The sequence below is a fragment of the Equus caballus genome, chromosome 3 (assembly GCF_041296265.1).
Source record: "Equus caballus isolate H_3958 breed thoroughbred chromosome 3, TB-T2T, whole genome shotgun sequence".
Classification (NCBI taxonomy): domain Eukaryota; kingdom Metazoa; phylum Chordata; class Mammalia; order Perissodactyla; family Equidae; genus Equus; species Equus caballus.
In genome coordinates this window covers 115,479,236-115,623,414 of record NC_091686.1, presented here as the reverse complement: position 1 = coordinate 115,623,414, position 144,179 = coordinate 115,479,236, and the positions used below count along the sequence as shown (strand labels likewise).

Sequence of the window (144,179 nt, the reverse complement as noted above, 5' to 3'; positions counted from 1 at the left end):
ATTTCGTTGAGCTTTACTTTTAGGAATTTGCATTAACAAAACAATATCCTGAGTTGTTTTGTTGTGTTTTTTAGCACAATATAAAATACTATATATATATAGTATTTGGAGATATATATATATATATATATATATATGCAAAAAATAAATATATATAAATCCAAATATAAAATGTTATATTAAATATGCTCTTTCAAATGAAACAGCCACTGCCCAGAAATTCTGATAGACTCTCTGTCCCCAAATAACCACCGTATCAAAAGCAATACTCATGGCAGGTGGTATTCTTCCAAAGCTACTTTGGACTTTCACCTTTTTGAAAAATTCGACTTTTCACATTCTCTCTCACTCGCAGACATGTTTGCATATGTATACTGTTAAAAAATGATTAAAGAGGACAATTTACGTGATAGAAACAAACTTTATTTAACACTTCATGAAGCAGTCAGTCTCCATCTGGAGAACTGCAAGATGGGGCAGAAGGCAGGAAGCTTTTATAGGATAAAAAATGAAGAACAAGGAAGACAAAAGTAGAAAATATCTGATTGGCTGTGGTCACACAGTCAACCTTGTTTGGGATGAGAAGGCCAAGAGTTGGCCTGGCATTCAGGGCTTGGCTGACTGGATATACTGTGTTTCTGATCAACTGGAGCATTTATAGGGACAAGAAAGTTACCAAAGTTTCTGTTTGCTACCATGGCACCCCAGGCAGGAGTGGCGCCACCCTGGGCCTAGAAATTTATTTCAACAATACCCTTATTAGTAGTGGTCAATGATCTGTCAGAAAAATATATGGTAGGTATTTCAAACAGTAAGGAAAATAGCTTCTACTAAAACCATTAGAAGAGCTAAAGAAGAGAAAGCTAGGGAGGGCTCCCAAAAGCTCCCAGATTCACTTCCGGCTTTTAGAGGATCAGGAAGTTGAAGGAGTCGAAAACTGACCACTGATGACAACAGCAGGCAGCAGGGGGACAGGTAATCTGAGGACGACATCTGGAAGCCATCACAAAGCTCCCATTTGCCAAATCCATGTATCTGCCCATCACTGCCAGAGGAGCAATGATAATGATTTTGCCTCTGTTTGGCTTGTATATCACATCTTAGTGACTGTCATCACTGATCAAATCTAATCTGGAAACTTGCTGCAAGGAGTTCTGGAAAAATCATTCCCAGGCTCCAGACCCTGTGATTTAGAGAGGAGCATGGAATCTTCACCCTAGAATGGTGGGAAGCATGCTGACATTAACAACAGACTCTCCTGCACAGGGAACTTACTATAGTTTTCAGCTGATAAATGTAACTTGTATAATAGTGGTGTCCCTACCCCACTATCCCAGCCCAGGGTAAGCACCCATAGGCTCAGTTTAGCATCTCAAGTAGAGTACTAGAGCTTTTATCCCCTAGGTCTCCTCAGTCTTACAGTCGTCCTGAGGGAAGATAGGGGGTACAATTCTCCCGGTGGTAGAACTTAGCTCCCAGAGGGAACAGTCAGCTGGTGGGCTATTGATTCAGCACTGTTCTCCCTCAGACAAGAGAGTTGACCAGCACTGAAACCAGGACACCTGACAATCAGGATCTCTCTGCTTTTCTCTTCCTCCCTGCTGCTCCATCATCCCATCCCATCTGACCTGACGTCTCATACAGAAAGCCCTGGAGTTTAATATCCCTCTCAACAGACCCCGATGTGCCATCAGAAAGAGCCTCGATGGAGCATTACAAGAGATTCCCTCATTAACAGCAATGAAAGCTCATTCCCTTCTCCTTGAGGGCCCTGCCTACACAAAACGTTGTCTAATTTTCATTCTCCTGAGGAGGTGTTTTCTATCAATCCCAGGAAAGATAACTCCCCTGCTTTAGAATGGCTCAAAATATCACGTCTTTTCATTCCAAAAAGGAAGACAAAATAAGTTGAGTGTCCATGTAATTTTGTAAAGGGTTTGAGCCCCTTTGAGCTGTTCACTACAGCAGGGTTCCCCGGCACTGAGACTAAGGTAAACATTTGGGATCTCCTTGAATTAGGACACTCTTGAGTTCTGATTGATGGAAATTTTGGCAGTCCTTCAGGGATGCAGGCTCACAGACAGGCAGGCTGTGATAAAATCATATCATGTACAAAGTACATGTTACTGAGAATAAAGTTGTTTTCATTTGTTCCAAGTAACTGACACTGAGCGTATCAGTAGGCTGTGCAGACGAAGTGAACCCAAACACAGCATGTCTCCCACAACAAACTAAAGCACAAACACGTTTATGTTGCAGAGTGAGTACTCAAAGTACACTTTTGTAAAAAAGCAAAAAATGTGTTCCTGTATAAAACCAAATGTTCTGTGTTCTTAAGTTAGGCCAGAAGAGTGGCTAATGTGATCCAGCAGGAGATATATAATATGGCCTTTGCCCCTGAGAACATATAAGCTTCTTAACCTTTTTGATCACACACCCTTTGGGAATCTAGTGAAAGGTAGCCTAAGTTTGCTATAGCTTTACTTGCTCCATTTACTTTCCCCTTCTCCCTTCTTCAGGTGCCTACTCGGAACTCCTAACCTGCTCCAAGAGGTTCCGTAAGATGTGAGGATGGGGTGCAGATATGACCCAGGTTTATCAACCAAGAGTGGATCAATGTCTTAGGCCCAGTGAACAGTGAAGGCATGTCTATGTGACCCATGCAGGCGATTGGGAGTCATTCTCTGACCACTCGGTAGTACTAAGCTGGGAGGTGTAAGTGTGGAGTCATTGGTGACCTTCTGTCCACCAAATAGAAATAACCTCAAATCAGAATTAGGTGACAGGCAAGCTAAGAGGTGGAGAAAGGGAGAAACAAATACAACCATATTCAGCCATTCTGGAAGCTATTAGCATCCTGGGTATGAGCCCATGAAAATAAGCCAATAAAATACCTTTATGCTCAAGGTTTCTGTCTTATTCCAACTAAAAGAGTCCAGGATAAACAGATCTTCTCCCTAAAGAAAACACACATAGCTACACATGCATAAACTAATTCATATCACTTCAAGGGCTTGCTGTATATAATATCAGAGGCTAGAGTCCTTCCAAAGATCCCAGGTAAAGAATCCCTGCCCATCTAGTTTTCCAGATGGTCTTAGATTAGAGATGATTTTACTGTCAAAATCTTCTTCCTATGCATCAAGGTTCTGTTACATGTTAAAATGTTAGACCCTGGAAAAGTAAATACAACAAGCCATTACTAGTTAGTAACAACCATTAACAAATGGTTCAAGGATAACTGATTCAGAACTACCTGCATAGACTTATGTGGCCATAAATGATGGACAAGTGACATTTGGCTCTTAGTATTTGAGTTCAAGCAACTCATTTTCCTCATCTGAGCAGTTTACATATTTATACAATGAAAAATTTGGACATGTTTCCAAAGGTCCTTACACTAACAGATCTGTTAAATTAACCACAAGTGCTTCTTCCATTTTCAGTTATAATACCACTTAAAGCCAAGTCAAAAAAGGGAATATCTCTTCAATGAGCATAGCACTTTGCCTTGCCCATCTGTGAGTCTCCATGTAACACAGATTAGCTTTGGTTTCTTCTCCACCAGAGTTGTTTATTAGGATAGTATGCAGAGGAGGTTTGCAGGGTATTAAATACATCCCATTACCCTTTAACGGCTGTTCCTTTAGTTATTCCAGGAAGACTCCAAACTCAATTAAATTCTCTAGGTTCAGCATTCTCTCTGGGAAGGTTGGTAAATGAAGGTGTTAAAATGTACATACATACATAGACATTTTAAGATCAAATGCCAAAATATGTGAGAATATTCTCATTGGAAGCATAAAATTTAGATCTTCCAATTTGAAATATGGAAGTACCTTTGTGCTAGAATCATCTCCAGAGAAAAATGAGTGAATGAAAAACTGTAGCTGAAATATAGTGTTTTTCTCTTCAAAATAATGTAATGGGATCCTAGTTAGAGCCTCATCTGTACCTATCTTGAGATTTATTCTCAGTTGGTAATGATGAAGGTACAGTGGGGCCCAATGGGATATATTTTAATAAGAGAGAGAGATAAGAGTATCCTGGTAGGAAAAAGCTTGCCCTAAAGAGAGTGGTTTCCTTCACACCAGTCTGACCAGAGAGCAAGTGTTTGGATCAGTGGGATGAGTCTGGATACAGCTCTTGCTACCAGTCAGACAGCCCTTAAGTCCTGTACAGAGGGCTTGGGCCTGGTTTGTGGTAAGGGGTATGCCATAAAAGAGCAAATACAAGTTGGAAGAATGGGACAAGTTAAGTGTAAGATGCTCACAACCTTTAAGCCAACAGCTGAAGTACCAATTGGACATGGCGTGTTTGAGGCCAGTTTCAGCAGCCTTGAGGCAGATGCTAGTGGGTATCAGCAGACCTGGTGATAGCTTTGACAGGCAATACCAGAAGATACATGGTCCAGAAATCAAGAGTGGTAGAGGGAAAAGCTAAAGCCACACAACTCCAAAGGACAAGTTCCTAGAAGACACAAGATGTACTCACTTCTTGAGATTCCCAGAATCATTTGAAAGATTTTAAGAGGCACTTGGAGGCTGGAGTTTCTCCCCACTCCACTCCCACCCTCTCTCCTCCTGCAGTAAGGCAGAGTGGCTTTATTTTTATATTCCTTGGCATTTTATGCAGAGAGCCACTCTATTTTCCCTCAAGATGGTATGGCCTGGGCAGCAGAAGTGCCAATAAGGTAGGCCAAATGGAGCTTTTCCCAACAGTGGTCAGAAGATAATTAGAACATGGAAATCTCGGGTTGGGTTCTACCATTTCAGGCCCTCTGCCCAAGTCGACATTATAGATTCAAACTGAGACCAGCTGCCAGATTTCCAACTCTCCCCATTGTGAATTCTCTATTTCTAAAACAATGCTGCATCATTTGCATGAATACCTTTTAACTGATATACCCAGTGATTGTCAAGGTGATGAAATGAGATTGGAATATTCTAGACACAAGTTAATGTAAATGATACTTAAAAACCTTGAGCCTAAAATGAGAGAAGTGTGGGCAGACCTGTTTACTGGTGATTGAATACTCTAAAAGTCACAGTTATCACTGTTACCTGGTCTGTTGCCCAAGAATCTGTACTGTATATAGCTAAAACAAACAAACAAACAAAAAACCTGGTTAAAAAAGGGGCAAAGGACCTGAATTGACATTTCTTCAAAGAAGACATACAAATGGCCAGCAAGCACAGGAAAAGATGCTCGACTTCACTAATCACTAGGGAACTGCAAATCAAAACCACAATAAGACAGGACTTCAAGGAGATGCATGCATAAACAAAATAGGGTATATATATACATATATATACATACAATGGAATATCATTTAGCCATAAAAAAGAATGAAATTCTGACACATATTACAACACGGATAAACCTTGAAGATATTACATTAAGTGAAATAAACCAAATACAAAAGGACAAATATTGGGTGATTCCACTTATAGGAGGTATCTAGACTAGTTAAATCAGAGAGACAGAAAGTAGAACAGTGCAGAATGGTGAGGCAAGAGGCTAGAGGGAGGAGAAACAGAACCATTGTTTAATGGATACAGAGTTCTCATCTGAGACGCAAAGAAGTTCTGGAGATAGATGATGGTGACGGTTGAAAACAATATGAATATATTTAATGCCACAGAACTGTACGCTTAAAAAGTATTAAAATGGTAAATTGTATACTATGTATATTTTACCACAATTTTTTAAAAAGACTCTGTACTTTCCATACTTCTCACATGTCTGAACAATGGTCATGTACCCAGGCTGAGAGTCTTTGGCTCCTGCTGGCCCCACACCATTTGTTAAGATGGATGCCCTTTCACCACGACGTGGCTTAAATCACCCTGATGAAAAAAGTTTACACTCCAAAGGCTCCCATTTGCAGACATGACTAAGTGGATTCACAAGATCCTGTGTAACCCAGGCTACCACCATGTGGCAGAGAACAGGAAGGAACAAAGAAAAATTGGACATCAGTGTCAAAATGTTAAGCCCCTACTGTCTCAAGTGGCTGAACGAGCCATTAGAGGCATGGAGCCTACTCCAGGGGGGCTCGTGTATCATCAACCGACTTCTCAGCTTGCTCAGCTCCATCTCAGAGATGCTGGTTTCATTTATACAGCAGATGTGGTTTACAAAAAGGAGAAGCAGCAGCAAAAACCACACCACTCCATATGCATATGAAGCCCTTGTTTAGAGAGGCTCAAAAGGGAAGTTCTTAGTCTATAATATCTCATCCCTGAAAATTCCTTCCGGGCCTCATCCGACCTCAGCACTATATAGAGATGTCAAGTGTTTATCCAAATCGCCTCCTGCTGACTGTGGCTCAGCCTCTTTCTGAATGTGGCTTCTCAGTTCCCTGGCTCTGAATGTCCTGGCTTCTCTTGGACTGCCATAGCTGATCTTCTAGCTTTCCTCTCGCTTGCGCATTCTTTTAGTTTTCACATTTATTTTTACTTCACTTATTTGCCCAAAAGATTGGTGAAGCACATATATACATAAACATAAGCAGAATAGACATAATCAGGACTGAAAAAGAAAGGGAGAAGGAAAACATTTAAACTGTAAAAGTTATCATGGCTGCTGTAGCTGAGCTCCAGAGAGAGAGATGCATCATCATACCAGCTCTCCTTGTCAAAAAGAAAAAGCCTAGAAATTTCTAAGGGAAACAAAGCTTTTGAGGGTAGTAAATTCTGAAGTTTCTTACCCTATAAAAGGGACATTGAGTGACATAATAGGATATTAACAACACTTTTATGGGATATGAAAAATTTCATGTGGCTTTGTCATGTTCCAATTTTTACTGCTTACCTCTTGGTAAGACCATTTTCTCTTGGGCTCTATTCTCTTCACAGTGGCCAAGTTGGGGATCAAGAGGTCTTCCAGTTACAAAGTTTTCAATGCCATATTTCCTGCCATGTGGAAAAATTCAGCTCCCATGGCAAAGCTAAGAAGGAGCTATTTTGTCAGCCCACACCTTAAGTCCTTCCTCTTCTAAAGGTAACTCTACTCTCTAAGTCAGCATACCTGACCGTCAGATGCCTGTGGCTACTTAATCCCTCACCCATAGCCCCCTCCCATTACAACTGAAAATGGATGGAAGAGTCATGTGGGATAAATTTTCCAACATGATTAATGGTGGATTGGTAAAAGCCACTGGCTGCAATGCTGCATCCTATTCCCTCCTCCCTGCTTAGAAGGGAAGAGATGTTAACCTCTCATTCGCCCTGGGTAAGACATAAAAGTGAGCACAGAAACTCATCTCCTTTGTCTACTGCATGCCAGAAGACAGGCTGGGACACTGAGATAAGCCCACAGGAAGAAAGAGGAGAGGGGAGGGCAAGCAAGAAAGCACGCTTGAACAATAACCTTCAATATAGTAAACCCACCAATCACTAGTTTAAGATAGTAGTACACTTTAAAAAAATAATTTCATTGAGTCAAGTAGCAGACCTTGAGGTGTATTACCCTCTGGATGGACCTGCTTGGTTACTTATGAATTATTTCCCCATGTGGCAGACACTGTTGGTTAGCTGACCCAACTGTTATTTCCAGTCTCTACTATCTTATCCACATTTTCTATATTGCTCTAAAAGCTAAAACTTGATCTCCCGGCCTGCCTTGTACTACAGATGGCCTTGTGATGGTCCACTCTGGCCAGTGGGAGGAAGGAAATAGTCCCTGGGGAAGGTGTCTGTAGTAGGCAGAATAAGGATCCCCAAAGTTGTTCATGTCCTAATCACTGGAACTTGCGAATATGTCACCTTCCCTGGCAAAAGGGACTTTGCAGATGGAATTAAGGTAAGGATCTTGAGGTGAGGAGATCATTCTGGATTATCTAGGTAGGCCCAATGTTAGCACAAGGGTCCTTATAAGTGAAAGAGGGGGGCAAGAGAGTCAGAGAAGGAGATGTGACAAGAGCAGAGTCAGAGTGATGTGATAAGAGAAACACTCAACTGGCTTTGAAGCTAGAAGGGGTTCACAAGCCAAGGAATATGGGTGGCCTCTGGAAGCTGGAAAAGGCAAGGAAAAGGATTCACCCCTAGAATCTCCAGAAGGAACACAGCCCTGCTGACACTTTGACCTTAGTCCAGAAAGAATTTGTATTTATATTGTTTCCAGTCACTGTTGCTTTTGTGTTGTTTGTGGTAATTTGTTAACAGCAGCAACTGGAAACTAATACAGTATCTCTTCTCAAATAAACATGTCACTCTTTTTCTCCTTCCCCCTTCTTGTTGCATGGAATGTGGATACGGAGTCTAGAGGAATAGCAGCCATCTTGCAATCTTGCAGCAATACCCATGAGGATGAAGGATTCAAGCTTGGGACAGCCTCAGGTCCTTGATGGCTTCACTGAGCCACCAGCCCTGGGCTGCCCATCCCTGAACTTCTTTACACATAAGACAAAACGTGGTATGTTTAAGTCACTATAGTACGACTTTGCGCAGTGGTATGCTGCGGCTGACCCAACTAGCTCCTGAGAGGGAATTGTTAAAATTACAGGAATTTTGTGGGCTAGCTGTTAAAACTTATTTAAAAATAAGTTATATAATCTTATAATAAAATAAATTACGTTAAAAATAAAGGTAATAACTACTCAAAACTCATCAATTCCTAAATATTTCACAAATTTTACTATTCTCTATGCTCTTGAGGCTATATACATCTATTGTATCTACATGGTCGAGATACCATCTATCTCCCAAATCTATGCCATATACTACAGTCTATACTATACTAGATACTGTATATCTTCCCAACTCCACATTCAGTTCCATCAGACTGGTAGCTTGAAATCAGCCATGATGGGAGTATTTCCACCACAGAAATCAGCAAACACTACAAATCAGGGTTTTATTTTTCCTCAGAGTCAACTGTTAATCATTTACTCATCTGCCACTGGTTTTATGTTTCTGCAGCCAAAGACATTTCTAACTGATGCATCCCTAATGGTTTTTAATGCTACTTGTAAGATAAGAGCCACAATTGCCAACTGAAATTATATTTGTAGGGAACTGGATTCTCCTAGTTTCTCTTTTAAATGACCATTTAGGTACCAGGCACTGTGCTAGGCACACTCTTTCTTATTCTACTTGACATAATCCTTAGTATACCCCGGAAAGGTAAATATTATAACCCTATTTCACACATGAAGAAAACAAAGCTCAGGGGAAGAAAGGGTTTGCTAATGATCTGTGGCCAGTTAGGGGCCAAGATAGGATTTGAACATCCTTTCATCTGACCCAAAAATCTGTGCTCATTCTTCAGCAACACAATGTGTTTTGAACATAGCAGGCACTAAATAAATATTTGTTGAATTATTGAAATAAATGTTAACTCTTCCTTCCAGATACTTGTGGGCCCAAGACGCTGGGCTAATATGGAAGGTGGCTTTCACACCGTATGTGCAAAAAACATTGGCACCAGGCTACTTTTCCTAAACATCAAAGAGAGCCCTGAAACACTTATGGTTAGAAGATTGAGTTTCATGAAAGTATTAAATTTATGTTTTTTTGAACAGCATCACTGGGGGAGGCACCGTGGTTACAACTCTCTCATCTTGAAATAGACACAGAGTAATTTCCTCCTTTGCTGATTGTCAGCCTGGCTCCCAATCATTCCCCCCAGAGTTGGCAGAATTTCAATGACTCTAAAATTAATCTATGGGGCAGAGAGTTTGTCCAGCGCCTTGAAATTCTGGGAGCTTTGCTGTGGTCTCAAAATCAGTGCCTGGGAGGGGAAGTCAGGAAGTCAAAGGTGAAATCCCAACTCTTGGCCCATTTGGGGAACTTTTGGACAATCTTGTAGGTACATTTCTCCCCTGGTTTTATGACAGGAAATCCCACAAATTATTCTGAACTAGAGTGATCAGTTACTAACATAGAATTGCTAGGCACATATGTGGAATTTTTAAATTAATTTACTCAACATTTATTTGAATTCCTAAGGAAGACAGACATGTGAACAGATACACAACGTGATGTGTGTAGTGGAAAAGACATGTACAGGCTGTTAGGATTGCACAGAACCTGGGGTGACTAAGCCCAGTGAGGTGGGAGGGAGAGATCAAGTAAGGTGTTCTGAGATGATGATAACTGAAGTTAGATTTAAAGAAAAAAAATGGAACTGTATAAGTGAGAAATTAGATTAGAGCATTACCAGCAAAGGGAATAATGTGGCTACTAACCAACTAGGATGGTTAAACTACAAGCAGTTCAGTGCTAAAAGCATAGCATGTAAGACACAGAATGGAAGAAAAACAGCTAGAGGTAAGCAAGGACCAGGCTGCATAAGGACCTTGGATATCACAGTAGAGTATCTGGAGTTTATCCCATATGCAATGGGAAGCCATCAGAAGTTTTAACCAGGGGGTGGCATAGCTTTGTTGGTGTTTAGGAACCATCCTGAAGGTCCCAAAGTCCATTAAAAGTAATTGCAAAAGTATAGGTAGGAGACGAGGGCCAAGGATGGAGAGGTGGGAGAATGGGAGAGGGTCAGCATACAGATTCAGAAATACTCATTGAGAGAATCAAAGGACATAGAGATAGATGTTAGAGCCAGCCTAGGATAACCACTGAGTTTCTGTCTTGGGTAACTAGCTGGATAGTGATACCATTAACTAAGCACAGGCATAGCAGCAGGTCTGAGTGGGAGAGGAGTCACAAAATGAGTACAACATAAGTTGTGTGCATGTGTCATCCAAGTGGAGAAGTCCAACAGCAAATGGACATACAAGTTTGCAGAGAAGACCATGCTTTATTCATCTTTGGATCCAAAATAGAGCAAATCCTGGCACACAAAAAGCTCTTGACAAGTTTTTGTAAATTGGAAGGATGGGAGGCTGCATAAAGCTTAGGAGAAGGCTATGAGGTAGAAATAGAGGTTTTAAGGGGAAGGTTAGCAACCTATTGAGAGTGGTTAAAGCTGAGAATGAATGAAACTCCAGAGAAAGAGAGTCTCTAGAGTGAGAAGAGGACCAAGAACGAGATGCTGGGGAGCACCAACATGCAAGGAATGGTCAAGACAGACCAGTGGAAGGAGATGGAGACCAAAGGCACAGAAGTTGGAAGAGGACTAAGACAGCAACATCACAGAGGCCAAGGAAGTCATATGGAGAAGCAAGGTCCTAAAGATACACCCTGAGAAGGATCCATGGGACCCATTTGGGGTCTTTGCAAGAGTGATTCCAGTGGAATGGAGGAGACAGAAGCCAGAATACCCTGAGATGTAACATGGGAGTGAGAAGAGGGATATTGGTAGGGTAATAGGGGGACTCAAGGCAAATGGGGTGATGTTTTAGGACAAGAGAACCTTACATATGGCTGGAAGTGTTAGAGAGTCGAGAATATAGGAGAGAAATGGGATCATCTACTCTATAAGATCCCACAGGAGGTGCCCACACAGGAGACTGGCAACAAAGTAGAGAGAATGCATGATGTGGCTTCATCTGAGACAGTGAGAAGATGCAGGCTAGGCACGGAGATTGCTTTGTAAGTGCAGAGGATGGATGGTGAATCGCTTACTATAGCTAAAAAGTTACAAGAACCCTCTATGTCCAAAAATAGAGAAATGGTTGTATAATTATGATATATCTATCCAATGAAATATTTTACACTTGTAAAAAAAACAGTTATGAACCTATGTGGCCATAAGAAAAGGAGTTATAAAACGAAGCTAAATGAAAAGGATGGACAATTACTAATATAAGAGTTACAATTATTTTTAAAAGAAACTTCAGAAAAAGTTCTAGAATATTAACACCAACAGTGATTGTGTTAAGGTATGGAGATTTTGTGAGTGTTTCTTAGTACTTTGTCTTTGATTTTCTACAAGTTCATTGAATTTATTTTGAAAATTTTTTTAAAAATTAAGTTAAAATAGGACATACTTGATGATAGCCAAGTTTTTCCATAGGCAGTAATTCTCATTGTTCTACACTAAAGTATCTGGGAATCAGAGGCCCAGATAGCATTTCTGTCTACTAGAAATCTTTCTTCCATCCTTCAGTTTACACATGATGGGACCATCCCACCTGCCTTATAATTTACTCCTCACCTTTTCCTTCACAGCCCTTCCCCTGGAGAATTTGAAGTCCGCCACTGGCATAAATACAGGCTTTCAGTGGGAATATCCAAAGAACTGTGTCCAACCCACAGGAAAGCTTCTGTCCTCACCATAAGGCAGGTGGCTGAGGTGTAAGCCAAGCCTGAAGTTAGTATATGTTCCATTTGACACTTTGCCTAAGGTTTTGCCTAATTCTGAAAAGGTAATCGAGTTAGGGATTGTAGGGGAAAACCCAGGGATTGCAATGAGACAGAACTGGCTTAGAATCTCCAGGCCTTCTTCTTATTAGGGCAAGACAATTATGAAAAAGGAGCATCAATCGCTACATTTGTAAAATGGAGGTAATGACACCTACTTCACCAAATTCTCAAAAAAGAAGCATCACATATATGTGCATATATACGTATATCTTATTGTATCTATATCTAACAATATCCAAATCAACTTTAGAATTTTGCAGCCTGGGGTTTGCATTTCAATGTGGGCATTTACCAACTGTGTGAGACCTTGAGCAAGTCACTGAACTACCAATGATGGAGGACAAGACAGGATAACGGGGGATGTCTCTGGATGCTAATAGAGGTAGATGGTAGTAAAGGCCAAATGGATGACCTTTTAAAAATCTTCCAGAACTTGTGAATGACTGTGGGGAAAGGTAGGACAGACCACTCAGGTGTAAAAAGAGGCTTGAGACAAAAATTAAGTTCACTGTAGAAAAACAAAGGTGTATTTCTTGCAGTCTCGAGTTTGCACACTGAACATTCCATGGTAATTTGGGTAGAAAGATAGAAGTAGAGTCAGCAGCCAAGTGTGGGAGCACACGGCCAGACAAACCTCTGTTCCATTCCTGTTCTAATACTCTCATTTTACAAACCATTGAATGGAGGACCAGAGAGATGAAGCAAATTGTTCATAATCACACAGCAAACTAGAATTCAGATCTTCTGATTTCCCACACTGCCTCCCAAAATAGTTTGTTATGGTTTTACCAAAAGCAGTAGAATGGGAGCACTATCCCTAGGTTAGAATGAACCAAAGCATTGAAGCTGAGGCATTTCCACAAAGTACAATTGCTTGAGGGGAGAGTCATCATGGGAAAGGCAAAGCCAACAGTCTCCACATTTCATCTGATTCTGTAGTTATGTCTGAAGATACATAACCAGTGTATCCTAACTGTATGGCCTGAGAGATTTTCATCTATAGGGTACACTTATATCAGGTTTGGCTCAAGCCTTGATGGTCCAGGCCTATGACAATCAACTACTTGCTTCAGCTCTGTGGCCACTCCAATATCTCTCAACAGGGTTCATTCCTAAGGCGGAATTGCCAATAAGTCTATCTTGAAACTTTGAGAACAAGAACCTTTGAGCCAAGTGACATGCGGTGATTTCCTAACCTAAATTGTTGTGTTGCTTAAGACTACTTTGGCTGCAAGTGACTGAAATCTACCATGAGCTAGCTTAGGTGAGCCGGTGAGTTTCTTATTAGGACACCGGGTCTCACTAAAGGATATATAGGTATTGGACTCCAGGACATATCAGAACTAGGGGTTTGAATGCCATCAAAAACTCTCTCTCCATCTTTCATTTCTAAGCCACTGTTCCATTACTGAATTGAGTACTCCTAGAGAAGGAACTCACCACTGAGTTGACCACCTTAGCTAGAGAGGGTGAGTCACAATGGAATGTTCCTGCCTCTGGTTCCATTTTAGGATGAGGTAGAAGCAGACAGGGACCAAGTGTTAATTTTCATGTTTATAAGTGTAGGGCTCTGTATTAGGTTCTAGGGTAGGGCAGCAAAGGAAAGAAAAAGTTGGAAAATAACCAGATTCCTCCCTCAAAGAATCTCCCACTCTGGAAGAGAAAATGACATGATACGGCCTAGCCAGTGCCACCACCATGTTGAGCAGATAGAATGGAATCTCATCTTACACAGGATTTGGATTCCAAAGTTAGCAAGCAAGGAAAAAAAGGTCTATAGCCAAATATGATTGTCCTAAATACTTGAATCATACCCAACACAAAATGCTCATGGCATAAGAGAGAAGCAGAACCCAAACTAACAGACAACACAGGTTCACATCTCCCTCTAGGGTACGTGCTCACTGAATAGACTGGCAGGCAAAAATCACTCACACTATCTTTTTTTTTTTTTTTTTTTTTTTTTTTTTTTTTTTTTTTTTTAAAGATTTTATTTTTTCCTTTTTCTCCCCAAAGCCCCCCGGTACATAGTTGCGTATTCTTCGTTGTGGGTTCTTCTAGTTGTGGCATGTGGGACGCTGCCTCAGCGTGGTCTGATGAGCAGTGCCATGTCCGCGCCCAGGATTCGAACTAACGAAACACTGGGCCGCCTGCAGCGGAGCGCGCGAACTTAACCACTCAGCCACGGGGCCAGCCCCCCACTCACACTATCTTGAAATACTATCTATTTATAGTAATCTCTCTTCTTCTCATGCTTTCTTTACCAAGTTTGTGGAGTTAAATCTACAGAAGTTAAACACATATAGGATGACTCATTAATTTACCAAAGCCACATATCATTGACTTGAGCAGCAGAATCCAAGCCCAGGGTTGCCTGACTTTTCAGTCCATGATCATGCCTCTATACCACGAAGTGTCCTGGAGTTACTTCATCCCCCATTCTCTGAGTCTTTTAAAGATGGCGGTCCCCACCTTCTCCTCCCTGGAAATCCCAGGCCCGCAGCCCAGAAGCAGTACAGAGTTCTGCTCAGGTGGGTTCATGTGTGTAGGGTTGGGTTGGGTTGGGCTGGGCTGGGCCGAGCTGAATTGGGAGGTCATCTGGACAAGCACAGGAGGACAGTGATTCCAGGGAAGCTGGTGGGATACCATTCATTTTCCTAGGTTTTATGTGCTATGAAGAGCTTATCAAGGAGATGTTTACAAATGGGGAGACTTGCTGTTTTTAATACATTAATTGTAACATACTGGGTCAGTGACCTGACAACCCACATCCATGAACTGTTAGTTTACACTTCACTCTTTTCCTGGACGGTAGGCAAATACAGAGGCCACTGGGTTGATGGGGAGGAGGCTGGCCATGCCCAGAGCTTCCATTAGGCAGTTAAGCATGGACTCTGTGGGCTCTGATACACCCTAAACTCTAGCCAGAACTCACACCTCACTCTTTCCTACATGGTCATCGAAAACCTTCCACCCAACCCTGCCTAGGGCCTCTTTCTGACCAACTCTGTGCCGAGGCTCCCGTCCAAACAACACAAAGGAACTTTGCTGTTGTTGCTTTGGTCAAGTATTCAGGTCAAAACCACATCAGACAGGCCAAAAGGACTCCAGGGCAAGTCCAATTATATTTTCTGATCTGCAATAGGAAAATCTGACCTCTGGGGACATTAACTTAAATGCACTGAGCCCTAATCTGTGTCAGCTGTTCTCCTCCTTGATTTCATTTAACCTCAAAACTACTCCGGGAGGTAAATAGTATTCTCTTTATTGTCTGGATAAGAAAACTGAGGCTGAGAGAGATTAAGTTAACCAAACTGATGCAATTTACAGGCGGTACAACTCTCAAGTTCTAACTCGGGTCTGTCGGATTTTAATATATGTTCTTTGCACAAAACCATGTGGCCAAATCCAGATACCCCAACTGTACCTGCGTTGGCAGATTCTTTTGGATATCTACCCAATAGCCACACTCCCCTTTCCAGAACTTTAATTGGCTCAGATATCCTATGGCCATGTGATTCAGTGAAGACAAAGATACTCCCCATCCCAGAGGGTGAAGTTTCGAGAGTCTAAACCAATAATTCTCAACCCTAGATGCTCGTCAGAGGCCCTTGGAATATACACACACACACGCACGCATGCACGCGCACACACACACACACCCACCCACACACACACACACCCCCCAGGCCCCCAAGGAAGCATAATTAAATCAATCTCTAAGGGTGGAAACTAGACAGCTGTATGTACTTTAAAGACTCCCCAATTCATTTGCAGCCAGAGCTGAGAATCATTGGCCCTAACCATTTCCCTTACCACTGGTCTGGAATGAGCATTGGATAAAATTCTGGCCAAAAAACAAGGGTGATAAGTCTTCCGGTAGGTGAGGCTTTGGGGAAAATTTTTCTTCAAGGAAACATGGTGGGATAGGCCCTCTTTTCTCATTCTGACCTTTGGATTTTGTGATGTAAAAATGTGATGCCTGGAGTTATTAGAGCCACCTTGAGACCATGAGGGACTCAGTCAAATAGCCAACAGACTAAGGATGGCAACAGAGAAAGGAAAGAACCTGGGAACTTTCTGGCATCTTTGAGCAACTTAAACAACCCTGGAATCACCTTACCCTGAGAATACTTGTTGTGAGAGGTGATCAATATTCTTAAACGTTTAAGACACTTTAAGTTGGATATTTTTTTACTTGCAGCCAAAAGGATCTCAACAGCTACACCCATTAATGAGCTTTACCTGCCTACTGCCTGTGCTATTTCAAACAGGGGCAGAAGTACATAGCAGCTGGGGCCCACCAGACAGTAAGACCTAAACTCAGTCTTGCTGCCCAAAGGACTTCTTAACAAATAAAGTGAGCCCTGGATGTGTCATTAAATAACTAGTTACCACAAGAGCTATTCCAATAATAACCATGGCATTTACTATGTACTTACTTTACGCCAGGAACTGTGCAAAGTGCTAAGTCTTCTCATTCCATCCTTCAATTACCCAGTGAGATAAGTATTATTATCTATGTTTTACACTTCAGGAAACTGAGACCCAGAGAAGCTAAGGAATTTGACCAAGTTTGCACAGCTAGAGAGTGGCAGAGACAGGATGCTAACCCCAATCTGTCAGACTCTCAAGATTTTTCTTCTTTCTAGGAGACCATGCTGTTTCATTTCCCTGTGACTTATGATGTTCTGTGTGTTCACACATTCACTGAAGTGCTTAACGATGCGAATAAAAGGCATTCATCATAGTAATCCCTAATGGAGATAACAGAAATATTAGCAAAGGCTGAAGTGAAAACAGTTCAAGTGAGGCCTAATTTTTTACAAGGCCAAGGAATGATTTACTTTATCATAGCAAAGAATTTTATTTGACAAATGCATACTTTATCATCTCTGGTCTGCTGAAAATGTAAGTTTACATTTTTCCTAGCCATAAAATTAAAATAATTTTGGCTCCAAAAAACTTAAAAGAAATCCCATTCTAAGTTCAAGCATTTCCCTGGAAATTTAAATGCTAAATATGGAGCGTGACTAAATACCATTCCCATCGGGCAGGGCAGACTCTGGAGTCAGTAAGAGCAGGGTTCAAATCCTGATCCTGCCTCTTGCTGACCATGTGACATTGGACAAGATGTTTCACTCCTCCGAGTCTCAGCTTCCTCATCTAAAAGATGAGAATCACAACTCCCACTGCAAGACTGGGATAAAGATTAAATGGCCTATGTAAACTGCATGGCAAAGTACATATGCTATAAACCTTGGCTGTTATGAAAAATATGTACAAAGTGCCCAGCATGGTACTCAGTAAGTTTTTGATGCCTTCCCTCTATCTTCCCTCTCCTGTTCCTCATCATCAACAATTTTCAGGAGTGGGCCTCCAAAGAGTGCACCAAAAACAAACTAGACTAGGTCCCCTCTGTACTTGGTTGTAGGAGTAATGAGACAGCACCCACATCTTGGCTCACTCAGCTCGCTGTCAGCTTTTTACAGCATCATCCCTACACCATGACCCAAACACAGGGCAGCTAGCCAACCTGTTAGTAGGCCAGCTGCCAATTTGGAAGAAAATTTGAGAGGGTGTCAGAGGATTGGGATAAGGGACAGAATAGGGGGTAGAGATGGGGTGAGAGGAAGTGGTTAAGTTGGCTCCAAGGGACTTTGGGAAGCTGGAAAGAGACAATCCCCCACCCCTAAGTTAGAAACAAATGAGAGGATTTCAAGTCAATCTGGACTGCTAATGGAGAGGCAAAAGATGAGGCCTCAGTAGGGGATAACCTATGATAACAAGGGTAAGCTCCATTACTGCTCTGTTAGTGTTGGTTAGCCAAAATTAGACTCCACGTCACACTAAGAAAAGCAGACAGAAAAGACCAATAGTTCATGTACTTGTTTGAAATTGTTGTAAGTTTTTGAGATCCTTCCCCTTCATGATTAGTCTCACCTCAGCCCTATGTAGTCTCAGGGAAGTCACCATGGTTATCATCCCCACTTCACAGATGTGCAAACTGAGCCTTCAAAGCTGACAATATGTTCTTGCTCACATAAGGGAGAGGTAGATACAAAGAGAGATGAGTCTGTCCTGTGGGTCTCAAAGAGAAGCCAAGGCCCTGCATCTGAAGTGGAACCCAGAATTGCAATTTTGTTAAGCTTCCCAGGTGATTCTGATGACCAACTAGGTTTGGGAACCACAGACAGCATCTAACAAACTCACTGCAGATAACGAAATGGAGCTTGACATAGGTGGAGCCTGACAGAACCATTTGCCCAAGGTCACACAGCTGGTTAGTGGCTAAGACAAGTTTAGTCACTTGGTCAACAGTCTCCAGGGCAGAGCTCTTCCCAGGTTTCAGTCATCCAATAAACCTTTATTGGGTGCTTCTTTGATGCCAGGTGCCAGGGAGACAGATAAAATCAACAGGGTTCTCAGCCTTAGAGAATTCAAGGTCTGAAGGGGAGTGGGACAAGCAACCTTGTGGCTGCAAGGTGGTGTAGTGGTGCTATGAGCTTGGCTGAGTGCTTCTAGCTTGGGGTCTCTGGTGAAGCTGTGGTCAGATGAAAAGCTCGAGGACTCATTGCCATGTACAAGCAAAGAGCACAAGAGGGCTTAGTAACTTCTGCTGGAGGGAGCGAAGGAGGCGGGGTGCAGTGCAAGGGGGCAGGGGGCGGGAGGGACTAAGGCTGCAGAAGAAGGGAGAGAAAAATAAAGAAAACAAAGGCTCCTTATATAGAAGCTTGGTTACTTTTGTTTTAATAAGCCACTTGTGTGCTGTGACTTTATACAACTCAAGTTAGAATAAACAATTTCGAATGAAAGGTTTCTAAGGATATTTAGTGGGTGTATAAGAAACAATTTGACATTACTAAAATATGTTAAGACCAAAACAGAAGCACCAGGAAAACATCCCTGTAGGCACAAGTCTTCACTACCATAAGGAGAGCATGCCGCCTGTGTTCGCGGTTGTTGATGAAAGTCAGTCCATATCAGTTCTGTGTAGAGGACCAGGCAGCCCAGCAAACTGCGAAATTTACATGAGGAATTTACTGTCTCTAATGTCGCCAGATCATGAGGAAGTAGACACTTTCATTTGCCATTAGCAGGGTAAGCCATATTATATTTCTATAGCGCAGTTTGGCAAAATTTATGAAAATATAAAATATTTCCAAAATAGCCCTTGAACCAGCAATTCTACTTCTAGGAATTTATCCCAAGGATAAGTATATAAAGGCAAATATAGAAACATATACATAGGATGTTCAATAAAGCACAGTGTATAATAACAGTGAAAACTTGGGAAAAAACAAATGTCCATAGATAGGGGAATGATTAAATAAATTACCATATTATATACTTGAAAACCGTGAAGCCACTAAAAATGATGATGTGTATTTATACTTCTGGATGTAGGAAAATGTCTATAATACGACTTAGAGAAAAAATCAAATTTCAAAATGAGTTATTTAATATAATGCAACTTACTATAACTTCTGGATGCATGGACTTATGCATAGAGAGACATTTGAAAGATGACTTTTCACCAAAATGTCAACAATAATGAACAGTGGAGGGGTGATTTTAATTTCTTTATTTTTCTCTGTATTAAGTATTTTACAATATTATATAATCCAAACAAAAGACAGGGTTATTTTCATTTGGAGATTAAAATTCTTGAAGAAGTTGGTCCTAGGTGATAAGACACTCCAACCTGATTTAATGAAGACTGCAAATATTTATTCATTCTTTATTTTTACAGTCTTCCCTTGTAAATATACACTCATGTAATTCATTTACATATACAGTCATGAAAACAGTTTGTACATTCATTTGAAACTGTTTAATAAGCACCTACAATGAATCAGGCACAGGGATACTAATAAATGAGGAGTATAACACGATAGTTAAGAAGTCAGGCTTCAGGGCCAGGTTGACCTGGGTTTGGATCCCTGTCCCATCACTCCCCAAGTGTAGAACCTCAGACAGGTTATTAAACTACCCCCAGCCTCAGTTTCCCCATCTGTCAGAGATATACAAATACCCATTGTACTAGTCACCTATTACCGTGAAGCAAATTATCCCAAGATTTAGTGCCTTAAAATAATGATTTATTAACTCTCATAGTTTCTTGGATCAGGAATTTGGGGAGCACTTCGGCTGAATGCTTCTAGCTCGGGGTCTCTGGTGAGGTTGCAATCAGATAAAAAGCCCTGGGATCCAGTTCCAAGCTGGCTACATCAAAGGGCTGGCAAGTCGATGTTCCCTGTTGGTGAGACATCTTCTTTAGATGGCCCTCTCCACATTGCTTCTTGAGTGTCCTCATCACATGAGGTTCCTCTGGCTTCCCTCAGAAGGAGCAATTCGAGGGACCAAGGTGGAAGCTGCAAAGCCTTTTATGACCTCACCTTGGAAATCACACACCATCAGGTCTGCAGTATTCTATGGGTCACATGGGTTAGCCCTGATTCAATGTGAGAGGGGATAACACAGGGTGTGAATACCAGGAGGCAAGAATCACAGGGGCCATCTTGAAGGCTGACTATCACATACATCAAATGAGAAGATGTTTACAAAGAGCTCAGTATACCTGCACTGCAGCCATAGCCATAGTGATGAAAAAGATCACAGACAACTGCACTCCAGGAACTGGTCCCAGGAAACTGAGCCCAGAGATGTTAACACAGTTTGACTAGGCATATAGTCATTTGGTTTTTGAGCCAGGAGAAAAAGCAGGTTTTCTAGCTTGCCTCTTCAGGGTCCCTCTTTCCCTAGCAGAAATCCCAGTAATCCCAGTAGAGACACAGAGGTGAAGGACCATTTGCTAGAACAAAGTAGTCACCAGAGTTGAAGATGAACAGATGTCTCAGAAGGAAGGATGGGGAAGCCATTAGAAGATTCTGAAAGTCAGGCTGAGGAAGTCATTTTCCTTTGATGGAAAAGGCCATGAGGAGCCATTGAGGAGTTTGGAGTAAGAGTGACTTAATTCAAATCAAGTTCATTATCATAGCTGTGTGTACAGCAGACTGTGGAGGTCTCTGAAGGAAGTAGGCTGTTGGAGCTATCCAGGCACCAGGGGATGAGGGCAGCAGGAGTGGAAGAAGAGAAGGGGCCCAAGAGACACAGTGGCTAGGAACCCTATCCACGCGCAACCTGTGGATTCAGGTTAGTTAAGGATCAAGGAGGCCAAGTCACAAGGCTAAGGTGAGAGTGGCTAACTGAGCTGGTATGTGGGCAGTGCCAAGGATATTTGCCTCCCTCAGCCCAACCTCTAGCCCTGAGTCTACTTCAGTCTGCAGTGTGGGAGGCCTAAGAACATTCAATATGACTTGGAAGCAGGACTTTAAAACAAATAGTCTGACTTTCGTCTCACTTCCAGCTCTCCAGTGGGGAAAACTGATGCGATGAAGGGCCAGACAGAATGGAATGTATGCGGTTCTGAGTGTAGCCCAAAGGCCCTGCCTTACTGAAAGGCTCTCTTTCCGGGGCTGAAGGTGTTGGAAGAGAGGGTTGTCTCACCCAAGGCTGTCAGTCCAAGTCTCACTTCCCCTGTCAAATCTGTTCTGACCACTCCCTCACCCTCATCCACGCAGAACTGACCTGCTCTCAGCGCCCTGCACACCAGTTAGCAGGATGGATTCTCTACTGATACCTAGGATGTCACAATACCCTGCTAACTTGAGGACAGAAACTATGTCCCTAGGCATCGTGTGTCCCTAGCGCCCAGCCCGAACACTATGATTTTCCCCTCCGAAAAAATCTGACAAATAATTTTCTCTCTTAATTTCATCAGCTTTACTTCCAGACACTAAGGTTTACAGTCATAAGGGTTGCAATCTGGCCACCAAAGGGCTGAATTCAGCCCATCAATAGGGCTGCCATTCCCAACACAAGTATTATAGATTTATCACTCATTTTCAGGACAGTAAAGTGTCTTCTTGTAACAAAATACTGTAACAATTTTCAAAAAGAGGAAAGTAAAGTGATGGAGAAAGGAAAATTTTTTCTAAATGGCACAACAGTTCTATATAGGCTAGCAGTGGCCCTATCCATACATAGGTTTTATATGGCCAATATAACTGTAAAAACCTGATTGTAAAAGCTTTAGATAGGCATATGCTCTCCAGCTTACCCCCTACTTCCTCTTGTTTTGTACTCTTAACTGCTTTTTTTTGAATTTTTTTTACCTATCTCACCCCTGATGTCATATGAGTTTGCAACCCTGCAACATGACACACTTCATAAAGCAATCTCTTTTCTTCTCTCTTTGGGAAGCAGATGTTTGCATCTTTCTTGGGCTAGATCTAAATCTTCTTTCTATAGCTTCTACCTACCTGTCCTATTTCTGGGGTGCTATAGCTTCTTTAGTAGCAGTTTAATTTTTTTCTAAAGCACGGTCTTTCACTTATTTGGAAACCACCATCAGAGTCTCTCTGAGGCCCTCTCCTTTCCATATTAAGCATACTTTTCTTCCTTCAACTGTTTCATATGACACTGGATCCTCTCACCATAATCAGAATGCACCCTGCTATCCTTTTAAAGAGGGGCACCCATAAGTGGAAAAATACTGTAGGCATGGTCTAATCCCTTGCAATTCAAAGTGTAATCCAAAAGTGAGCAACATTAGCATCAATGGGAGCTTGTAATAAATGCAGAACCTCAAACCCCACCCCAGATCTACTGAATCAAGAGTCTCCAGGTGATTTTGTATGCGCAAAAACCAGCTCAGAGAACAAAGACTCTTTTTGCATTAATGTAGCCTAAGACTACATTAGCTTTTGAAGGCAATTATGTTACACTGTTGACCCTGATTCCTGTTATCTGAAATCCCTGTTTTTCCACACTCACTGCTAAGCCACATCTTCCCATAGTATATTACAGTTTTATTGAAGCATTTAACAGTCTGATTACATTTTGATGAGTTATACTCATCCTAGACTAAGATTTTGAGGACAAAATACAGATCATTTTCATCTCTGCCTTTGGTGCCAAGCAAAGGCCCTGGTATGTAATAGCTGCTTATATAAGAATTAACAAAAAATATAATAAATTAACACTAGCCAAAATGATAAAGGAAACAGAGATACACTGTTAATTCATGGCAGACTTGATCTGGGGCTCAGTGTTGGGGACTGGGATTCTCTCCCCTTCTCACCTCTGCTCCACTGGAGCCAGCCTGGTACTGGGGCAGGCTTCCCTTTGCATCCTCAAGATGGCTGCCAATGCTGCTCAGAGCTACAGCCTTTCTCATTCAAGTCTAGTGGGCAGAGAGTCACCTGAAAACTTCAGTGATGGAAGTATTTTTTCTTTTCTTTTTCTTTTTCAGAAGCCTCAGCAAATATCACCCCCAGTTTCATTAACTCTGATGGAATTATCCTCCCATTTCTGAGCCAATCAATGAGGCCAGGAGGATTTACTATCTCAATGTGTTTATTAAGCCAGTGAGGATTCATTCCTAAAGCTGTGAGTGACTGTAAATGAAGGAGGGGTCCATTGGGAAATCAGGAAACTGATGCTGGGAGACGTGGTGACATGGATACTGGGGAGGCAGCTGACAGATGTCTACCACAATGCTCAGTAGGTCTGCATTTCCATTTCTTTTGAATCCTGCAACTGTTTTTCAGGATGTCCAACATTACAGCAATCACTAGCATGGGTTACGGCCAGAAAACTTTTCTATTTTTAAACGACACATAAATTATTATGCTCCATCACATTGTTTCAGTGATCAACTTTAAAGGGCCCTGGCTTACCTCCTCCTGGAATAATAAAGCAGTCACAGGAGGAGTTCTTTGGGCCACTCCAAAAACCACTCCAGAGCGGTTTGCCACACATAATAGAGGGTGCACTTGAAAGGCAGCGTCCGATGACCAGTTCTGGCTGAAAACTTTTGTGTTTTTCAAAAGTTCAATAAGCAGCAGAAGTGACCACAATGTGTTTGAAACTTTATAGCATGCGTCTTCAGGAGACAAAGTGCCTAAAACTAGACGGAAAGACTTGTAATTTTTTAAATTAAAAACTGTAGACAGGAGAGGTAACAGTCAAAGTAAAATAAGCATGAATCCTAGGTTTTTGCTTCAAAAATAAAACCTGAGGTATGGGGAAAATTGTAATATGGAATTCAGAAATCTGCTTTGGCCATATGCTATACTGAATGTTCACTGTTTCTGCTTTCCTTGAGCCAAAGGCTCTCAATGGCTGGTCAAGCTTAGCTGGGAGACATAAACATAAACCAATGAGACCAAAGGCAGGGGGAACAATTTTCCGTCATCACTTCAGTGATCAGAGGGCAAATTTACCATCCCCAGCCACTTCTGGACACACACTGCTGGTCCCGGTGGTCAGTGTGAGGAGCTGCATGGATGAGCACTGGCCATCAACACTTCTCAAAAGAACAACTTAACGTCCAGGCGGGATCAACTCCCGGAAGGGAGGTCAGTTGTGAGTTATCCACCAACGGAAAGGAGCCTGAATCGGTACCCAGCCTTGCCCATCTGATCTCAGAAACGGTTTTTGTGGATCCTCGCTCTACCACTTACTCAAGGAGGGACTTGATGTAATCACTCACTCTCAGCTTCAGGGTCCTTATGTGTAAAATGAGGACAATATACCCCTGTCATAGATTGGTGTGAGAAAAAAAACAGCTCATGTGACGAGTGCCTGGAATGTCCAGGACAGAGCAAACCTACAAAAGGTCATTCTCTCCTCTGTCCCCTGCTCAGTCCCATTCAGTGTTCTAACTTTATAAGCACACAACCAAAGTATTTGATCTGATCATCGACCTTGTGTAATTTCTCTCTGCCTCCTCTAAGAATGCTTGTAGCACTTAGCTTGTAAAATCATATATACGTGTCAAGTCATAGCTTTTAGTACTACAATTGGATTAAAAAAAAAACTTTTGAAAATCCTCAAGTTTTCAACAGACGTAAAAACAACACAAAATGACCAAAAGAACATGGCCTCATCCCTTACTGAATGTAAAACCTTGGGCAAGTTTAGTTTAATAGTAGACTTCAATCAATCACAGCTTTTAAAAAAGCAGCAACAACAAACATGTCTCCTACCAGACTGTAAGGTCCTTGAGGGTTGAGATCTCTTTAATTCAACTTTATATTCTCCTAAAGAAAATAAGGAGAATATATTTTCCCTAGCAGACTGACCAACCTATATTATGAAGATGTGAAAAGGAGGCATAAACTGAACTACCTTGAAGGGCTCATCACCTTGAAAGTCAAGGCTGCTGCATTGCTAGAACATTAAAAAATATAGAAATAAAAATAGAGAAAGATTGGACCCCCTGCCTAATGAGTAGAGCAGTCACAATTTTTAAAATTTCTTAGATTTCAAATCATTCTTGATAAAGTGTCACCATGGCTTAGAGACAGAAGATTTCCCTTCAGGTCTAGCTCTGTGATTCCATGACCTCTGACAAGTTCCTTTTTCTCTCCAAACTTCAGTTTCCTTAGCCACACAGAATGTGAAATAACAAGTTTTCTAAAATTCCTTACAGCTGTAAAATTAGGTGTCCAAAATTTCTGCACACGCTTACGGTAAGTCTCCTGCAAGAAAAGTACCCTGCTAGGGACTCCTGAAGGAAGTGAGAAAGAACAGACTTGGGACTGTCCTTCACTAAGCTCATGGCCTATTAATAAAACACAAGGACACAAATAACTGTGATTCAAGGCAAGAAGGGGTTATCACCACCCAAGAGGTACTCACATGGAACTTTCAGCTGTGGAGTCCAGGACTGGCTTCATGGAGGGGCAGCACTCATTCCTGTTTCGATGTGGTAAATATGCAGCAGCAACCATGCCAGGGACTGTGCCTTAGCACAAAAAGCACAACACAACTGTGACCAAGACAGATCCCTGCCCTCATGGTGCCTAAAGGCTGGCTGACAGAAGGTAGACATTTAGAGAGGGGGAGGAATTCCAGGTGGAGGGACCTGCATAGCAAAGACAGGAAGGCAGAGCATCATAAAGCACACAGGAGCATGTCCATAGCTCTACTTGCACAGAGGTAGGCAGTGCACAGAAGATGGGCATGAGACAAGGCAGAGAGGTAGGAGGCAGCTGATATGGAGCCCCTGAAATGCCAGGCTGTGGAGTCTAGATTTTAACCAGTCCAACAAAATAACCTAACAACTCTAAGTAACTGAATGCTTATTAAACTTCACAGGATCACTGATTTTGTATCCAAATACACTTTGTTTTCCTGTAAACAAAAGGAAAATGGCTGAAAGAAAATCCCCAAAAGAAGTAATTTAAATAAATTTATTTGCAGGAGAAAAACATCTGAACATCAGGTACAGTCTGATCCACAATGATCCAACAATAGTCGTAACTCATTCTGGGAGTACCCTTAAGCAGTTTGCAGGAGAAAGTCCATGTGGAGCATCAGCTGAACATTTATCAAAATTCATAAAGCCGTCTACCCTGAATATTATACAATGCATAATGACCATGATACAGTAATAAAAATACAATATCAAATACTACTTTGTAAGCTACAGCTACAGTATAAACAATTTAGGCCTTTTCTTAAAAAATGAAAAAAATATTTCTATTACAGCTTTATTTCAAGCATTTTCATTTAGATACAGCTTTATATATTTTCACTCACAATAGATAGCAAAAGAATGCCTTCTTAAGTATCTGTAGATAAAATATATTACTTGTTTAAATGTTTGCACTCTGAAGCATACTTTGCCATGTATGAGTTTAGCTAAGAGAATGAAACTGTGCTGTGGCAAAATCCTGGCTGATAATCAAGCCTTGGATAGTTTTCATATTTGTTTAAAAAAATTTACATCAGGGAAAAAAGAAGTGAGGACACAAAGAGAACCAACATTACTCTTTTTCAATGAAGCAGTCTAATTCCATAGAATGGGCTTTCCATTTTGAATTCAAAGTGTGTGGTCCCAAAGTTGAATTCTTTCCAGTCCAAGGAGCTGCCTGCGGCTGTGAGGCAACACTTAATGATGAAGCAAGTTGGGAGGAAAGTGTTAACTGAACTACAGAGATGGTCACTGATAAAACAAGTTCCTAGAGGTCCTAGGGCCCACACAGAGGCGGAGGGCAGCCAAAACTATCAGTACAAAAGAAAAATACGCTCACTGAACTGCACACATAGAGCTTCTAGGAGGGTTAACAGTTCTTGACATAGGTTCCTGGTTGTAGTTTACAATATCTGCCTTCACCACCCGCTGTCATAAAAGAAAACAGAGTTATTATCAGGACATCAGAACATTTAGAAAGAACTCCTTAAAGTATATTTTTATTTTTTGAACTTTGGTGAACTCCTGATGACAGACATCATAAATGAAGCAGGAGTTGATATTAAAAGCATCAACCAGAACAAACTAATGCAGAGCTGGGATTAGGGGCGGGGAGGGGGTGGTTTAACAATGTAACAACAATTTCTTTACTGAGTCTTGCCTGGTTTTATGACATCACCTTGAGGTTATCACAAGTCTAACAAAAAACTAACACATCAATATGAAAAGTTAAACCCTGGTTATAATTTAATGCAAAGGAATTAAAATTAATTATTTACATATTTTAATTCATAGACAAGACCTTATCATTTCAAAGTTAAAAAGTCATCATTTATTAATATTTCATACACCATTATTATACCCAGCCATAACTGTTTTTAGAATGTTTACAACAATTTGTGAGTTAGTGAGAAAAGGTATAAATGTTAAAAAGAGTCATATATAAAGCAGAAATGTTTTGAGCAAGCCAATTTTTAAAACTTCTCCAATTTTTAAAACTTTCCTCCTAAATCTCCAACTTACTTCCAAGTAGCTCACTATTAGATTATGAATAATGATTCTAACAAAATATAGAATAATGAGAAATTTAGAAAATTACCTCACATTCATGGTTTTAAAATAATTTAAACCAAAGATACTTTTAACACTGCCTTCCTTCCTTCTAACCTACACCTCAAGAATATCTTAAACAATGAATTTACCAATATGCCCTAATACTCATCTCTAAGTAACAATTTAAATTAAAACAAATTCTTGAGTGTTTTTGACTGTTACTGAGGCTGAGCACATAAGCAGACAAAAGGTAATTTCAAGGCAAATTTTAAAAATACTCTTTCAATTACCAGGCTATTTCAGGAAAAATGGTAAGGAATGAATAATGAAATAACTGCCTCAATTTTCTACTTCACTGCATATGTAATAAACAAACCCATAAAGACAAATACTTGGAAAGTAATTGAAATGTTATTTTAATTTGTTCCCAATTCCTTGTTTAATTCGTAAGCCTCCTGGCAAAGGATCAACTTTTCAAAGTTCTAAAACAGGACTTATGCAATAGTAATTCCTAATGATGTACAATAATCATTGGAAATTCTCTATTGATAAGGAATAAGGAATAAGATAGCATTCACTAGTTCTCCCCCCCACCTCCCCAAAATTGCAATAATTTATTCATTAATACCTGCACTACTGTACTGAACAGATTCTACTTTGAGCAGAGTTGATATGTTGAATATCTTCTTCCGGGTACTTCATTATTTCTGCCCTGACAATATGCTGTCAATTCCACACAACATAAACAAGATGAAGAAGAAAGAAAAAAAAAAGAAGAAAAAATAGAAAGTATGTTCAATGACTGAAAATAGAAGGGACCACTAAAGTAGAAAAAGAAATACACACATAAATTTAAATATGTCACAAAAGAAACAGCAGAACATATACATATAAAAGGAAAGAAAATGAACAAAGATCCAAGAAACATTATCCTTTACAATTCTATTTAATTCTTGAAATAGACAAGTCTACTGAACCTCCCAGGCAAGTTGTCAGTTCTATTTTTGATATCACAATTATACATAATATATATAATACCCAGTATTTCAGAGGACAAAGAAGAATTATGGGGCTTTTCTATGCTAAAGTATAGTAAAAGTATTAATTCCATTTCCTTCAATAAATTTTACTGAGGATCTATTATGTGCCAGTCACTCCATACTGGGAAAGTATGGGTGAATTACACAGGATTTGTTCACAGATTGCTGTGGATCTAACTGGAAGAGAAACACGTACACAGCTAATTGTCATACAAGATAAGTGCTTTACTAGTGGACTTACGTTGTGGGAACATAGAGGAAAGAGTAATTAATTTTCTTTGAAGGTGGGGAGAGAATGCATAAATCAGAGGAAGCCATATGCCACTTACAAGTTTTACATTTGATAATATTTATTACTTGTCAAAGACTTCCTTTTGATGCTCACTCCCCAATCCTTCACCACTCTAACCTCCATGCTTCGAATTTCATATAGAAATAAACAAGTTCAAAATGCACTTTTCTGTCATTTAAAAACAAATCCTAACATACAATACTTAAAATACAACACCTGTTGTTTTCAAATATCTAAGAGTTTTGCTAAATAAAGACTCAAAACTACTTTGTTAGGTTTTTGATTGCTATAACCCTTAGGACGAAAAGACCATTTATGAAAACTATGTAAGATAGAGATAACATGCTCCCCAAATTTTTCAGACATGAAATTATCCTTTTTTTTAATGATTCAGATACCTTATTTCAAAAAACTCTTCCTTCATAATAGCATCTATTAATTAACACATATAGAAAAACATGTTAATATGGGCTGTTGTTTGTGATAACATTTATAAAGACTGGATAAACAACCCCAAGTAAATGAACAGGATGCTATGGTATATTAGCCTTGGATGGGCTCTGCTCCAGTTCTCTATCAAGGAGTATTAACTTCTGGACAAGACTCTTGATTTACTAGGCACTCAGCCTGATGCTATCAACAGAGGCATTACCAACTGCCACATGAGATATGAGGGTATGAGGGGGTACATGAGTGAAATGTTGAACACCACTATCTGACCTCCCCAAACCTAATTGTTTCAGGCCAAACTATGGGTTACAATAAAGAGAAGGGATTTTCATAATCAGTAAGCAACTCATTAATCCTCCAAAATGGTGGTTTAAACCCTATCCTATAAACACAACCAGGTTCTGACCTACAGTCAAGACATTTTGGTCAAAGTATTGACTAACATAAATGACTTAGATTTTCACCATTAATTTTCATCAAATTGAACTAACAAGCCAACATCCTTCTTGAGGTCCTTGGCTGTTTGACATAAAGCTTTGTATAGTTTCTCAACTGAAAGCCAGAACCAAGGCTCTGTAGATTAAAAACTTTGCTTTCTGAGTAGAAAAAACATAATTTCCATGACATAAACTTCATGATAGGTGATTTTACAGTAGTTGGCTTCTTTACAAGCCATTCATTGAGGCTTTCAGAGGAAATCTTACTTACAAAACACCAACTTTTATTTTTGGAGCCACAGAGTATATTCAATTATTCTCTGCTATTAGTCAACGGAGTAAAAATAATGAAGTATCCCTAAAAGGAAAGAAGCTGTGTGGCTGAACACAAGCTTAACCCTTATTTTGTCTAAGAATATTTGTGAATAGATACTGGGAATGAAAGTGGTAGCTATTCAGAGGGAAAGCAAGAAAGCAACCTAGGAGTTGGAATAGTAAGGTATAAGGAGTAGAGATGGATTCTTGGGAAGACACTAAAGATAAATTTAGTCTTAATTTTGCAACTATGCCTTAATCCAGATAGCAGTAACATATTTACCATTGCAAAAGTCAATTTTTCATGCTCAGGGTATGGAGTAAACGTACATCGAAGGCTAAAACACTTGTTTTAGCCAATCACTATTCTAGGTATTGAAGACATTCAGATAAATAAGTCATGATCTCTGTTTTTGAGATGCATAAGAGTCTAGCATGGAAAACAGATGTGTAAACTATTAAAGAATATTCTGATTGATACACATAAAAAGTGCAACAGGATTATAGATTTGCACTTAAAGCATGGATACAGGATTTTTAAAAGCACAATACTCTGCACACAGCAGGAGCTTAAAGAAAGCTACTATTCTTTTTCTTCTATATAATGTACCATTACATGCTACCAGCAACATTCATAATTTTGGGCAAGTTACTTCACTTCTTTGGTCTTCACAATCTCTTAATCTGTAAAACAAAATTTATCTACATGGTCTCTAAGGACCCATCTGGTTCTGAAACTATATGAAAAAATAAATTAAAAACATGAGTAGAAAAATGAAAAAATGGGATATGATATGGAAATCTATTAAGCAATGTTCAATATCTTTGAGTTAGAATAATATGTACAAAGGGAATAAATATGTTCTACAAGGAAAACAGGTAATGTTTAGGATAAGAAAGGAATTCCAGTGCAGTCTTTGTAATACACTGGAGAAAATGCTGAAAAGATTAACACCTAGGTTAGAAGAATCTAAGTTCCTTATGGGTCCTTAAGGAAGGTCAATATTCAGACAAAGCCAAAAAGAGAGGGCCCCTAGGATCAGGGTTTAAATGCGTGCTTGCGCTGTACAGTTGTGTGCTAAGTAAAACTTAACTAAAATCTTGAGCATGACTAGTACATGCCAGGCCCTATGCTAGATACTTTCATACAAAGTATGAAAATATTCAGAGGGGACATAAGGAATTTTTAGCAAGTTTCATGAGTATCTCAGACATGAGAGAAATTTTGTTTTGAAGAAACTAATGCAGACCTAGTTCGAACAATACAGAAATTCACAATTTATTAACTGGCAAGTGAAAATGTCAAGGCATAAAAATGTATTAAGAACGCTTAACACCAAGTATATACGCAAAACCTTCTTGCAATTAAGACTGAAAGAAATAAGATACAGGATTATGCATTTTCTTCTTAGATTATCTAACACATTCTTAAAGAGCTGAATGCTGGACTTCCTGGAGAATAGCAGTTGAAAATTTATTTTTTCTCCTAAAGGTTTGACTACTTTGTAAACAAAATTCTGAACAATCTGGGAAGCTAGTACATTTGTTAACAACTATGCCCAACTACTACACTATCTTAGAGGAGAATAGTTAGGGGAAGCAAAGAGGAGAACAGATAAGTAATGTAGATGAAACTATTAACTACACTGGGAATTGTGAAAAACGCATGTAGAGTATACTTAATTGTCTAAATATATGTCTGCCCCCGTTTATTCTGGGAGCTCCTTGAGGACAAGGACTTTAACTCATTCATCGCAGTATCCTTAGATCCTGATGTGGTCCCTGGCACAAAGGAGACCTTCAAAAAATGTTTGCTGTGTTAAACAGCAAAAACATAAATGCTCTATTAATTAACTGCATTCCCTTTCTTTTCTCCCTCTTCCCCTTTCCCCTCCTTGCAAAGCTTGCAAAATGTGCTGATAACTCACTTTGTATGACTTCCAAACAGAAACAATCTAGGTTAGAACTAAAATAGCAGAATCTCTTTAAATAATCAGTGAATGGAAGTAAGACTAAAACCTCATTACAAGTATTTATGTCACAAACTAAATTACTATAGCATCAATTTCCATGTGAGTGGTGAATCTACCATCTAGCTCGTTGTCTGTAAAATAATACATAACACTTTCAAACATTACACCGAATTCCCTCAGGGATCTTTCCAATGGCATAAAAGCCACAGAAAACAGGTGCTTGCATGCTCTCCCGCACCCTCCTCTCCCTCTCTCTCTGCCCCCTCCCTTATATATAAGATCTAAACTTCTTTGTCTTTTAAATGAACTTTAGAAGACATCCAAGTGGCCAAGAGGTACAAGAAAAGACCCTATTAAAAACAGAACTTCCAGCAATTCCACTTCTTGGTAGTCATTCAAAGAAAATGAAATCACTAACTTGAAAGACACATGCATCCCAGTGTTCATTGCAGTGTTATTTACAATAGCCAAGATATGGAAACAACCTAAGTGTCCATTGATAGATTAATGGATAAAGAAAATGTGGTACACACATATACAATGGAATATTATTCAGCCATGAGAAAGGAGAACATCCTGCCATTTGCAACAACATGGATGGACCTTGAGCACATTATGTTAAGTGAGATAAGTCAAACAGAGAAAAGATAGGTACTGTATAATATCACTTATATGTGGAATTTAAAAAAAAACTTGTAAAAACAGAATAAAATGGTGGTTACCTGGGGAGGGGGGTGGAGGTACAGGACAGATGTTAGTTTAAGGGTATAAACTCACGCAGAGTAATAAATAAGCCCTAGCAATATAATGCACAGTACAGTGAATATAGACAAAAATATTGTATTATGATCATCAAACTTGCTAAGAGAGTAAAATTTAATTATTCCAACTACTAAAAAGAAAGGGTAATTACGTAACTTGACAGAGATGCTAATTATTGCTACAATGGCAATTATATTACAATACATAAATGCATCAAATTAACATATTATACATCTATAAATTTAAATGTTATAAGTCAAATAAACTTCCATAAAAAAAGAAATACAAGCTGCTCAACACAGCTTATAAGTATGTTCTTAAAAACATCCTTTAAAAAAATGACCTTTCAAAACTGTTCCTTGAGAGATGTTAACACTGAGAAATGTTAATTGTAAAATGAATAATTTAATTGGCAAAGGCACCAAATTCATTCTTCCCTATTCAAAGGATTCTGACAAACATAATAGAACAGGGCTCTAGTAACCTGAATTCACCTTCAAATGAATGAATTCAAAGTAAATGCCACCAACAAACGATCGAATTAAATCTCATTGCACAATAAACAAGATAGAGTACACTAATAAACAAGGTGCAGTGTACAGGAAGGGTAGAGAGCTATGTAGTTAACACATCTGATATCTCTTTCGTTAAAATATGCCTAGATGTTAAATCTCTCTCTAAAGTCAAAATAGTAACTTTCTGACTCTTGGCGGATAACAGTGAGCTAAGAATATGAATAAAGCTTCCCTAAAATTTTGCCTTTCAAAAGTATCTGAGTTACTCCATCTCTCTGGAGTGTTATGCTTGAACCTGAGTACTGCCACAGAGCTCAGGCAGTATACAGAGTTCATTCTCAGAGAGGCTGCCTGTGTTGTATCAGCACACCTTCTCCTCTAGGGAGGGCCCACCAATCACTGGGTCTCCCTTTTCTCCATTCCCCCAGGCAAGAAACTTCAAAGTGATCTTGGACTTCTTCTCTCTTTCATCCAGTCATTCCACAAGCCTTATTGATTCTTCTTTGAAATGTCTCTTACATCCATTCTTTCCCTTTCACCCTGATTCTGGTCCTTATCACATGAGAGCCAAAACACAGTCTCCTTGCTTCAATCTCTTTCCCATCCAACCACACATACGCCAATCCCATTAGATTAATTCTATCTAAAAACTGCTTTCATTTATTTCCCTGCTTAAAAAATTATTTCTCACTGTCAATACGTTAGATAAAATTTATCAATTTGGCATTCATAAATCTCCATAATCTTTCCTCAAATTCCCTTCACACTCCAACACACATGGTCATTTATTTTAACCAAACTTGTCTTCTGTTTCTAAAATACAACCCAAGCTTTTCAAATTGTTAATGCCAGCTTCTCTTTCAGCCATTTTCTTACCACCCACTCCAAACTGCCCAGTAAATCTTCCCCCAATATGGTAGAGTAGAAACACTAGGGGGACTGCAGTCAGACAGGCCTGAGTTCAAAACCTGGTTTCACCACCTCCTAACCTTAGGTTTAGTGGATCAACCTTCTTAACCTCCCCACAGTCTCAGCTTCCTGCCCATAAAATGATGAAATAGCACCTGCCCCACAGAGTTAGCAGGAGGATTAAATGAGATAACACAGTGCCTGGCAAATCATATATTAATTTTCTTTACTGAAAGCAGGGACTACTTTTTAAACTCCTTTAAATCTTCTTTAGACCCACTACCATACCATATATATAATATATGATCAATAAATCATTCATGATTGTTTGATAATCATTCATGGACTCTAATCAGAGACAAACATCATTTAGAAAGAGAAGCTCAAAAGCAAGGGAATCACTTGACCTCTGGAGTCTGCCAACTTGTGCGCAATCAAGCAAATCATGGCAATTTCTCTTTTAGTATCCATCCTCCTTAGCCAAAACCATGTAACTATTTTTGTGTGTCTGGGAGCAATTTATAGAGCACAAAATGTCTTAACATTGTGCCTGGCCATAGTAAATGCTGAAATAAATGTCTTTTGAATAATGAGAAGTAAAAGTAGCAGATATCCAGAATTCCAAATATTTTAATCAAGTTCTAGAAATAGCCACATCAGCATAGCAATTTTTAATTGATATTTGCTCTAATCGTTTTAAAACACACACATACACGGAATGAGCATGAAAATAAGACACAGAACTAACTCTAAAAGAATTAAAGAAAAATTTAAGAAAAGATAATTATACCTTTTTAGCTGCATGAGATGAGGATGGAGTGGAAGTAATTAAGGAAAAATATAATTTTTTGTTGCTTCTAACCAAACCACTTCTGAAGCTTAACTTTAAACTAAAGGCTCTTGCTCTGGCTCTTTGTTCATTCAAACATGTGAACTGGTGTGCTATTATATGGTATTTTTAAATGCTTGACTGTTAGTATCATGTTTATTTCTTAGTCTAAGAGAATTGTCCAGGAATAGTGAAAGAATTCAGAAATCCTCAATAATTAATACTATTATTAAATCAACAATGAAATAACATCAAAAATTAGTATCATTACAGTGGGTGACGTTTTAGACAAGAGAGAGCACAGACTTAAAAAAAACTGAAAAACTAATGTTTGACTAAAGCAAACATGGAAGATGCCAAATGGAGTAAACTCTCACTAAATAAGACTAAACGCTGATAAACAGCTGGGATTTTGTATGAAACATAAAAAGAATACTATACAGTAGTCCTGGAAGAACTTAAAGTACAAAACAATATGGTCAGCACCTTAACCCATTATTTAAACATTGATGAAACTTTTATTATATAATCTCATTTTTCCAACAAAAATGACAAAATGAAGTTTCAAAGGTATCATAATTTGGCAAAAAGTTAATATCCTCCATCTTCTGCAATAAACACTGATTTATACACACAATCTATTTCTAAGGCTTTTAGGGATATGTATATAGAATGTATAAATGTGAAAGGATTTGGGGTGAAAATTAATGTCTTTCCAGAAATAAATTATTTTTTAAAATATAAAATTCAATATAATCACCTGTGACTGTTCTATTTCTGCTTTGTTTAACTTGATTCCAAGGATTTCAGCAGCAACTTTCTGAAAACACAGGAAGACCTACATAACAAAAACAGATTTAAATGATTTAAAACAGGCATGCTTAAGTTACCTTCAAATAAACTGAACTTTCTAAAAAATGATAAACAGAAAGAATTACAAAAATATGATGTACCAGGTTATTCCAAAAATAGTTTTATTTGTCAAATACAGCAACATTTTAAGTGTAATAATTTCTTTAAATGATTAAACCATAATTTGAAAATCCATGTAATTCACTGAGTTGGTCTAAACAGACACATTTATCCCTAAAAACTTACATTTTTATTTATTTTATTTTTTTATTTTTTTTGAGGAAGATTAGCCCTGAGCTAACTGCTGCCAATCTTCCTCTTTTTTGCCAAGGAAGACTGGCCCTGAGCTAACATCCATGCCCATCTTCCTCCACTTTATATGTGGGACGTCTGCCCCAGCATGGCTTGACAAGCGGTGTGTAGGTCCGCACCCAGAATCCGAACCAGTGAACCCCGGGCCACCAAAGCGGAACATGCGCACTTAACTGCTGTGCCACCGGGCCAGCCCCAAAATTTACATTTTTAAAAATTTAAAATAAAACAATTAATAACAGCTACCATGTTAAAAAAAACGAACAAAAAACCAAAAAAAACTACTGGCATAACAAACTCCTATAAGTCCTGAAGAAAATGAGAATAAATTAGTCTCTACTTTACTATCCAGGTTTTTCACTGCCAAATTCTATATTGGTCTTTTGAACTGGTTTTAGCCTCTCTTAAAAGGTCCTACTTTTCAACCCTTTAATAATCTTTGTGGCTCTCATCAATTTCAATAAATTCTCCATATCTCTTGAGCAAAACAACTGAGTAATCTTTACTGTATTTTATCAGTTCAGAGTAAAGGAGCAGTATGCTCCATTACCGTTAAACAAAAATCTACAAATACTTCTCGATAAACAGCCTTTCATACATAGTTACCTTTTGCTGAGTCCACTATGATTCCTAGAGCTCCAATCCAGACATTCACTGTCATGTATAACTTGTCTTTGTTTCATAAGTGTCCTATCATATTCTTATCCCTACTTATCTCATGATTACTTACTAAATATTTACTGCAACTTTACTAATTTAATTTTGATTTCTAAACAAAAAAATATAGTATCCCCAAAAGACTTAGGTCATCTGTAGCCAAAAAGGCATTAATATTATAGTTCACTGGTGGTCAGTGTTCAAGAAAAAGTAGAAAAGCTAATGTGGTGGAATGGAGAGAAAGAGGGGGATTGTAAAACAAAATGAGCAAAGAGATTAAGGGGGTATAAATCATGTAAGACCTTGGCAGGGCTTTGGCTTTTACTGTAAGCGAAATGGAAGCCATGGGAGGGTGACTTAGTTTGACTTTTGTCTTAACAGGGTCAATTTGGTTATTGTATTGAGTATTCACTATAGAAGATCAAGGGTACAAAAAGAGAAATCAGGAAGGACACTTATGTAAAACATGATGGAAGCCTGAAACAAAGTGGTAGCAATGGAGACAGTAAGAAATAGTTACCAGATTCTGGATATATTTTCAAAGTAGAACCAAAAAGACTTGGTGATAGACAGATGTGGGATGTCAAAGAAAGAAAAGAGTCAAGGATGACTCCAAAATTTTCTTGGCCTTAGCAACTTGTAGAAGATCTGCCATTTACTGAAGTGGGGGAGACTATGAGAGATCTGAAGAGGGAATATCAAGAGCTCAGCTCCGGACCTGAATTAAATTGGGGCTGCCTATTAGACTTCTAAGCAGAGGAGCTGGGGGCAGTTGGATATATGATCTGGAGTTCACAGGAGAGGTCTGGTCAAAGCTATGAGACCAGATGAGGTCACAAAGGCAATAAGTTAGGAAAAAGCGATATTCAAGGACTGAGTCCTAGGAAACTTCCATATTTAGAAGTTGGAAAGATAAGAAGGAATCAGCAAAGAGGACTAAGAGAGAGCAGTTAGCAAGGTAAGAGGAAAACCAGGAGGTATAGTATCCTGGAAGCTAAGTGAAAAAAGTATTTCAAAGAGGGGAGAGTGATCAATTATTTTATATGCTGCAACTAAGTAAGATGAGGACTAAAAACTGGCCACTGAATTCAGCAAAAAGGAAGTCACTGATGACATTGATGACACCAGTCTGGGCGAAATGTTGGGGGAAAAAGTCTGTCTAGAACCGTTCAAGAGAAACTGGGAGAAGAGAACTGGAGACAACTCTTTTAAAACATTCTACTGGAAAGTGGAGGAAAGCAAGCAATAGCTAGAGAGAGAAGTGGGATCAAGAGTTTTCTTGTTTTTAAGATTAAGAAAAGTCACAATATTTTGTATGCTGATAGAATAATCCAGTAGACTGAAAAAAATGATGATGTAGGGAAGAGAGAACTGCTAAGCAACGTTCATTACTAGGCAAAGAGAAGAGGGACTGATGCACAATGGAGGAGTTGACCCTAGCTAGAGCAGAGATAATTCATCCCACAGTAACCACAAAGGAGACAGAAGATATGGGAACACATGAAGGGTGGGAAGGAGAGTGGGGGCAGATGTGGTGGCAGGAATACGTGGAAGTTGCCTTGTTTGTTTCAAATTTCTTGTAAAATAAGAAACAAAGTCATCAGCTGAAAGAATGGACAAGGAAGTTTTGAAGATCTGAGGAGAAAAGAGAAGCTATGAAACAGTCTTCTGGGTGAGGAGGAGACAAAGGACTAAGGATATGTGCTATAATTATTGAGGATCATTATGGGCCTAGTTAAGGTTAGAAATTCCAAATTTTAAGTGAAACTTCCAGCATGCCTCTGTGTTTTTCTCTGATCATGTTCAAATACACGGGTGCAGCCATAGAAAGGTGGGGGCCCAGTTCAAATCAGAGTTAAGGTTTAGCCAAGTAAGTCTGATAAAGTGAAAGAGGGGAAAGAGAATTGAAGGTATGTGCATGGAAATGATTTTGATTGGCCATGAGATTTAAGTTAGGAAGAGGAAAATGAGGACATGAAAGGAGGTTAGGGACATAGAAAAGGTGTTAGCATCAATGTCTTGTAGGTCCTGCTGGGGTTGCAGACTGATTGGATTAGGGCATTCAAGGGTGTGAGCTGGAAAGATGAGATGGTAGTCAATGATCAGGATGTCTGATGTTGAAATATGAGATAACAGAAGAGCTGCAGTGATTTGTAATGACAATGCATGGGAGTGAGTGGCTGAGATAAGGTAAAGGACAAAGATACTGAAATCACTAATAATTATGTCTAAGGTAGTATTAGAGAAAGTACAGTAAGCCAGGAGCTCAACTCCTCAAGCAATGAAGAGAAGTAACCTGCAGTTGGAGATGACTATAAGTCTTAAAGTGATTCCACAAGAACAAATCATTTCAAAGTTGCATTTAAAAAGAAAACAATGAGGATTTTTAAGGGTGGTTCAACATAAGTATACAAAAAGTACTAAGTGGTTAAACACAAGATAAAATACTGCAAGTTAAAATTATTCTAAAATGGCAAAAAAATCCTAGGAAGATAAGTGAGGGTAGAAGCCCAATCCATGGATGGACTTATCAAAGAGTATTGATATTGTATTTTTTCAAATAGCATGTGTGGGTATGTGCCTTTGTTTGTATTATCCCAGGGGAAAGGCTTCCAAAAGGTCAAATTTTTAAATGAATCTGATCCCAAAAAAGATTAAACACCCTTTATATTATTTATTATTTATCCTAAACACAAAAACCATGAAGGAAATCATACAGAAAAAACATCAAAAAGATTAAACCACAGAAGAACTTCCTTTGGTTACAAATGTCAAAAAAATTAAGAGTCACACAAAAATTGGGCAGTGGAGAATATTTGCAAAAATTACGACAAATGTTGGTATCCCTAAAAAAAATCGTCATACAAAATTGTAAAAAGCAATAGAAAATTATAAACAGATTATAAGCAAAAAATAAATAGGTAATGAAATTTTTAAAATTTCAACCTCAACAGCAATCAAAAAAATTCAAATTTAAATAGCGAAATACCTTTCATTTTTTCTTGCCTACCAAATTGACAAAGATTACAAAATAAATAAATCTTGACTGTTAAAAAAGAATACAGTGAGGGGCTGGCCCCGTGGCCGAGTGGTTAAGTTCGCGCGCTCCGCTGCAGGCGGCCCAGTGTTTCGTCGGTTCGAATCCTGGGCGCGGACATGGCACTGCTCGTCTGACCACGCTGAGGCAGCGTCCCACATGCCACAACTAGAGGAACCCACAACGAAGAATACACAACTATGTACCGGGGGGCTTTGGGGAGAAAAAGGAAAAAAATAAAATCTTTAAAAAAAAAAAAAAAAGGAATACAGTGATATGGCACTCATACAACGCTGGTGGTAGTATAAATTAGCCTTTCTAGTGGTAATTTGGCAATATGTTTCAATTCCCTTCCTTTCAAGGAATCTACCTGAAGGAAATAATCAAAACATCAAAGCTTATGGACAAAATTTTAGAGTATTATGTCCAAAACTTGGAAACAACCTATATGTCCAACAACAGGGACCTGGTTGAATAAATTTTTGAACATTTAATGGATCATTAAATCTAATGAATTATTAAATCTATTTTATAATACTGAATGACATGGCAAAATTTTCTACACATAAATATATTAAATTAAAAAGTAGGGGCAGGCCCCGTGGCCAAGTGGTCAAGTTCGGGCACTCCACGTAGGTGGCCCAGGGTTTTACTGGTTCAGATCCTGGGCGCAGACCTAGCACCATTCATCAGGCCATGCTAGGCGGTGCCCTACAGAGCAGAGCCAGAAGGACCTACAACTAGAATATACAACTATGTACTGGGGGGCTTTGGGGAGAAGAAGAAAAAAAAGAAGATTGGCAACAGATGTTAGCTCAGGTTCCAATCTTTAAAAAAAAAATGTAAAATACAAAATTATTTCTATATTGTCATCTTAATTTTTTAAAGTAAATATTTAGTGTGGTTAATATGGTGAACCCTGAGTGTCACTACAAATCCTATCTCTACCCACTTAACTAGCTCTGTAACCTGGGCCCTCATTACATAACCTCTCTAAGACTTATCTATAAATCAGACATAGAGTAGTACAGTGCCTAACACAAAGTAAGCACTCAGTAAATGAAATCTGCAGCAGTAGCACGGTAGCACTAGTACTTGTGAGTATCTGAAAAAGATGACTAGAAGGAATCATATAAGGTTATGAATGGGCATCTCTGGATGCTGAAATTAAGGGTGATTTATATTCTTTTTAACTCTCATATTTTTAAATTCCCTAAAACAGCCACAAAATTATGTAAATGAATTAAAAATATAAACAGAATAAATATGTTATAGCTAATCTATTTCAAATCTTCAACAGGAATTAATTTCTTCCAAAAGTTAAGTAAAGAAAGTATACTTCCTATGAATATTAGTAAATAAAAGTGAAACATCACTTAAGATATTCAGTATTCATTATTTTACTTACAGAGTCTCCTGTCTTTGCTGAGACAAAGTGGCTACTAAAACCATTTTCCTGGCAAAACCGTAAGTGTTTTTCAGGCTTTACTGTTCGCATATGCTCCAAATCAACTAGAAAGGTAAACAAAAACAAACAGAGAACAAAATTCAATATTAGGGTCAATCAATAAATTTTTAACATTTTTAAATTTGACTTATCTTCCAATATTATATCCCAGCTTAGACACTAGCTGTGTAATCTGGGGCAACTTCTTTAACCTCTTTATGCTTCAGTCTCTAAATCTAAAAACTTGGAAAACAAATATACCTATGTTATATCTAGTTCTTTGAGAATTACTCCATGTATAGCACACAATGACCAGCACATGGAAAGTGCTCAAAAAATGAAAGCTCATTCTTGTTATCTATTTAGCTTCAGGGACACTGATGATACTCAGAAAAGATCTACTTAGTATAACGATGTGTTTAAACCCAGTGATTAATTGAAAGTAAGAAGCACTTACCCAAACATATCTGATTTGAAACAGTCTAATTACTTTGATAGAATATTTCTGGAATCTATACAAATTTTAATGTTAACACAAATATATAATTAATTTTCTGCTAAAAGATAATCAATATTTCATTACATATTTATTTTAATTTTTTTACACCTATGGTTTAATTGCACAAAGATACCACTCAGTTGCTTTCCAAACCTAAAGGATCCATTTTGAAAGTAATGGGCAAGGGTATATTTCCTTGAATAGTTGTGAGTGCTTTAAAGCAAAGCTCAGTACTCATATCCAATGCTGGTTTCATCCGGCACAGTTCATTTTTTCAAATGTGATCCTTTATTGAACAGTTTCTCTTTTTACAACACTACAGACCCTATAAGGGTGTTGACTCAATGCCGTCAAATTATAAGGCAAATATATTCACAGGATTTAAGGACAACTAGGCTCTTTGAGTCAATATAGGAAAAAAAAACTTAAACTGATTTCCTGAGGAAGGGACCCAACAGACTTGTAAAAACTTGTAAATTTGCAAATCTAGTAAGCCTACATAATAGTGGCAATTGATTATCAACTAAAAAAATGCTCTCATACTACATAAAAGGCTTTATTTAAAATTATATTGAAGGTTTTTAGTTTGTAGGCTCAAGAGATCTTTCTCTAGGAGATTTCTGATCTAGCGGGAGATTCCTAAGCCCCATTTATATTGCTTAGCTTGGATAATATGGAGTTTTTTTCTTTTCTGGCCACAAGTTGCTGTTCCTTAAACATCATTAAGACCTTATTTACAAGAACAGGCCAAAAAATATCCAGATACCACAGGCATCAAGTTGTAGAAGACTAAAATACTAAGCTATTAGCATTGACATTTATATATCTGGTTTATCATAATATTGAAGCTAAAATACTTTCCTAATTCAACAAGACTAAGAACAAATCATGTCACTAGGAAAATTCCCCAATGAAATCACTACCCAATTAAAAAAAGACCGTGAAATTTGTCATTTAATGTGTGTGTGCATTTGTCTTTCTAATAAAATAGTCTATCATTGTTCTGTTTTTTTCTTTCTCTTTTTTTCCTTTCTTCCTCCCCCTTCTTCAACTCCCTAATACCACATCAGTTTATCTATAGCATTGGGGGAGTGACTATCCAAGCAAAAGTCCTTTCCTAATAAAGATAACCATAACTGATCAAATGAAGAAAACAAACATTTATTCAACAAACATTTACTGAGCACCTATTATATACCAAGCACTGTAGTAGACATTGAGAACCCAAAGATGAAAAAGACATAATCCAGGTCCTTAAAATGTCACCACCAGTATTATGAACTGTTATGAGTCATAGAAGTTATTTTAAATAACTGAGATTCTGACAAATGAGACAGTAGATACAGAAAAGGCCCTCACAGAACTTCACTTCAAAGTTTTCCTCTGTTGTGTTAGAATTTGGTGAGCAACATTTAAGAGGACTTAGTTACTAGAGTATTTCATTCTAAATAACCCAGAAATGTAAAGTCATAGTGAGACACAGGCAAAATCTTTCTTTTCTTACATTTTTAACAGCATCCTTAAATTAATATCCAGTATTCGTCTCTCATACATGTGATAACACTCTCACTGCTGTAATGATTTAATTTCCTTTATGTCCTTCAGTAAACCATATCATTTTTCTAGTTCTTCAAATTTATTTTTCAAAATGGAATTAAAATTTCCTTATAACAGTAATACATGCTCATTTCCCAAATATTCATAAAATGATATAAAAAATGCCCTTAACCAGAGATAACAACTGTTAACATTTTGGTGTGTCTAAGCAACTGAAGGACAAAGGCATTAATACTGTATACGTGCAATTTCTTTTACTTCAACCATACTACACCCTGCTTAAACAAGTGCTTAACAATTTCAATGGTAACCACTTTATTGATCATTCATTCATTCATTCAACAAATATTTGAGTGCCTACTACGGCCAGGCACTGTCCTGGGTGCTGCAGATATAACAATGAGCTTGCATTTTAACAAAAGGAAAGAGACCAATAAGTAAAATATATAGCATGGCAAATGCTGACAGATTTTATGGAGAAAAATAAATAGTACATAAGTGGAAGGACTATTTTAAACAGGTAGGTCAAAGACCTTAAGAAGGCTAAGGACCAAGAAAATCTGGGTAAAAGCCTTCCCAGCAGAGGGAATTAAAAAGTGCAAAGGCCCTAAAGTAAAGCAAGATCATGCTTTGCAGATTCAAAGAAAAGCCAGAAGGCCAGAGGGGCTGAAATGAGTTAGCAAGAGAGGGGACATAGTGGGAAATGAGGTTTAAAAAGCCAGGGACCAGATCATGCAGGGCGTATAGGCCAGTGTAAAAGAGATGGGAAGTTACTGGGGGGTTGTGAGGGAAAAAAAAAAACAGGTAATCTGACTTACATTGTAAAAAGTTCTTTTGGGCTATTTTGTTGAGAATAAACTATAGACGGTCAAATGCAAAGCAGAGAAGCCACTGAGGAGGCTACTGTAAAAATCGAAGAAAGAGAAGATGGTATCTCAGATAAGAGTGGTAGCTGTAGAGATAGTAAAAAGTGGGGCAGATTCTCAATATATTTTTGGAATAAGAAATGAATAGGATATGCTAATGGATTTCACGTGGGATGTGAAAGATACAGAGAAGTCATTTGAAGATAGTTAACCTGAATTTAAAATGAGACAGTGTATGGGTAGGTTTTGTTCCAGACACATTCAGCTGCATGGGTGGAGGTGCTGAGCAGATAAAGATTTGCATTTAAGTAGAGCTGGGGTTTTCCCAACCATGTACAATAACTGAAAAGAAGGGCAAGAAAGTTGAAGATAGTAAACGTAATAGAGTTATATATTGATGGAGCATGGAATCTAAGTTGGGTAAGGTAGGGGCTCAGGAAAATGAAAAACTGATAAGATGAACTGATTTTAAGGTCCTGTGTGGGTTTAAAAATTACTGGAGTTGGTTAGTAAAGAAAGTGAACTGGAAAGACAGGAGATAATAGACAGACTGGGATGCATGAAATTAATACTGAAATTATGGAGAGGGTGCAGAAACTGACATTGACTAGGTCTACAGAATAACTATGTTAGTGTAAGTGGGGGGCAAGATGACTGGAGGTGAAGAATTCAAGGAACTAAGAGACCAAGGTTTTAGAAGGATAATCTGCAGAAATTACCAAGAATCATGACAGCAACAGTAATGGAATAACTGTGACCGGGAGCCAAAATCTTCAAGAAATTCAAGACAGTGATTCAGGGTTTGGCTGATAACTCCAACAAATTTAAGTAACAGGAAGTATAATCATATAGCTGGATATTCAAATCTAAGGGCTCTAAGGGAAGAGGAAGGAAAATGATCTGGAAAGAGCAATATGGAACAAGAAGGTCACCTTCCCCACATCCAGTCCTAATGATAACATAGAGATAGTAGGGAAAAATCAACACCTCAAAGAGCTTCAGGAGAAGGCAGTACTGTCCTTTTGGGTGAGCAAGTGACATAAGAAGAATTTTATAAACTTTTGTTTGAGGAAGATGTTGAGAATAAAGGAGTTTTATTGATGTCTTATTTGTAAGCTCCTGAAGACTCAAGGGAAGAGTCTCAAAAGTTAAGAAAGGATAAAACTGGTGTCTGAAAAGCAGAGGACAGAGTAGCGTAGGGTAAGAATGCAGGAGCTACACCAATGGTATCATTGTCTTGGGCTTTCTTGTGTAGCTAACATAAATGGGGATTAAAAAAAAAATGAAGACGAAAAAACTCTAAGACTGCATTAAACAGAACAAGAAAATCCAAACTTTTTTACCGTCAAAACCAACTGTGCAAAAAAAATCACTTGGTTCACTAACCCTGACCTGGATATTAAAATGAAAAGAAAAAAAAAGGTAAGATACTAAGTCTGTCATGTTCTTAAAATCACATGGTACAGGAAATAGAAGTCTTAAGAGAATGCAATTAATTTTGGTTAATAAGAGTAATTTTAATACAACCTGGAAAGTTGTTTGAAAGAATAATATGTACAATTTTTAGTTTAATAAATTTTAAAAAGAAAGTTACAGTATTTCATATTTTATCCTTTAGGTTTACAACAAGAAAAAGATACCAACAAAAGTACATTTCAGGGCTTCACAAAATATTAACAATTCAGTAAGAAGTGACATTTTCTCAGAAATGTAACTAATAATCATATGTTACAGAATGTTAGACTACCTGAAAGGCCTTTTAAAATATTTCACATAAACCTGTGAAATCATTGTTCAATCTCAGTATGCAAAGAAATGCAACTTAAAAAAATTAAGTACTGACGTTTACCTTTCAAATTGGTGAAACTGAAAAAAAAAATGAGAACCAGTGTTGATGAGAGCTGGTAGTACTGGCTTTCTGACAAGCAATTTAGAAATGTGTATTGAGCCTTACAAACATTTATACTCTGTGACCAAGTAACACAACTTGGAAGAGCTTATCATGAGGAAAACATCAGGGGTGTATAATAAGAATGATAAGTTATCAGGGATTTATAATAAGAATTATAAATTATATCTCCACCACAGAGTTACTTGTAATATAAAAAATATTGGAAGCAATATAAATGTCCCAAAATAGAGATACAGTTAAATGATACAACCACATAACATAATACTCTCTGGCCATAAAAAAATCTCTGGACTTAAAGACTATTAGGTGAGGTATTGGCAATGACTTTCTTGGATTTGATACCAAAAGCAAAGGCAACAGAGCAAAAAAAAACAAGTGGGACTACATAAAATTAAAACACTTCTGCACAGCAAAGGAAACTATCAACAAAATGAAAAGGTAACCTATAGAATGGCAGAAAATATTTGCAAATCATCTATCTGATAAGAGATTAATATCCAAAATATATAAAGAACTCATACAACTCACTAGTGAAAGAACAAATAATCTGATTAAAAAATGGGCAGAAGAATTGAATAGACATTTTCCAAAGAAGACATACAGGTACATGAAAAGATACTCAACATCACTAATCATCTAGGAAATGCATATCAAAACCACAATAAGGGGCTGGCCCGGTGGCGCAGCGGTTAAGTTTGCACGTTCCGCTTCTCGGCGGCCCAGAGTTTGCCAGTTCAGATCCCAGGTGCGGACATGGCACTGCTTGGCATGCCATGCTGTGGTAGGTGTCCCACATATAAAGTAGAGGAAGATGGGCACAATGTTAGCTCAGGGCCAGGCTTCCTCAGCAAAAAGAGGAGGACTGGCAGTAGTTAGCTCAGGGCTAATCTTCCTCAAAAAAAAAAAAAAACCACAATGAGATATTACTTCATATCTGTTAGAATGGCTACCATCCTAACAGATAAGAGATAAGCATTGGCAAGGATGTGGAAAAAAGGGAATCCTTCTGCACTGTTGGTGGGAATGTAAATTGTTGCAGCCACTACAGAAAACAGTAAGGAGGTTCCTCAAAAAATTAAAAATAGAACTACCACATGACTTAGCAATTTCACTTCTGAATATTTAACCAAAGGAAATGAAAAAGGATCTCGAAGAGCTACCTGCACTCCCATGACCACTACATTATTATTCACAATAGCGAAGATATGGAAACAACCTCAGTGTCTGTCAACAGAGGAATGGATAAAGAAGATGAGGTACATACATATACAATGGAATATTATTCAGCCATGAGAAAGAAGGAAATCTGTCATTTGAGACAACATGGATGAAACTTGAGAGCATTATGCTAAGTGAAATAAGTCAGACAGAGAAAGACAAATACTGTATGATATCAGTTATGTGTGGAATCTAAAAAAGTCGAACACATAGAAACAGAGAGCAGAATGGTGGTTACCAGGGACTGAGGGGTGGGGAAATGGGAAGATGTTGGTATGACCTTCCCATTATAATATGAATAAGTTCTGGGATTTTAATATACAGCATAGTGATTATAGTTAACACGAATATATTATAAACTTGAAAGTTGCTGAGAGAGTAAATCTTAAATGTTCTCACCACAAAAAAGAAATGGTAATTACCTGAGGTGATGAAGGTGTTACCACGCCATGATGGTAATCTTTTGTAACATATAAGTGTATCAAATCAACACATTGTACACCTTAAATTTTGTCAGTTATATTTCAATCAAGCTGGAGAAAAAAAATTAAGTGAAATATACAATAATAGTACAGGATGTTAAATTAAAAAGTAGAGTACAAAATACTCATACAATAAAACTACTTTATAAACATATTATATGTATATATGCATAAACAAATAAAAATACACTAGAACTTTTTAAATAAATTTTTAAAAATTAAAATTGGGAAGACTAAAATTTAAAAACGACAGCTTTTGTTTTGGACCATCCTTTCAAGGATGTTTACATGGCAAGCAGCCTAGAGATAGTTATCCCTCAGGGATAAAGTATAAGTTTGTTCACTGTCTGGTATAATAAAGATAATATTTCCCTCCAGAGCAAAGGTCAGAGGTTTACTTATAGCCCATTACAAAAGATTTAAGTTTCCTAAGCTCAGGGTTCCTCAGCTGTGATACAAACCACTGCATGTACATCATCTGTGCAGGTTCCCTTAGATTGCCCTAGCGGAACTTTGTGGGTAAGGAGAACCAATGCAAATATGGAGCTCGTCCTGCTGCCTATGCAACAAGTAATAAAGTCCTTTCTCTCTCACCCAGGAGCCTCACACCTTCTGCCAGTAACCAAGGTGTTAGCAGACTAATTCATTAGCTTCCGAGTAGGGTAAAATCTAAGATCCTCTACTGTTCTTGAAAAAAAGAAGAGAAAAATAAATATATAATGATAAGCTGAGCAGACTGGATAGCTGTTCATTCACCTATACCACATTTCCCAGCTTGGCTTGCAGTTAGGTGTGGCCATAAGACTAACTTCTGAACGAAGAAAAAGTGACAGCAATACCTACTAGGCTTGACCCACAAAAAACTTCCATGTGTGGTAGTCCTTACTCTTCCTTTTTCATGGTAAACTGTGAAGCCAGAAGTCTGGGTGCCTGAAAAGGCGATGAACCATTACTGATAAGCATTACCTGGTTTTGGTCTTACTCCTAAATAAGAAATAAATTTCTATTGTCCTAAGACATTGAAACTTTAGGGATTGTGTGTTCATAGGATCTAGCATTACCTTAACTAACAGAAAAACAATTTAAAGTATAGATTTACATCCACTCTTGTTAACAATGAACTTCTTCCTGAGAATATACTGTGTCTTGAGCTAGTAACTCAAAGTTATAATTAGCAAGACAAAAATATAAGCATTATAAATGTCTCTGTGATTTTGGTGAGGTCATACCCAATTAAATGGTCACAAAATTACATCAAATTAAATTATAAATTGAGACGCATCTTTTGCATTTTTATACTTACTAGGGAAAAATAAACATGTACCATTGGAGAAATGTTCTTTCTTCTGCCATTAAATGGCTCAAGTAATACATGGAAAATAGCATGAAACCAAAAATGCATTCTCCTTTACCAATACGTTTTGTTGGAAGATAAAAAGAAAGATGTCTCAAAAATTATCAAGTCACGACTAATCTTGTTTCATCCATATCCCTACTCTCAGATTATTTTAAAACAAATCAAACACATAACATATGACTTCATCCATAAATAAGTATCGTTTTCTTAAAATATTTTGTTTTGATTTTATTGAGGTTCAAAGCATTGATTTAGAAGGAACAAATCTGAATTTTGATTCTAAAGCTGTCACTTTTATCCTTCAGTTGGCCCTGCTGATTCCAATGGAACAGTGACTTCCTAAATTTATGTGATGATTCAAAATTTATTTACTTGGATAACCTCCAGGATAAAGTGGCTCATACATTAGGATATAGAGAAGATTTTGACGAGTAACAGGAAGTAAATGGTGTATAATAAACAATAAACAATTCTGATAAAAATCACAATATGGCAAACGTTATCATAAAGAAAATATAAATATAGCAAAATTTTTCATACCACAATAGATGATCTTTGTTACTATTTTATTGATCTAGAGTGATGGATTATATACATGAACTAGTCTCATACAAGAAATAACTTTTCTGAACTTCTCAATTCTTTACATTAGGCAAATGTACAGTTTTTCAATTACTCACTGATTCATTTGGAGAGGAAATAGAATGTGGTAGTAAAGAATGCAGTCTCCAGAGCCAAACTGCCTGGGTTTGATTCCCTGTTCTGTTACTATTTGTAAGACCTTGAGCAAATCACTTAATCTCTTTTTGTCTCAGTTTTCTCACTTATAAAATGGGGACAACAACAATACATACCTCACAATGTTATCATAATAAATAAAATAAGTAAATACATATAAAGCACACAGAGCATGACTGGCACATAATAATAAGTATTAGCTAGTGTTACTGTGGTTTATCTATCCATTCATTTATTTATGAAATATTTACCCAGCACCTTCTAAGTGCTAACTGCTGGGAAGGCTAAGAGGAATATATGTACAAAGATAATATACAATAAAATTCTGAAACCAAGAGAACAACAGTGGTCTGTATAAGACAAAGTACGACAGGAGAACAGAGAAAGGAAATTTCTAAAACTGCTTAGGGGAACAGGAAAGATCTCACAAAAAAGGTGACACTTCAGCTAACTCCTGAAGAATGAGGAAAAATTAGCCAGACAACCTTGGGAGTAGAGAGGATGTACATTCCTTTCCAAAAGAATGTGTGCAAAAGCATCTGAAAGAACGTAGCTTCTAAGAGCTGGTGAAATCAGCATGAGGGTCTTGCATGGGATGCTAAGAAGTTTATATGCACATAGATAACATCCACACAGCTACTCTTTTCACCCATCTTACCTCACACACAAAAATATAAGCACAAAAAGGAAATCCTGTGGGTGACACATGTTAGAAAATCTTCAACTTTCCCCTGTTGGCTTCAAAACACTTCCATTCCCTATACAGTGATAATTCTGTTTCTAAATTCAGAGGCTTTTCAAAACAAAATTATAAATGATAAAAAATGTTGCATTCCTATAGATTTCATGAATATGACGTTCTTTTCAGTTCAGCCATCTCATATACATAAATAGTTACCATTATCTAAATCATAACTTTAAAAATAGAAGATGGCAAGTTTTGTTTTTTGTTTTTTCAAAAATTGGCACCTGAGCTAACACCTACTGCCAATCTTCTTTTTTTTCTTCCTGCTTTTTCTCCCCAAATCCCCCCAGTACATAGTTGCGTATTTTTAGTTGTGGGTCCTTCTAGTTGTGGCATGTGGGACGCCACCTCGGCATGGCCTGATGAGCAGTGCCATGTCTGAGCCCAGGATTTCAACCGGTAAAACCCCGGGCCACTGAAGTGGAGCGGGTGAACCCAACCACTCGGCCACGGGGCCGGCCCTTGAAGAAGATGGCAAGTTTTATACTTATACACATACAGTTGATTATTCTTCCTCCTGAAAGTCATTACAGTCCTACACATTAATCAACCTAAAGATGGTTCACATTAACTGTGTAGTTGCAAAAATCGCAGGTTAAAAAAAGAAAAAGATATGGGCTGGTCCAGTGGCATAGTGGTTAAGTTCACGCACTCCACTTCAGGCATCCCTGGGTTTGCAGGTTCAGATCCCGGGCATGGACCTATATATCTCTCACCAAGCCACAATATGGTGGCATCCCACGTACAAAACAAAGGAACGTTGACACAGATGTTAGCTCAGAGACAATCTTTCTCAAGCAAAAAGAGGAAGATTGCAACAGATGTTGGCTCAGGGACACTTTTCCTCACCAAAAAAACAAAAAAGAAAGAAAAAGAAAAGAAAAAGGAAAGGATAGCTCATGTACTTCCTTAAAAGAGACAAAATAATACCCTAAAAGTCATTTATTAAATAAATATAAGCACCTATTATGAGTCAAGTACTGCACTAAGTACAAGCAATACATTAAAGAACAAAATAGATACTATCCTTACTCTCACATTAATGAGAAAGACTGGTAAACAAGTAAACACATAAATAAACAGGGCAATGTAACAATTATCATAATCTAAAATGAGGGTAGGATTAGGGGAAGATGAGCAGATAGACAGTAACAGAGTGATAAGAACCAGGAGAGCAATTACGACAATTTTATCTATGATAGCCATGGAAGACCTCGTTAATCTGAAATTTAAAGAATAAGAATAAGCCAACCAAATTAAGAGGAGGTTGGAAGAGAAAAACGTTTCAGTCACTGGAACAACTAGAACAAAAGCTCAAAGAGAAAAATAAGCACAACTGAGGGAAACGAAGAATAACGAACAAGAGTGGGGACCTGTAGTCTACTATGAGGATATTACTCAAATACAGCAATGCAAAGCCATTGGAGGGTTGTACCAGTGGGACCATGTGAGCTTTGCAGTTTCAAAACATTACTTTGGCTACGATGAAGAGGAAGGAAGGGGGCAAAAGCAGATGCAGAGAAACCACTTTAGGAGATTTCTAAAGCAACCTAAACTCCGTTTCAAAACGTACAGAACACTTCAGGGCCTCATAACAATCCTGGCAGATAGGAAAGCATTAATCTAATTTCACACACAAAAAAACTGAGGTTCAGAGTAACGTAACCAAAGTCCCAATGCTAGTCATTAGTAGCACCAGCATTAGAAGCAAACCATCTGATTCCAAATCCAGTTAGTGTCTAAGAAAGAAGAAAGAATATCAGCTTTGGGCAAGATCACTTAGTCTAACTTTTATTTAGAATTTTAATTAAAAGAATAAAGACATACAAACTTTAAATGTTCATATACTTGGTCATTAATTATTAGTACTTTAAAAACACTCATTAATAAGAATAAATCACAAAACTGAGCCCATCAGCATTATAAAATAATAAAAAGATACTCTTTGCCTTAGTACTTGATTACATAAAGTCCTTTACAAAGTACTTGCAGCTGTACATACAAATCGAGAAATTACATAATGTTTAAAAATGATCCATCATGATTAGCCCAAACATGACAACTAAAACACCCTTAATAATTTATTAAATTTGATTTACATGTGCTTAAAATTATGTATATGTTTTGACGTCTAAAACACACACACTAATGCTAAGAAGGCAAGGATATGACAACTTCTCTTTTTAAGTCCTATTTGTTTACTGGGATTCAGGCATCCTTATTCAGGATGTCCATTGTATCTATCTATTGGATTACTGATATAATGAACAGAATAGTCTTCAAAGATACAGTACTAAACGTAATAAATAGCTGAAGAACTAGATATATCAAATGTATAATAATCAAAGGTACAGATCTGACTAAACAATGTAAAATTTTAAAATTTTGAAAAACATTACAATAAAATCTACATTATATTTATATAGGCCTGAGACTTTACAATATTCCTATTTTCCTAAATATTCATTTTTCACAAGCTATAAGGACATATTCTACAATGAATATGACTTTTTTCATTCAAACTACAATGTATTACTTCATATTTTTAAAAAAAGGGAGAGTATTATATGATGCTACTTAATTATATTATTAATGTCTAGTCCCTGTCAATGGAAAGAAAGCATTAAAAGTATACACTATTTTTGCTGCTCAGTCCATATATGATGGCAGAAAAAGAATATTCTCAGTGAAATGATTATAAAATATGTCACAGTCTAACTTAAAGAAGTAAAAGCAAAAATACAAATATAGCACTTGTACAGACTTTCACAGTAATTTTTAGGTTATCAAGGAAACATCTAGAGTGTTGATCTGGTTATACTCAATTCAAACAAACTACTTGTCACATTAACTACCTCCAGGAAGTTACTCCAAACACAAAATAAACTGTTTATGCCCCTACTCAGATAGATAACATGACAGATTGTTATTAGTTGAAGACAGATGAAATACATTAATTTGATTGTGAGCATGTGTTTAATTTTACCCCGCCATGTACACTCTCTTATGCTGTCTTTCTATGATGACATAGTAAATCATACTGTATTAGAAGAATTGCTAATGCAAGAAAATAAAAAATTACCAGAACTTGACTTTGATTTAGTAGATTCTTAAACTGACCTTTTTAAAAAAATATAACTGCCTGAAAATCAGAGATCCACAAACAGATAAAGAAAAAAGGTGTCATCAAAAAGCTAATTTCTAGTATAAATTTGAAAACCTCAGTGCAGTTTAACATTTTTCCTGTATACTAGTTTTTAAATTTCTTTGTGAAATGTCTCTTCCTTCCTTTTCCCATTTTCTACTGTTTTAAGCGTTTATCTTATCAGTGTGTATAAGCGCTTTCTATAATAAGGACCTCTGCCATATTTGTTCCAAACATTTCCCTCAGGTTAGGATTTTCCTTTCAAATGTTTCATGATGCTTTAGAGACACAGAAATTAAGATGTTATGAAATCAAATACAGTGAGAATAAGCTCATTTCTGAGCTTTTAAGTTACACTTACTTGGTTCTTTTGTTACGTGCAGCTAAGAACAAAAACAGATAAACAAAAAAGCACCTAATACAACAGCCACTCATAAAGTATTTGTTGAATAAAGAAAAAATATTTTTAGGAGGCTAGCCCCATGGTGTAGTGGTTAAGTTTGGCACGCTCTGCTTGAGCAGACTGGGGTTCGCAGGTTAAGATCCTGGGCGTGGACTGACACCACTCATCAGCCATGTTGTAGCTACAACCCACATATAAAGTGGAGGAAGACTGGCACAGATGGTAGCTCTGGGCTAATCTTCCTCAACAAAAATAAATTAATTAAATAAAAGTGAAAAAAAGTAAAAAGTATATATATATTTTTAGGCCCTTAAAAGAAATACGAAATATCAACTGTCTAAAATAATATATATTCCTTCATTTTATAGGAATATAATACAGGACTGAAAATTCTATGAACTCAAGTCTCATACCACAATAAGAATGAGTAGCACAAAAATGCTGAGCTAAAGAAGCAAGACACAAAGAAATACATATAAATGATAGCATTCATATTAAATTTTAAATGACAAAACTAAATATTATTTAGTGAAGCATATACAGATGATGAAACTGAAAAGAACAGCAAAGGGGCTGGCCCGGAGGTGCAGCAGTTAAGTTCGCATGTTCTGCTTCAGCAGCCCGGGTTTCGTTGGTTCAGATCTTGGGTGCAGACCTACGCACCGCTGGTCAAGCCATGCTGTGGCAGGCGTCTCACATATAAAGCAGAGGAAGATGGGCACGGACGTTAAGCTCAGGGCCAGTCTTCCTTGGCAAAAAAGAGGAGGATTGGCAGCAGACATTAGCTCAGGGCTAATTTTCCTCAAAAATAAAATAAAATAAAATAAAAAGAACAGCAAGGAAAAGATAAGGACAAAGGATAACAGTTATCTCTGAAGGTAGAGAAAGGACTGATAAGGTACCTGGTAGGCCTCTGGCATGCTTGGCAATGTTCTATTTCCTCACTTTGGAATAACTATTCTTTAACCTACACATATATTTTACCTACTTTTCTGCTGTGCATCTCACTATATTAAAAATTCCTATTAAAATTACAATAATAATATAACCGTCTTCTCTTCAAACCTAATTTTTCATATGAACATAAAGAAAGGTCACTGTTGCGAAAATATTCATAGTTTTCATAATTTTTCCCAAGGACTTCTATTAATCCTTTAATTAGCAAATCATACTCTTTTGACTTACCTATATATGTCATGAATCTTGCAGATTTTCTTTAAAATTATTTATTACCTTACACTCTCAGATCCTCCTTTATTAATTATCTTGCCTCTAGCAATTCTCCACACTTTTATAGATTCTCCGTATTGCTACAAAATTTGCCTAATCACTTTGCTCCTTGTATTTCTATTGTATAGTCACACACATATCCTCCAATGGACCTATGTGGATTCTGAGAGGATAATGATGAATACTGTTAACTCTATGAAGTCACCAGAACAACACTAACAGCAGCCAGTATCAAGAGGACATGGAGGGAGTATGTATTAATTCATATTATTAATTCATATTATTTACATATAATAATAATTATATTATTTCCTCAACTTCTCAACTTATTTAGTACCATTAATTAGATTACTTAAATTCTTTCTGGTGAGGGATAATGGGCAACTACTACTAAATTCAGGCTAAAATAAAACAATATGTCTAAATGAGGACATAGAACCATAGAGTAAGTAAGTTGTTCTACATTTGCGGCTGTCTGCAACTTATATTGCTTTCTACAATATTTGTGCATAAATCATTAAGATTAGCATTTGCCCACATGCCAAAAGCCTAAAGAAACTGGAAAATTAATAAACTGCCTTTCTTTATTATAACTCATGAGAGAATTTCATACTGGTACAGTACTATATAGGTTTATTTGCAAAGTTCTGCATGATAGATATAATAAGGTCCAAGTTCACTTATGTCTTTCATACACAGACTTGTAGGAAAAAATGAAGTGTGTTTGTCTTGTCTAGACATCAGCATATCCTAGGATCTTACAATGATCTAGGATAGATCTTACAAAAATCTACTAACATGTAGATTTCTGGGGACTGTCTTTTCACACAACATTGTTTCATCCATGTCATCCCAAGTAAAATACCTCATTCATTTTCATTGTCATATAACATACCTTTGAATGAACATACTACAATTTGTACATCTTTTTTCCAACTGATGGACACTTGAGTTGTTTCGATTTGTTAGCTATTATCAACAATGAAGCACCATAACTATTCTTAATACATATCACCTGATACATACGTGTAGCAGTCTGTTTGATGCAGAGCAGAGTAAAACTGCTGAATCATAGTCTATAAATGTTCAACATTACAGAATAATGCTGAATTATTTTCAAAGTGGTTATACCAATTTATAATCCATCCAGCAGTGAATACAAATTCCTGTAGGTTCATATTGTGTCTCTATTACTTGTTATTCTTAGGCTTCTCGATTTGTACCTTATCACTTACGTGTGGTCTTATTTTTCCACTTCCCAGATTAGTGATGAGAGTGCACTTATTTTCATATGTCTTTGGGTCATTTGTCTTTCTTCTTCTGTGTAATTCCTATTTCTGTTTTACATCCATTTTTCTAGTGAGTTGCCTTTTTCTTGTAGATTTGCAAAAGTATACTAATCTTCTATCCGTTATTTGTGTTACATGTACCTTTTCCCAGTTTGTGGCTTATCTTTAATTCTTTTATGTGTCACTTGATAGAAACAAACATGTTTATCTTAGGTGGTTGATATATTCAACATTTAAATTTAGCAATTGCATCTTGTTTAAGAAATCCTTCCATACCCCAAGGTAGGAAAAATATTTTTATTTTTTTTTCTTCTAAAAAGTTGTGCTATTAACATTTCAGGCTTTAATCCACTTGGAACTGATTTTTGTGTATGGGGATAATACAGGGATCCATTTTCTTTTTCTCCATAAAAACAACTTTTTTACACTTATTACACATTTTCTTCTTTCTCAGAGAACTTCAATACCACTTCCATTTAACATCATAGTTCCATTTTTGTGAGGGTTTGTTCCCAGCATGTCTATTCTGTTTCCTTGAGTGAATTTCACAACGTCTTTAATACAAGCTACTTATAAAAAGCCTTGATCACTGGCATGGCAAATGCTTCTCAGCTTGTAATTCAGGAGTGTACTGACTATTCTTGGCCCTTTATCCTTCCATATACATTTTAGATTCAGTTTACTTAAACTCCATACACATAAATACCTGTGGGCATTGACTGAAATTATGTTAAATCAACAAATCAATTTGAGGAGAACTGGCATCTTTATTATACTAAGTATTTGTATCCTTGAATGTAGTATTTGTCTTCTTTCACTTGGGTCTTGTTTTCATGCCTTATATTAAAATTGTATAATTTTCTCAACACAGGGATTTTCACTATAGCTAATCATATCATCTGAGAACTTGGTAGTTTACGTCTTCCTTTTTAATCTGTATATATATCTTTTTCTTACTGTTTAAAATAGCTGGAACCTAAAGAATGATGTTGAATATAGGAGTGGTGAGAGTGGACATCCTTGCCTTGTACTGATTTTAGGAGGAAAGTATTCACTCTTTCACTATAATGATATTAAGAGTAGGTTTTTCATAGATGCCATTTATCAAGTTGAAGAAGTTCCTTCTCATTCCTAGTTTGCTGAGAGTTTTAAAATCAGGAATGGATGCTGAATTTTATCAAATGCTTTCTATGCATGTATTGAGATCATCATATGACTCTTCTTCTTTAACCTATTAATACAGTAAATTATACTAATTGATTTTGACTACTGAATCAGGCTTGCATTTCCAGGATAAACCCTACTTGGTCATAAGACAGTATCCTTTTTATATATTGCTGAATTCAATCTGTTAATATTTTGTTAAGCATTTTTTGTGTGTCTATGTTCATGAGGGATATTTTCAATGCAGAGGAAACAGCCTTATATTGGAAGAAGATGCCATCTGGAACTTTCATACCTAGAGAGACGTCAATGCCTGGCTTCAAAGCTTCAAAGGACAAGCTGACTCTTTTGTTAGGGGCTAATGAAGCTGATGACTTTAAGTTGAAGCCAATGTTCACTTACTATTCTGAAAATCCTAGGCCCATAAGAATTATGCTAAATCCACTCTGCCTATGCTCTAAAAATGGAACAACAAAGCCTGAATGACAGCACATCTGTTGACAACATGGTTTCCTGAATATTTCAAGACCACTGTTGAGACCAACTACTCAGAAAAAAAGATTCCTTTTAAAATATTACTGTTAATCCACAGAGAAATCTAAATATACAATGATGTACACCTGAAATTTATATAATGTTATAAACTAGTACTACTGCAATAAAAAAATAATAAAAAATAAATAAAACATTACTGCTCATTGACAATGCATCTGATCACCCAAGAGCTCTGATAGAGATGTATAATGAGATTAATGTTGTTTTCATGCCTGCTAATACAACATCCATTCTGTAGCCCATGGATCAAGGAGCAATTTCAACTTTCAAGTTATTCTTTGTCTTAATATTTAAGAAATACATTTCATAAGGCTTTGGTTGCCATAGACAGTGATTCCTCTGGGACCTGGGCAAAGTAAACTGAAAACCTTCTGGGAAGAATTCACCACTATAGATGCTATTAAGAATGTTCATGATTCACGGGAAGAAGTCAAAATATCAACATTAACAGGAGTTTGGAAGTTGATTCCAACCCTCACGGATAACTTTCAGGAGTTCAAGACTTCAGTGGAGGAAGTAACTGCAGATGTGGTAGAAATAGCAAAAGAACTAGAATTAGAAGGGGAGTCAGAAGATGTGACTGAACTGCTGCAATCTCATGATAAAACTTTAATGGATGACGAGGTGCTTCCTATGGATGACCAAAGAAAGTGGTTTTTTGAGACGGAATCCACTCCTGGTGAAGACGCTGTGAAAATGGTTGAAATGACAACATAGGATTTAGAATATTATATAAACTTAGTTGACAAAGCAGCAGCAGGGTTTGAGAGGACTGACTCCAATTGTGAAAGAAGTTCTACTGTGGGTAAAATGGTATCAAACAGCATCACATACTACAGAGAAATCATTCGTGAAAGGAAGCATCAATAAATGTGTCAAACTTCATCGCTGTCTTATTTTAAGAAATTGCCACAGCCACCCACCTTCAGCAACCACCACCCTGATCAGTCAGCAGCCATCAATATCAAGGCAAGATCATTCACCAGCAAAAAGATTACAACTCGCTGAAGGCTCAGATGATGGCTAGCATTTTTTCGGAATAAGAGTATTTTTTAATTAAAGTATGTACCTTCTTTTTTTAGACATAATGCTATTGCACGCTTAATAGACCACAGTATAGTATTAACATAACTTCTATATGCACAAGAAATCAAAAAATTCACATGACTCACTTTACTGTGACATTTGCTTTATTGTGGTGGTCTGGAACCAAACAGCAATATCTCCGAGGTATGCCTGGATTTTGAAGTTCTGTTGGTGGGTTTATGTACATTTGGAATTGTAATGCCTATTTTGTTAATTGACCCTTTGGTCATTATGTAACGTCTTTCTATATCCCTGCTAAATTCCTCATTTCTGGCATTAACACAGCTACTCCAACTTTGTTCTGATTAGTGTTTGCAGAATCTATCTTTTTCCATCCCTTTACTTTTAACCTATCTATATCTTCATATTTAAAGTGGGCTTCTTTTAGACAGCTTATAGTTGGATCTTACTTTTCTATCCATTCTATCTCTATATTTTAATTGGTGTATTTAGACCAGGTGTTGGAAAACTTTTCTGTAAAGGGCCAGATAGCAAATATTTTAGGTTTTGCTGGTCATACGTTCTTCATAGCAACTACTCAACTCACTGTTGTAGTGAAAAAGCAACCACAGACAAGATCTAAACAGATAAGTACAGTTCTGCTACAAGAAAACTATTTATGGACACTAAAATTTGATTTTCATGTAGTTTTCAGGTATCATGAATTATTATCCTTTTAATTTTTTTCCAACCATTAAAAAATATAAAAACCATTCTTAGGCCATACAAACAGAGGCCATGAACCATAATTTGCTGACCTTTGCTCTACACTACTGCTTAAATCTCTCCTCTGCTTAAAAACCTTTAATGACTTTTATAGCTCTTAGGAGAAAATCTGAACTTCTTAAAACACTGTCTCTGTTTCTCAACTCTTCTTGCCTTACACCTATGCTCCAGTTGTGACAAAACGTTGTAAATTTTTCTCATATTTCAGACTATTTCCTAGCTTCTTCAGGTTTATTCATTCTTTTACTTCTTCCTGGACCATCCTTTTTTCCCTTACTCTGTATGACACATTCCTGCATATCTCTTAAGATTCCATCTAAGTATTTACTTCTTCTGTAAAGTTCCTCTGTATACCAAGTACATTACTCTATGACATTATCATACTGTCTCTCCTACCATTGTGCTTGGTACATCAAAGGTACTCCTGAATGAATGAATATTTTAAAATACAAGAGGAAACTGAAATGTGTGCAAATATTTACAATATATAAGAACAAACTGAGGGGGCTGGCCCCGTGGCCGAGTGGTTAAGTTCGTGCGCTCCACTGCAGGCGGCCCAGTGTTTCGTTAGTTCGAATCCTGGGCGCGGACATGGCACTGCTCATCAGACCACGCTGAGGCAGTGTCCCACATGCCACAACTAGAAGAACCCACAACGAAAAATACACAACTATGTACCGGGGGGCTTTGGGGAGAAAAAGGAAAAAATAAAAATCTTTAAAAAAAAAAAGAACAAACTGAAATTCTAACATGTAGTTATGTTTCTATGGTCATCAAAATGCATTTTAACCAAACTGATTTTAGAAAAATAAAAAAAATATGATAAAAACTGAAAGCATTTTATTAAGTATAAGATGTTCCTTAGACTTTAACATTAAACTGTAATGTAACAAACTCTCAGAAGATGGTGCTAGCCCAATATGTCAGTAAGTCTAGAAATAAATAAATAATAAGACAACCATTCACAATCTCAATAAAAAGTTAAAAAAAATGCTTCCTCTAAAAACAAAATAATGGATCTACTTAAGGAAAAACCACAAGCACAGATAATTCCTAATAGAAAACTTCTTTTGAAAGAGGAAAACTTCATTCCTGAATCTAAGAATAAACGTAAAATTTAATCATTTTTCACCAACTCTTATTAAAATATAGAATAGCGATCAATAATCTTTAATGCTTAAAAAATACGAGATCCTGAAGAAAGGGGGAGCTTAATTGCAAACCTAGAAAACATTCATCTCCACTGACAAAGATTCAGTTCACAGTCTCAATATATTAGCATATCAAATGATATCTCTATGCATATAAATGGCAATGGTGAGGAAGGAAGTAGGCATAAAGGAGGAAACAAAATTTTACAACCATCTCTGGTATTCAGTTTTAAACCAAAAAATCCTTTTGTACAGAAACTAAAATAGACAAATTCAGTTGAAAAGTTTTCACAACACTAATTTGTTTTTTGTTTGTTTTCATACACCTGCCATTTGGCTGTGTTTTTGTTAAGACTGAACTGACCACTCTACTTTTTGACTAATCCCAAATTACAGAAAATTCTAAAATAGAATTTAATAACCACCCAAAGATCTTTGAAACCCCACATTCAGGTACGCATTTTCAAAAGATTCATCGCTTTTGTGTAGGATATCTCTGTCTTCTAATGAAAATTTAAACCCATATTTGAGAAGTAAATGGCTAGTGCTGGAAGACTGAAAATTTTCTGGCTACGGAAGAAACAAATCCACATAAACAAAATCCCAAATCTATGAATATATGATTTAGAACTAGCAGTCTTTCTTTTACTGAAATGTGTTACTAAATGATACACTCTAACTTTAAAATACATTCAAATACAGCACAAGTATTAAAAAATGCTTCTTATTTGAAATTAAATCCAAGAACTATATCTCATGGGTATAAAACATTCTATGAAGGTAAAACAATAAACTTATGAGTTTGAACCCAAAAGAGGCAAAAGAAAACTGTTAGCCTATATGAAATATATTGTAAGTTAAAGAGACTACTGAAAATCCACTTGAAAATTACAGTTCTTTGGCTAGGTAACTGTTCTTATGTTAATGAATCTGATTTTGAGATTGTCAAAAAATAGACTTCTTTTATTGACACCCTGAGAAAAAGCTTTTAATCAGAAAAACTGACAATCTTCCCTATTATATGTCAAAAATACAATCAGTATTTATGGATAAAATTCTGAGATTTCTTAATGAATACTGTAATCATGGGGGAGCAATGAAAGGGGAATTACCGAACTCTGATTCCCACTTTTCAGAATACTCACTATTTGAAGAATAAACAAAGAGCACTCTAAGAATTTAGAAAAAATAAGCATTACAGCTTTTGGAGTACTAACAAAAATTTTGCATTCCTCCTTTTAACAGCTGTGGGGACCTGGAATTGGCCACCCCAAGATATGTCTCTTTGGCATCAGGATTATTTGAGGCTGATTGCTTTTGATAAACTGGGACAGGGAAGGAGGCTCTGAGGAATGGAACTTGCCCTTGTTAGGACACGTTTACATTTGTAAGGTAAATCTCTATCTGTAAAAGGTGCCTCCCTCTCTGTACCAGGAAGAAGAAAGGAGATAACCTTCTCTCTAAAAACTCTTAATCAATACCAAAGGCAAGGACTTAAAATCTGCATTTTATTGTGCTTCTCTGGTAACCTCCTATAACTGACTTCCCTCCCCCTCCCAACTTTGGCATTTCTTTAAGGATTAAGCATCTTTCCTTAGGCTAGGAACTGATTGCTGCGCTCACCTGTGACCGCCCAGCTCCAGACATAGACTTGCCTCCTGCTACGCCCACCGAGATAGCAGACCACTACCTGCTGTGTCCATCAAGCACTGTGCGACAGGGCAATCTTGTGACTATTGTGGGAGGGACATTTCAATCACATGTGAAACACCCTCTTTGGGGGTATATAACCACTCTGTGCACCCCACTTCTTCGGTGCCCTTTCTTCCTTCGGGAAGAAAGGCCCCGGGCCATGGCTCCTCATAAAGCTTTGTTTAATTTTCTCTTGCTATTCTGTCTCATGTGAATTTAACTCGTTCTCCGGCCAGACGAACCCCCATTTGGGGAGAGGAAATGTCCTCCTCCCCTACACAGCCAAATCTATCATTTTCTGAGTTTACTGGGATCACTATTCATTTAAGTTTGACTCCTTGTTAATTTTTCCCCCTTTATAAAACATTGTAAAAGTCATGTTTTTTAAATTCATAAATAATCACAAAGAAATAATCAGGAATTAAAAAATGAATAAACTATGGGGTACAAATTTTAGGTAACTCTTCAAAACAAAGCTTTAAAAAAAAGTCTGGGGCCAGCCCCATGGTGTAGTGGTTAAGTTTGGCACAATCCTTCTCAGCAGCCTGGGTTCACGAATTCAGATCCCAGGCCTGGACCAACACCACTCAACAGCCACACTGTGGCAGCAACCCACATATAAAGTGGAGGAAGATTGGTACAGATGTTAGCTCAGAGCTAATCTTTCTCAAGCAAAAAGAAGAGGAAGAGTGGCAACAGATGCTAGCTCAGGGCTAATCCTCCTCAGCAGAAAAAAAATAAAAATAAATTTTAAAAAGTATGTATAACAAGAAAAAATATGTGGGCTAAAAACCTTAAGTGAAAAAAACTGTATGGAAAAATATTGAAAGAATATATACACATATTAACAAGTAGTTGGTTCTGTGAGGTAGAACTATGAGTGATTTTATTTTTCTTCATAGGTTTCTGAATTTCCAAACCTTCTGAATTGAATATGTAATAATCACACTTTACTTTAAAATCCTAAAAAAATCTATTAGAGAATAAGTCAAGAATAACTCCCACTATAGCAATATCTTAGAATACATTACACAAGTTATATATTTTAAATAATTCACTATGCTAATACTTCAATATGAGATATAAATATATGGAAATAAGTAATTTTTAAACATGCATATCAACAGTATCTACACTCCAAGAAGCTACGGTTACTTCACTAATATTTGATACTACATTTTATTAAAATTTAGTAATATATTTGGACCTTCCCATCTGACATTAATTCATTCAACAATTATTTACTACATTGTCTTTTACATATAACAGCCTCAGAAGAAAATAAAGCACTATAACAAAATCTCACTTGGGGCCAAAAGTGGCGTCAATTAACCTAAATGGCTACAGAATTCTGTCTATTGCCAGCAAAAAAGTCAACCTGAAAAATCAAAATATACTACCTCTGATATTAAATAATCATGATAAAAAGAGATACTGAAACCAATGAAGAATCACATGTCACTGAAACAGGTGTTCAACCTTTAAAGTTTGCCAAAAGAAAAGTTTTAGACCTTACTTTATAATTGATCACATCACATTACATTATGCATCTACAGCATAACGTGAAAATATGTCTGAATGTTGGTTGTCAAACACCTCTCACTATGCCTGTGCCATAGTGCTGATTTAAAATGACAGTTCTCTCTCACTGGGCCATTTAAATATAAAAACTTCTTTTGTTTTCTTTGTACACTCTCCAGCTCACTATTTTGTTAAATGGATCTTTATGATAAAATAAGACTTCAACTGGCTTTAAAAGATTGTTACATCTGTTTAAATTCTTTAAAACTAATATTTAAGCACAATAAGGATTTTTTAGTCCAAACTACCATTGATATGCCAGATGAAATATTAAAAAATGAGAATACATAGCAACAGTAAACAAAAATAAAGAGAAGGTACCAAGAGTAGAAGAGAAACAGAAAAATTTCTGGAAGATAAAATGAGCTGGCAGAAATAACTCTTTAAGTATGAGACCTAATATAAAAGGTTTCTAGTATAAACCCTGGAATAGGTAAAGTGTATCAATTAGGGAACATCAAAGCAGCAGAACCAATGGGGGTGATAAAGAAGAAGGATTTATTAAAGGGCTTAGACCTTACATAGCTGTGGGAGCTGTCAGAGCAGTAGGTGTAAGCTATTGCCTCTGTATCTAGTCTTGATCCTTCTGAAGTCACTATATCCTGACTGCCAGACTGTCAGGAAAGGAACTGGATAAGGAAAAGAGCAAGGACAAATTGGTACCTGTGAAGATGACCTAAAACTAATAAGGACAATTGAAATCCACAAGAACAAACTGGAATCTGTGAGGACAACAGGAATTGGCAATGACAAACTGGAACTCACATCTGTTTCTCACCAGCTCCAAACCTGATGCCAAGGGCAACCTATGGAAGAAGCTTGCACCCTTCACTAAGGAGCTGTACATGCGAGGCAAGTACTCAGAGAAGCTGAAGGGTGAAATCTGGCAGAAGCTGAAGGAACTCCTGGTCCAGGTGCTATTCCACACCTACAAGGTGAACTAGCAAATCAGTGACATGGTATGAGAGCTGCCACAGTACCTGGTACTCAGCTCTGACCCTCAGAGAGTCAAAAAGCATGCCTGCCACTTCACTTTCTCCTTACAAATCTTGCACAAATGTCTCTTGTAACTAATGCTAGCCAGAACAATACAGGGAAGGAAATTTGAGGAACATATTTCCAGTTTAGTCAAGTTGACCTAGTACGATGCCACCACAGAGAGAAACAGGTCAGTGGTCCCCACGTAACCTCAAGCTGCTACAGAAGTATAAAGAGAAAAAGGAAGGACAGCTGTACAGAGTGGTGAAATCCTCTAAATCAGTCCAAGGAAATTCCTTCCTAACTTCTACAATGGACAGGAGGTCTCAGTTACTGACTGTCTATATACACATAGTAGAGCCTGATTGTCAAAATGACACCAATATTCTATGGCCAGGGTGAAATATATTGTAAGCCCTAAAGTTTGTCCCCACATTCAAGGTAAAAACAGCTAGAAAATGCAACAATGACCTTCATCATAAATTTTAAAACCCAGATCAGCTACTAACACTATTCAATTCTATCTCATATTTAAATAGGAATAAGGAAGAGTCTACAGATCTTGAAGAACCAAAAACATGAACTTGAGGCCACAGAGCTGTTGGCCCTCAAGAAATTAGTCAATAAAGAAAATGAAAGACAATGCAAAAAGAAAAAAATGCAAGCATTCCATCCTTCTCATCTCCAGTCTCTTCCCTACTTTGGCAGTGGAGGCTGCTGCAGTGGCGGATGTTGCTCATTTTGCCTTTCATTTTGACATCATGGTTGAGGCCATGGCTGCAGTAGGACTTGGAGGGCAGTGAGGAAGGCTGGGGCTCATCTGGGATAACAAAATTCTATACCTTGATAAGGATTTACGTTATATAGGTATATGATTTGTCAAAATCAACAAATAGCACACAAGTTCTTTTCATTTCACCATTAAGTAAATTTTACCACACACACAAAAAAACTGAGCTCTAAGTAATAATATGTATGATGAAGCGTTTAGGTGTAAACCGTGCTGTCTGCAACTTATTTTGAAATGCATCAAAAAGTAGACAAACTACTACACTGATAAAGGAATGGATAGACAGATAGATATGTATGTGAGAAAGCAAACATAGCAGAATGTTCATGGTAAACTCTAGACCAGGAATCAGCAAACTATAGTCTGTGGGCCAAAGCTGGTCTGCTGCCTGTTTTTGTTGCAGCTCATGAGCTAAGAACCAATTTTCCATTTTCAGAAGGTTAAAGATAGATGAAAAGAAGAATCATTCATGAGATGAAATATGACATCCAAATTTCAGTGTCCACAAATAAGGTTTTATTGGACACATCCACACTCATTCATTTACATATTGTCCGTGGCTGTATTTGCACTACAGTGGAACAGTCGAATACAAGCATACTTTGGAGATATGCCAAGTTCAGTTCCACACCAACACAATAAATCAAGTATCACAATAAAGATGAGTCACACAAATTTTTTGGTTTCCCAGTGCATATAAAAGTTATGTTTACACTATATTGTAGTCTATCAAGTGTGCAATAGCATTACGTCTAAAAAAACAATGCACATACCTTCATAAAGAAATACTTTATTGAGGCCAGCCCGGTGGCATAGTGGTTAAGTTCCTACGCTCCGCTTTGGTGGCCCGGGATTTGCGGGTTCAGATCCCAGGTGTGGACCTATACACGGGTCATCAAGCTGTGCTATGGCAGTGTCCCACATACAAAATAGAGGAAGATTGGTACAAGATGTTAGCTCAGCAACAATCTTCCTCAAGCAAAAAGAGGAAGATTGACAATGGATGTTAGCTCAGGGCCAATCTTCCTCACAAAGAAAACCACAAAAAACAAAAAACACATTTATAGCTAAAAAATGCAAATGCTGTTAGAAAAATGGCACCACTAGACTTGCCCAACCAGGGTTGCCACCAATTAATTTGTAAAAAACACAGTATCTGCAAAGCATGATAACACAAGATATACCTGTAGTTAGAACACATACTGTATGGACAGCAAAGTGTAAAATATTTACTATCTGGCTCTTTTCAGAAAAACTTTGCTGATCCCTGCTCTAGACAGTGACTATACAGATGTTTACTGTAAAATTCTTTCAACTTTTCTCTATGTTTAAAATTTTATCTAACAGAATGTTAAAAAAAATCAGAGCAATAATCAAAAACTGATTCTACAGTGTCCCATTGGGAGGAGAGGGGAGTCTATCAGTTCTTAGTGCTGCAGGCAGCTTTTCTAAAACCTACCTGGAAGAGTTATGTGCTTGGAGTTGCAAAAGGTGAGAAAACTAGAACCAAGACTTGGTCTGAAAGAAATGCTCTATGTATTAAAAACAGGCCTAGAAACATTCTACCTATCGGCAAATGAAAGTGTCAAGGAAGCTTGACATCATATGAAGCTTTAGGTCAAAGAAAGAAAAGTAAAAAAACAGCCATGAGAAATCACATCAAGCCTTCCCCTATTCTCACTCTCAGATGAAGACTGGTATGTTTCCCAGGGCTCCATAACAAAGTACCACAAACTGGGTGGCTTAAAACAGCAGACATTTGTTCTCTCACAGTTCTGGAGGCCGGAAGTCAGAAATCAAAGTTTCGGCAGGGCCATGTTCCTTCTGAAGCCTCTTGGGAAGAATCCTTCCTGACTCTTCCTAGCTTCTTGTGGTTACTGGCAAACCTTGATATTCCTTGACTCGTAGCACTCCAGTCTCTGCTTCCATCTTCAGATGGTTTTCTTCCTGCCAGTCCTCCTCTTTTTCACTGAGGAAGCCTGGCCCTGAGCTAACATCTGTGCCCATCTTCCTCTCCTTTATATGTGGGACGCCTACCACAGCATGGCGTGCCAAGCGGTGCCATGTCCACACCCAGGATCCGAACCGGTGAACCCCAGGCCGCCGAGAAGCGGAATGTGCCAACTTAACCACTGCCCCACTGGGCCGGCCCTAAATTTCTCTCTCCTTATAAGGATACCAGTCACTGGATTTACAGTCAACCCTAATCAAGCATGACTCATCTGCAAAGACCCTATTTCCAAATAAGGTCACACTCACAGGTACTGAAGTTTGGGATTTCAACATATCTTTTAGGGGGAAACAATTCAACAAAGAGCAGACTGTGCTTCCTATTTCACTGAGAAACTGGAAACAGTCAAGAGACCTTGTGCATGTCACCAGAGCTATACATCAAACATAGTATAGGCAGTGACCTATACTCCTGATACCATGAATCAATAAATGCTCCACGCTCCTACCTAAAGCCAAACCATTTACTTGTACACTAAATCCTATCCTCTCTCAACTACTTAATGACATCATTCCAGCAATTCTAACATCTCTCTCCTACATCATCAATTTTACTCTGTTTACTATTTCATTTCTATTGGCATATTTCTCCCATCTTAAAAAAACAATTTTAAAACTCTTGACCCCACTCCCTCCCTGTTCCATTTCTCTGCTTTTTTTACAGCAAGTTCCTCAGAAGAATCATCTATACTTATTAATTCTAACCTGGCTTTTGTCTTCATCATTTCACCAAAATTGATCTTATAAAGATAAACAATGAATTGTTGCTAAATCCATTAGTCAATTATTGATCCTCTTCTTACTTACCTATCAGCAGCACTTGACAGTTGATTCCTCCCTCCTTGAAACATTCTCTTCACCTAGCTTCCAGAATATCATACTCAACACCAAACCAGACAAGTAAAATTCTTTGAAATGTTCTAGAGGTACAGTGAGAGATAGCACTTTTAAGGCATTCTTTGAAATTACATCAATTTCATCAAGAATATCAGCAAGGTTACAGGATACAAGTTACTATACAAAAGTCAATGACTTTCCTATCTACCAGCGACAAACAAGTGAAATTTGAAATTAAAAACATAATACTATTTACATTAGTAACCCTCAAAAGTGAAATATTTAGGTATAAATCTAACAAAATATGTACAAGATCTATATCTTGTAGAGGAAATATACATGTAAAGGAAAAATACAAAACTCTGGAAACAAAATCACAGAAGAACTAAATAAATGAGAGAGATTCCATGTTCGTGGGTAGGAAGGCTCAAGATGTCAGTTCTATCCAACTTGCTCTACAGATTCAATATAATCCCAATCAAAATCCCAACCAGTTATTTTTCAGGTAGTGACAAATTCATTCTAAAGTTTACATGGAGAGGCAAAAGATCCAGAATAGCCAAAACAATACTGAAGGAGAAGAAAGTCAGAGAACTGACACTACTCAACTTCAAGACTTACTAAAAAGCTCCAGGAAGCAAAATGGTATGCAAAAGAATAAACAAATAGATCAATGGGGAGCTGGCCCTGTGGCTGAGTGGTTAAGTTCGCACACTCTGCCTTGGCAGCCCGGGGTGTCCTGGTTTGGATCCTGGGCACGGACACCACTCGTCAGGCCATGCTGAGGCAGCATCCCACCGAGCACAACCAGAGGCACTCACAACTAGAATATACAACTATGTACTTGGGGGCTTTGGGGAGAAGAAGAAGAAGAAGAAGAAAAGATTGGCAACAGTTGTTAGCTCAGATGCCAATTAAAAAAAAAAAAAAGATCAATGGAACAGAATAGACAGATCAGAAATAGAGCCATATAAATATAGTCAAGTGATCTTTGACAAAGAAGCAAAGACAATACAATGGAGCAAAGACAGTCTTTTCAACAAATGGTGCTAGAATAACTGGACATCTACATGCAAAAAATGAATCTAGACACAGACCTTACACCGTTTACAAAAATTAACTCAAAATAGATCATAGACCTACATGTAAATACAAAACTATAAAACTCCTAGAAGATAACACAGGAGAAAACCTAGATGACCCTGGGTATGGTAATACCTTTTTAGATACAACACAAAGGCACAATCCATGAAAGAAAAAATTGATAAGCTGGACTTCATTAAAATTAAAAACTTCTGCTCTGGGAAAGGCAGTATCAAGAGAATAACATAAGCCCCAGACTAACAGAAAATATTTGCAAAAGACACATCTGATAAAGTACTGTTATCATCCAAAATATACAAAGAACTCTTAAAAATCAACAATGAAAAAACAAACAGCTCAATTAAAAACTGGGCCAAAGGCCTTAGCAGACACCTCATCAAAGAAGATATACAGATGGCAAATAGCATATGAAAAGATGTTCCACATCATATGTCATCAGGGGAATGGAAATTAAAACAACAATGATATACCACCATAACCTACTAGAATGGTCAAAATCCAGAACACTGACAACACCAAATGCTAGCAAGGATGTAGAGTACCAAGAACTCTCATACACTGCTGGCAGGACTGCAAAATGGTACCGTCACTTTGGAAGACAGTTTGGCAGTTTCTTAAAAAACTAAAAACATAGTTACCATGTGATCCAGCAATTATGCCCCGTGGTAATTACGTAAATGAACTGAAAACTTATGTCCACACAAAAACCCGCACGTTGATGTTTACAGCAGCTTTAATTATAACTGCCAAAATTTAGAGGTAACCAAGATGTCCTTCAGTAGGTAAATGGATAAATTGTGCTAAAAAGAAATGAACTATCAAGTCATAAAAAGACATGGATGAGTTTTAAATGCATATTACTAAGTGAAAGAAGACGATCTGAGAAAACCACATACTATATGATTCAAACAATACGATATTCTGGAACAGGCAAAACTGTGGAGACAGTAAAAAGATCAGTGGTTGGCTGGGGTTGAGGAGGAAGGGATGAATAGGCAGAGCACAGAGCATTTGCAGGGCAATGGAAATACTCTGTATGATATCATAATGATGGATACATGTCATTATATGTTTGTTCAAACCTACAGGATGCATAACACCCAGAGTGAATCATAATGTAAACTATGAACTCTGGGTGTTTATGATGTATCACCGTAGGTTCATCAATTGTAAAAAATGTACCACTCTGGTGGGGTGTTAATAACGGAGGGAGGAGGCTATGCATGTGTGGGATTAGGGGGTACATGGAAAATCTCTGTACCTTCCCCTCAATTTTGCTGTGAACCTTAAACTTCTCTAAAAAAACCAGTCTTAATTAATAAAGTCTTAAAGAATATCAATTGATTCTGGAATTAAGCACCCTTGGATGTTAATAAAATTAACACTGAATCCGATATAAAATTATGTCAACAAATGTTGTTTCCCTGAAATCCGTCACAGTAATTTAATACAGATAATTCTATTTCAAAAACTCCAATATTAGCAAATTCCATCTCTAGCATCATGAAAAGCACTCAAGATCCTACATTAAAGCTGTGTGTGTGTGTACCCACACTACAGAGCAGTAGGAATTCTTAGAGAAAGCCAAGTTTGGTCCAAATACATTTTTTCAAGATCTTGATGAACTTTGCATTATAGGAGAATTAACAGAAATGTTTAACCTCTGGCAAAGATCTTGATTTTAACAGGTCATGGCAGTTTTTTGGGGTTTGGTTTTTCTAATTTAACACATGTATACAGAGTTCTGTGGAAAGAAAAATCAGACAGTACAGTAGTCACACTCTGGAGCTGCATCAATTCTAAACAATACACAGTGATTATCCTCACAGGATTACCACTTTGAGGTACTACTCTTCCCTTCTATTTGCTCTCAGTATCTGCTTGTTAATTATAGCAGTGAAATATAAAAGAAAAAAATTACAGCTTAAGTTAAAGGAAATATTTGATTTAAAATGTCACATTGATAACTTTAACTTATGTTTTATGACTATCATATTACTATTAAATTTATTATCTCTGAAGTTTTAAACTTGAAATAATGTTCAAAATAAAGAGGGCAAAAATTTACCTGATTGCTTAATTTCAATCTGGAGAACCTCTCTTTGACATTCCCATCTTTTACAAAAATTCCTGTGAGATTTTCATAAAGATTCAATGCAAAAGCCTTACTGGGGAAGAGGGAGCAGAGAATTCATCCTTTTCTTAGCCTCAGGTTATCACCTAGTCTCATCCTATCTGATAGGATTCCTGCACAAATGAGGATGCAACCTTGGAAAAGGATCTCTGAGAAGGAACATGAATGGAGACCATGCTACAATGAGAACCATGAGGAAAGAGATTAAATGCTTTCATAAGCCCCAAATGATGCTTCATCCATATCTATGACTTTGACTTTTATTCCATAATCTTCACATGGTACTGATCCGTTACCATGATCCCCATTTAATACCCCAACTTCCCCTTCCGTCCATAAACTGGCTGCTGTCCATTTTTAATCCTGTAAACCTAACCTTCCTCATAATTTTATGGCTACATCTAGAAAACTATCAGGTCTTTAAGGGTAGGGACCATGTCTTACTCTTTTTGTATTCCCAATATTTAGCATGATTCCTAGACAAAACAGGCCCTCAATGGATGTTTGCTAAATAAACATAATACCTTACTTGCACTGATGAGATTACAGCCAAGTGTTGTTTAACTACTGGGGTATATTCTGAGAAATGCATTGTTAAGCAATATCATCATTGTGCGAACGTCATAGAGTGTACTTACACATACCTAGATGGTACAGCCTACTACACGCTTAGGCCATATAATACTAATCTTATGGCATCACCGTTATATGCAGTCCACTGTTGAGTGAAATGTCGTTATGCAGTGCATGACTGTATACACATATTACTCAACAGTATTAATCAAAACATTTGGTTGGCCTTTAAAATACTTTAGTATTAGTTTTAGTCTTGGTAACCTTTACTTTCTAGATTATAGCTAATGAGAATATTTTCACCCTATGGGTACAATACACACTTTAGAGGTTTGTATTTTCAAGACCAGTCTCTAAAAGAAAAATGTCAGTTTGTGTGTTTTTTTAATCATCATTAACATCATCCTTCTCCTCCTTGCTTTGCATGAAATCAAGATATATGTGGTGTAAGAAAATGGCTCAGTCCCCTGATCCAAATGATCAGAATTCCCCATAGATCTGATTCCGAAACGAACTGATCTATTATTGAATTTTTCTAACTATTTCTAATTTTTGAAACTCTCTTCATAACAGCTAACCCAAAACACTGGAAAGTATAATCTATATTTTATTTGACATGCAAATTTGAAGATACAAAACACTTTGAAGATATAAAATATTTAAAGACATAAAAACCTTCTTAAAAGACTACTGTTCCAGCTATGACAGAATAACTGGGACAAGATTTTCCTCCTGCCATAAAAAACTAGAGAACTGGATAAAACATATAAAGCCAACACTGAACATCAGTCAGGGTAATCCCTGAGACATGAGAAACAAATAAGGGGAGCTTTATAATCACTCTGACTTTCTAACAGGGGTATTTTCTTTTTTTTCTCCCCAAAGATTGGCACCTGAGCTAACATCTGATGCCAATCTTCTTTTTTTATTTTCTTCTTCTTCTCCCCAAAGCCCCCCAGTACATAGTTGTATATTCTAGCCGTAAGTCCTTCTGGTTGTGCTACGTGGGACACTGTCTCAGCATGTATTGAAGAGCAGTGCCATGTCTGCACCCAGGATTCTAACTTGCGAAACCCTGGGCAGCCGAAGCAGAGAGCATGAACTTAACCACTCAGCCACAGGTCCAGCCCCTGGAGGTATTTTCCAAATCATACTAAGGAGAGAGAGAACACAAGGAGAGCATGATCAGCTTGTTGACTAGAGAAAACTGAGATCTCAGTTCAAATAAGCTGAAGCATCTGGGATTCTGTAAAGCACCATACTGGAAAGAAGATATCTACAAAGAAAAAGGTTCAGAAATTTTTATAAGAGCCTCTTTGAGCCTGTTCTTGACTGCTAAGCTACATGTGTACAGGGCAAAAGTCCTTGTAGCTGGGCAAAGAAGAACCAGAAAGCTACAACCAGAAAAATTCCCAGAATGCAAGCAGACCTGGAAGATAATTCAACTTCCAAGCAACTAAAGAGGAAGGAACTTGCTGAATACCCAGGGCATTCAACGGAGAACACAAAAGGGTAACTACCTGGACCAGCTCCTGGTTACCTAGTGGTTAGGTTCAGCACTCTCTGCTTCGGCGGCCTGGGTTTGGTTCCCGGGCATGAACCTACATAGCTCTATTAGCAGCCACGCTGTGCTGGTGGCCCACATACTAAAAAATAGAAAATTGGCACAGACGTTAGCTCAGGGTGAATCTTCCTCAGCAAAAATTAAAAATAAAAAAAGGAAGTAACTACCTTAGGAATGGGGCTAAACTAGCCATAGAGTATAGGCACTCTCACAAAGCTTAAAAACTATCAAGCTACAAATAATTTAAGTGCCTACCAAAGTACAAAAGATGATAACAAAGTACAGCATTCAAGAATGTAAAATGTCCAAAGCCCAATAAAATAGTATTAGACATACGAAGAAACAACAAAATATGAGCAACAACCAGGATGAAAATCAGAGAAAGAGAGCCAGAAATGACAAAAGTCATGGAATTAATCAACAAGCACTTTTTAAATGAAAAACTCACTAGAGGAGACTCAACAGCAGATTCAAGCAGGCAGAAGAAATAAGCAATGAACTTGAAGATAGGTCAACTGAGATTACCCATAACCAAACTGGAACAGCAGGAAAAACCAAAAGATTGTCTCAATAGATACAGAAAAAGCATTTGACAAAATCCAACACTCTTGATTTTGTCTTGTCATGATAAAAACATGACAAGAGTACCTGCTCTCATCATTTCTGTTCAATGGAAGTTCTCCCTGGGGCAACTAGGCAAGAAAATGAGTTAAAATAAAATGAAAAATAAATAAAATTGGAAAGGAAGAAGTAAAATTATCTCTACTTACAGATGACATGATCTCACATATTGAAAATCATAAAGAATTCACACAAGAAAAACTAGAGCTAATAAATTAGTTCAGCAAGGTTGTAGAATATAATATCAATATACAAAAATCATTTGCATTTTTATATACTAGCAATAAACAATCAGAAAATGAAATTAAAAAACACTTTCATCTATAATAGTACAATAGCATTAAAAAGAATAAAATATTTAGGAATAAGTTTAACAAAAGAACTGTGAATTTCATTCTCTGAAAGCCACAAACCATTGTTGAAAGAAATCAAGGAAAAACTACATAAATGGGAAGATTTTCCATGTTCATGGATTGAAGACAATATTGTTAAGATAGCAATACTCCCCAAATTGATGTACATGTTCAACACAATACCTACCAAATTCCCAGCTGACTTCTTTGCAGAAAATGACAGGCTGATCCTAAAATTCATATGAAAATGCAGGTACACAGAATAGTCAAAATGATCTTGAAAAAGAAGAACAAAGTAGAGAAATCACACTTCCTGATTTCAAAACTTACTACAAAACTATGTTAATAACACAGGGGGGTACATACATAAGGATAGACATACGGATCAATGAAATAAAAGTGAGAATCCAGAAATAAACCCATACATCTCCTGTCAATTGATTTTTGACAAGAATGCCAAGAACCATTCAATGGGAAAAGAAGAATGTTTTCAATAAATTGTGCTGGGTCAAGATATCCACATGGAAAAGAATGAATTTGGACTTCTAGTCACACCATATAAAAAATTTACTCGAAATGGATGGAAGACCTAAACTTAAGAGCTAAAACCATAAAACTCTTTAAAAGAAAACAAAGGTATAAATCTTGATAACTTTGGATAAGGTAACAGTTTCTTAGCTATAATACCTAAAGGATAAGCAACCAAAGAAAAAACAGATAAATTGGATTTCATCAAAATAAAAACTTTTGTGTATCACATGACACTACCAAGTAAATGAAAAGGTAACCTGCAGAATCAAAGAAAATATTTACAAATCATATCTGGTAAACATATAATATGCTATAAAGAAAACTTACAACTCAACAATAAACCCAATTTAAAAATGGGCAACACACATTCCTCCAACAAGAAGATATAGAAATATACATTAAGTACATGAAACATACTCAACATCATTGTTAGGGACATGCAAATCAAAACTACAATAAGATATCATTCCACACACACTAGGATGGCTATAATAATTTTTTTTTAAGTAAAATAACAAGTGCTGGTGAAGACGTGGAAAAATTGCAGCCCTCATACACTGCTGCTAGAAACGTAAAATGGTGCAGCTGTTATGAAAAACTGCTTGGCAGTTCTTCAAAAAGTCAGAGTTACCATATGATCCAGCAACTCCATTCCTAGGTATCTTCCTAAGAGAAATAAAAACCTGTGTCCACACAAAAACTTGTACACAAATGTTCATAACAGCATTACTTATAATAGTCATAAATTGGGAGACAGCCCACTGTCCATCAACTAATGAATGGATAAACAAAATGTGGTAAGGTATATCCATTCAATGGAATATTATTCAGCCATAAAAAAAAGAAATGAAGTACTGATACACATTATAATGTGGGTGAACACTGAAAACATTATATAAGTCAAAGAAGCCAGACACAAAAGGCCACGTATTTCATGATTCCATTTACATAAAATGTCAGAATAAGCTGTCAGGAGAGCTTTTTGCTAAAAACATAGCTATTATTTATGTGTCCAACAGATTCTTGGATAGTTCAGTTCTACCTCATCATCTTCCAAAAATGATTTAAAGTTGATAGTTCTATATGCCATGATATTTATTAAATTTGAGAAAAGTCCATGAAAAAGCATTAGTTCAAAAAGAGGTAAAATAATCAAGCTTTTGGAATTAAACCTACCATATTCAGTAAAAAAAGAGAGTTCACTTGAATGCTAGATATGCTTCTAAAATTCCTATGTAATACTGTATTTCTGTAAATCAACTCACTTTCACCCCTCCTTTGGCTTCCATTGTAATTTTAGAAGCATTGGAACAGAAAAAAAAGAGTGAGGGCACCATTTACTTTTAAGCATTCTTCCTTAATTTGTATAGTATGTGCATTTGAGTCTCCTAATACCAAAAAAATACATTATTTAAATAATCTGACTAATCACACACAATAATCCTCCTTATATACTAAATTTTTAAAAGTAGTCTACAAATATAATTCCCACTGATTTTTATGTTTTCTAAAGAGTTCTAATTTTGGTTTCCTCATTAGTAAACAAAACAATAAAATTAAAAGATTTTTATTTTTTCCCTAGTTTCCACTTCCGTGAATCTGAGATTTACATACTTCTAACATACTAAACCATAATGGCTCTGTTATGGGCTGAATTGTCACCCTGCCCCCTCATATTCATATGCTGAAGTTCTAATCCACTAGTCCCTCAGAATGTGACTATGTTTAGAGATACGGTCTTTAAAAGAAATAATTTAGGTAAAATTGAGGTCATATAGATGAGCTCTAATCCAATATGACTGGTGTCTTTATAAAAGGAGATTAGGACAAAGACATGAATGGAGGAAAGCCCATTTGAAGACAAAGAGAGAAGACAGCCATCTACAAGCCAGAGAGAGATCTCAAAATGAAACCAACTCTGCCAGCACCTTGATCTTGGACTTCTAGTCTCTAGAACCGTGAGGAAATAAATTTGCTGTCTAAACCACCCAGTCTGAGGTGCTTTGTTATGGCAGCCCTGACAAACTAATACAGGCTCTAATATTTTTCAGTTATTTTGATTCTCTAACCTGTAAGGAGCAATGGAAACAACCATCAAAATACAGAAATGAAACTCAGATTTCAAGAAACTCTAAAATGAGTTCTTTGGAGACATAAATGTATAAAAGGGCTCTGGGCTTCCTTTCCAATAAGTTGAATCACTTTGGGTGCAGTGGGACTTTAGGAATATTAAATTCCACACTCCTAAAGCAAGAGTTAACTTCCTACTAGCTTTTGGTGTTATGGTATATGTATACATATGTTTGCTGGGGTTTTTTTTAACTGCAAAAGGGCCAACATTAAATTCCAAATGGAGAGCTATCCTTGAATTGGCTCAAGACTTACTGGTAACAAGATGGAAAGAAGTGGAAGTACTTTGGAGGAAAATAGCTGGGTTCAAATCTTAGCTCCATCTCCTACTAGCTATTTCATGTGAGGCAAGTTAATCTCTGAGGCTCAGTCTTATAGGAGAGATCACTTAGCACAATGCCTGGCACATAACAGATGCTTTACAAAAGGGGACATCAGTTCATCATCATATTTAAACAACTCAGCACTGGCCCAAAAGGACTAGCAAGCTACCTACCTAACCACTACTAGGAAAAAAAAAAAAATAGCACCAATGTGCCCAAGTGCAATCTAATGTTTACTATAAATAATAAAGCCCAAATAAAATAAAAATTAGCACAATAGCTTATGCCACTTTTAAAAAATAGTAAATACCTGCAGAGACTCTATTTAATGAATCAAATACTTAAGAAGGATTCAAGATTTCTGTCAACTTCTCACTAAACACATTTTATCTTAAAAGTTACATTTTGCCTGAAATTCAGTCCTACCATTTATACATCCAAACACTACTAATTTTGCAAAGACTCTGAGTTCCACATTCCACTTAATCCTTAGCTGACAATTTCCCCCCCCTTTCATACAATAATACTAAATTACGTTTCTTTCTTTTATATCTTTCGTCCCTTATGTTAATCTTACTTCCACAATAAGATTTTAAGTTTCCTGAAGGCAGGAGTCATGATATATGTGCCTAGGAAGCAGCCATGTGCTCTCAGAAACAATTTATTACTTTTTGGATTGACTGTGTTAAATAGTTATAAATTGGCTATTGCCTTTCTATGCTGATTAATTTAAAGGCATTTCAAATTAGAGAGAACTCAGAATGCCTTTAATATAACAGATATACAGAATCACACACAGATTTAAAAGTGTCCTAAACAATGACCTAATTTAGCCTAATTAATGACCCAATTAATTCTTTTAAAGTAATTATTAGATAAAATACAGACAATAACATTTTTTCATTTTTTTCTTATTTTTTTCCATTGTTGGCAATATATCTCTTTTACAGTCTACAGCGGTTAATCCCTACCATTCCCTGAATGATAATGAGAATATATTTTCACAGTAGCAACTGGTGACACTTCAATAAATCAATGTGCTACAGTGATACCTAAATAAAAGGTTATTTCACTATAATGATGCTTCCAGGCTTCCCTCAAGTCAGGTGGTTACTTGCAGTTAATGATCTGTGACATACCACACAAGTAGTCCTAAAAAGACTTATTATCCACTGCATGTGCAACAATATTTGCTTTATGGATGGCTAAATGAATGAAGACATTCAATGTAACTGTAAAAGTAAAATCAAAAGAAAACTTACAAGTAACATGTTTTCTTTAAGTAAAAGGGCTGTGACCATTTTCCATTAATACTTAACCTTTTACTGGAGCAGTGCAACCACATATAATGCTCAAATCCATAAAGCCCAAGAGCTGTTCTGGGTTAATGCTAATTAACTGCCCCCAATCAAAAGAGCAGTAACTTTAGAAAAATGTGAGATCATCAGCCTCTATTGTTGACATCAAAGTCACATCACAAAGTTTAATGAACAATAAGAAAAAAAGACAAATATGCTTTATACATAAACTGAGAACAGGTCTTTTAATCGAATTTATATATAAATATATAACATAAACATGCCAAGAAAAGAATTATTATTATGCTACACACAAAATCTGCTAATCTCAAACAATACTCTATCTTTCCTAGCTGCCAAACTTTGTAAGCATTCACATGTTTACCATTTATAATTTTATTTCGTTTACTAGACTCAGCTTTTGTCCACCATGTGTCCACTGTGGATTAACTATTCCCTTAGGTACAATTAAGGCCTTTCCATTTGTTGTAAGAAGAGCTAAGTATGAAGGACACAGCCAGAAATAACATTTATACCTCAACCAAAAACAGAAGCACATTCAAACTCAAACAATGGTTTATGCAGCATCTTTTTTTTTATTAGACACATGTCTACATAGCAAAATAAACTTGAGATAAAAATTCATGGCAACTGTACACCAGCTTTCACCATTTAGATTGGATATCAAAATTATATCACCTCCACCAACTGAAATTATTTTTCAGAAAAATACACTTCTAAACTACAAGTGAAGTGAAAGTTGGCTTCCAAACATTAATTATAACCAAAATTTTATTCATCATTATTTCAGAGACATTTCACACAATTTTTACTGGTTTTTATTTTTAAATCCTTAAATTAAAAAATATATATATACACTTAGCAATACCTCCTCCCTTACCCAGGATTTGAAGAGATGGTGGAAAACACAATGGTAACAACTAATGCACAGAGAACTTATTATATACTAGGCATGGTTCTAGCTTTATATATAATTGTTATTAACAACCTCCCTATAAGGTAGATGCTATTATTATTCCCCTCATAACAGATGAGAAAACTGAGGTACAAAGATGGTAAGTACCTTATCATGGTCACACAATTAATAAGTGAGACCATATCTGAACCTAAGTGGTCTTAGAAGTCTGTGCCTTTAACCACTACTCTATACTTTTTCTCTATATTAAAGTGCTAGAACACACTATAAAATAAATATCCATAGGGGAAAATACAATTTGTCATCTTTTTAAAATTAAAATTTTGAATGAAAATTAACAGATTAATTAGAGCTAAGAGTTCAGTTTTCAAAAGAACTATGTGTGTAATGTTAAAGGCTTTTTACTTGATCTTATGTGGTAGTAACTTATAAGCACCAAGTGAGGCTGTTATTATTAAACACCTCTTCCAGATGAAAAACCTAGGCTCAGAGTTTTACAAAACCTCAAAAAAAAAAACCAGTATAATTTTCACTTTACACCTCAAAAGATCCATAGTTCTATCTTTTACTGAAGCAGAAAACTAACGATTTTCTAGTCATTCATAACAAGCATTTATTGAGCACTCTTTGTGTGCCGCGGACGAGCTAGATACTAGAGGGACAGCAGTGAACAAGGCAGACAATCTCTGCCTTTGTGGAGCTTTAATTACAGAACCCCCGTGTAACTCCAAAGACAACAAAAAAACTTTGCTCCAAAAAAGGTGACTTTTTCAGAAGAATTACACAGTTTAAAAAGCAAAAAATAGTTAATAATTATTAAAATCAAATTAGAAACCCTCTAGTATTCTGTCCTAGTCCTTTTCTATTTGTTCATTTCCCTCAACCCCCTATAAGGAGTTAGGAATTGGCAAAGTTCTCACAGACTCTTCATGTTGTACCTTTTCACTTAATCAGAATCAATGCAATAAACTAAAGAGTAAGGAATGGAGATGACTCATTCAAAACCATATCTTAAAACAGAACAAGTTCAAAAAATTTAAAAAGACACGCAGTCTATATCACCAGTTATTAGCAAACTCCCCTTTTATGTCTGTCTCTCTCTTCCTGTGAATATAAAACATATCTCCCATCCTTTAAAAATAACACTAAAAGAGTTCTGACCCACAATCCCTCCAGCTGCTAACCCATTTATTGACTCTCTTGTACAGTGGCATTACATATACATGTTGCCTCTCTTCATTGTCCACATTTCATTTCTTTCCCTTGTCTCTTGAACTCACTCTACTCAGCTTTCATCCCTACCACTCCAATGAACCTGCTTGCCAAGGTCACACCAACCACCGATACACTGCTTAATCTGATAACCATTCTCAGTCCTCATCTGTTGATTACTCCCTTCTCCTTAAAACATCTTTACAGTTGGCTTCCAGGGCACTTCACTCTTGTGATTTTCCTCTTACTTCCACTGGCCACATTTCAATTCCTTTGCTAATCTCTCTTCACTTACCCAAACTTTAAAACATGGCTCTAACCCAAGGATTAATCTTTAGACCACTTCTCTTTTTATAGCCACTTCTATGTAAAGTTCACCCAGTCTCAAGGATTTAAATATCACCAACATGCTACTGACTCCCAGGTTTTTATCTCTAGACCTCATCTTGCCCTTGAACTCTATATTCATATTTCCATCTTCCTACTAAACATCTCCATATTGATGCTTAATAAGTATCTCAAATTTAACATGTCCAAAGCAAATTTTTGATTCTCACCCAAAATCTATTCCTCCCGCACTTTTCCTCATCTCAGTAAGTTGAATTTCAGCCTTCCAGATGCTTAGGCCAAAAATCTTGGTATTATCTTGCCTCTTCTTTCCTCTACTCCACAACTAATTTATAAGAAAATTCATCATCCCCACCTTCAAAATATATCCAGAAGTCAACCACTTCCACTATCCACTGCTATCACCATGATCCATGCCACCATTATTTCTAACATGGATTATGTCAAAAGCCTCCTATCTGTTTACCTTGGTTCCACCCTTACCTGCTATAATATATCCTCAAAACAAGAACTGTAGTGATCTTTTCAAGTTAAATCACTTCACTCTGCTCAAATCCTTAAGTGGCTTTCCATCTCACACTGAGTAGAAGTCAAAGCCCTTAAAATGGCCTACAAAGTGTTTCCTGATCTGTCCTCTTCCTAGACCCTTCCCTCTTTATATCTAACTTCATCTCCTACACTACTCCTTTCACTCACTGTTCCCGTAACATCACATAGCTACACACACACACACAAACATATACATACCTGCTCTGAGTTACGGCGGGGGGGGGGGGGGGTGTGGGGAGGAGGGGGGGAGGAGGACGGACTACTACCTCAAGGCCTTTGCACTTAATCTTCCCCTCTATACGGATAACTCTTCTTCCAGATATCTATGTGGCGCTCTCTCTCTCCCCTCCTTTATGTCTTTGCTCAGGTATCATCTCCTCAGACTTTCCTTGACTACCATATTTAAAATCTTAACACCCTCCCCAAAGACTTCCCTTTTCTCCCTTCCTTGTTTTATCTATCTATACAACACTTATCACCATTTAACATATCATATATGTTACTCATTTATTTATCACCTATCTTCCTCTACTGAAATACAGCTAGATGAGGGCAGGGATTTTTGTTTGTCTGTTTATTTCTGTATCCCTAACACCTAGACAGGACTATGCTCAATGACTATTTGTTAAATGAATGAATGAGAGAAGACATAGGAAAGCAAACAAAGAAAATACCTGCTGAATTGCTTTATTTATACTGCAAAAACTAGACATTCGTGTGAAATTTTAGAAAATATAACAAAAAATGAAAAATAATTAAATTCTAAGCTCAAGAACAATTTTAAGTTAAAAAGAAATGCTACTTTTAGAGCCCCCAAAACACTCCTAGTTCGGCAAATTTCCAGGGTGTGCCTGGAAAATAGTAAGAATTCAATAAATCTTAGCTAGATTCATTATTATTATTGTTACCAGGTATATGCACCTATGTATATAGAAAACAGATTCTTAATAATCTATCAATGGAATGATAAAATGAGCCTAAGAAATCATCTCTGCAAAGATAAGAAAACAGGGTTTACACTGCACATAAAGTTAAAATTATGGGGCCAGCCCCATAAGCCAAGTGGTTTAAGTTCGCATGCTCTACTTTGGCAGCCCAGGGTTCACGGGTTCAGATCCTGAGTGTGGACCTACACGCTGCTCACAAAGCCATGCTGTGGCAGCATCCCACATAGAAGAAGAATTACAGTGACTTACAACTAGGATATACAACTATGTGCTGGGACCTTGGGGAGAAAACAAAAAAAGAAAAAAGAGGAAGACTGGCAGCAGAGGTTAACTCAGGGCCAATCTTCCTCACCAAAAAAAAGTATACCTTAAATAAACACTTTAAAAAAAAGTTAAAAGTATACTCTCTTAAAATTGTATGTCAATAAACATGTTCAGTTAAGCAGACTTACAACTAAACATAGTTTGGATCATCATATTTTAGGAATAGAAGATACTTATGATTACCTAGTACAATCCCCTCACTTTATGCATGAAGATGATCCTAAGTGATTAACTAAATTGCCCAGTGTCATGAAGCTAGATAAAATGACAGCACCAGGACAAAAGCTGAAGTTTTCCGATCTCCACTCTAGTGTTCCTTTAATCTATATTGGATTTGTACCACAATTATCGCAAATATAAATTAAAATAAATTATTAAAGGGGCTTAATTACATTAATGAAAATTTCAGATCTCCTTTTCACGAAGAAATCTTCTTTTTATTAAATAAAAGAAAGCTGTGTTCTTTTATTTAATATCTAATAATTAATTTCCTCAAATTTAAAATCAGAGATTCATCATAAAAGAAACAAAAGTAAGGTGGATTACGCTTCCTTAAGCATTTAATAAGCTCTCTCCATTATGACAATGAGAAAATGGACAGAAATCCTATAAACAGATTGTTGTGACTGAAACACTTACATAATTCCCTCAGAACAAAACCACAAAAACCTTACTACTTCTCAGGCTAGGTAAACTGTAATACTGCCAAAATGGTTTGAAGGAGGTTATCTCAAAAAAGTAACTATGAAATGACATCACATCACCGCAACAACCGTCAGGTGAAAATGGTTTTTGATCAGTACTATGAAAAGGCACTCATCTGACATTTTTCTTACCCAATAATTATCAGTCATAACATCAGTCTGAATGCAAATTTATGTATTTAACTTGAGGAAACTATTCAACCAATTAAACTTGAAATGCTATCAAAATGTTCTGAAAGTACAGTAAGGGTGTGAAGTATCACGTAAGAGAACAGATTTAAGTATATACAGTCACAATTCTGTGACTCTGAGATTCTGTCATTGTACAAACATCACAGAGTGTACTTACACAAACCTAGATGGTATAGCCTACTACACACCTAGGCTATATGGTACCAATCTTACGGGAACGCCATTAGATATGTGGTCTGTTGTTGACTGAAACAGTGTTATGGAGTGCATGCCTGTATATTAAAATACTCTCTTACTCAGTATACAGGATACTGATATCATCAGTATCAAAATAAGATGCGATCAGTATCAAAATAAGATGCGATCAGCATCTTCCACTAAGTAATCATAGCTCTGTCTGACAAATTTACACGTAAAGAGAGGAAAAAGCAAAAGAATGAAGCAATAGAAACAGAAATATTGCACTCATCTGAAAAAGACACTTGGTTCTGATACTTCGGGATTACTATTCCTGGAACAAAAAAGAACTAAAGTATTAAAAGAAATGGATGAGGGCGCGGGATGTTTAAATTTAGAATGTATAAACACAATGAACTTTTCAAATCCTCAAAAGAGTTTTTGTTTATGCTTTTAAATTAGAAACTCTCTCAAGCAAACTGATAATAATGACTCACTCATTCACTTTGTTGTAATATTGTAGATGACAAATTTTATAGAAGTTGATATGAATATGAATTCTTCAAAATAGGAATCAGAGTAAATGTTACCTACTTCATAGTTTCACATTTCTACTCTCTAGATAAATAAGAATTTTTGAAGACTCAAAAGAGTCACTGTATAGGCAAGTACTTTCATGTAAATTCCCGTGAAGTTTTTCAAGCTGGACCTATAACCATTTCTTACTCTCCTTTATTACTGAGAATAAAGAATAGTCTTTTAAAAAGACTTGTGATAATTTTACTGAGAGCATCAGTAAAATTTTCAACTTGAAATTTACTTGTTTTAATAATACATTTCCACTGAGTTCAGGGAACACAACTTACAAGGTACATTAAAATGTAACCTTTGAACCTCACAGTGTAAAACATCACTTCCTGGGCAGAGATAGTACTCCAAGAACAATCAATCACTGTTAAGAAGAATATACATTCAACATTGTTAATTAGTGTTGATGCACTCTTCTCTATGCCCTCATCTGTCATGAAGATTGTTTAAAAATCTGAGTTATTAGTCTTTATTTGGGAAAGGATCTGGTTAATATCTTTAAGAGTAGAAATCATTCATCCATCCACTCTATCCTGGAGCGTGATAATTCCTACCCCCAATACAAGTTACTGATAACCACCACCCCTCCACTAACTAAGAAGCTATAAATCAAGAAGAGGGCAGCTCCTATGCAACCCCTGTTAATTTCTGTTTACAATCTATCCAACTGAGAATGTTAGCTAGTCAGGGGAGAAACAAGCTGATGGATCAGATAGTAGGAAAACATAACAGCTTAAAGATAGAAAATAACAAAATGACAAATTAAAATGCCATGTGATTATAAAACGGATTGAATTTAAAATTAATTTTTAAAAAAATTAATATTCCTGAATGTCTATTCACTTCAATTTGAACCTTCCCTGAAACACTAAAGAAAAATTAAAGCCGTACTTTAGTGCAGATTATTATTTTTGAAATTAAACACTAAAACAAAAAATTTGTAAATAAAGTAAAAAGTATAGGTTTCTACCCTTATGTAAAGTCACAAGTTAAGAAAGACAAGCAAAATTCTTAATTCTTTTATAATGTTTATTTAACCTAAAATCATGACATAAAATCTATGACATTTTATCTCAAACATGATCCAGCATAAGATAACTTCTATGTATTTCCTAAGAAACTCTCTCTGATGTTCTTCACCAGGTTGGAATTCAGCAGGCCAGTAGGGCCTGAAGGCCATCTAATAGATTCCCTCTATCTACATATGTATTTTTCCTCATTAAGAAAACCATTTTCCCTGAATAACACATCCCAGGTCATAAACACTTCTAATTTCAACAGTCTTCATGAAAAGGCTTTTATTCATTCATTCAGTATTCATTCATTCAGGCACTGTTCTAAGTGATGAGGTCTTTAGCTTTCATAGAGCTTGGATTTTAGTGGGGAAAGACAGACAAGAAACAAACAAAAAACAATACCAGATAGCAACAAGACTACGCAGATAACTGAAACAGGATGTCCTGACAGAAAGGGACTAGATGGCTTGTTTAGACAGTGATCGAGGAATGCAACTCTGAGCAGATGACATTTAAGATGAGATCCAAATGACATAATGGAGCCAGCCAAGCGAAGACCAGAAGGAAAAGCATTCAAGCAGAAGAAACCCTAAGGTACAAACTTGGAATGTTCTAGGAACAGAAAAAAAGACAAATGTACCTTATGCATATAGTGGGGCAAGGGAGCATGCAGTAGCAGATGAGGTCTGAGAACTAGTGCTTGGCAAACTCGGATTAAGGAGTTAGGATTTCATTCTAAGTGTGATGAGAAAGCACTAGGGGGTTTTAAGCAGAAGTCATATGATTTGCCGTTTGGGAACCAGATTGTAAGAAAGCAAAGTTAGGAGCAGGAAGAACAGTTAGGAGGCTACTGCAGTAGTTTACATGAGAGGTGATGATGGTGTTTTAGGTCACAGCCAGGTCCACCTGTAATAAGTCCATAAATGGACATAAATTGAAAATCCCAAGGCTCTGCAGCACAGGCTATGATCAAGTGAGAATGCCCCTATGCCAGGAGAGCAAGACCTTCAAGGGTAGGAAATCAGGTATTCGGCCTGGTGGATTTGGCTCCCTGAATTGCAGAAGTTGCCTTAGATGGTAATATAATTATTTCTTAGTGTTTGTGTGGCTGGATCTCTAGCCTGCCAGACATTTCATTCCACATGGGGCTGCAGACATGATCAAACTTCAACAGAACTTCCGTAAAATACACAGAATAAGTATATGGCTTACCCTCTTTCCCATTTTGAAAGTTACCTACCAAGAATTTATTTTTACCTCACTAGGGAAAAGTAGGGCCTTCCATGAAGATTTGGATATACTTGTATTTATTAATCCCAACAACCAGACAGAGCAAAAGAATGGCAGTCAAATTTTCAGAAAACGTGAAGACAGAGAAAAAGAATAAAATTAAGACCTAGGTTAGCAGCTCCCAGTCACTCCTTAAGCACTCTCTTCGGCTCAACCTTTGTGCAAACTAACAATGGCTAGCTGAAAACACAGACAACTAGCACTCAAGAATGTCTGCTGAATGAACTGTCCTACCCAACACATGGTATGAGAACTAACAATATGGAAAAAAACAAAAACACGAAACAAGGAATAAGATGGTGACAAAGGAATTCTCTAGGAACCATTTCCTCCAGGCCACTTTTGTAAAATAACTATCTCAGCTCTTCTAATCTGTAATTTGTGATCATTTGAATTGAAGCTATAGTCAGTGCTTTTAAAAGGCTATTATGATTAATAATAACAATAATTAATAGTTATTGAGCATTTACAGTGTATAAGACCACATGCAAAGAGCTTTTTATGAAATATCTCATTTAATCTTTAAACCAACTTTATTAAACAGAAACTATTATCCCTATTTCCAGATGAGGAAATTGAGGCTTAATGACATAAAGTAAATTGTCTAAAGTCACACTGCCATTAAGTGAAGAAAGTGGGCTTGAAAGCAACATCTTTGTAAATTCAAAGCCATACGATCTTAACTATGGCTTAATACTTCATTTAAAATCTTAAATGGTACAAAGAAAGAACACTAACTAGTGTCTTAGAGCTTTTCAGAATAGAATATAGAATAAAATAATTTGTTTTAAGTATTATATACTGAAATAATTAATTTACTAATTACCAATTCTGTTTATTTCATTAAAGCAAGTCCCTTCCTCTACTGGCTATTTCATTAACCTATTCTAATTACTCTTTATATTTAAACATAATAAAACTCAATTTTTTACAAAACTAAAGCCATAATTCATCCTCACCAAAGACTATCCTCAATCATTAGTCCAAATTTCTGAGAGTTTGCTATATTTTAATAAAAAGCAAATGAGTTTATAACTTACTAATTACAAGCACTTACTATAGAACAAATTCACACATACACTCTCTCTCTCTTTGTATGGAAATTATCTCTCTATCCTATCCTTATGCTAATCTTTGGCTAAAAGTTGGCTACTGCTGCCAATGTTTTCACAGCCTATACATATTTCTTTTCAACATCTACTTTCTATTCAAGCTGCAAAGAATAGGATACAACGATGAATTTTCAAAAGCACATTTAGGCAGAAGATGACTCTGTAGATAATGAAAATAATAATTAAGTTTCAAATGTCTTCCCATCACGTTTCTTTTTCTTTGCCTTTAACCAGTATGTAAAGTCGTTGCTTTTTATTACAATTATATCCCCAAAAAAGGAAATGAATACATACTACTATGCTAATGTAACATCAACTTGGAAACAGAAATTATAAGATCTTCCATTACATGATCATATGAAATCAAGTCAGTGACAGATTATGCAGTAAATAATAACCACGAAAATGTTCATCTATAATCTCTTCATTTTACATTTATAACATTCTGTATGACTATATACTCTACTACATATTCTAAAATACAGTATTATATATACAAGAAAAGGGTTAGAGCTAAGCAATAAGCAAAAATATTCCAGACTTTTATGCTATTAAATCTCAAACACAACATTGCAATAATTTTTTGCATAAATTCATACAACTTACATAAATGTTTGTTTTTAAAACCTAGGAATAGCATCACCAGCACAGTCCAATAGCCCATCTAGTCTGATATCCTGTCTTTGACAGTGACCAATGGTGGTTGCCTCACAGGACAGCATAAATACATAACATAATGTATATAATTATGCACCAGTACACCATTACTCCAGATGGTAGTTAGATTATAACCTCAAAGAAATGAAATCAAATTCCAACCCCCTATCTCTTCCCTACTCTATAATTTCCCAAAAGGTAATGGGAAATCTCCAATTTAAAGCACAAATTTAACCATAATATAAGCCAATGCTTTGCTAACATGACAACTGACTAAGAAATGATCCCCTAAAATGAAAAGTTGCACTCAGAAATAGAACCTAAGCTCATCAAAACTTATGATTTGTAAAGGGGGATTTCAATGAATTGAAAAGCAGCTGATTCACTCAATCAGAATTATTTATAAAACAGATGAGCAAAATTTAACTAAAGCTTAAAAAAAACTGTGCCTTTTACCTAAGCCATCCATTTCTTATATGTAATACTGTTTTCTAGAATGTATTATAAAATTTGTATGATGAACTCTTCAGAGAAATGATATTCACACCTGTTTTGCAATGGTTTTAAAGTAAGGCTTAGAATTATTAAATGTTCATCTAAGTGTGCAAAACCACATAATGAATAAATCTTGGTTTGGTCCTTTAGGAAGTACTATTTCCTAAACAATTACTAACAAAAATACACTATATTTTTAAAGACCATTGGAGAAGATAATTCTCTTGGTAGTATACTTGGGTATTGATTTAAGAACGCTTACAGCCAGGAAACAGTTCCTGACTTAAATCCTCCATGGTATAATCTGAATTTATTTTCTCTTTTTCTGACCTCAAATAAGTTGTAAAAGATTAGATCATATAATAGTATTTTAAACATTTTAAAATCCTTATTAATGTCTCTTTTCCCAGGTAACTGCATTGCAGGACTATGAACCAAATAACAGTCCTGTACTGAATTCAGTCTCATAATTTTTATATGCTGTAATCATAGCCCAAGAGACAAATATCAAAAATTACTTATCCATCATTTTTACCAAGCACTACTCCTCCCCTAAATTAATACACTCTTTCTCAAAAAAAAAATTATCTATATTTCAGGACAAACCTCAAAAATTCATAAAAGGAACTTTCTGAGAGATGGGTGCAAGAAACAATGCACACAAAATTCCACGCAGACACTACTTTCTTCCCTAGAACAGAGGATCATTTAATGAAATGTATCTCTCAAAATCTCTGGGGCAGAACTGAAGCTGCAGTGAAATATCATAAAATCTGCAGCTGTGTTGCTGTTCTTAATAGTCCACGCTGCTTCCTTAGACCACAGGAAGCCAAAACACACACTGTCCAAACAGAACTTACCTTAACAGGAATTGGCCAAAGCAGGAGAGCAGTTATGATAGATTGAGAATCAAAACTGTTATTGAAAAGATGTGTACTCATCTTTAGGAATTTTCTCCTTTAGCAATTTGCTCACTCCAGGAAAGCTATACCTATTTATGTTGCCAAACATGAAATTTTTTTAGGAATAAAAACTACAAGATAGGCAAATAAACTTTACTATACATAAATAAGCATTAATAACTTACTTTTATTGCCCACCAAGGCAATCAGCGGCTGAGTTTCTGACTCCTCATTCACTTTCTTCACCACAGAATACCAGTCTTCTAAATTCTCAAAGCTTTGGTAATTTGTAATATCATATACCAAGAGGATTCCCTGTCACAAAAGTTACAGAATATTTGTAATTTAGTACTTGAAAAAAATATTAACACTGAACACTCAGGTGATACTTCAGATATGCCTAGTAGAGTATAAAAATACAAATGTAGACTGTTTTCTATAAAACTGACTTCAATTTAGTTACTAGCAGACAGATAACACTGAAATGTTTCCATTCAAGATAAATCCAACAAAAGATGCAATGCAAGCTCAAGAATAATTTTACCAAATTGTAAGAGGCTTCCCAATAAGATATCTGGGATATGCTTAGTAAGTTACAATAAATATAAGAAAATCATATCACAGAGGTGGAAAAAGCTGCAAGGTCTACAATCCTGCCTGTCACTTTCATGACGTCAAACATTTAAGCCTTTCAATAAATAACCATCTGCTGCTGCTCTTTTTAAATATTTTCAAAAACAGAGATTCCATGACATCCCTTGATAGTCAATTTCAGCGTTTAACACAATTTTCTTTAAATGAAATAAGTCTATTTCCTCTTTGGGTCCTCTGTGCATTTGGAGAACAACATGACAGTATCATCCTTATAATAACCATTCATGTACTTGAAGATAGTTAAGTAACTCTTTACCATCTCCTTTCCAGAATAAACAAACTCAATTCCTAAAACTTGCCTCAAAGGACCTATTTTCTATCCCTTTAATCATAGTTGTTGGTTCTTCCCAGGACACACTACATATAGTTTTTTGACATCCTCTTTAAAATGAGCAATGTAAAACTGGACATGATACTGTAATAAGAGCCTGAACAAAGCCAAATATAACAGAGGGACTGCTTCCTGCCTCTTATATATCATATTCCGTTTAATATATCCCATTATTTTGTGTGGGAAGGAGAATAAGTATGTACATACACAAAAATAAAAGTGCCACATTCTTGATTCTCATCCAGATTGTGGTCAAACATTTAATACAAAGCTCTGCATACAGTATAAGTCTGGACCCTAATAGCATTTATGTCTCCTTCTTCTTAGGTTATAACCATAAATGTTGACTACTTTTTTGCACCTATTACGTACCTAACATTAAAATTTTGTATCAGTTTTCAACTACACCAATGTCACGAAAATCTGAGAAGGGAAAATGAGAAAAATCGAAGACATTAAAATACAAAAGAAGTTCTAGGACTTTCAGTTTCAGCTCTGACATGTAAAGAGCTTGGAAGTCATCACATCTATCCTTATGATAAGAAAAAAGCTGAACAAACCAAAAGCAATGACATTTCTTGGACACAGCAGAGAGCTGAGTTTGCAGGGCAAATTGCCATCCTAAAATCTGGAGAGACAGGTGAATCCAGAGTCACAGTAAAAATCTGCTTACCAGGAGCAGAAACCACTAGAGCCAGTAAATGGTAGAACATTTTAATGGTAATTTTGACAAACTGCTAGAGGGTAAATGGGGTCTAGCTTGAGAATGAGAAACTCCTGGGGACACAGTCTTAGAGGTACCATCACACTTTCACAGGTTTTGCCTCCAGATCCTCATGGTGAAGAGTCAAGAAAAATCCCCCGGTGGCTCTGGCACAGGGAGGGAGAAAGCAATCATTCTAAAATATGCCCTGAACATTACCCATAAAAAAGGCATACTCTCCAAGAAAAAAGCTTAATCAGAGTCTTATTCCTCACGAGGGAAGAGCAATTCCCAACCCCGGCCCTTTCTAGCCATCCTGTCTCACCTAAGTCGGAAGAGCTAAGAAACATCTGTGAAAGTCACAGGCCAGGGCAAAGGTCCACTAAAAGTCTAAGACTTAATCATGAGAGTATAGAATGCTTTCCCTCCCCCATACTTTACCACAACACCAACCAGTCCCAGTAAAACAGTAGTTGATTACACACAAAAGAGCTGCAAAACACAAACTTCAGCTAAGGAAGAGCTCTTTGGGATTCCCCCAACAAAAGGGGGAGGAAAAAAACAAGGACACTAGAGGAATTTGATGTCTCTGGCACTTAGAGCTTCAACAAACTGTTAAACACAGACCAAATTAGCATAAAACCTCACACTAAAGGCTTATTTACCTCAATTTATATTACTCAATACATCATATCTAGCTTTTAAAAAAATTAGAAGGCACAGTAAAAGGCAGTTTGAAGAGAAAAAGCAAGCATCAGAACCAGAATCAAATATGACACAGACTTTTGGAACGACCAGACCAGGAATTTAAAATAACTATGATTAATATTTTAAAAGCTCTAATGGAAAAGGTAGACAAGATCCAAGAACAGGCAAGTAATGTATGCAAAAAGATGGAAACTCTAAAGAACAATAAAAAAAAAGGCTAGATATCAAAAACACTGTAACAGACATAAAGAATGCCATTGATGGGCTCATCAGTAAACTGGACACAGCCTAGGAAAGAATTAGTGACATTAAAGATCATGTAATAGAAACTTCCAAAATTAAAATGTAAAGAGAAAAAAGAATGAATAAAACAGAACATCAAAGAACTACAGGACAATTCAGAATGGTATACCATACGTGTAACTGGAATATCAGAAGGAGAAGACAGAATGGAGCTTAAGAAATATTTGAAGAAATACTGGCCAAAAAATAGTCAAAGTTAATTAAAGACACGAAACCACAGATCCAGGAATCTCCAAAAACACTAAGTAGGATAAATACCAAAACATCTATACCTAGGCACATCATATATTCAAGCTGCATAAAACAAAACACAAAGAGAAAATCTTAAAAGAAGATTTTCTGGTGGGCAAGTGGAGGTGGGGAGAGAGAGAGAATATTTTATCTATAGAGGAACAAGAATAAAAATTACAGAGAATTTCTCATCAGAAACCATGTAAGTAAGAAAAGAAGGAAGTGAAATAGTAAAGTGTTAAAAGAAAGAAAAGGACCAATACAGACTTCTGTATGTAAAATTATCATTCATAAGTGAGGGAGAAATAAGAACTTTCTCAAATTAAAAAAAAACTGAGGTGGTTACCAGAGGAGACACAGGGTGGAGGGAGGGTGAAAGGGGTAAAGCGTGATATTTGTACAGTGACAGACGGCAGCCAGACTTTTGGTGGTGAACACGATATAGTCTATACAGAAGTCAAAATATAATGATATACAGCTAAAATTTATATAATGTTATAAACCAATTTACCTCAATAAAATAAAATATATATATATATGTGCATATACACACACACACACACACACACACACATTAAAAAAGAAGAAACAATCACTGAGGGAATTCATAGCCAGCAGACCTGCCATGGAAGAAATGCTAAAAGAGGTTCTTCAGGGAGAAGGAAATGATATGGGTCAAAAACTCAGTTCTACCAAAAAAAGGGAAAAGTATCAGAGAAGGAACAATAAAAGTAAAATAAAATCATTTATTTTCCTCATTCTTAACTGATCTAAAATATAACTGTTTAAAGTAATAACAGTAACATTATATTGAGTGATTATAGCATACGGATAAGCGAAGTGAATAACAGTGATATCATAAGGTATGGGAGGGATGAATTGAGAATACTCTTCTATGAAGTATCTGAACTAAACATGGACCAAAATAGTATCATATGAAAATGGAGTTTGTCAAAAATATATATTGCAAACTCTAGGGCAACTGCTAAAAAAGATTTTTTTTAAATAATTCATAGGCCAAGAGAGGAGATAAAAGGCTCACATAAAACCAGAAAAGATAGAAAGAGAGAGGGTAAAACAAAGAACAAGCACAAGGAATAGAAAACAAACATGAAAGATATTAACCCAACTTTATCAATAATCACTTTAAAGTGAATGGTCCAAATATACCAATTAAAAGACAGATTGTTAGAGTGGATGAAAAACCAAGACTCAACTATATATTGCTTTCAGGAAACTTGCTTTAATATAAGGACAGGTTAAAAGTAAAGGGATAGAGAAATACCATGCTAACAACTAATGAAAAGAAAGCTGGAGTAGCTACATCAATTTCTGAAAAAGCAAACTTCAGAATAAGGAAAATTATTGGATGTAAAGATTGGCATAATGATAAAGAGGTCAATTATCCAAGAAACATAACAATCTTTTATGTATATACATCTAACAAAACAGTATCAAAATATGTTAGGCCAAAACTAATAGAACTGTAAGGAATTCCAAATCCACAGACCCACTATTATAGTTGGAGACTTCGATACTGCTTTTTCGTTAATTGAGACGTCAAGCAAGCAGAAAATCAATAAACCTACTGAACAACTTTGGGTCAACAAAGAAATCAAAGAATAAAAAAATACCTGGAGACAAATGAAAATACGACATACCAAAATTTATGAAGCAGCAAAAGCGGTTCTAAGAGAGAAGTTTACAGCAATAGAGGCCTACCTCAACAAACAAGAAAAACCTCAAATAAACAATATAACACCACACCTAACAGAATTAGAAAAAGAGGAACAAACAAAACCCAAATCGGTAGAAGGAAGGAAATAATAAAAATGTGAATGGAAATACATGAAATAGAAACAAAAAAAAAATAGAAAAAAATCAAGGAAACTAAGAGCTGGTTCTTTGAAAAGATAAACAAAGTTAAGAAACTTTTAGCTAGACTCACCAAGAAAAAAAGAGAAAAGGCTCAAATAAATAAAATCAGAAATGAAAGAGGAGAAATTACAATGCACACACCACTGAAATACAAAGGATTATAAGAGAATACTACGAAAAGCTATACCAACAAAGTGGATAATCTAGAAGAAATGGATAAATTCTTAGAATTATACAACCTTCCAAAACTGAATCAATAAGACATAGAGAATTTGAATAGACCAAACATCAGTAAGAAGATCGAAACAGTAATCAAAAATCTCCAAAAAAATATAAGTCCAGGACCAGATGGCTTCCCTGGTGAATTCCACCATTCAAAGAAGACTTAATACGTATCCTTCTCAAACTCTTCCAAAAAACTGAAGAGGAGGTGACACTTCCCAACTCATTCTATGAAGCCAACGTTACCCTGATACCAAAAACAGACAAGGAGAACATAAAAAAAGAAAATTACAGTCCAATATCACTGATGAACATAGATGTAAAAGTCCTCAACAAAATACTAATAAATTAAATACAATACATTAAAAAGATCATTCACTATGATCAAGTGGGATTTCGTCCAGGGATGCAAGGATGGTTCAACACCTGCAAATCAATCAAGGTGATACACTTCATCAACAAAATGAAGAATAAAAATCTTATGATCATCTCAATAAATGCAGAGAAAGCATTCGACAAGATACAGCATCCATTTACAACAAAAATTCTGAATAAAATGGGTATAGAAGGAAAGTACCTCAACATAATAAAGGCCAAATATGACAAACCCACAACTAACATGATGCTCATCAGTGAAAAACTGAAAGCTATCACTCTAAGAACAGGAACAAGAGAAGGATGCCCACTTTCACCACTCTTACTTAACATACTATTGGAAGTCCTAGCCAGAGCAATCAGGCAAGAAAAAGAAATAAAAGGGATCCAAATTGGAAAGGAAGAAGTAAACTGCCAGTATTGGCAGATGATATGATTTTATACATAGAAAGCCCTAAAGAATTCACAAAACTATTAGAAATAATAAATGAATACAGTAAAGTTGCAGGGTACAAAATCAATATATGAAAATCAGTTGCATTTCTAGACACTGACAATGAACTAGTGGAAAGAGAAATCAAGAATATAATCCTATTTACAACCGCAACAAAAGAATAAAATACCTAGGAATAAATTTATCCAAAGAATTGCAAGATCTGGACAATGAAAATTACAAAAAATAAAGAAATCAAAGATGACACAAAGAAAATGCAAAGATATTCTGTGCTCATAGATTGGAAGAATTAACATGGTTAAAATGTCCACACTTCCTAAAGCAATCTACAGAGTCAATGCAATCCCTACCAAAATCCCAACAATACTTTTCATGGAAATAGAACAAAGAATCCTAAAATTTATATAGAGCAACAAAAGACCCGGAATAGCGAAAGCAATCCTGAGAAAAAAGAACAAAGTTGGAGTTATTACACTTCTTGATTTCAAAATATACTACAAAGCTATAATAATCAAAACAGCCTGATACTGGTGGAAAAACAGATACACAGATCAATGGAACAGTATGGAGACGCCAGAAATAAAACCACACATCTATAGACAGCTAATCTTCAACAAAAGAGCCAAGAACATACAAGGGAGAAGGAAAGTCTCTTCCATAAATGGTGCTGGGAAAACCGGATGGCCACATGCAAAAGAAGGAAAAGTAAACCATTATCTTACACCATGCACGAAAACTAACTCAAAAGGGATTGAAGACTTGAATGTAAGACCTGAAACCATAAAAATCCTAGAAGAAAATATAGGCAGTATGTTCTTCAACACTGGTCTTAGCAGTATCTTCTTGAATACTATGTCTTATTTGGCAAGGGAAACAAAAGAAAAAATAAACAAATGAGACTACATCAGACTAAAAAGCTTCTGCACAGCAAAGGAAACCATCAACAAAACGAAAAGACAACCTAACAATTGGGAGAAGATATTTGCAAATCATATATCTGATAAGGGGTTAATATTCTAAATACATAAAGAACTCATGCAACTCAACAACAAAAAACAAACCACCCAATTAAAAGAAGGGGAAAGGACGGGGCTGGCCCCGTGGCCGAGTGGTTAAGTTCGCGCGCTCCGCTGCAAGCGGCCCAGTGTTTCGTTGGTTCGAATCCTGGGTGCGGACATGGCACTGCTCATCAAACCACGCTGAGGCGGCGTCCCACATGCCACAACTAGAAGGACCCACAATGAAGAATATACAACTATGTACTGGGGGGCTTTGGGGAGAAAAAGGAAAAAATAAAATCTTTAAAAAAAAAAAAAAAAAAGAAGGGGACAGGATCTGAACATTTTTCCAAAGAAGTCTACAGATGGCCAACAGGCACATGAAAAGCTATTCAACATCACTAATTATTAGGGAAATGCAAATAAAAACTACAATGAGATATCACCTCATGCCCATCAGAATGGCTATATAATAAACAAGACAAGAAATAACAAATGTTGGAAAGGATGTAGAAAAGGGAACTCTCATACATGCTGGTGGGAATGTAAACTGGTGCAGTCACTATGGAAAACAGTATGAAGAGTCCTCAAAAAATTAGGACTAGAACCACCATATAATCTACCTATTCCACTTCTGGGTATTTACCCAAAGAACACGAAAATAATAAGTTGAAAAGCTATTTGCACTCCTATGTTCATTGCAGCATTATTCACAATGGAAAAGACATGGAAATAACATAAGTGCCCATCAATGGATGAATGGATAAAGAAGATGTGGCATATACACACAATGGAATACTACTCAGCCATAAAAAAGATGAAATCTTGCCATTTCCGACAACATAGATGGATCTTGAGGGTATTATGCTAAGTGAAACAAGTCAGATGAAGAAAGTCAAATACCATAGAATTTCACTCATAAGTGGAAGACAGAAAAAACAACAACAGCAAACAAACACATATATACAAAGATTAGATTGGTGGTTACCAGAGGGGAATATGGGAAGGAGGAGGGCAAAGGAAGTAACAGGGCACATGTGTACATGACGCATGTTGATTAGTCTTTAGGTGGTAAACATGATGTAGTCTAAACAGAAATTGAAATATAATGGCATACACATGAAATTTATCTAATGGTATCATATATCATACCATTATATAACGGTAGTTTCATCTAATTGACATTTATAGAGTGGTCTATCCAAAGACATTAGAATTTACACTCTTCTCAAGCTCATATGAAACATTCACCAAAACAGACTACATTCTGGACCATAAAACATACTTTAACAAATTTATAATAGAAATCATACCAAGCATGTTCTCAGACTACAATGGAATTAAACTAGAAATCAATAATAGAAATATAGCTGGAAAAACTCAAAATATTTGGAGATTAAACAACATACTTCTCAATAACACACTGGTTAAAAGAGACATTCCAAGAGAAGCTTAAAAATATCTTAAATCAATAAAAATACAACCCATCAAAACTGTGGGATACAGCAAAAATAGTGCTTAGGAGAAAATGTAGAGCATTGAATGCATACATTAGAAAAGAAGAAACAATAATCTAGCTCCTACTTTAGAAAATTGAGGAAGAAGAGAAATTTAAGCTTAATTTAAGCAGAAGAAAAAATAATAAAAATTCTAGCAGAGATCAATGAAAAGAGGAAAACAATAAAGAAAATTAACAAAACCAAAAAGTGGTAAACCTCTAGCCAGGTTAACAAAAAAAATGAGAGAAAAGTCATAAATTAATGAGGGGTCATCACTACTGATCTCACAGACATTAAAAGGATAATAAAGAAATAATATTAACAACTCTATGGCCAAAAATGTGATAACATCGACGAAATGGCCCAATTCTCTGCAAGGCACAAACCACCAAAACTCATACAAGCAGGCACTGACTCCAAGGTCTTTACCCACCAGCTTCAGCACACCAAAGCCAGACCTCTTAAGTACTCACCTCTATAATACACGCACCCTCAAGATCTGAGTCTCTCACCACATCAATCAATCCAGGCCTCTTCCGACTCCTTCCAGAAAACTATCACAATCTTCTTAGCACAAGAAAGTACAACTCCCTCAGAAATGCAACACATAATGGCAACAACTGAGGTCTGAGAAGAATCTACTTGGAACTGTTGGAAACAATTTTCTTGGCAATCTTGTGACCGTCTAAACCCATCACTGCGTCTCATGTTCCTGATACCCTCTTTTATCACCCATCTCTCTGCCATTCATCTCTCTCCTATGTCTTATCCCCAACTGCCCTCTGCTTCCTCTTTCCAATTTACCCTCCAACTGTTCCTCTTCTTCCCAAATCTTTTTGCCATGACTTTTGGAAATCAGATTGTAAGCTTAATAAATCCTTCTATATCCGCAAATTCTTCAACAAAAATTTCCTACATTTTCTATGCCTTAACTTCACTTTTTTCCCCCTGCAATTCCCAGAAGATACTATCACCTTTCTCTTTCTCTTTTAAACCTCAAGACCTTTAGTAAATATTACATAAAGTTACTTTATATCGTACTTTGTTTTCATCTATTTCACTTATCACCATATCTAATAAGCATGATGAGTCAGTAAATCAAATGGATACCATTTTCAAAGGAAAAACTGATAGCAGTCTGGAAGGAACAAACACTGATGGCAACACTTAACAGTATGCCAACAGTAAGGTATTTCATAGATTTAGCTCTAATGTTTAACATGCACTGTACCTACACAATTTAACCTTCTCCAAAATGAAAGCTTCCCCATTCCAAAAATGCAGGTATTTTTTCACCCTGATTTGTACAACAAATCAGCTACTTTCATTTTTAATTATATATAGAAATGAATTAAATCATACAGATTATACAATAGTCATACAACATATACTTTGCTGTATAAGTACAACCTGTAAGAAGGAACACTAATGCAAGAGAGTTCTGTAAATATAATCAGTTATTAAAATAGTCAACTAAAAAATTAATAGTAAAAGACAGCAGAAGGTCTCAGGCAGTACAGCTTTGAGATGAGCTCTTTCCCCAACTGTCATACAGGCACGAAATTCTTTTGTTGGTGGTTAACACGCTAGCTCATCTGTGTGGGGCACTGGCACACAATAGTAGTTATGTTCCACCTCACAAATGACTACACTTCATTGAGTTTATGCTCAGTAGCGCAGTGTTTGCAAACCACTTAGATTCCAGGACAGAAAGAGCTACAAAAATGAAACATCCAGTCCTTCTCTGAGGTTTGTTATTAGCCTCTGTTAGCCACAGGTTACAAGGCACTAAACACTATGTTCTGTGTGTTTGCTTGTAACCACTAGGAAAAATAGCCTATAACATCTTTCTGAAGACTCCCAGAAAATTTTAAGTTGATTTAAAAATCTAGGAATATAACTGAGACGCACTTACTAGTTCTTGTCAAAATACCTCACTAATTCTTTCTTGGGTGTCAATTCAATTTGTTTCAACCAACACTATTCAATACACCATTGCTAAAGTTTAATGCTATTGGAGGGAAAGGTGAAGAGGGTAAAATAATCAGTTTTATTTGAATCTAAGTTAACTCCTAGCCTACAAATAAGCTTCTTCCTGGATGTTAAAAAACACTTTAAAAAAAAAAAACACTTAATAGCCAGGTATAAGATAATTCTTTCACAACTCATAAGCTAGAGAAACTAAAACAAAACCCTAAATAATACATTAAACTAATGTCCTTAAAATAGTTTGTCGTATCATTATTTCTGAAAGACTTCTATCCCATAGCATGTATACCAAAATCCAAAGTATTCATCAGATGGGCAATATATAGCATCTACAACAACTCCAGGAACCATATAGATCCATTTTGAAGAATAATTATATGATTACATGTTATTAAATATATTAAACTGCTATTAGAATGTTTTTGAAAGCACTGTTTTTGAAAAGTAACATCTCTCCCAATTTATGATAGTGAATTATAGTGAGAGCTTCTCTGGCCTAGATAAAAACTTATATATATTTTAACAAAAGAAACTACTGGTAAATGTACTTTATGATTTCACATAGCATTTAATTTAGAATCTCTGGAAAGGAGAGAAAATTTATTAAATTATCACTAATTTATGACAACTCATTTCGTCATCTTAGAATTCCTAGTTTCCTGGTACATTTGCAGAAAAATGCTTATGAACTTCTCAGAAATAATGTACTACATTATTGTTTAATAAAACAGGGTATATGCTTACAACATTCATAGAAATTATGAAGTATAAACAATATAATACACCATCAAAAAGAGAAAAAAGTCAACATGTACCTCCAAAATATAAATCGTATGTGACAAGTTCTAAGAAGGAATATAATATTCTCTTTCTTCCAAGATATGAGGTACATTAGAAGAGAAGAGAGACATTTTACTTAACTCAAGTACCATCAAAAGAGATGGAAATTTTAAAATTTCTACATATTTCCCCATTAATGCCTGCTGATATTAAGCAGCTATGTAATAGCATAAAACATCACTGTAAAAACCTGACTTGAGCGGATGGTCACACGATATTGTGAATGTACTAAATGCGACTGCCTATATACTTTTAAAATAGTTAATTTTATATTAGTTTAATTTTACATCAATATTAATTTTTATACACGATAATTTTTATAATATTAACTAATAAATTTACATACATCAAATAAAACTTTTCAAATGACTTGAAGGTAAAATTAAGAGAATCCAATTCATGAGCACTATATTCCCTTAGTTTTTCAGAGAAGAAAAATTTATTAATTGAATTTTATATTATTTACACTGAGACAAATAAAATCTTCCTGTTTTCCACTAATACTAGATATATCTACAAACCATCAGAAGCTATTCTATTTGACATTATCATTAAAAGGTTGACTAGCCTAACTGTAATTTTTTTTTAAATCCAGTATGTGTCCCTGAAGATACACTTTAATGGAGCAAAGAAGAGCTTATTTTCAAATCCCATTTTCCCAACTAGTGAGTAAACAAGGACTGTGGCTTCCCACAAATCTCTGTCTAGCAATTTTCCTTTAGCTTAATATCTACTTTAAACATAATCGGTTTAAAACAGAAAAAATTAAACAACAAAAAAGCTAGACACAAAAATCTGAGACATACTTTTTAAAAGAAAAATGAACATGCATAAAATATCAAATCATATGGTGAGAAGTGAAAACATGAAATGAGCAAAAAGATTTTCCAGGAGACAAAGAATAAGATAGAAGAAAAGGCAAAGAAGAAAGAGTTCTAACAGCCAAATCTATATATTAATAATGCGAAAAACAAAACTCTAGGGCCTATATACCTGATTCAGAACCATATGAGCGTCATTTATCCTTCTCTGAATATTTTAGAAAATAATTTAGAATCTCCTTTCCATCCCAAATTAAAGCAATAGTATTTGTCAAGCATCAAACTTCATAGAGAAGAGTGCTTAACATTCTCCAGATTTATTTCTTATGTGTAACATAGTACCACATAACCAAGTTATGATTCTCCCACTTAAAACATCAAATTCCAGTAAAGCACACAATGAGGATTATGAATATCATCCCCCCAATGCCTCACGATATGAAAGATACACACTAATTAAAAGTGGAAGAAAAAGCAAAAGTAAATGGCATGTCAATAATTAACTTTTTAAAGTATATTACTATCATGCATATTTTCTATTTGTATAATAATTTAATTTAAAAACTTATAAATTATGTCTATATAAACTCATGTTGCCAAAGAATTTTTGTTATATAATTACTCAAGGGGTTTTTCTTATTCTACATAGATTTTCTTCTGAAAAAATATCATTATCATGTTAAAATACTATGTGCTTCATACATAGTCATACTTAGTTTTCTGTTATATTAAGATATCTATTAAATCTGTAGAACTATAAATATTTAGTAGACTAATTCACAGCACAAAAATAGACATAAAAATATGCTTTTTGTCCTTACAACTTAAAATGGAATTAAATTTTCCCAATGTTTTTCATTCTGTTTACATATTCTGAAAGTAGTCACTATAACCAAATCAGCTAATAAATATCAAAATATCATTTATCACTGCATTTATTCAACTGCTGACAATAATATCTAGTAATGCAAGTAGTATATGAAAGCTATTAGAATCACACCAGTTCCCTGACCCAAATCATTCCAAACACAATTTGGGAAAGATGAGACTAAAAGATTAGCACGAATGTAAAATTAGTCTACACATATCAGATAAAAATCAAGTTAGGAAGAGAGAGAGAGAGAGAGAGTGTGTGAGTGTGTGTGTCTGTGTGTCTGTGTGTCTGTGTGTGTGTGTACCTGCTTGTGTGTTTGTGAGGAGAGTATTTTCAGTATTGGAATAATCATAGAATTCATGTCATACCTGTGCTCCATAGATATATTTATCCAACATTTTGCCTCCTATTGTCTGCCCTCCTATGTCCCAAACTTGAAGAGTAACATTCAAGTTTCCTAAAATAAAAAAAGAAAAATAAGAATACAAAAAAAGTTAAGTAACAATATAACAACTGAATCCAGTTTCACAGAACACTAAGTCACAATGATAAACTCTGAACCTAATTTGCCTTTTATTCAGCATGATCATTTGGTCCAATATGTGGAACTGTGAAATAATCTTGTCAAAAGAAATCATAGTGGGTGAATTTAGGTTTATACTTTTACCTCATTTCCATGTAACCATATTTATAATCATCTTCAAAACAAAAGAAAATAAGGGGTCGGCCTGGTAGCGCAGCAGTTAATTTTGCACATTCCACTTCAGCGGCGAGGGGTTCATGGGTTTGGATCCCAGGTGCGGACCTACGCACCGCTTGTCAAGCCATACTGTGACAGGCATCCCACATATAAAGTAGAGGAAGATGGGCACAGATGTAAGATCAGGGCTAATCTTCCTCAAAAAAACAAAAAACAAACAAAAGAAAATAAAGCAAAATTTTCTTAAACAGAGAATAGAACAACAAAGCACTTATATGTGGGGTTAAGAAATATACTTTAAAATAAAAATTGAACTTTATATACTAACCTACCCTATTGCACATAATGAATTTTGCTGTAAGCTCTAAATTCTATACGTTCTAAAACTCATAGATTAATAACAGACTACAAAAATGGACCCATACTTTCAAATCAAATGAATAAATTTTAACTTGAATGTCAGCTCTATACACAATAGTTAACATACTTTAAAAATAATGTTTTCAAATTTAACCTATAAATATAAACACGTTTGATAGCCCTCTTCAGAACTGACATAGGATACATACCCAGGATATCACTAAATATTGTGATGCATTTATACCTGTTGAAAGAATTTCCATTGAAACAAACTATATGTGCTTCAAAGCCTTCATAAAACACTGTAACAAATCTTCTTCCCCATACAAGTATTATAAAAGCATTCTAAAATACTAAAAGGCAATCTTTAAAATTCTTTTGTCCATTTTTCAAAATATTTGGTTGACAGAAAAATTTATAAACTATTCTCTCTTAACAATGCAATTAATGACTAAACTACAAAAGTTAAAGACCATGTCCACTATACCCTTTCATTTAACACTTCAAATTATTTCTCCTAATAGCATCATGAAGTTTTCTCCAAATGTAGACAAACTCTCAAACAGTACCTTAGAAATGAGCTCCCACATGAAAAATGTATATTTATGAATGATTTGCAAATTGGGAAAACTCAAAATAAAAAGACACTAAAAACATTGTCTCACTTCAAAAAAAAAGGATTATAAAGACGTGAATTTTTATACCAATGTAAAACACTAAAATTGGAGAATGTTAGTCACACCCTTCAACTTTGCAACTGAAAACAAAATATGACACTGGATTAACCAGCCAAGTTTTACCCTTAACTCAAGTTTTGTTAGGTTTGTATTACAATCTTTCCGTTATTTGGATGTAGGTCTGTTCCATCTGTCAGTGTGCAGAGGATTCACATGAGGTACTTCCATTAGCATTAATGAGAGCTACTACCCGTCATCATTCTCACATACATCCTCTTTCAATGCTCACAGAGTAATGACCAAAATGTTCTTAAAGCTCTATGAATATGAAAACCAGAACGTCACAGACTAAGACTTATCCAACAACTTGTAAAAACCCAATTTCTTAAAAATCTAAAATTTTAAGATTCCAAGCTGAACTCATTCTCCTATAATGCTGTCTCAAATCAAGCAGGTGAGAAAGGACTAGCTGTCACTAGAACTATAGCATAAAATAGTTTCAGGAGCCCCTAGATAAACAGGCAGTACTCGATTCATTTTACTTGCAAAATTCTTTATAGCCATTTGTATACTTCAAAAAACAGTGCCTAACAATATTATCTTTTTTAGAGTAAGAATTCAGGCAATACTTAATAAAAAACATTTACTCCCATTTTATTCAAGGCCAATAAACCTTGTCACTTAACTTCATATCAAGAAATATGAAGCTTTTTTCCTTTAAATTCTGATATTCAGATCCTACCTGAACTAGGTGTTGTGAACACTTCAAATATATCCTTTAGCCACATGATCTTCATTACATGTTTTCAAATTCTGACTACATCATTTCAAGACTCTAAATTGTTTATTCACTTGTCTCCTGATAGGTTTATATTCATGCATTGAGAGTATTTTTTTAAATCCATACCTTTCCAAATAAACACTGTTTGTTGCTGTTGGCTTGTTTTTAATACACATATTCTAGTGCCTCAGAAATAAAAATAGTTATGCATTACTGATAACCCACTAATATACAATGTTAGCCAACAACAAAAAAAAATCACTATCGTTATAGCTTCAATAAATGATATTAACTTCATAGTTATATCGAACATCTAGAAATATATTTTTAACTTCCACATATGAATTTTAGGCTTGGTAACACATAAAAATAAACATAAATGGGGGTTCCCTATTTGGAGAACCAAATCACAGAAGGATGGAATTCAAATCAATATTCATTTTGGTCTTTGCAAGCATAAACCTAAGTCTCCTAGTATATTTTCAAAATGGCATACCTATAAAGCTATAGAAAAGTATTCAAATAATCAACATTGCAAAATTTTTAAAAATCAAGAATCCATCTAATATAAATTTCTAACTAATCAAAGAACATTAAGGAAATTGTCAGCAATTTAATCCTAAATGCAAAATGCTAAAAAAATTCCTGCTCCTCTGTAAGAAACGACATGTAACTAGGGGAAAAAATAAAATAAATGAGGTGACAAAATACAGGTAAGCTGCTTTTGGTATGAACCAAAGCCACCAAGAGGATTCAACAGTGACCTTGTAAAAGTACACTTGGTGCCTTGGTTAACCTTACTTAAAGTGCTGCATAGTCAAGATGGAACTAAAAACACAAGTCTGCCCACTTCTTGTACTAAAGACTTAGAAATCCTTTTCACAGTAGAACGCTGTTTACTGGACTGTACCCACAAGCTTCCTGAAAGTATTTTGACTAAGGCTCTTAAGAAGCTCTATCAGCAGAATCTCTGACTAACAGATACCCTGTTTTAAGCAGTAAAATCTGCACAGTGGTTGCATCCAGACTATACAGCATACCGAATCATGAAATATACTAAAATGGATGAGTATTTCCAAAGTAATGACCTTGAAAACTTGCATGAGGAAAATGTCAATAGATGGACAGGAGGTATTACATCTCTAACAATCTAAATGGACAGAAGACTTACTAGAATACTAACAAATATTAGATTCACCTACTGTGTTGCTTTACTATAAATTCAATAATGCTGCCTGTAATATTTTAGTAAATGATTCAATTATTAATCATCCTACATTTGACACTTACAATAAATTAAAATTAAGGTTAAAGTACATAAAGGATATACTATAAACCTTGTAATTTATTCACTTCATTTCTTAATGTACCTATTAATTATATAAAATCAACTTACATTAAAACAAATTTTTCCTATTGAAATTTCTACCATAATTTTAAGTCCATTAAGTAGCATAGAACCAACTGCCTTTAAAAAAAAATTTTTTCTGGAACTCTGCCCATCAAAATAAAAACTTAATCAGAAAAATTAAAATATACATTCATTAAGAGGACACATTTCCTAATAACATTTTTTAACCTAAGTACTTTCTAACTCTAAAATATTATACTATAAATTTGGATTTCAAAAATACCAAATATGTGTTACAAAGTAATCAAAATCTAAATATTGGTAGTAATGTGCAACAGATCAGAAATCATCACATCACATATATAAAATGTCCAAAACCAGTCTTAAAATGTTTTTAATGTTTGAATAGGTGCTTGTTCCTTCATTTAACTCTTTGAACTAAAAAAAAATCAGAAAAATTAAACAATATTAACAATACAGAAAATTGGTGCTTTTGCTAATTAGCTTCAAAACAAAATAGTTAATACTAAATACATATTGAGGTTCTTTGTGTATAACTGGCATTTCTGAAAAAACTCTTGTAAAAATAAGTTTTCAGCATGCATATTATATGATCTGTGCACACATTCTGCTGATGACTGCTGTTAATATTCTGAATGTAGCATTAACCTACCTATAAGAGAATAATAAAAATAAAATGAGATTTTCAGTTTTGAATACATTAAAAGAAAATACAAATGAAACAAAATACGCATATGTTTCTCATTAAACCTCTTGCTGAACAATAACTTAGTATTGGAAAATTGGAATTCTTTTCTCATGCTATATCTTCTAATTTATTTTTCATTGGTAGCCAAATACAGATGATCAAACAATATAACAGGGTATATTACTAGAGAGATAAGCAGAATACCTTCCATTACCAAAAGTTTTCATTAACTGCTCTAAAACTTTTATGGAGAGTTGTCTGATAGATGGGGTGTTTGAGAAGTGAACATACTTCAGCAATATTGAAATTTATTAAACCCCTTCCCACTATATCACTCACGTTCAGTATATGAATCTGACACTACATAGGTAACCGTTTTTATTCAAATGCGTTTCCTCAGAGGAGAGAGGGATGGACTGGTTTACAAAGTTACAAAGATAAACTGCTTTTAATAAAATACTTTAAACATAATTTAACCATCACAAGTGAATGGACAGAGCATTTTAAAGCCCCAATTGTTCAGAAACTAACTTAAAACAGAAACCACTCTTTTTTTGTTATTATTTCCCTGTATTTCCCACAAAATGTGCTGCAACTGGCATCTAAATAGTTTCTTTGCATGGTGAACTGAAACATCTTGAATGCTCAAACTGTATTTTTATGAGTGCCTAGGGACCCTAAATTTTAGTGGTCTATTAAATGCCAGCAATTTCATGCTGCCTTGCATAAAACAGCATTCACATATTAGAGCAGAGAAGTTCCATAGCTACATTATACTTCTGTTCCAACTTTCTCTCAAACAAAAAACTGAAGCAGAGGCTAATCAAAATAATATTTAAAAAAATAATCCTTTCCTGTCTTTTCACATTTAGTTTATACCATATCTGTTGATAATTGCATGGCATTTGATTTTTTTTTAACTTTTCAGAATTTTATAAGCAACTATTGTTTATCATTGAAAAATATGTAGTGGTCAAAAACAGTGGGAGAGTCAGGGAGTATATAAACTTTTTTCTCACACCTAGGGACAATATGTCTTCACGGTAGATGCTGCTGATGAAATTTAACCTCCCTAAGATAGATTTACTGATTACACGTATGTTCATGCAAAAGCAGCCCCAAAATTTATTTAAACATTTCTGCTTATGTCTCTTATTGTAAGATATGCACAATTTTCTATGTTAAGACTTTTTAGTCTCTTACCTGGCAATGTTATCCTTCTCAAAAAGAAATCCAGTCCTATAGTTTGTTTGTACTGTTTCCCAAAAGTTTCTTGAGCAAAACACGTAGCCAAGGAGGTCTAAAAAATTGATGCACAGAATATCAAAATTACTGCCTTTGTTTTAGAAATGTAAACATAAAGTCACTACTAAATCTTATTAAGTAATCTTAATATTTATACTCCTATTACTCCAACAAGCAGCTTTAAGCAGTTCTGATCAGTTACAAGGGGAGGAGGGACTAAACAATCCACCAGGTAAGTTTCACTTGCCAGCAGCTATCTCTGAGGACAACAGACTAATCCCTTAGATCTCTTTCAATCCCCTGATTGTCAAGCTCCTTCTCCTGCTGGGAAATTAGAATTTGAGATTTATCAAAAGAGAAAACTAAAAGATTTAGTTTAGAAAACTAAAACTAAAGATTCAGACTGAAGATCTGAATCTTATATATCCACATGTATCAGTTCAATACAAATTTCAGAGAACTCAAAAGTTTCACTTCTGAGGTTAAATATTCTGAGTAGTTTGTGCTCTCAGCCAATAAGAAGAAGTACTAACTAAGGAGGGAAAAATCTGTTTATAGAATTTCTTTTCTTTTTCCCCACAGGAAAAGTATCTTTAAGGGTCTAATTTTTCTCTGTATTAAAGATGTTAAATGAAAATAATTCTACAGAATGACTCTGATAATATTTATCTCTCAAATAAAGAAGCTGGTATTTTTAAGATTAATATTAAGCAAGCAAAAATAAATATTTTCCATCCAAGAATCATAAAGCTTAAAAGTCACAAGAGTATTATAACCAGATCAGATATCTATCTGCACGTTTGTAACAACGACTCAAAGTCCTATTCAAAACTCTCAAGCCGCCTTTTAGGGTACCATTTCTTATCAAAGCAAACGAATAATTAATCATTCTGTTAATAAGAGAAATAACTCAAAAACTTCTTAAACATTTTAAATGCACTATTTACTTGTAAACTTTCCCAAAAAGAAGGGAAACACAGCTTCATGAAGCTTTTATGCTCTTCAAGACAGACTCCCAAAATTAAGGAAAAACAGTCTTTTTTAATTTTAAAGTTAAAATTAGATGTCAACTCCTAAAATTACAAAAACTAAGATAAAATTTCCAAGATAGCTTATTATAATTAATTATCACATAATTACAGCAGTACAAAAGAAAACCTAGCCAAATTTCAATTCTTTTAAACAAAAAAACCTAAAATTTCTCTTGACACAAGAATCATATTTTTCACACAAATGGCAATTTGCACACCCTAACTCCAGTTCTCTTAATACTCAGGATTTGTAATAAATTTCTAAGATATCTGGTCAATATTTACTGAGCACCCTGAAAAGGAGGTTCTGCTAGACACTGAGAAATAAATTCACTACAACAAAATGAAAATGTATTTGGCTTCCTTGAAGCATATAACAATATGGGAAATTCAGAGGTCAGAATAAAAAAGGTAAGCATTCCTTTTTAAAGCCTTTTGGTTTTTATTTAGCCTTATTTATGCCATTGAGCTTGTTTAACTTAGAGCACAAAATCATCTGTAAAGAGGCTGAGAGTTCTAGATAAAAAGAATTATCACTACTTATACTATTACAGATATTTAAAAATGTTTATATGGATGGTTGAAACACTTTTATAAGTCCAAGAGAAATTCAAGGCACATACAACATCAGCATAATGTCATTTAAGGTAATTTTTCACTTTCCTTTAAGATTCTCAAAGTTCAATATTTTTATATTAATGAATATTCAGAAAAACTCTAAGGTTCTTTTCTTGGAAATGGGACTTCTAGATTGTGAAAGCCCTAGCCTCACATTTTTGAGGCAAACATAAAGATAGGACCTCTATTTGACAATCTGTTAGAAGTACTGGTCATTGAGAAAACAGAACAATTAAAATGGGTTCTTATATCCTCTCCAGACATCTTACTATAAAAATTAAACAGAAGATGAGCCAAATCAGTGGGAGGCGTTTCCTCTTCAATTATCTAGACTTTGTGCCATCTTTCACATTTAATAATTTCTCTCAAGTCATTGTATAAATGCCCTTCTTAAACAATTATGAGGTGAACAATCATCTACCATATCTAAAATGTTTTTATCTGATTCAAAAAAAAATTTTTTTCTTGGTTTGGCCCACTTCTGCTAACAATTTTAACAATACTACATTTACTAATACTGAGAAAACACCATAAAAGAATATTTTGCCTCAAAAAAATCTTAAGAAATATGTTAACAAAATCAAAAGTATGAATCAACACAGGAAAGAAATAGAAACACGTGTTACTAGGAGGAGGAGCTATATTTCTCTTGGAGAAACTGTAAGTGGTCATCTCAAACTTTATTGCTTCTGTCAGTGTGTATAAAAATGCCCTGAGTTAGAACTAGCAAGAAAAACTAATGCTAAGAAAAATGGCCAGGAGTTAAATCAGGATACAAATAAGAAGGAAAGAGAGGCTGAATTCATAGAAGAAAAGGACAGCAAAGGAAACAGAATGGGAATGTTGGTAGCTGACAATAATTTGAGAGCTGAATAGGGTATGAAGGGGGGAAGAAAACGCTTGACATATGAACAACGAAAAAAGCTTAGGTTTCTGACGCTTATATGCAGAAATTTATGGCAGAAAAAAGCCTTTACGGTTTTAAATTAGTCAAGATGATGAAGACTAAATCAGAACACCATAAAGAGTATCACTGTTATCTTATCCTTTGAAGTAAAAAAATAATCCTAATTCAACAACAGTGAACAGCAAAAATTATGCTTTGTCCTACACCAGACAGAATTTTAGACAAAGATAAAAAGCCATAATTATTCACAGTAAATTAGCAACACGAAGAAAATGTATGACAGCCTAAATAAAAAACCTAGATACAAAATTATGAACAAATTTCAACTAATACATATACTGTAACAACTACTAGGAGAAAAAAAACAAAAGTTTAAAGAATTGCAATAGAATGCAGAATGATGGGCAATTTTTGTGTCTTTTTACAAGTGTATTAGTGCTATAGATTATTATAGTTTTAAACAGGAAATAAATTCAGTTATGAGTTGACCATAAAAAGATTTAGGAAATGAAAAATTAGAAGGCATTCAAAAGAAAATATGAATGATGAGAAAACTATAAAAATATAAAACAAAATTTTTATTGAATAAGGGTGTTAGAAACAACGGCGATTTATTTAAAACAATTCATCCATTCAGAAAATTGTTTTTCTTGTACAAAAATTCATACAGTTAATACTTTATAAAGAAAAGTGATCCCAAGTTCTTTCCTTCTCCAAAATATTTAAAAGTAATCAGAACATACTAAGTTGATTTTCCTCAGCCATAAAAATCAATAACAGAATATCGGGGAGGGCAAGAAAGAAATTAGAATTCCCCAAATTTTGCATTTGAATGACATCTTTCCCATAGGCCCTCCGAACTCCAATCTCAGAACCAAACACAGGAGCAGCTGTGCAGTGCCAACGGCCAGGGAAGAGGCAAAGAGCAATCGTCACCACAGAAACCAAGGTCCAAACTATACTAGCAACAGGGAAACGTGAAGCTGGAATCGGGAAACTGGTAACTGTAATCAGCTACATTTCTGAAGACTCTGATTGGGGGAAAAGGAGTGAAGAAGAAAGGAGGCAAACTTTAGCAATATTCCCAGAAAGAGTGCTGGCATCTTTGACAGAATCGACAGGTGTGAATGCACCCCGGGCAGAGGCTCTTCACTTTATTTGCGGTCTGTGTCACAGACCCTTTGAGATCCTACAGACCCTCTCCAAAGAGCAAGTACCAGACAATGTTTATTGCATTTCAGGAGCTCCACAACCCCGGGTTAAAGACCTCTGCCTAGGAGTTAAGGGGACTGGGCTGCCGGATGTTCTCATGCACGCACTCACTCTCATTCACTCAACCAACCATCACCGGAGTCTAGACCTTAAGGCAAGGATCCTCTCCATCATGCTAGCAGCTCTACCCTCAGCAACCAGCCCCTAACAGGAGCTCAACAGATATTTGTTGAAGGAATGCTTGTGCTGACAGGTGCTGTGCTGGCAACAGACAAGAACAGGTATGATGCCATAAAACACCAACTAACGTTTATTGAGTGCACACCATGTTCTGAAAGCTTTATGTGGATTTTCACATTTAATGTGTATTTGCACACTTAACCCTTTGAGGCGACCCCTATCAATACCCATCTTACAGATGAAGCACAAATAGGCTTGCAATTTGCCCTCCAATGACCCGACAAGTTAAGTGATGGAGCCCCAGCTCTCACCCCGGGAATCTGATTCCAGAGCCAAGCTCTTGGGAGCTCCCAATGCATCCAAACGGTAAAAAGGGAGCAGGGGGTCCGGGGGCCGGCAAAGTGTAACCCGGACTAAAGTAAAAAGAAGTGAGATGCCTTGGCAGATCCTTGCCAGTCCTCAGAGACGAGAAGCTGGAAAGCTTCCCAAGGAGGCGATGCTGACCCGAGTCTTGAAGAAGAAGTAGGAGTTCCCATCCAGGCAGGGAGTTGGGAAGTGACTTTTTTTTTTTTAATTTAATTTAAGAGGAGGTGGACGGCTCTCGTCGGCCTTCACCAAGCGCCTCCTTCGCGTCCGGCCCAAGGCGGGCTCGGGCCCAGAGGTCCCGGCACTCGGGGTAATGAGGCGACGCCGGGCGGCGGGGAGGAGGCTGGGGGCGCCAGGGCCGCGCCGGGGTTCCTGCAGGCCTGGGACAGCGGGCCCGCTCGAGGACTGACCTTCCCGGAGGTGCCGTCCCCCAGCACGACGATTTTGAGTTGCCGGTCCTGGCTCTCCTCCTCAGAGTCCGACATGGTGTCCTGGGAACCAGGCCCGCCTCCCCCTCCCCCCGACGTAGAGGAAAGAAGGGAAGGAGGGGTCTCCGGGGGCGGGGGAGAGGAGGAAGGGCGGCAGTGGGGGCAGGACCCCCAGCCCCAGTGTCTCAGCGGCCGCTGAAGGTATCCAGAGGGAAACTATCGCCAGGCGCCATCTTGCCCACCTCCCCTCCCCCTGCGCGACGCCCCGCCCCCTGCGCGCAACGCTGGGCGCGCACCCCCGCCTCTCCGCCAACCCGCGCTGACCGCGAGTCTCCCCGGCGGGCCAGGCCATTTGCAGGCCTGGGATGGGGTAGGCATTCGAGCCGAGCAGGCGAAGCGCGGCGCTATCCTCGGAGGGGCAGGTGGCGAGAGGAAAGTTGGAAATGTATTATTCACACTAGTTAGAAAAATTGGAGCGGAGTGGCTCGCAGACGTTCTGTCAAATTCCCTGGCTTCGCTCTCGCCCTGAGAAGATCCCTGAGGCGAATGGTTTAGCCCAATGTGTGTTGGGGCGAATGACGCCTGGGCTGCGCGCCGCGGTTGCCATGGAAGCCGGGAGTTGGAGGAGAGGCAGCGGGGCGGGGCCTGTCTCTGGGCGTCCCGCCAGCTGGTTGCCGGGCGTAGCGCACAGAGGAGGGGCCCCTGGAGCTGGGTTGGGCGCCGGGGGTCGCGCCCCGGGAGGAGCGGCCGCGCGGCTGCGGAGGGGGCGGTTGCTAAGTCCAGTGCTGCCGGTGGGGAAGCTGCAGTGGCCGCCCTGAGTGCGGTGGAGCTCTGTCACGGCCTCTTGTTTTGGCCTGTCTGGAGCTTCTTCGTACGAGCCACAGAATCCGTAGATTCATTCATCAACCGCACACCCTAGAGCGGTAGTGCTCAAAGTGTCTTCCGGGGAACCATCAGGGTAGGGGTGGGGGAATCCTGATGAAGTCAAAACTATTTTCATAATACAAACACCTTTTTTTTTTTTTTCCTTTTCCACGTTCATTCTCTCAAAAGTACACAGAAAAGTTTTCCGGAGCGTTCGTGATGTGTATGACATTATCGCTCTGGCATCTGAAGGAGCATTTGCTTCTTATTCTGTTTCAAACATTTCTCACTATTAATTTCAATGCAGTAATGATAGCTATAACTCACATAAACAAAGCCTTTTAGGGTTCACAATAATTCTTCAGAGTGTAGAGGGGCCCTGAGTCCAAAAAGTTTGAGAACTGTTGTCCTGGATGATCTCAGTCCAGTAGGATAGGTATAAGATGTAAATGAAAATTTCAATATAGGGAAACAAATTCTACAATAGTAATTCCTGCCTACTATGTTTGTCCCATTGTGAATTACTTTACATAAATTATCGGTTCACTCCTCATGGGAACTCCGTAAAATAGGTAGAATTATCCCTGTTTACAGGTAAGAAAGCTTACGTCACAAGAAGCTTAGCTCAGAGGCAGTAGTCCGTGGAAAATGGCAAGCAGCACCGTGAAAAGAAGTGCCCGGCCCTGGAGACAGCGCTGGAGTTCTAATCACAGACCTGCACTTACGAGCTGTGTGACCTTGGGCCACAGTTTCCTCGTCTATAAAAAAGAGATAATACCTCCTTCATAGGCTTGAGAATTAAATAAAGTAATCAATGTAAAGTAACACAGTACTTAACATATAGTAAGCCCTCAATATTAACCACTGTAATTATCACCCTCATCATCATTATTAGATATGGTCCATGTTGGAGCATCACTGCTTTCCAGTTGTGTAGAGCCTCAGTCTCTTCATCTGTAGATAACGCTGGTCCACAATAGTAGCTAGTATCAGCTCCCAGTTCTTTCTCTACTCCCCACCACCTCTACCAACAATGACGACTTTCTACGTCACTCAGTGAGTTAATGAGAATTAGAAGAATATGTGAAAGGGGTTTGCAAAATTCTTTGTAACTGTTTCTTTGAGGAATCTGTTTCTAATGAGGATGGAATTAACCCCTTCTTGTCCAAGAGGGGAACTAATGGCAGAACTAATATGGCAGAAATTTGCTTTTACACTCTTTCTTAATGGAGATGGTCTATGACCCAGTTCCGACCAATGAGACACAAGAGGATGCCCTTTAGGAGACATCTGGGAAAGATTTTCCTCTCAGATTTAAAAAAAAAAAGAGAGAGAAAAGAGAGAAAGAAATAAAAGATAGATGTGGAGGAAAGATCTCCCCCTCCCTTCCTTTGTTGTCATTATTTGGATAAAGGCATAATATTTGGAACTGTAACAGCCTTCTTCAGCCCACATTCCAGGCTTCTTGTTATAGGAGATAATGCTAAGGCACTTTAGGGATATATTTCATTACTTGCACAAAAGTGTATTCTATTATTTGCACAAACACATCCCACTGGCATGATTACTGCGGCCAAAAACTAGATTTAGCTAAGGGCATAGGACGGATTTTCATGTATATCTTCATATGAAGGGATATCTAGAAGAAAACTTTGCATTTTCAGATCATCAATTTCCTAGACAACTGCTTTGCTGGAGAGACATAATTTATTTGGATATGGATTCATCCCTAGGATTGTGTCACTATATGAAACAAAAAGTCAATTGTGTTATTTTAGTGACCATATTTTACCATCTATGGCAATATTCCAGGTTGAAAATTAGATTTGAAGAGTTGGAGCCATATTCATAAATTAAAAGGAAAAAATATTCTTATTGTGTGAAGGACTGTGCTAGCTAGCACTGAAAGCTTCTCTCATTCTAAAGATAAATAGAGCTGATCCACAAAAGAAAAAAGTCTCTGGAGCCTCTGTAAAATGCCCACAACAGCATTATAAACTAGGGGAATCTTTTTCAGTGGCCTTAAAACTGATAAATTAAATTAACAAAATACTGAGAGAAGAATTCTAGAAATTTCAAGAAATTAGAGTTCTTTAGATAGGAAGAAGCAAAAGTAGTTACACAAGATAACCCTGACTGCTCTCTGTGAAACCACCACTCCACCTAACTTCAAAATATCTTTTCTAGAATTCCTAACAGATGATAATCCAAACTTTGTTGGAATATATCCAGATTCAAAACACTTATTCCCTCATGAAGCAACTTGGACTCTGGACAGATAAGCCCAGTTATTAGAATATTCTTTCTGAGATGAACTGAAGTCTCTCACTATAAATTCCAACTAATGGTATTGTGTATGTCTTCTGGAGTAAAACGGAACTTCCTCATTCTAAAGGAATGTCTTCGAATTGATCCATTATAATTAATGATTGATTTGACAGATATTAAGTGAATGCCTACTGTGTGCCAGGCATTCTTGTTCACAACTCCTCTAAACAATGAGGACATGCAAGTGACCAAAATATAACAGGGCTCTGTTCCCAGGGAACTTGTAATTTGATGGAGAGTTGAAATAGACTAAACAATGACCACCCCAAAGATATCAACTCCCAATCTCTGGAACCTGTAAATGTCACTTTATTTGGAAAAAGCACCTTTCAGGTGTGATTAAATTAAGACTTTTTAAGGTGGAGAGATTATCCTGGGTTATCAGGGTGGGCCCGAAATGCAATCACGTGTATCCTTATAAGAGAGAGACAGAGGGTAATTTTACCCAGACAGAAAAAGAAAAGGTAATGTGACCACAAAGGCAGAGACTGGAGTGACACAGCCACAAGCCAAGAAATTCTGGCAGCCACCAGAAGCTGGAAGAGGCAAGGAAGAAATTCTACCCCTGGAGCCTCCAAGAGAGTGCAGCCCTGTCGACACCTTGGCTTCAGGCAATGAACGCTGATTTAGGACTTCTGGCCTCCAAAACTGTGAGAGATGAAATTTATGTTGTTTTAAGCCACCAGGTTTGTGGTAACTTGTTACAATGACCACAGGAAACTAATACAAGGAGAAATAGAAATTTTATAAGTCAACAGAAAAATTTCAGATTCAGATTTTAAAAGATAGCAAAACAGCTGATGGATGGGATAAAGAGTAAAAATATCTGAACATTTTTAGTCATCACTAATGAAGGTAAGAAAATAGTAAGTGAATCAGAGAGTAAAGTGATTTCAAAAACCGCCAATCTCTGCCATAATCTTAAGAAATTCTGTAGTCATCCATCATTTTCCCTTCCTCTTTTTGCAATATTTCACAATTCTGAAGATGCAGAGCTTAGGACTAAAGTCCAAGTGAATATAGATTTGGAAAGAGAGAGAAAATATTGCTGAGTAAGGCAAAATAACAGCCATGCTCCCAGCTTGTGTACTTGGTATTGCCATATTTCTCTAAAAACATAAGAAAAATTAACAAAGATCTCCAGAATTCATTGGTTTATAAAGCTTCTAAAGGACAAAAAATAAATAAATAAGCCTTTCTTCCTGAAATTCTTTTTTCCCTTGGTTATATGTCTATATCCATTTACACACGTGTGGTGTGTGTGTGTGTGTATGTGCATGCAACCACCACCTAGATTAAGATATACAACAATTCAGAATCTCAGCAGGCTCCCTTGTGCCATCTCTCCGACCTCAAGCACTATAAATTAGTTTTACCTGTTTTTGAGCTTCCTATAAATAGGCTCCACAGAGTACGTACTCTTCGGTATCTGGCTCCTTTCACTAAATCTTACATCTGTGAGAGTCATCCACCTTCTTATGTGTAGCAGTAGTTGTTCTGTTTCACTGCTACCTTCTATTCTGTTGTGTAAATTAGCCACAACTTAGTTAACCACCCTACTGTTGATGGACATAGAGATTGTCTCAAGTTAGGGGATGTTATAAAAATATCTTTAGCCCTTTAGGCTGCCTCACCCCTTGTCTAAAGGAAATCCCAGTCCACAAATAGCCCTCTCCTCACACACACACACACAAATTCTTCCATCTACATTTTACAATCTTGAAATGTTGGAGTCTTTAATAATCATGGAACTGGTTCTTGGATATACCTTTTTAACATCTACATTTGTTGATTTGCTCTTGGAGTGTCTCATCTACTGTATCTAGTGGTCTGCACTGAAACTTCAGTTTCCACAGTGTTTCGTTTAGCATTATAAAGATGTCTGTTACACACAAACAGATTAAGCTCACTTTCAGTCAAAACTTCCCTGACTTTTTTTAATTGACAGAACAATGCTAAACTTCATCTGTAAGAATAAACATATGAGGAAAATTAAGGGAAGGAGAAAGAAATGAAGGGATCATCAACAGGCAACATAATTTTTCTAAAAGACGCTATTTACAATTGCAATTATACCATGCAATACTTAGGATGCATCTTAAAACAAATATATGTATGGAAAAATTACAAAACATTGCAAGATATTAAATAAAACTAAATAAATGGAGTGATATCCCACATGCATGTATAGAAACACAATATTGTAAATATATCAATTCTACCAAATGATCTACAGAGTCAATGCAATTCTAATAAAATTTTTCATGAAATTTGAAATGATGCATATGGAAGGCAAGATCCAAGAATGGCAAATCTATTCCAGGAAAAGAGGGGCAAAGAACTTGTTTTACTAGATATCAAGACTTCACATAAAGTTGTAATTAAGATATAATGTATTTATCATTTCAGGAATAGAAAAATTGACCATTATAACAAAATAGAGAGCCATGAAATAGGCTCCCAAATATGCAGAACTTTGATATAAGTTCACACATACACACACACACACACACACACACAAATTCCAGAGGAATTAAGAATCCAAATACCTAAAGCAATATACACATTCAATGCAATCCCAATCAGAATCCCAGTGACATTTTGCACTGAAATAGAACAAAGAATCCTAAAATTTTTGTAGAACAACAAAAGACCCCCAAATAGTGAAAGCATTCCTGAGAAAAAAGAACAAAGCTAGAGGTATCACACTCCCTGATCTCGAAATATACTACAAAGCTATAGTAATCAAAACAGCCTGGTACTGGCCTGAAGATAGACACACAGATCAATGGAACAGAATTGAGAGCCCAGAAATAAAACCACACATCTACGGACTGCTAATCTTTGACAAAGGAGCCAAGAACATACAATGGAGAAAGGAAAGTCTCTTCAATAGATGGTGCTGGGAAAACTGGACAGCCACATGCAAAAGAATGAAAGTAAACCATTATCTTACACCGTACATAAAAGTTAACCCAAAATGGATTAAAGTCTTGAATGTAAGACCTGAAACCATAAAAGTCCTAGAATAAAACCCAAGCAGTATGCTCTTTCTCATTTGTCTTAGCACTATCTTTTTGAATACCATGTCTCACCAGGCAAGGGAAACAAAAGAAAAAATAAACATTTGGAACTACATAAGACTAAAAATCTTCTGCAGAGCAAAGGAAACCATCAAGAAAATAAGAAGACAGCCCATCAACTGGAGAAAATATTTGCAAATCATATATCCAACAAGGAGTTAATTTCCAAAATATATATACAACTCAGGCAACTCAACAACAACAACAAAATGAACAACCCAATCAAAAAATGGGCAAAGGATATGAACAGACATTTTTCCAAAGAAGATACACAGATGGCCAACAGGCACATGAAAAGATGTTCAACACCACTAATTATTAGGGAAATTCGAGTCAAAACTACAATGAGATATCACCTCACAACTGTCAGAATGGCTATTATTAAAAAGTCAAAGGGCTGGCCCGGTGGTGTAGTGGTTAAGTTCTTGCCCTCTGTTTCAGCAGCCCAGTTCAGCAGCCTGGTGGCGTAGTGGTTAAGGTTCACAGGTTTGGATCCTGGGTGTAGACCTACACCACTCATCAAGCCATGCTGTGGCAGCAACCCACACACAAAATAGAGGGAGATTGGCACAGATGTTAGCTCAGGGACAGTCTTCCTCAAGCAAAAAGAGGAAGATTGGCAACAAATGTTAGCTCAGGGCCAATCTTCCTCAACAAAGAAAAGTCAAGAAATAACAAGAGTTGGAGAGGATGTGGAGAAAAGGGAACCCTCATCCACTGCTGGTGCAAATGCACACTGGTGCAGCCACTTTGGAAAACAGTATGGAGATTTCTCAAAAAATTAAAAATAGAAATACCATATGTTCATCACAGCATTACTCACAATAGCCAAGACTTGGAAGCAATTCATGTGCCCATGAACAGATGAATGGATAAAGAAGATGTGATATACATGTACAATGAAATACTACTCAGTCATAAAAAAAAAAAAAAAATCATGCCATTTGGAACATGGATGGAGCTTGAGGGTATTATGCTAAGTGAAATAAGTCAGACAGAGAAAGTCAAATACCAATACCACATGATTTCACTCATATGTGGAAGATAAACAAACACATAGATAAGGAGGATGCATTAGTGTTACCCGAGGGGAAGAGGGTGGGGGAGGGTGAAAGGGGTAAAGGGGCATATGTTTGGTGACAGATAAAAACTAGACTATTGTTGGTAAACACGATGCAGTCTATATAGAAGCTGAAATACAATGATACACACCTGAAATTTACAAAATGTTATAAACCAATATGACCTCAATAAAATAATTGTTTAAAAGAATATAAATATGAAAATCAAAATTTAAATAATCTGGGGTGACTTTCTTATCTTGGGATAGAAAAATACTTCTTGAGGTAACACAAAGAGTTAATCATAAAGGATAATATAAAGAAAATTACATTAAAATTGAAAACTACTGAGGTCAGCCCCATGGCTGAGTGGTTAATTTTGCGCACTCTGCTTTGGTGGCCCAGGGTTTCGCCGGTTTGGATCCCAGGGTCAGACCTATCTCCACTCATCAAGCCATGCTGAGGTGGCATCCCACGTAGCACAACCAGAAGGACCTACAACTGGAAAATACACCTATGTACTGGGGGACTTTGGGAAGAAGAAGAAGAAAAAAAAAAAGATTGAAGATTGGCAACAGATGTTTGCTCGGGTGCCAGCCTTTAAAAAGAAAAAAAAAATTACTCCATCAAAAGATACCATAAAGAAAGTGAAAGTGTTAAGTCGCAAACTGGGAGAAGATATTTTCAACACATAAAACTTACAACCAACTGTTATCCAGAATCCAGAAAGAACTACAAATCAATAAGAAGAAAAATCCAGTAAAAAAATGAACAAATTACATGAAAAGGTATTTCAGAGAAAATTAAACATGTATTATCAATAAACTTATTCAAAAATGTTCAACCTCCTTGGGGCTGGCTGGTGGCACAGTGGTTAAGTTTGCACGCTTCGCTTCAGCGGCCTGGGATTTGCCAGTTCGGATCCCCGGCTGTGGACCTACGCACTGCTTATCAAGCCATGCTGTGGCAGGCATCCCACATATAAAGTAGAGGAAGATGGGCACGCATGTTAGCTCAGGGCCAGTGTTCCTCAGCGAAAAGAGAATTGGTGGCGGATGTTAGCTGAGGGCTAATTTTCCTCAAAAAAAAAAAATTCAACCTCCTTAATATAACCAGAGAAACACAAAGAAACGAGCTTAATGAGATACTATTTCATATCCAGTACATTAACAAAGATTAAGAAGCCCAACAATATCTTTATCAGTCAAGAAAATAGAAACCACATAGTTATGTTATCAAAAAGAATTTAACATAGGGAATTGGTTAAATAGTATTGAAGGGCTGAGAAAAAACAAAACGAGAACACTGAGGAAACACAAAGTTATTTACTAGAGGAAGCAGTTACTACCCCTAAGATGAGGAAAACAAAGGGAAGTGGTCAAGGATAGTCATGACATCGAAGCTTGAAGGAGAAAGTCTGAGGAAGTGGCATCCAGACTTTTGTCTCACCGCTGCTCTTCTTCAGGAACAGAGAGGAAGGACCCAAGGAGCTGATAGTCAGAATTCTAAGGAGGGAGTTCCCCTGGCTGCTATTGGCCGCACATCGAAAGATCAGTAGAGGAGCCCCACAGAGCTGGAACTCAGCTCTGAGGAAAGAAAACTGTCCCACTGTTTCCTCACAATGAGCACAATGAGGCTGATTCTGGGAGTGCAGAAAGAGACTGGAAATAACCACATCTATAACCAGCTGCTGCTGCTGAGGTGAAATGCCATTATTGGGAGAACATTGATAGGAATACCACACTAACAGGAAAGGAAGCCCCTTCGGCCTTCTTGTACCTTCTGAACTCCCTCTAGTGCCTCTTGACATTGGCAGAAGCTAAAAGGAAGCAAATGAGCAATACAGTTTGGAGAGTACTAGACCCATCACACTCAGTCGGTACAGCAGATAGGCTTGGAGCTTAAAGACCTTTACAACCAGTACAATGCCAGTTGTTGAGAAGGATGTGGGTCACCAAGAACTCATACATTTCTTGTAGAGAGTACATGGAACCACTTTAGAAAACAACTTGTCATTATTTTGTAAAGTTAAAGATTTGTATACTCTGTGACCCAGCAATGCCATTCCTAGGCATATATCCTGGAAAATCCTATGCATAAATGCACCAGGAGAAATGTGCCAGTATTATAGGCTCATTTTCCTTCAAGAAATAATCCAGGGCCGGCCCAGTGGCTCAGCAGTTAAGTTCACATGCTCCGCTTCAGCAGCCTGGGGTTTGCCAGTTGAGATCGTGGGTGTGGACATATGCACCGCTTGGCAAGCCATGCTGTGGCAGGCGTCCCACATATGAACTAGAGGAAGGTGGGCACAGGTGTTAGCTCAGGGCCAGTCTTCCTCGGCAAAAAAGAGGATTGGTGGCTGATGTTAGCTCAGGGCTAATCTTCCTCAAAAAAAAAGAAAGAATCCAAAGGTTCTTCAACAGCAAAAAGATTTTGGCATATTCACATAAGGAAATATTACGTAGCAGAGAAAAATGAATGAACTATAGCTATGTGGATTAATCTTAGAAACATAATATTGAATGAAAAAAGCTAATCCCAAAAGATTACATACAGTATAATACCATATTTATAAAACTCTAAAACAAGAGCTCAAAACTAAATGTATATACATCTATGTGTATACATATATGATAAAAAATTGTCCAAAAGATAATCATAAACATAAAATTCTAGTTAGTGATAACCTTAACATGGGAAGAAGAAGGTGGATGAGACAGGAGAGCAACAGTCACCTTGGGGATTAGATCTTCAACATACAAATTGTGTGTGTGTCTCTCCCGTACACACACAGACACACACACACCTCAAAATTCATATGTTTAAATCCTAACCCCCAATATGACTGTATTTGGATAGGGATTTTAGGAGGTAATTAAGGTTAAATGATCCTCAGCAAAAAGAGGAGGCTTGGCAGCAGATGTTAGCTCAGGGCTAATCTTCCTCAAAAAAAAAAAAGGTTAAATGAGGTCATAAGGGTGGAGTTGTAATCCTACAGGATTGGTGGCCTTATAAGAAGAAAAGAGAGAAAGAGAGAGAGATCTGTACGCCCACACATGCAGAGGACACGGTGAGAAGGCAGCCAGCTGCAAGCCAGGAAGCGAGCCCTCACCAGAGACTGACCCTGCCAAACCTTCATCTGGGACTTCTAGCCTCCAAAATTGTGAGAAAATAAATTTCTGTTGTTTAAGCTACCCAATCTACAATATTTGTTGTGGCAGCCCAAACTGACTAAACAGATTTGGGGCACAATTCAGTCCATAGCAATATCTACATGAAACATAAGTGGTACTTGCCTAATGTTTTTAAGTATTGAAAAGAGATTAGAACTTCCAGGGTTTTTGTAAGTATTATTAAACCATGATAATTAAAGCTATGTGAAATAGACACTGAAATAGATAGCTGAATTCTTTCAACAGAAAAGTTTAAAGAGGTCCCAATAGCTACTCAGCCATAAAAAAGGATAAAATCGTCCCATTCACAACAACATGGATGGACCTTGAGAGTATTATGTTAAGTGAAATAAGCCAGACAGAGAAGAACAATCTCCATATGACTCCACTCATATGTGGAAGTTAAACGTGTAGACAAAGAGAACAGATCAGTGGCTACCAGGGGAAAGGTGGGGTGGGGGGTGGGCACAAAGGGTGAAGTGGTGCACCTACAACACGACTGGCAAACAATAATGTACAACTGAAATTTCACAAGGTTGTAAACTATCATAATCTCAATAAAAAGTTATAAAAGAAAAATGGTCCCAATAGGGAGCTGGCCCCATAGCTGAGTGGTTGAGTTCATGCGCTCTATTTCAGTGGCCCCGTGTTCGCCAGTTCAGATCCTGGGCGTGGACCTAGCACCACTCATTGGGCCATGCTGTGGCAGTATCTCACATAGAAGAACTAGAATGACTTACCACTAGGATATACAACTATGTACTGGGGCTTTGGGAAGAAAAAAAAAAAAAAAAGAGGAAGATTGGCAACAGATGTTAGCCCACGGCCAATCTTCCTCACCAAAAGAAAAAGAAAGGTCCCAATACATGAACAAATTAAATGCATAGTAAAGGTGGTATTTCTAATAAGGGGGGAAAACATGGTGTTTGGGTGTTAATTTTTGAAACTAAATGTCTACCTCATTTCTTACTTCAAAATGAATTCCACATGAAATTAAAGTATATTTTTTGATGAAGCTGTAATAAACTAGAAAAAAATGGGTAAATATTTATAAGCTGGAAATAGCTCATGTAGCATGGCATTAATCTCAGTCAAAAAATTAAATATTGATAATTTGGGTACATAAAATTTTAAACATTCATGTGGCAAAAGGCACCAATAGGATCATATAAGCTTCTACCAAATATAAAACAGATGATTAGAACCAACATTCTCACTGAGAAAAACTAGAAAAACTATTTACCTTTTTATAAAAGCTATTTATAACATTTTTTAAATCTGTCTGAAGTTATCAGAGAGTTACCAAGTCATGATATGAGGAATTATGGGGCTAAGAGGAAGAAAGCCCAAAGATTGGAAGTCAGCATTCAGAGCCACTCTCCCCAGAAGGTATCTGCTGATTCAACAGTAGAGTTGGGAAACAGAGAGGAAAAGTAGGGCTTTTAATAGTCTCACAGAGCTGGAAGGAGAAGGGTCAAACGTTGGCATTCAGGGCACACCATGGAGGAGGACCCTTCATAAACCAGCCCCCAATTCTTTGGACTAAGACCCTGAAAAGCTACATCTTGGGAGTAAGGGTGGGTGAACCAGAAATAGATCACCTCCACAGAAATTGAAGCCAGTTTTTGTGTTATCTCAATCCCTATTTGAACTAAGATGATCTGGGGTTGCTATGCCCCTCAGTGAACAACCAGAAGCAAGTTATATTCTACCTGAAGGAGCATCAAATTATCTCCACAATTTTCCTTGATCAATATCTGGCACTCAATCAAAAACTTGGTGTATAATGAGCAAGACTTTGTGACTAAAAATCAAGAGAAATTGCAAACAATAGAAGTACACCACAGAGATCCAGATAATGGAGCTATAAAACATGGACTGAAAATAGCTGATATGTGTAAGAGTTTGTATGACAAGATTGAGAATTTTGTCAGGGAAGTTGAAAATATAAAAAAGAAACAAACGTAAATTAGCAATAAAAAATACAACAACTGAAATTAGCCCAATAAGTATGTTTAATAGCAGGTTAGACACAGTTGGAGAGAGAAATAATAAGGCAGAAGATAAGTCAGAAGACAGTATCTAGACTGAAGACACTGGGATAGAAAATACAGAAAAGATGGTAAGAGACATATGGAATACTGTCAAAATGTATAATTGGAGTTCCAAGAGATATACTTTTTTTTCTTGATTCATCATGAAGGTGGCACTCCAGAGCAGTGAGAAAAGGACTCTCTTTTCAATAAATAGTCCTAGATCAATTGGTATTCATATAGAACAAAAATGAATTTTGACTCCTACCTTACATCATATTCAAAAGTCAATTCCAGGCATTTTGTAAAGCTAAATCTAAGAGTAAGAAAGTTTTCGAAAGATAACATAGGAAAATATTTTCATGATCTTGTGGTTGGGAAAGATTTCTTCAAGAAGATGCAAAAGAAACCAACCTTTATGGAAAAGTTGATTAAATGAGTTACATTAAAATTTTAAAATTCTGCTCATCAAAAGCCATCTTTAAGAAAGTGAAAAGTGGGGACAGCCCAGTGGCACAGCGGTTAAGTGCACACATTCAGCTTCAGCAGCCTGGGGCTCACCGGTTTGGATCCCAGGTGCAGACATGGCACTGCGTGGGAAGCCAAGCTGTGGTAGGCATCCCACATATAAAGTAGAGGAAGATGAGCACAGATGTTAGCTCAGGGCCAGTCTTCCTCGGAAAAAAAAAAGAAAGGGAAAAGTGAAAACTCCATAATTGAAGAAGATATTTTCAATACAGATTACTCACAAGGGACTTGTGAAAGTATACCTATTCCAATAAGAAACAGACACAAATAACCCAAAAGAACATTGGATATGAGGCTTGAGTAGACATTTCATGAAATAGCCAGTAACATCAAAAAGTTTTTAATTTCTTTGGTAATCAAGTAAATGCAGAGGAAAACTATAATGAGCTACCACCGCACTCCCACCAGAATGGCTAAAACTACAAAGACTGACATTGCCAAGTGTTGCAAAGGTGGAGCCATTAAGCATTCCATGAACTGCTGATAGGAGCATAAATTTCTTCAGCCACTTCAGCAAACTGTTTGGCATCATCTACCAGAGCTAGATACACGCCCTGTAGTCCAACAACCTCATTTCTCAGTATCTATCCAACCAAGATGCATTCAAAGATGAGCACAAGAATATTCATAGCAGCATTATTCATAATATCCCAAAACTGGAACCAATGCAAATGTCCATCAACAGTTGAATTGTGGTATATTGCCGCCATGGGATATTATGCAGCAATGAAAATGAATAAATTGCTACATGTTACAACACAGAAGAATCTCATCAACATCATGTGGAATGAAAGAAGCCAGAAACAAATGAGTACATCCTCTGTGATTCCATTTATATAAAGTTTGGGGAAAAAAAGAACTCTGGTATTAGAAGTCGAAATAATGGTTACTCTGGGAAAAAGGCGGATGTAGTAATGAAGACAGATTACAAGAGAACCTTTCAGAGTACTGGTATTGTATTTTTCTTTCTTGGGTGGTTGTTGTATGGGTAAGTCCAGTTTCTTATAATTCACTAAGGTAAAGTCTTAAGATTAGTGCAATTTTCTGTAAGTATGTTACTCTTAAATTAAAATTATGAATATATACATATATGGTCAATAGTAAACTCATAGTAAAACTAAATCTAGAAGAATACAAATCAAGTTATTAATAGCCATTAACAGTAGCAAGATTTCAGGAACTATCACTTTCGATATTATATATTTCTCTATTGTAGGAATTTTTTACAGTGTGCATGAATGTGTGTTGTAATCAGAAAAAGAAAAAGTACATCAATAATAGCAAAAGACTAAATAGTTACCCAAAGTCCTTCTCAGAGTGGGCAGATGAGAAATTCGTGGTGTGACAAGTAGATTCCACTAAAATAGAAAACCTGCTAGTCTCATAATCATCTTTGAGCCTTTGTTTGAAAAGAAAAAAGAATCTTGCTTGTAACAGAACCCCAGGCTGGTGTGTGAGCTGCGATTTCCCAGCTGTCCACAGTTCTGCCTCATTGCTTGGGGATGTGCTTCATTGATTCCCAAAGCATAGCTCCAGACAAAACCAAAAATTTGTAAAGCAGGAGAGTTCTCAAATCCCCTCTACAGCTGTGAAAACCAAACCTATCACAACTTACCAGTGAATCTGGCATGGTTAAATAAGGTAATATGTGTGGAAATGTTTCGGAAAACTAGAAATTATGGTACAAATGCAAAATATTATTTGAAACTTGATTGTGGGAACACTTGGGACATGAATTTCCCTGACCATCAAGAACCGGCATAGAAAAAACTCAGTGATTCTAAGGAAACTCTGCATTTCCAGATTCCATGGACTGGCAGAGGTACAAATATTCCCTAAGACCTAATGTCCTCTACTTTGATCCCTTCTGAAACCTTGTTTTGCACAGCTCTGCTCTCTAGCGTAGCTGCTGTATGAGTATATGTCATCTGGATATCTAGTTTATGTATGTTGTTAAAATTAGGTTTAAGACATTCAGACAAGGGAGATGCTATTATAAAATGTTATCTTAACCTTGGGATAAGCATTTCCCAGAAGCGAATTCTTTAGGACACTAGACTCATGAATTACTGTTCAAATAAAGTTTGGAAACAGCTGTAGTTACCGTACTTTTGGAAAGTGACAGTGCAATTGAGCATATCATACTCTGAGAAATACTACGATAAAAAAATCTCTTTGGATTTTTTTAACCCAAAATTTCCCAAACTTATTTGACCAAAGTAATATTTATGGATATCGTATAGAACTAATGTTGCATAAAACACTATTTCAGAAACCCCACTATAAAACTAAAACATTCCAGAACAGAAAGAAGCCTTAAAAGGAAAGAAGCTGATTTCTAATACTCAAATCTTCATTATAGAAAGATTCATATGCAAAAGGCCTCAGTTTCTCCTTACATATATAGAGAGTTAAATCTTACAACATACAAATGTTTTGATTCAGAAGGTATTTAAAGCTTTCTCAGCACCTTTGTCATTATTACCAAAATAAATTATTATCATAAGAATATGAAGAGCTACTCAAGCATAGTAGTTAGAGCCGTGGCCTAGATTCAGATAGATGTAGTCACATTTGTTGGACAGGTAATTTAAATTCTATGAGTTTCGGTTTCCTCATCTATAAAATAGAGATTATAGTAATATACTTCATAGGGTTGTTCTGAAGTTTATCAATAATGCATACACAGTGCTTGGTACAACACCAAATCCATGTTAGAGCCTACTATTAAAGTCTTATTTTAATATCAAGTAAGCACACTAGAATATAAATATTCAAGTGAATTTTGCCTATGAGGAGGTCACCATGGCAAGTTATACAGTTAAGCCAGTGATGCTAATATATTTCAGGTATCTTTTTTGGAAGGTGGGTGAAGGGAGGGAGAGCAAGCTTTCTGACTACGTATGGATAAATTAAAGTTTGGTATGATACATGAGAAAAACTTTCCTAAAAAATATAACTGAATTCAATAAAAACATTTGATATAGGCCCTGTATATTTAAAGCTGTGGATGAATACTACATGCTGTGTGATGGTTAATTTTCAAAAACTAAGGCTTCCTGGACAAGAATAAATTCTACCTCAAGACGGCAACATAGAAATCCTGCCTAAGTTTCCAGCCTGCTGACCTACCCTACAAATTTTAGACAAGCCAGTCTCCCACAGTCACATGAGCCAGTTCTACAAAATCAATCTCTGTCTCTCTGTCTCTCTCTCTCTCCACACACACACACACGTTAGTGGTTTTGTTTCTGGGAGAACCCCGGCTGATACATGCTGTGAGAGATATGAAGAATTATGACTTCACTGGATTAGTATTTATGCTACCTTTGCAAATAAAAGAATTTACCAATTCCTCTTTTTTTGAGTGCCCATTATGAACCAGACACTTTATGAGCAACTGTATATACATTATATAATTTCATTCTCATAATGGTCCAACAAATTAAAAAGTAGTAGATCTGAAATTATTATAAATTGCAATTTATAAATTGTTTTACAGACCATAAGATCCTAAATCAGAGGGGTAGAACAATACAAAAAACAAAACTGGAAATAAGAAAATGCGGAAATGAACAACTTAAGTAGGGAAAAGAAATTACTCTGAAAATCCATTGTCATTTACTCAGGAAATATTCTGAGTTATCTCAAGATGAGCCTAATTAACTTTTTCCAAAGAAAGTTTAACTTTGATATAGTGGAATAAAGCACACCTTTCACTAATTACTCAACCCTCCACTACACCATGACCTAAACACAAATATTATTTAATGATAGATACTGGGGAAAAGTATGGAATATGATGAGAGTCATAAAACATGGGTTTAATTTCAGCTCTACTTATTACTAGCTTGGAGGCCTTTGGTAAGTCTCATAGCCTCAGTTTTGTTACCCATACAATGGAAATAAGAGTAAGAACCTCACAAGAATACTATGAAGATCAAATTAAGTATCAGTATTTTGAAGAACTCTATAAATTATACAAGGATGTGCAAGTACTTGTTTTTGTTAATTTGAGCTTCCTAGTGATTATGTTTTCTTTTGTACTACAGTTTACTTATTATAGCAGAGAGAGACTTTTAAAAAGGTTAAATTTCTGCTTCTAGCCATTTTGCAAACTATATTTTATAAAGTCCTCCTACGTAAAATTAAAGACTTTCAAAAACTAACCCTCTGGGTTTTTTTAAAAAATAGAACTTTTAGAAATGAAAATGATAATCATTGAAGTTAAAATCTTTGTGACTGGATTAAGAAGTACTTTTGGAACAGCTCAGTAACTGGAAGATACATATAATGAAATTACCCAGAATGTAACACAAATAAATCAAAAGATTTTTAAAAATGAGAAGGACTAAGAAACATGGAGAATAAGACAAGAAGGTGTAACATACAAATAGAGTTGGAGAAAGAGAGGAGAGAGAAGATGCAGAAGAAGCGACATTCTAAAAGATAAAGCCTGAGGATTTTCCAAAACTAACGAAAGGCGTTAAAATACAGAGAAAACACAATACACTAAGTCGATTAATAGAAAATGACACCTAGACTCACCATGGTAACACTTCATAACCTGTTAAAGACCAAAAAAATATGTTTCTTCATGTTATTTTCTGTATTTGCTAATCATAGATTCAAATTAATTTGTTTTATTGTAATCAGGAAAATGCAAAACAATAACATTTCATTGTGATATAGTTAACAGTTATTTTTAAAGCATTTTGAGTTTTCTTGCATTTTGTTTCTCTCTCTCTCTCTTTCTTTCTCTCTCTCTCTGTATCAGGTCAATTCATTACTTGCTGGAACTCACACCACAAAGCATTTTTGCAACTATTTATGTTCCTTCCTTACTTAGGTAAAGTAAATCCCATACTTTCTCAGTGGGGTTGAGGTCAAGACTCGGAGGGGAGCCACTCCTTCCTAATTAGTTCCCCAGACTCCTCTCTTTTTTTTCCCCCTTTAAATGGCCACAACAGTCTAGAAAAATGTTTGGAGTCATAATCCTCCTGATAAATGAATCCCTGATCAAGCAGCTGGTTTCCAGAAGGGACTCCTTGCTGTGCTGCAATTATGTTGAAGCTGAACTCCAGTAGTTCAGGTCACAGCTGAAGTACTTGAGGGGAAAATACCTGTCTCTGAGCTCCATTGTATGATATGCTCAAGTAAGAGACTCCTGCTTCCCCCCTCCGACGTCCTCACCAAAAATATCAATTTTCGTGTTAATCAATGAGAAAAAATGCTTACTGATTGATATGACTGTGTGTGAAGGTCCTCTGCTGGTGATCCGAGGGAGGGAAGACCTGTGCTTTCAGAGAGTAATGGCAATTTAATATCCATCCTAGAAATCTTAAAAATAATTTTCTATTTAGATAATGCACTTTAATTTCTGAGCTACTGAATAATCATCTATTAATACTTAGTGTCATCATATTATCTGTTTGAGATTTTGCAGGTAAAGTCATCCTAAAGGGAAATATTTATAAATACAAAGTTATATATCTCAAATGAAGAAAAATAATATAAGGAAATTAGAAAAGGCTACATCTTAAATGCTATAAACAATGAACTTTAAAACACACACAGGCAAACGCACAGAGAATTCTTCACCTAAGCATATATTGAATGTACAAATTTTAGTGACTTTTCCATAATTCTTTTAGATTTAGTTTCCATTTCTGATTTTTCTAGGATAATAAAAACACTGTCTTCATGTTCCTTGTGAAAGTGCAGTCCTTCATCATTTGGTCCTGTCAATAATGCTATGTCAATTATGAATTTGATTTGTGTTTTTGCCAAAAGATACTGTTAACTTCCCTGCTATAAGTGCCTCTAATAAGAAACATACCTTTCCATGAGACTACTTTGACTCCAACTTTACCTTAATTTCAGGGAAAAAAAGCTGTTGATCTTTCTGGAAAAAAACTCCCAGACATTTTAGAAGACAATGGGACTCTTATTGTGTGAAGAGAGATAATGATCACCCATATTCACTTACAAGATAAGAGACAGGCTCATAGAAGAGGTTTGCAACTTATAAAATAGAAAAAGAATTAAAACCAGAATAAATGCGTAATTCCTACTGTACTAGTTTTCTAGGGCTGTCATAACAAATCACCCCAACAGAAAATTGTTTCACAGTTCTGGAGGCCAGAAGTCCAAAATCAAGTTGTCTCTACAGCTGCACTCCCTCTGAAGACTCTAGCAATCGATCTTTCCCTGTCTCTTCCAGTTTTCGGTGGCTCTAGGCATTCCTTGGCTTGTGGCTGCGTGATTCCAATCCCTGCCTCCATCTCCACATGGCTTTCTCCTCCTTCTCCCTGTATCTTCCTCCTCTGTGTGTCTCTTAGAATAACCACTGGTCATTGGATTTAGGGGTCACACAGATAATCTACAAGGATCTCAACTTGAGATCCTTAATTACATCTGCAAAGACACGTTTTCAAATAAGGTTACATTCACAGGTTTCAGAGGTTAGGACATGAACAAATCTTTTTAGGGGCCACCATTCAACCCACTATACCTATCAATCAACCTTCTAGTTAAAATAGTTCTGCAAGCTTTTGATTTGAGGCAATTTCTTCTACTATGTTGTAATATTGTGATTTATAATAAGAAATATATATTTGGTCTTGCTGGCACAGAACTCCCAAACCCCTTGGAATCTCCTGCAATAAGAATGATAAAGATCTTTGACCCCTAGGCACACAAAAGAAACAAAAACAAATCTGTAGAGGAAGGCACCTTTACCCTATGCCACAAATAATCCTCACAATTAAGAAAATGGGCAGTTCACAAAGAGAAAGAGAAATGAATGGCAGAGAAAACAGGGCAGCTGCAATATTTATAATGACAGGAGGTGAGAGTTTTCCAAAAACTGATGAAAAACATTCATCCACTGATTCAAGAATCACAATGAATCTCAAACAAGTTAAATAAAAATAATTTTACACCCAGATGCATTCTTGAAAATGCAGAACTTCAAAGACAAAGAGAGTGTCTTAAAGTTAGGTTATCATCAGAAGAGTAGCATATTGACCCTTGGGTTCTCAACAGCCATAGTGGTAGTCACAAGAGTAAGGAATGGGATCTTTGATGTTCTAGGAGAAAATAACTGCCATGCGAGATTTCCATATACAGAGAAAATACTATATAAGAAAGGAGGTAAAATAAAGATTGGTATTAGGCTAATGAAAATGATTTAGCATCATTAGAGTCATGCTAAAGAAAATTTTAAAGAATACAATTTAGGCAGGAAAAATGATCCCATATGGACTGACATGTAAGAATAGCAAAGCAAGTGATAAATATGTGGATAAACAAATGACACTGAATATATAAGATAATAATAATTATATCTTGTGACATTTAAAAGAGTAGAATTAAAATGCATGACAATAATAACATATAAGTCAGAGAAAGATGTAAATGGAGTAAAATGGTTTAAAATCATGATGAATAGGGCTTACACCAGAAATGCAACGTTGATTTGACTTTACAAAATTAGATAATGTAATATACTTTATTTAAAAATTATTACCGTCTCAGCAGAGGTCACGATGGCAGCATAGGCAGACTCTGAACTCACCTCCTCTCACAAGCACAACCAAGTTACAAATATTTTTGGAAAAATTACCCCTGAGTGAAAACTGAAAACTGGATAAAAAGAATCCCCACAACAAGGGACAGTCCTGACTGAGGTGGAAGAGGCAGAAATTCCTGTCTAGAGAGAAAAATCCACCTTCCTAAGCTGCAGAGCTTCACAGCTGGTCAGGAACATCCCTAAGGTACGCAGCCTTCCCTGGAGGAGCAGGGGACCTGAACGGGAGAACATTACCACTATGAGCCTCCTTTGGACTCAGCACAACTGAGATGAGTGTTATAATACCTGGCTTTGCTGGCTATTAACTACAACAGAGAATACCCCTAGGAAAGCTATTGGACATAAGCAGAAAAAAGCCAGCTCTTAAAGGGCCCATGCATAAACTCACCAATTTCAGAAAGCAACCTAAAATCGCCAGAAAGAAAGGTACAAAGTCCTTTGGTGAAAAGAGACTCACCTGATAGGCTCTGGGTGCATGTTGGTGGGAGGTGGGATGTCTCCAGGGGCTAGGACATTGGCAGCAGCCATTCTTGTGACCTGGTGCAGGTGTGCTGACACAGATGCTGGCAGACAACACTGGAATTCTTTCCCTGGCCTATTAGCCCAGGGTCTGCCCTACTCACTAGAGACTGATTAAATCCAGCTCAGCCAGGGCAGGCAGCCTGCCAAAGGGACTGCCCACCCAACAGCAAGGCCTCAGGCAACTTTTCAGCCTGTGTAGACTGGGTGCCTGGATCCTCTGTAGCTGGGCAAGTGGGTCTGCTTCTGCAGGGTAGGGCAGGTGTGAAGAATGGGTGAAGTGTGTGGGGCATTGGTGGAGTGTGGGGGGGCCTTTGCAGTGGGGCGACTGTGTCTGCTCTGGAGGGTCAGGACATGTGCACAGGACATGTTGTTGGCCGTGAATGTGGACCTGTGGACATTGGGACTTGTCAGAGACAGAAGACCTGTGCTTCTCAAACAGCTGCATAGGAAACTGGCCCCCACTTTACAAAGCCTGAAACAATTAGGGACTCCAGTGCCTGGGGCCAGCCCCACTTAGCTGCAATCCTGAGAGAATTGACAGCAGCCTTGCAGGCCAAAGGCCTACAGCAATTGGAAGCCCCTGAGCCTAGCAACCAGCCATGCTGGGGGCCTACCCACTTAACAGAATCACCACAACAGGAATGTGCTTTTAGACTTTGCAGACAATAGTGCTGGGGCTCCTCAAACCTGAAAAACTGACTGAAGTGTCCATAGCAGCCACATGCAACTGAGCATTACAGCCAGGCAGCTAGGGGGACAGCCTAGACTCCCTAGGCACCAGCATCAAGAGCAACCCTGCCACAACAGAAGGACACATGTGGCCCACACAGGGGTCACTCCTGGAACATTTGGAACTAGTGACAAGATGGAAGCACAGTGCTAGGCCCCAAAAGGTGTCTCCTACATAAGGCCTCTTCTCCAAGACCAGGAGATGTAGCTGACCCACCTAATACATAGATATAAGCACAGAGAAAGAGGCATAATGAGGAGGCAAAGGAATACATTCCAAGCAAGGGAACAGGACAAAACCCCAGAAAAAGAACTAAATGAAACAGAAATAAGCAATCTACCTACAAAGAGTTCAAACAAAAACTCATAAGGATGCTCACTGATATTGGGAGAAGACTGAATGAACACAGTGAGAATGTCAAGAAAGAATTGGAAAATATAAAAAAGAACCAACACAGAAATGAAGAATACAATATTGGAAATTAAAAATTCACTAGAGGGTCTCAATAGCAGAGTAGACAAAACAGAAGAACGGATCAGCGAGCTGGAAGAAAGAGTAGAGGAAATCACCCAAGCTGAAAAGATAAAAGAAAAAAGAACTAGGCAGAATGAGAACAGTCTAAGGGAACTCTAGGACAACATCAAGCACACTAACGTTCATATCATAGGTGTCCCAAAGGAGAAGAGAGAGACAAAGGGACAGAGAATCTATTTGAAGAAATAATAGATGAAAACTTTCTTAACCTAAGGAAGGAAACAGACATCCAAGTACAGGACGCACAGAGAGCACCAAACAAGATGAACACCAACAGGCCCACATTGAGACACATTTATACTTAAAATGTCCAAAATTAAAGATAAAATGAGAATCCTAAAAGCAGCAAGAGAAAGGCAACAAGTGACATACAAAGGAAAGCACATAAGGCTATTGATGGACTTCTCAGCCAAGACCCTACAGGCTAGAAGAGACTGGCATGACATATTTAAAGTGCTGAAGGGAAAAAACCTACAGCCAAGAATACGCTATCCAGCAAAGTTATCATTCGGTATGTAAGGACAGGTAAACATTTTCCCAGACAAGCAAAAGTTAAAGGAGTTTATCACCAAGAAAACAGTTTTACAAGAAATGCTAAAGGGACTTATTTAAGTGGGAAAGAGAAGACCACAAATAAGAACAAAAAAATTATCATTTAAAAAAGTGGCAATAAAATCACAGTAAAAGCAAAAATACAGTAAAGGCAGCAGATCAACCACCTATGAAGATAATATGAAGGTCAAAAGACAAAAGTACTAAAATTACTTAATTCGATGATAAGGGAGTAATGGATACATGCACACAAAATAAGAGGTTAGATATGATATCAAAAACATAAAATTGGGAGGAGAGGAGTAAAAGAGTAGAGCTTTTAGAAAGACATCAAACTAAAGACACCATCAACTCAATATAGATTGCTATATATGTAGACTATTATATATGAATCTTGTGGTAACGACAAACCAGAAACCTATAAAAAATACACAAAAAATGAAGAGAAAGGAACCCAAAAATAATACTAAAGAAAGCCATCAAACCACAAGGGAAGAGAGTCAGAGAAGAAGAAAGGAACAGAGAATAACTACTAAAACACCCAGAAAAAAAGTAACAAAATGGCAATAAGTACATATTTATCAATAGTTGCTTTAAATGTCAATGGACTAAATGCTCCAATCAAGACACACTTCAGACCTAAAGACAATCACAAACTGAAAGTGAAGGGATGAGAAAAGATACTCCACGCAAATGGCAAAGAAAAGAAAGCTGGGGTAGTAATATTTATATCAGACAAAATAGGCTTTAAAACAAAAACTGTAACAAGAGACAAAGAAGGGCACTACATAATGATAAAGGGAACAATCCAACAAGGAGATATAACATTTTTAAATATCTATGCACCCAATACAGGAGCACCTAAATATATAAGACAATTATTAACAGACGTAAATGGAAAAATAGACAGTAACACAATAATAGTAGGGGACTTTAACACTCCACTTACACCAATGGATAGATCCAAACAGAAGATCAATAAGGACACATTGGCCTTAAACAACACATTAGACCAGATGGACTTAGTGGATATATTCATACAACATTCCATCCAAAAGCCGCAGAATACACATTCTTTTCAAATGCACATGGAACATTCTCCAGGATTGATCACATATTAGGCCAAAAAATAAGTCTCAATAAATTTAAGAAGATTGAAATAATACCAACCATCTTTTCTGAACAAAAAGATATGAAACTAGAAATCAACTACAGAAAGAAAATCAGAAAAGCCACAAATAGGTAGAGATTAAACATAATGCTATGGAACAACTGGGTCAATGAGTAAATCAAAGGAGAAATAAAAAAATACCTGAAGACAAATGAAAATGAAAATATAACATGCCAAAATCTATGGGGTACAGCAAAAGCAGTTCTAAGAGGGAAGTTTATAGCAATACAGGCTTATGTCAAAAAACAAGAAAAATCCCAAATAAACAATCTAACAGTATACTTAAAGGAACTGGAAAAAAGAACAAAGCCCAAAATCAGTAGAAGGAAGTAAATAATAAAAATCATAGCAGAAATAAATGAAATAGAGACTTAAAAACCAATAGGAAAAAATCAATGAAACCAAGAGCTAATTCTTTGAAAAGACAAACAAAATTGACAAACTTTTAGCTAGACTCACCAAGAAAAAAATAGAAAACCTCAAATAAATAAAATCATAAATGAAAGGAGAGTAATTACAATAGGCACCTCCAAAAATACAAATGATTATAAGAGAATACTACGAAAAGCTATATGCCAACAAATTGGATAATCTAGAAGAAATGGATAAATTCTTAGAATCATACAACCTTCCCAAACTGAATCAAGAAGAAATAGAGAATTTGAATAGACCAATCACCAGTAAGGAGATTGAAACAGTAATCAAAAACCTCCCCAAAAATAAAAGTCCAGGAACAGAGGGCTTCCCTGGTGAATTATACCAAACATTCAAAGAAGACTTAATACCTATCCTTCTCAAACTCTGTCAAAAAACTGAAGAAGAGGGGAAGCTTCCTAACTTATTGTACAAAGCCAACACCACCTTGAAACCAAAACCAGACAAGGACAAGAGAAAAAAAGAAAATTACAGGCCAATATCACCAATGAACATCAATGCAAAAATCCTCAATGAAATACTAGTAAGTTGAAAACAACAATACATTGAAAAGATCATACACCATTATCAAGTGGGATTTATTCCAGGGATGCTTCAAGATCCCCAAATCAATCAGTTTGATACACCACATTAACAAAATGAAGAATAAAAATCACATGATCATCTCAATAGATGCAGAGAAAGCATTTGATAAGATATAGCATCCATTTATGATAAAAACTCTGAATAAAATGGGTATAGAAGGACAGTACTTCAACATAATAAAGGTCATATATGACAAGCCCACAGCTAATATTATTCTCAATGGAGAAAAACTGAAAGCTATCCTTCTATGAATAGAAAACAGAAAAGGATGCCTACTTTCACCACTCTTATTTAACCTAGTATTGGAAGTCCTAGCCAGAGCAATCAGGCAAGAAAAAGAAATAAAAGGGACCATACTGGAAAGGAAGACGTGAAACTGTCACTTTTTGTAGATGACATGATTTTATGTATAGAAAACCCTAAAGAATCTACTAAAAATCTCTTAGAAATAATAAATGAATAGGTCATGTAGCAGAATACAAAATCAACATACAAAAATCAGTTGCTTTTCTATACACTAAAAATGAAGTAACAGAAAGAGAAATTAAGAACACAATTCCACTAACAATTGCAACAAAAAAGAATAAAACATCTAGGAAGAAATTTAACCAAAGAGGTGAAAGATCTGAACAGTGAAAACTATAGACATTGCTGAAAGAAATTGAAGAAGATACAAAGAAATGGAAAGATATTCCATCCTCTTGGACTGGAAGAATTAACATAGTTATAATGTCCATACTCCCTAAAGCAATCTACAAATTCAATGTAATCGCTGTCAAAGTTCCAACAACATTTTTGACAGAAATAGAACAAAGAATCCTAAAACTTAGTGGAACAACAAAAGACCCCAAATAGCCACAGCATTCTTGAGAAAAAAGAACAAAGCCAAGGGTATCACACTCTCTGATTTCAAAATATAGTACAAAGCTATAGTAATCAAAACAGCATGGTACTGGCACAAAAACAGACACACGGATCGATGGAACAGAATTGAGATTCTGAAAATAAAACCACAGATCTATGGACAGTTAATTTTTGACAAGGGAGCCAAGAACATACAACGGAGAAAGGAAAGTCTCTTCAATAAATGGTCTTGGGAGAACTGGACAGCCACATGCAAGGAATGAAAGTAAACCATTATCTTCCACCATGCACAAAAATTAACTCAAAATGGATTAAAGACTTCAATGTAACACCTAAAACCATGAAACTTCTAGAAGAAAACATAGGCAGTAAACTCTTCGACATCAGTCTTAGCACATATTTTCAAGTACCATGTCTGACCAGGCAAGGGAAACAATAGAAAAAATAAACACATTGACTACATCAAAGTAAAAGTCTTCTGCACAGCAAAGGAAACCATCAACAAAACAAAAGGACAATCTAACAACTGGGAGAAGACATTTGCAAACCATATATAATGATAAGGGGTTAATAGCAAAAATATATAAAGAACTCATACATCTCAACAACAAAAAAACTAACAAGCCAATTAAAAAATTAGCAAAAGATCTGAACACACATTTCTCCAAAGTAGATGTACAGATGGCCAATCGGCACATGAAAAGATGTTCAACATCATTAACTATCAGGGAAATGCAAATCAAAACTACAATGAGATATTACCTCACTCCCATCAAAATGGCTACAATTAAGACAGGAAACAATAAGTGTTGGAGAGGATGTGGAGAGAAGGGAACTCTCATACACTGCTGGTGGGAGTTCAATCTGGTGCAGCCACTATGGAAAAGAGTATGGAGATTCCTCAAAAAATTAAAAATAGATCTGTCATATGATCTAGCTATTCCACTGCTGGGTATTTATACAAAGAACATGAAAACATGAATGCATAAAGATACATGCACTCCTATGTTCGTTGCAGCATTATTCACAATAGCCAAGACTTGGAAGCAACCTAGGTGCCTATCAAGGGATGAATGGATAAAGAAGATGTGGTACATATGCACAATAGAATACTACTCAGCGATAAGAAAGGATGAAATCTGGTCATTTGTGACAACATGGATGGACCTTGAGGGTATTATGATAAGTGAAATAAGTCAGAGGGAGAAAATCAAATACCATATGATCTCACTCGTAGGTAGAAGATAGAAACAACGACAAACAAACACAGAAACAGAGATTGGGTTAGTGGTGGGGAAGTTCGGAGGGAGGAGAGCAAAAGGGATTACTAGGCACATGTGTGTGGTGATGGATTGTAATTAGTCTTTGAGTGGTGAACATGTTGTAATCTACACAGAAATTGAAATATATAATGATTTACACATGAAATTTATATAAGGTTATAAACCAACGTTATCGCAATAAAAAAAATTATGACCATCTCAATAGATGGAGAAAAAGATTATACAACTTAATAGAACATCCTTTCATGATTAAAAATATCCTTTTAACAAGTTAGAAATAAAAAGAGATTTTTCTGATAAAGGAATTTTTGAAAAGCCTGCAGCAAATATTATACACAATGTTAAAATGTTGGAAGTTTTCCATTTGAGGTTGGGAAGAGGATTCCCACTATCACTGATAATATTCATTGATGTACTGACATTCCTAGCTAGCACCATAACTTAAGAAAAAGAAGCAATTATAATGATCAGAAATGAAGAAACGAAACTGTCATTTTCTGAAATTGATATAATTGTGTAAATTGAAAATCCATCAGAACAATAAACAATTAACTCCCAGAGGCCATCTGCATTCCTTATCCTGTGGCTCCCTCCATATTCAAAGCCAGCGACCAAGAATCTCCCTTGCATTGAATCTCTCTGTGCTTTGAATCTCTTTCATTAGGAAGAGCCCAGTGCCTTTTAAATGTCCACCTGATTAGGTCGGGCTTATCCAGAATGATCTCCTGTTCTCAAACTGTGCCACAACTATGCCACATAACCTAAGCTAGTCATGGTAGTGACTATCCCATCATAGTCACATCAAGGGCACGTACACCCTGGAGGCCATCTTAGAATTCTGCCTACCACAACAATTAATTTTCTCGAATTGTTTAGAATTAAGCTAGAGTATTGAGATTTCTACTTTTTGTTTATCTATGAACTAGAACCTTTACTAGGTGATGCACATTACCTTATTTAATTTCTTAACAACTCTATGAAATATGTACTATTATCCCAAGTTTATAGATGAAAACACTGAATTTTAGATTTATGATATAATTTTTCTAGGGTTACCCAAATGTAAATAATGGAGCAAAGATTCAAACCAAGCCCAGTCTACCTACAGAATCCTTCTTAATCACTATGCTAAACTGTCTGCTTTTGCCAGTATTCATATGAAGTCTATCAAGAAAGCATTCAGCTTATCATCCAGCTGGCCAAGCAAACTGGAGTCTGTTCCCATAACAAATGCTTATTTTCCTTTCTCTTATTTTCCGTTGTCAAAAGTTCTCTTTCACACATTTGTCCTTGAGTTTGCGGATTTCCCTGCACACCTTTTCCTACTGGCTATTTCATTTGAATCATTATATCTTTCAAACACAACCTTCCAAACTGCAGTGACAG

At 36.6% G+C, this 144,179-nt stretch overlaps 1 protein-coding gene across 4 annotated transcripts; it reads right to left on the bottom strand.

Moving 5' to 3' along the window:
• Positions 1–26,519: 26,519 nt before the first annotated feature.
• Positions 26,520–115,789, bottom strand: RAB28 (RAB28, member RAS oncogene family). 4 transcript variants are annotated; one of them, XM_003364738.5, is made up of 8 exons: positions 115,436–115,789; positions 110,670–110,766; positions 105,257–105,345; positions 92,194–92,323; positions 41,878–41,981; positions 36,372–36,449; positions 28,718–28,812; positions 26,520–27,465 (listed from the first exon to the last, which is right to left on the bottom strand). In XM_003364738.5, exons 1-7 carry the CDS (start codon positions 115,508–115,510, stop codon positions 28,723–28,725), a joined length of 663 nt encoding a protein of 220 aa, XP_003364786.2. In that variant the 5' UTR covers positions 115,511–115,789; the 3' UTR covers positions 26,520–27,465; positions 28,718–28,722. The 4 variants fall into 4 exon arrangements, with proteins under 4 accessions (XP_003364786.2, XP_070118799.1, XP_001500973.1 ...); XM_070262698.1 differs by having other exon boundaries at positions 114,971–115,712; XM_001500923.7 differs by lacking the exon at positions 28,718–28,812 and having other exon boundaries at positions 115,436–115,760.
• Positions 115,790–144,179: the final 28,390 nt, after the last annotated feature.

Bases quoted from the DNA above. Each gene is read 5' to 3' on its own strand.
- RAB28 (XM_001500923.7), bottom strand. From the start codon at position 115,510: ATGTCGGACTCTGAGGAGGAGAGCCAGGACCGGCAACTCAAAATCGTC. The intron at 105,346-110,669 runs GTAAGAGACTAA...TTTTTATTTTAG, and splicing joins GAGAAGGATAACATTGCCAG to GAAACTTGAATGTTACTCTT. The intron at 41,982-92,193 runs GTAAGTTATTAA...TTACCTTTCTAG, and splicing joins TGCCTTGGTGGGCAATAAAA to TTGATTTGGAGCATATGCGA.